This window comes from Haliotis rubra, unplaced genomic scaffold (genome assembly GCF_003918875.1).
Source record: "Haliotis rubra isolate DU_JTF1 unplaced genomic scaffold, ASM391887v1 Scf114, whole genome shotgun sequence".
Lineage (NCBI taxonomy): Eukaryota > Metazoa > Mollusca > Gastropoda > Lepetellida > Haliotidae > Haliotis > Haliotis rubra.
The window spans coordinates 1,522,835-1,667,013 of NW_025765048.1; the positions used below are offsets into that span (position 1 = coordinate 1,522,835).

Here is a 144,179-nt window from a genome sequence, read left to right on the forward strand (position 1 = left end):
AACTTTCCTAAAACTGAAAGTACGACAATTGACCTCCAGTAACTTCCTTGAAGTCAAATACATTTTGGTTATTTTGATTCACAGTCAAGAAAAAACATCAGTCACTCTTCTATAAAAGCTGACATATATCACAGGCGAAGCACGCACGCACGCACACGCACGCACGCAGGCACATCTTGGAAGTTTTATTATAAATTGTATATTCATATACTTATCCTATCTCACGGTATGCACCTCTCTTCTTCTACGACCATGTGTGGAAACGTGCTGTTGGCTAAGTTGAATCAAAACTTCCTGACCTCTGACCACCTGACCTCTGCCCCCACTCCAATAGCAGACCTGTCAATCATCTCAATAAGCGTGCCAATGGCTCAGATGATCACGTGACGTTCTGTGCCTGTCATTCTCGTCTTGGAGCGTCCAGTAATCTGTGATGTTGGGCAGGTCGGGTGGGTATCCATCGCGTGAGATAGGATAAGTATATAAATATACAATTTATAACAAAATTTCCAAATTTTTAAACGTATCCTATCTCACGGTATACATTATCCCACGGTTGGCTGGTGGGCCGCAGATTACCCTGTGTCAACTCTACAACCGTGAGGTCGCATAACACAAGGAGGCCAGGAGAAGGCTCCCGATATGCTAACTCCGAACTTGTGATGGATTGCTTCTGATAACCCCTTAGCTTACACAGCACAAAAACTCTAGGGAGTGGGCGAATTAATGTGGTTTTCAGCCGCAACTTTTGACAAGCAAAAGGACGCAGTTTGGCAAGTGGACCCCACCTCCCCGCGATTTATCAAGTGACCCCAGTGAATTAAAGTTGAAGACCTTAATCTGGACAGTCTCTGCTTCGAAACTCCACCCCAAAGACCAAAGACACGCTTGAAGGCGGTGAAAGAGGGAATAGCCCGGTTGCTCAACTTGTTTAAGATTGAGTACCAATCCCCCTTACTTACCAAAGGTGAGAAAGGACTAAGGTGCGGAACGCTTCGAAAACCACATAGGTAATCGAGAATCAACGCTTCACTGACGTAATTGCTCAGAGAGTAGAGGTCAGTAAGCGGAGGTGTCGACCACCTGTGCATGTAGCACAAGACTGGCCTCTCAGTCTATCGAGTCATATCTATGACGGTGCAGACACGCCCCAGTTCCCTAGGTGAGGTGGTCTATGCCCAAATATAATCCATACCAATAAGAAATATAGGATCGATATCTTTCATGATATAGAGAATGCAACACGAAGGTAGGAACTGCATCTTATCTGCGAGCCGACAACTGCTGCGCCAGAACCAAAGGACCCAGTTGGTGAAGACATTCCTCGTCAGTGACAGACAGATCCCGAAGGTAGGGTGAGACGAAGACCGTGTCCAAACTCCAAAAACAACCCTCCATGATGCCGTGAAGGGAACAGTTCTATGTAGCGCCATCGTAGAGGTCAAGGCTCTTGTCTCATGAGGGTTGGCTGTAGGAGTAGGAGGAAGGTCGGCGTAGGCATGAAGGATGGTAGATCGCATCCAGAAGGTCAGTGTAGTACGAGAGACTTCTGTAGATGAGGCAGATGACAGAGAAATAAACAGTCTCTTGCGTAACCTACGATGGTTCTTGGAGGCAGCTAAAAAACCCGTAAATTCCGGACAGGACATAGGGAGAGATCCTCAGTGTCGTCAAGGCCCAGAATAGTAGACAGTGGCGGGAAGGCAAATAGTCTGTCCGGCTGTCCAGGCAACTGGTTTCAGTGACGAGATCCCACCTCAAACCAGGGAGGGCTTTGGCATGTCTGGTCCTCTCGAAGGGCAACCAGGTGACATCCAGTGCGTGAAGCTCGGAGATGCAGGCAGCAGTCGCAAGAGCCAGGAGGAAGAAATTCTTAAACGTGACATGCTTGAAATCCTTCTCAGCCAGAGGTTCATACTCCTCTGACGTAAGATGATTAAGAATCACGGAAAGGTCCCAGGCTGGTGGCCGGAACTTCCGGGATTGATCAGCAACTTTGTTAGATCTAAGGAGATACTGGAGCTCAGGGACAGTTGACACCTTCGCACCCGTAGCCGGCGCAATAACTGTGTTACTCTGTAGAATCCTTCAATTCCTTGGAAGTTCTAGGATGCTGAAGATACTCCGCGACTATCTGAGGCGATGCTGTAGTGGGAGATATAATACCCATCGTCTTGCAGTTCGCTTCAAAATTCTTCCATAGTCATCAGGGTGGCCAGATAGAAGTTCGGTGCGCCGTGGTAATCGCCGTAGCGACTCGATTGGAATATCCCTTGCGATTCATGTAAATGCACCAGGCGTGAAGATTAAGTGCGAGCGGAGACCAATGCAGCTGATCAGAGTGAAGATGAACCAGAAGATCGGTGTGATCAGGAAGTGGTACTGGAATGGGTCGACCAAGTCTTGCAGGTCTAGAAACAAACTTCTGACGGGCCAAAAAGGTGCGACCCAAAATCAGTGTCATCAGCTGCGTCGTGCGTAACTCGAGCAATAAGCGTGGAAGTAGTGCCACTGGTGGAAATGCATACGCGTTTAAGTCATCCCGGGATGTGATTGGCCTGGACCGTGATGTTGAGAGAGTCCACTAAGTGTAAAAACTGTTGTGTCCACTGAAGAAGCTGAGGAGACCCTGGGGATCCCATTCGATTGATGTGCCACACGACTTCAGCATAGTCCGATCGAATCAAAAGCTTGGTTGATTGTAACAGGTGTGCCAATGAGTGATCGCAAGAATCACTGCCCTGAGCTCCAAAACGTTGATGTGACATGCAAGGTCTGCGGGAGACCACCACCCGGCCACCTGCTGATCGAGAAAGTGAGCTCCCCACCCGTGTAGAGAAGCGTCTACATACAGGTGATGTACTTGGAGCAAACAGTCTTAAAGAGACTGGAGATGGGGATGGAACACTGGAGAAAGAAAGAACAATGTGTGAGGGTCGCCGATCCTGATGTGCGGACACAGAAAATATTGGAGAGGCCGTATTTGAAGCTATCCCCTCAGAGTCACAACTTGAGATGATGTCAACAGAAAAGGTCTGTACCTGACGAAGAACCTTGGGGTGCGGAAGCGCTAGGGGTACCATAGAAACTCCAGCGCAGACATTCAGTTCATCGAACCACCACTGAAGGACTGGACGAAGCGGTTCTGGAAGCGACTCAATTCCTTCGGGTTCAACTGACGGTCTCGAGATACGGGCGTAGAAATCACTGTATCGGCCGAAGTAGGAGATGGCCTCTGTACTTTGAGGCTTGAGCTGATGTCAAAAGGCCTAGCAACTACTGCCACTGAAGAAGAAATCTCTCCTGAGATAGGATACATTCGATTAGTCAAGCCAGTATCACAGTACTGAAGAAGTGCTGAATGTAGTAGGTTCGTGGCATGTGTCAGTCAATCTACAGGAACGTTCACATTGTACACATAGTGATGCAGGCCGTATTATCAGTGATCACATGAATGTATCGGTTCGCCAAATGAAGTGCTGGTCCGCCAGAGAGAGTGAAAAGTTAGTAGATGCAAGGCATGGGATCGTCAATCTACTGGAACATTCGTAAAGTTGATGGAATGGCGGAGGTTAAAAGACCAGTGACCCCAGGAACGTTCGTAAGGGAAACGCAGGTAGTAAAATCGATGCTTGCGGACAGTCCGGACATACCTGCAGGGACCTCTGAACTGAGGGCTTAAGCTTAAAACCGAGTAACCCAAGCCAAGTGAAAGCGTTCTCGGGCGATTCAGTCCGACACCCTCGGTAAACTGCTTCTCTCGGGTGACTGACGAATCTCGACATAATCACTCTTACCGGGAATGCCCCGTTCATCATCACTGGCAATTAAAGGCTGGGATAGGTATCCGCTTCGTGGGACCAAGACAAGTCTGTCAGGACACTTCATAGTCACTGTATCATCAAAAGTCTCCGGTAAACAAACAGTAGTCCGCCATTGCAAATGCTACCCACAATGCAATAGTGACAAAAAACGGACAACACGGACGTCAATTAACCAGGCGAGTCCCAACCCATAGAATCTGGGTAAAGTGACGCTAGCTACTTGACCAAACATCACTGCTGGTACCACACGCAGAAACTGTGCATAAATAGACCAGCTTGATATTCAGGAATATTGTACAACGCTTCACTGAGTCTTGTTACTGTATACACACTACTCGCAGCAGCTTTGTTGTGTATCACTGGGTGTATTCGTGGTCTGTTTTGTCAACCTCAGCAACCTTCCTTTCACATCATCGTCAAGTTTCTGGACAAATATGTAAAACCGGGTGGTTGTAGAGCTGATATCTACGTAGAACTGACTGACTGACTGACTGAGTTTGGCTTTATGCCGCGTTTAGCAATATTCCAGCAACATCACGGCAGGGGACACCAGAAGTGGGCTTCACACGTTGTACCCATGTGGGGATTCTAACCCGGGTCTTCGGCGTGACAACCAACGCTTTAACCACTAGATTACCCCACCTCCCCTCTACGTAGAAGGGTAGATTCGGTGAATCGAATCATTCATCAAAGGTGAAGATCAGATGGTAGATGACGGAGGAATTTTAAAAATCTGAGATGATCAATCACCGCCGTAATGTAGAGGCCTGCGCTACTGACATAACTACCACCTCTGTACAACCAGCCGAAACGATGCACTAACTGGAAGCGCCGCACTGGATGAAAGCATTGATACAGAAGAGAGCGGTGCACTGAATGGAAATGATGATACAGAAGAGAGCGGCCCACTGGAGTAAAGCGGCACTCTGAATACGATCGGCGCACTAGTAGATAACCAGGAAGTGAATGAAAGCGGCGCATTGGGACAAAGCGTTACACTGGACTGAAAGCATTGGTGTGTAGAGATGAGCTAATCAAAAACCCAAGGTGCGCTTTGCAGCACCGAACTGAATGAAAGCGGCACATTGGAGTGAACACTCTGTCTGCTCATAGACACCGTAGAAGCAGGAACCGTAACCCCAAAGCCAAGCTGAAAAACAGTTCACTAAGTTGAATCGTTGTTCCAATCGAAAACGGAACACTGGTCTGAAGCGTTGATCCAATCAAATGCGCCGCAGAGGGCTAATGAGTTGGACCGAACGAGCGGTGAACTGAAGTGAAACGATGCACTGGTCTCTTCTTCCCTTGTGAGAGCGACGCATTGGTACAAAGTGATGACTGGACAGCAAGCGCCGCTCTGGTAGTAAGCGGCGCACTGGAACTAGGCAGTGGTTCAGAGACAGGTGGTGAAAGGTACGGGAAATGTGTTGAAAGCGTCACACTGGATACTGCCGTCATGCCTGATGTCACCACATTAAGATATGAGAGCGCCGAACTGGAACAAAGCTCCGCATTGGAAGCAAGCGGCGCATAGGTTGAAGCACCGAACTGATGCCCGTGGTTGAAAGCGCCGAACTGACTGCACTCAACACATGAGAGTGAACGCTTTCACCAAGCGCACCCACCATAGCAGAAGGGGTGGAGCACTCAACCAAAGTGGCGCACTGGAAACAACCACCAGCCAAGGTAGAAGGCCGAGACTGTGCTACAGGGGTTGTTAGCACTACCGCTCTCTGAGGAGATAAAACTTGTCTGGAGACGGGACTAGACGTTGTAGATGAAAGAGACGACGGAGATACTCGCTCAAGTAGGAGTCTGAGGCCACCTCTAAAAAATCTTCGTCCGGGGACGGAGATTATAGATTGACGAACTGCTCTCATCGAACGTCGTTCCGATTTAGCACACTTAGAAGTTGAAGGACCTTCAGCAGTTGTACGCCAAACTCTGTCCGATCTACGTCTAGATGCAACCAGTCGATATTCAGAAAAAACATCATCATTGAAGTGTGAACAAACAGAACACCGATGTGACCAACTACAACAGCCTATACAATCCACACACAAAGCGTGGATCAGCAGCGGAAGAGTTGCTGTTGCACTGACCACAAAGTTTGCGTTTCTTAAAAGAACTTCGATTCGATTTATTTCCCATATTGACAATCAAATAATGTCTAACTGAGAGAACAACACACGTCCACGCGGTGTAGCGACAAGAAAGAGAACGACAGGCACAGAACGTCATGTGATCATCTGAGCCATTGGCACGCTTATTGAGATGATTGACAGGTCTGCTATTGGAGTGGGGGCAGAGGTCAGGAAGTTTTGAGTCAACTAAGCCTACAGCACGTTTCCACACATGGTCGTAGTAGAAGAGAGGTGTCATACCGTGAGATAGGATAAGTTTAAACATTATATATATATATATATATATTATTGACTGTGATCGGAAGTAGGGGCTAGAAACATTTTTATCGTTGTTGGGGTGATCAATATTTGTCATCAATATGACTGACTGAGTTTGGTTTTACGCCGCTTTTAGCAATATTCCAGCAACATCACGGCGGGGACACCAGATGGGCTTCACAATATGCCCATGTTGGCGTGAACCAACACTTCAACCATGTCACGCCCGTCATCAATAGCGCTGGATATAGATCAATATGTACACATGAACCTCATGTCAGGTCTTGGCACGCATTGAGAACAAACGTCGCTAATTGGCACTCCAAGCATGTTTGATTCACATAATTTTGTTTGCGGATCAAATTTATATGTTAATCTAATTGTTAACTATTGCAGTAACTACACAAACATATTGTCCTAGTCGCATACACGCCAATAATCATATGGTGAAGATCAACTAGGGCAGGTCGCGGAGCAGTTTCCTTTCACTCGTTTGTCTGCAGTCAGGGGGGGTCAGGGTTTCACAATGGATTTAGACAATTCCCAGAATTGATCAATTTGAATATCAGCGGAAATCCGCGGATCAGAGGAACATTGCCAACCCCGGGTGATGCGACGTTTCGATACAGATTTTCGTATCGTTGTAGATACCTGCTCGACACCGATGCAAGAATCTGTATCTAAACGTTGTTCACCCGTAACGCTTGTCCTTATCTCTCCAACTTTTACAAATGCCACTGAAAGAAGTACAGCAAAAGGTTTTTAAAACAACACATGTTCTGGTTGACTGCAGCCGTATACCCAAAGGAAATATACTTGATGTTGAGCACAGCTGCCCTTTCACTTCCGGCGCGCGCGCACGCACGCACACTGTATATTGTATGTATACAGACAATAACAGAATACATTCACGATGTCAAATAGGAGCTTCCTCGAAGGCCACACTATTTCTAGTGAATAAAAATCAACTGGGACAGCTCAATCTCTCTTTGTGTCAGCGTGTGTGCTTTTTCAGATTATGGACACTGACAGCAGTCACTGTGAGTCAGTAGATTCGTCTGTTGGAAATATGTCGCCCTGCTATCAAACCAATAGTATGAAACGGAACTGTCGTCTATCTTAACCCTCCTCCCCCAGACGTAATGTTCCTTGTGTACGATGTCTCAAACCTACACCCCCACCCTGGTAGCTCAAGGGGGATGAGCCTGTAGAGGCCCCAGTGACTGTTCGCCGACCTTGTTGTTGATTCGCCGTGATTTCGTTGATTTATACATTATTTATTATATATAACATTTATGAAGTTTAATATTTAGGAAAAATGGTCGTCTTGTGGTGGCAATGACGCTGTTGAAATATTGATGTCCGACAGGTCGGGAACCCTTCCTTCATCCTCAGCATCCATGTCTTCTTCTAGGGTAGGGGGTTGTTCGACAGCTGGTAAGGTGGTGTCCGATTCCAAACTTACATGAAAGTTCACTGTGTCCATCATGTTGTCAAATGTATTTCCGCGACAGCGAACATATACGAAAGGAAAATCCTCTTCATTTCGACAAATCTCACGGTACCGTGATACAGACAGGCCGGTACCACAAACACGATGAGTCCATAAATCACACTCGTCACAAGATACGGCATGTTGATTTTTTCCTGACAGTCTTATCGCATACAACACAGTGGTGAGGCATTGTGATGAATTTTGTAGCCGTTTCGCCATGTCGAGGTTCCGTTATATCCAAATGGTGCCGTTTTCGCCTGGTGCCGTTTTGCTGTGGTTCCGTTTTAGCCTGCACCCCCTCTGCTCCTGCGTTTCACAAAATGGCAATCTGACACCTGCACTACACCCGGGCTTCCAAGCGGAGACATCTTTCATAGAAGGGATAAACCAATCTCACTCATACTAGCAGCTCTTGAAATATCAGACTCCTATGAAGAGTAAAATATGCTTTATACTTAAATATGACTTGTTTCCAATTACAAGGCTTCATCAAAACAATCATAAACAGCATGAATGAGGGTCAGGAGAAACACATGACAACTTTCCACAGCTGCCGTTATTGGCCGAGCTTTTACTTGCTTTGTGGTTATGGGTTGTTTCCACAGGGTAATTATCGGTCATTACTTTAAAGACAGAGTTATGGGTTCTAACTTGTGTATTATTACAGACTCTACAAGCTGTATCAAGTGTTAAGCCCTTTTCTGGTGTCACCGACCTTAATATTGCTTGAATACTGCTAAAGAGAGAAATAAAATCCATACTGACATCCAGGTGATGGTAATCAACTTGGGATCTGACATGCCCCTGACCAAATGACAATGTACACCCTTGTAATAGTGACATATGGAGTGAGTGAGTAACTTTAGGTTTACGCATCACCCAGCAATATTCCAGCTATATGGCGGTGGTCTGTAAATCATCGAGTCTGGACCAGACAATCCAGTGATCAATAGCATGAGCATGGATCTGCGCAATTGGGAACCGATGACATGTGTCAACCAAGTTAGCGAGCCTGACCACCCGATCCCGTTAGTCGCCTTTTGTGGCAAGCAGGACAAATTGGAACATCTTTTTCCAAAATACATCTTTGCAAAACGGTAATACTATATATCTTTTTTCATCCCTAGAATCATGTAACCATCCTTTAATTAAAACTCCAATTTAGATATATTGACTAACATTCATTCCCGACGTTGCCCTGTATAGGGCTCCAAGTCCCGGCAGCATTGTGGGCTCCACACTGTCCTGCTTGTTGTTTACAACAGCTAGCAGCAACATTTCAGCAATATTAGGGCAGATTGTACATAATCCTGTCTGGACCAAGCAATCCGATGATCATGAACAGTTGTACATGTTGTCAGTATATTACTGACAAGCCATAGAGCCCCCTCTTCTCTCACCAGGGCAGGTGACACAGGACCCGACTAGGAGTCCCCATGGCGCCAGTTACCATGACACTCCTACCCACATGATGCCAGTGGATTGATCAAAAAACAGTTGTGAAACACTTTTATTATACAAAATAATCTCTGACTCTGTCAAACACATATACTCTGATACAAACATAACAATATATATAGCATTTGTTGCATTAGCTTTGGAAAAAGTTTCCCAACACATTTTATTTGCATACAAATCAAAGACTAGGCCAAGATATCATTGTTTAACACAGCATTTCCAGCTGTGTGACAGTGTCTCTAAAAACTCAGGTCAGGAACAGAAAAAACAGGGATGAACATCAATCAGCAGGGATACAAGCATCAACCAAGTTGCAAAGCCTGACCATCCAATCTCATTAGGCAAAGAAGCAACATTAGTTCTCAAAGAATCCGACCTGACACCTTTTGGAAAATCCAGTGCATTGGACATAAGTTTCCTTTGGGTAATGAAAAACTAAATTTATGGCAGCTATAAATGAAAGCTGGAGATTCCATTTCAGCATCTTTAGCTGATGATAGAGAACTTATGTTCAAGTGTGGGAGTAATGATCAACTAAGCTCTCATTTAGAGGAACAGGCCCTGGTGATTTAATTGCCTACCTCATAACTCTCTTATAGTGGAAACACTGTTTATCAGGGCATTATCAGGTCATTGTCCTGTTCAACCTGCCTTTTGTCCTGATTGCTATCACATTAAAAAACATCGCAAAGGAAATTTTGTGTGTATCATTGCTGCAAGGAAAGGTGTAAAACTGTAAATGCTAATCACACCAACCCTTGGCTGTAGGTAATGTCCCTCAAAGTCCACCAAACAACCAGGTAAGGGAAATACCCAAAGCAACACAGGTGGAGGAGCTCAATTATCTACTGCCCATTTACACTATTAAACAGGCTTTTATCTACCTAAGTTCTAAAATATCAACACTTATATCATCTTGTCAGATTAAAGCTCTATATTCAGTCAAAAGTATAGTCTTTTTTGTTTAAATGTATTTTCTGAGACAACTTCATAGCTTAGCCTAACATCTATTCAAATCCTTCAGGCAAGAGTTGGGATAATAGAAAACTGATGTTGAATGTTAATTTTCTAATTCACTTGTAATACCTGCCTTTTGTCCTGATTGCTATCACATTAAAAAACATCGCAAGCGAAATTTTGTGTGTATCATTGCTGCATGGAAAGGTGTAAAACTGTAAATGCTAATCACACCAACCCTTTGCTGTAGGTAATGTCCCTCAAAGTCCACCAAACAAACAGGTAAGGGAAATACCCAAAGCAACACCGGTGGAGGAGCTCAATTATCTACTGCCCAGTTACACTATTAAACAGGCTTTTATCTACCTAAGTTCTAAAATATCAACACTTATATCATCTTGTCAGATTAAAGCTCTATATTCAGTCAAAAGTATAGTCTTTTTTGTTTAAATGTATTTTCTGAGACAACTTCATAGCTTAGCCTAACATCTATTCAAATCCAACGTCCGTTTCAAAACATTGTTCCATGTGGGAGTACAAAAGTGAACAGACATTTAGCATGGTAATAATAAACGACAAACTCAGACAGCACCTGACAGGATCTCATGAATAATGGCAACCTCTCACACCACAAGCTTCTCAGGCTGGTATCTTCTTCTCACATCGCATGAGCAGTTTCACCATGCTCGACAGACCCCTTGTGACTTGTGTTATCCCATGGTGAGGTGTTGATCATTTCAAGCATGGTTCATGGTGTGTAGGTAGTCACACATTCAACATACTGACTTGGGTTCAAAACATTTATTCATTCTCACTTCAAAATATTCATTCATCCTTTCATCTGAAGCAATCATAATTTTTCCACATAAACCAAAATGCTTGACTTGAGACAATATGCAAGAAGCCATTTTCAGGGAATACATTCCTGTTAAATCGGATTTCTTTCAAGTGACACTCAATTAACTAAATTCCAAGGAAATGTTTGGTAAGGAGTAATGTCTGTTTGTAAACATCAAGCCAGTCCCGGAAGGAATGTTGGGTTTCCTGTATGTGATTATTCTTCTGTTCAATGCTGAGAAACTATGGTAACAATACGAAGGCACTCAGAAATGACAAGCAGATGAGTCAAGAAGCAGAAAGTCCCCCATATCTGTCTGTCAACACGTTTTAAACCTGACACCTATAATTCCAGGTTACTTTACACTTTAACCATACATAGAAACTCAGCACGAATCTTTCATAACCATTCTATAAATACATTCTCAAGCACATTTAAACATGTGCTGACATTTCATCAAAGTTGAAACCAAGCAGAACAACAAACCCACATCCAGCCACATACTGAGACTCAGTCCATTCATTGCTGACATTATATCAGGCCTCTGACTTCCAATGGCAACAGACATCCAGTCACACAACACACTTGTATACTCTCTCAGTAATGGCTGCCATCAAACAATGTCAAGCTCTGGAAGGCTCTCATCCCCTGAAGAAATCTCAATGTCCTCACATTCCTTCTGCCCAATGTCTGTGAGTACGACCCTCACCTCACTCTCCACCTTGATGTGTTGGTGTCCTACAGGATCGCTGACAACAAGGGCGTGGTTGTTCCGATTCATCTCCGACCCTGGCAGCGTAGCCTCAAGACTGGATTTATCCCCATCCACAAGATGGGAACCATCACCATCCCCAATGTTTAATGTTGAATCTTTATGTTTTGATCCTGACTCTTCACTCTTCAGCTTCATGTCTCCAGACTCCATTGTATCCCCACAACCTATTGAGTTCACTGTGTTTGGTTTGCCAGAACTTTCCATAGAAGAAACAATACCATCACTAGGCACAACTGTACATTGATACTTCCTGAAACTTTGAGTCACTGTCGACGCAGGGGTCTGTTTCCATGGGAACAGATATGTCATCTGGTTTGTCAGAAGGTTCTGCTTCAGGGACCTCTTCGTCCTCCTCATCCTCCTCCGAGTCCTGATCCGATGACCCCGTCTCCAGTCTCTGGACTTGCATCTTCTCCGGAGACTTCTGTTTGGTCCATGCAAACAGGCTCCTCTGGAATCAGAAATAAATTAATTATCTTCCAATCCCAGCTTCCACAAGAGATATCACTCTAGGGGAGATGAAGCAGCACATCCATGCGTCTACATATAGTGACACTGATGTACCCTGCTGTAGTTTCAAATGAATACCTCACTTTTACACAGTAATTATTTAGGTTAGAACATATTTCAATGAGTTGGTATGACCTGAATGATTATCAAACCATTGACTCTCCCCTCTTGTGGTCAGACGCTCTAGCCACCACACCAATGCAATTGGGGCATGATTACATGATCAACCAAGTACCACTTTTCGAGCATGCAATCCTTATAAGTCATATTTTGTATGTGTATGATATTTCACAGACGATCCTGATTATGGCTATGCTAAGAGAATGAAAATTAATACCATATTGTTTACAAATCTGTAGTCAATGTTCCAATGACACAACAATGACAGCCATCCTGTACCATGTGGTACTAATGTACGCTTGTTTGTTATTTAAGGCTGCATAAAGACTATTCTTCCCTAAGTCTGTGGACTGTCCAGTGATTGAGCAACAGGCCCCAACAACAAAATACGACACCCAATCAACCCAGTCACTCAGCTGGACCACCTGATCACATTTCCCAAGGCGAAGCCCTGTGACTGGACACCTCACAAGACTGACCTGTTTGCTGGAGGTTGCCTGTAGAGTGACCGTCCACTTGCTGGAGATCCTCACCATCAAGTCTTTCACCTGACATAAAAACAGCTGGGGTTAGTGAGTGAGTTGGGTCAAACATTGACTTGAAATGTGCACGTTGTACTGGATCATGTCAGGGTGTGTGGGAGAATCTTATACAATCTAATGTTAGGCAAAATACGCTCTCAGGTTGTCATGTATACAAAAAAACCATGCACAGCAGAAACTGTAGAAGTACAAAAGCTACAATACCAAGACAAACCACTCCAATGACCTTGAGGAACCCCTGATTCTTTCCTGTTACTATAGTAACCTGCCATGCAAGTGTTGGTTAGGGTAGTACATGTCCATCCTGCTGCTCAGTTTGACAGGGGGTCAAGTGTGTTACGCTTTACGCTATTTTAGGCGATATGTCAGCAACCTCACAAAAGCAGGGACACCGGTAATGGATTAATCTTGCATCGCACCCAGGACATCCGTGGCGAGGGAATGCTTTAGGCTACCCCTCTGTTCTCAACTGACAGGTGAAGAAATATTAACGTACAATCCTGGTGTGTCTGCTGAGGAAATAAGCTTTGTGTTATTTGTGTGTTGCGATCCCAGTAGCCTGTAAAGTGTCGTGTGACTCACCCGGGTGTGGTCAAGTCTGCGAACATTGTCCCGAACATCACTGGTGAGTGTACGGAGCTGTTCCATCAGGAGCTGAAGGTAATCCTGCAAAGGACAGGGTGAATGTGAAGTACTTCAGGTATTAAACTAGACAGACAGCGAGCTACAACAAACACCACTTTGAAGCACACTTTAAGAAATATGTGAAGTACTTCAGGTATTAAATAGACAGACAGCGAGCTACAACAAACACCACTTTGAAGCATACTTTAAGAAATATGTGAAGTACTTCAGGTATTAAATAGACAGACAGCGAGCTACAACAAACACCCACTTTGAAACACCAAATATGTGAAGCTTCACTTTAAATAGACAGACAGCGAGCTGTTTGAAGCACACTTTAAGAAATATGTGAAGTACTTCAGACAAATAGACAGACAGCTGAGCTACAACAAACACCACTTTGAAGCACACTTTAAAGAAATATGTGAAGTACTTCAGGGTATTAAATAGAAGACATGAGCTACAACAAACACCACTTTGGTAGCAAATTTAGACAAATATGTGAAGTACTTCAGGGTATTAAATAGACACCAGCTACAACAAACACCACTTTGAAGCACACTTTGAAAATATGGGATACTTCAAGTACTTCAGGTATTAAATAGACAGACAATGAGCTACAACAAACACCACTTTGAAGCATACTTTAAGAAATATGTGAAGTACTTCAGGTATTAAATAGACAGACAGCGAGCTACAACAAACACCACTTTGAAGCATACTTTAAGAAATATGTGAAGTACTTCAGGTATTAAATAGACAGACAGCGAGCTACAACAAACACCACTTTGAAGCACACTTTAAGAAATATGTGAAGTACTTCAGGTATTAAATAGACAGACAGCGAGCTACAACAAACACCACTTTGAAGCATACTTTAAGAAATATGTCAGGATCACAACCTATGCTACCCACAAGCAGCAGATGCTGACTTGTAAGGGACACGAGTCTGTACAGTCAGTTGCATCACCTCAGCCCTCTGGTCAACTATGTGCCTACTGCTAAATATCGTGGCTTGCTGGATACACGAATACCTGGCATACCTGGTACTCGTACATCAGGTACACGTGGCAGCATGTAAAGAAGACATCAAGACCTGGTCACTGACCTTCTCCTCTGAGTTGAGGGGTTCACTGCCCACCGCGATGTCCAGCAGGGCAACACCACTGGCCAGGGCATACAGGTCATCTGTCGCCAGCTCCCTCAAGGCAGGGAACAACACTGTCAGCTGGTTCAACTGTAACCAGAAACACACTAACATGACAAGAAACACTCTCATATCAGAAGAAACACATATAAGGATAAACTTGATAACTTCATGGAAGGTAGGATGGTTTGTTGGTTAACATCGCACTCAGCAATATTCCAGCTATATGGCGGCGGCCTGTAAATAATCGAGTAAACCAAGTCAGCGAGCCTGACCACCCGATATCATTAGTGGCCTCTTACGAAAAGCATGGGTTGCTGAAGAGAAATTCTAACCTAGATTTTCACATGTCTTACTTCACAGAGAAACACACTTCCATAAGGAACATGAGAAACACATACATGCGAAGAAACAAGCACATGAGAAATATGATGACTTTGCTACATGAAGGGAAACATTCTCTCATATGAGGAGACTTAGGCTGACATGAAGAGAAACTAGGCTAACATGTTTATAACCTCTGGACCAAAATCATAGTCATACCCAATGGCACTGTCAAACGCTTTCATCACGAGGGTCAACTAGTTGACTAAGGTTTCAAAAAATCAAAATAATGCACACACAATAGAAGTATTGTTAAATCAGCATAAAGTATTCACAAATCCCAGTGATTTGTCCTACAGCTTGCGTGCGGGTTGTTAGTCTCATGACAGGTGTTTGATTTTGTGGCCTGACATTTATAACCTGATTCAAGAACCCTGTCAGCAAATGTGCAGCCTGTGCTGCAACTAAAGAATGACAGTGGGTTATTAGGACATGGAGACTCTACCACACAAACACTCTTTACATAGTCCTTGCTTCCCTATACTTAACATCATACCAGCAATATCATGAATTGGTATATCTTGCCTTGAATGTAGCAAGCTGTTGGTGGGAGACAGCGGCCCCTGGCTGCAGCATCTTCACTAGGAGGAGGTAAGCCAGTCGCCGCTGTATGCTGCTGCCCCGCTTGCCGTGGGGGAAGAGTTGAGTCAGGTAGACGTGGTTGTGGTGGTGGGAGGTGATGCAGGACAGTTGCGTGCACAGCATCGGCATCTGCAGCACAACACAGACACAACTTTACAGGTGAGCCTGACAGGTGATGGTGGGGTACCTGTTTATACCTCATTTATCAGTATCAGTATTAACCCAGGTCTTGGTGTGAAAAGTGAACAATTTAAATACTTGGCTAACCACCATTCACAACACAAAGCATCGTGGTTGAGCGGATGAGTTTAAACATTATTATTACAACCATTGATGTTGAAGCTGCTCTTTTTCCAAGGTTCCATGTCCTTGGCAACTAGGAACTGACCAGCACCACTGAGTAGTGTCCAGCAAGTAGATGTATTTATGAACCCAAGGGTAAGCTATAGATCCCAACTGAGAGTCAAAACTGTCAGACACCAGTGTAGTGATTTGGTGGTTGGTTTAACACTGCACTCTGCAATATTCCAGCTATATGGGGGAGGTCTGTAAATAATCAAGTCTGGACCAGACAATCCAGTGATCAACAGCAGGAGCATCAATCTACACAATTGGGATACGATGACATGTGTCAACCAAGTCAGCTAGCCTGACCACCCGATCCCGTTAGTCGCCTCTTATGACAAGCATGGGTTACTGAAGATCGTTTCTAACCCGGGAAGAGTGAGAGATTACACCATGAGGGAAGGGTAGTGTTGGGGTGCATGCAGACCTACCGTGGCGTCCCAGTCTTGCTGTGTGTAGCAGGGCAGGATGGAGCTGACCAACACGCTGAACTCGTATAACAGTTTGTTGCTGAAACAGTCCATGAGCGTCATTTAACGCAGCAGCTGACAATATCCCAGCTTAGACAGTTTATCAATAACAACATTTTAATATACTACTACAGCATGTTATTGCATAAATCTTTATACCATTGTCAGTCGTCCATATTGTCCACAAACTGTGTCTACTATGGCACCTTCAACTGTGGCCTGTACTAACTGACTATGGCACCTTCACAAGCAGCATATCAAGCAACATCACAACTCTACTACTGTGGCCTGTACAAACTGTGTCTACTATGGCACCTTCAACTTCTGAACAGCGTAGCAAGCAATATCACAACTCTACTACTGTGGCCTGTAAAAACTGTGCCAGCCAAGCAAATGGTTGACAGTATAAGCACCACATCACATGACACTACAAGCCACGATCAGTGATGCCCCATTCCACAGTGTAAGCATGAGGACGGTCGTGAGGATATGTCAGGGATATGTCAGGGTATGTGCATTTAATATGACCATCTGTGCACTATTATCACTCTGTGAAACAGGGTCCAGGTCTCATAGTGTTACTAGTTACAGCAATACCATGACAAGAATGGGGTGAAGGGAGTTACTGTTGAAGCTGAAACACTAGTCAGGGGAGGTAACCCTGAGAAACTTCAATTGAATGTTTCATTCTTTATCACTAATAGCAATAAAACAAATTTAAACAACACACAAAATGTTTTGGGTCACATTATTCTGGAACAAAAACATTTTTAACAATGGCAGTATGGAAGGTTTCAATACTTATCTTTACTAAACACATATATCAGACTCTGTCCAACATATCTCTACACAACACAAGACTCCCCGCACATGTAGCTGCAGTTACATACGAGCTCTCTACTAAGGGAGATAACTCCCTTGGGCCTCCCATAAACTGCCATTGTACCTCATTGGTTTCTTCTGTATTCTGAACAGTGTTATTGTCCTTCATGTTACTGTCCTTCATGTTATTGTCCTTCCACACATACCTTGAACAAATGGTTTGAATTTGTGTATAAGAATCATTAAGATTTTGAAAAATTGGGTATGAAGATCAAATAATGAAAGGTTTGTGTATCTCTGTGTCTAGTGTTCTCCATGATAGCTGACAGCCACATTCTCACATGCTGCAGCTGAGGCTAAGTGCTGGAGTACTCACTTGTTGAACTCCTTGTCCAGAGCTGCCTTGGCTGTCATCAGCAGGATGGTGCTCAGCTGGGAGGCCGAGTACTGGGGCCTGCAACACAGTGAATCAGACAGAGAGTGAGACATATAGTGAGACAGATAGTGAGTGAGACAGACAGTGAGTGAGCGAGTGATTCAGTGTGTGAGACAGTGAGTGAATGACATAGTAAGTATAAGAGGGAAAGTGAATATGAGAGTGAGTGTGTAAGTGAGACAGTGAGTGACATTTAGTATAAGAGGGACAATGAGTGAGTGAGTAAGAGTGAGTGAGTGAGTGAGTCAGTCAGTCAGTGAGAGCGAGCAAGCGAGCTAGCGCTTCTATTATGTCAAAGTATATAAGCTGTAAATCGAAGGAAGCAGTACAGCTCACTGCCAGATCAGGAAGTTTACAGCTGATGCTTATGCCACACCAGCAACTATACAGCTTTTCATGAGGGAAAGGAGTATTTTTATTTGGTGTGTTCACTATATACGTAACTGACAACAGCAGGTCATCTTCGGGTGAAAGATACACGTCATGCTTCCCATGAAAACTGTAGCTTAATATCTGACCATCAGTATACCATGTGGACAATATGATGATTCTGTAAAACTATCTGTTTGCAGTTACCTCCCCTGAAGCGCAAAAGCCATTGTCTGAAGCACCTCCCGCAGGTTCTCCGAGTACGACCACACTGGAACATTGTTGTTGTCTGGGGCCAGGTTACTGTCATCTTCTGGGGTGACACAGGTCCTGGTGGGGGGAATCAGATTACATGGTGTCAGCAGTGAGTTCACAAGTTCTCATGCCACTTTATACACGATGTCACAGCTCGACACATAATCAGTCCTAGGTATCCTGTATGCCCAAGGGGGGCAACTTCATGCAGTGAACTGTAGTGCCGTAGATGTGAGGGCTATGTTATTATACTGAAGTCAATGTTAAGTATTTGAGAACAGATTTCAAGGTCAATTTTGCAGGTTTATATTATATTGAGTTTGACAAATGTGATTGCCAATCTAACTGGACTCCAAATGATAGTTGTCAAACTGTTTCACACAAATTAAATACCTTGAGACAAACATGCCAAGATTAACAGTAACAAACATCTTAACACAATTAATACAAGCAAGTGATTTACCTGATTTCTTCCTGTGAGAAAAAGTCGTGGTCCGGCAACAGGTCGGCTGAACAAGCACCTGCCAAACAAGTCCGTCACAGAGGTATTACGGTACTAAACACTGGAAATTACCCAGTACCATAGGCAACCCTTACACATATTTATGTCTATAAGTAAGTTGGAGCTACCACAAGTCCAACTCCCATGTTGCCATGTGTGAAAGATTTCTGGCCCTCCTAAACTTTATTTGTGCATTTGTTGTTTAACACCGCACTCAGCAATATCCCAGCTATATGGCCGCGGTCTGTAAATAATTGAGTCTGGACCAGACAATCCAGTGATCAACAGCATGAGCATTGATCTTGGCAATAGGGAAATGATGCAATGTGTCAACCAAGTCAGTGTGCCTGACGACCCGATCCTGTTAATCGCCTCTTATGACAGGCATGGGTTGCTGAAGACCTGGATCTTCACGGGTGGCCCTCCTGTAAAACATCTGCCCACAGTGTAGCATGCAAGCACCTGTTTCAAATGTTGATGCAGCATTGTTAGCATCATGATCCAAACTGTATAAAGGAGCAATCAAATTGTGAAAAGAAGAATTCTCACCAAAATTGACAAAGACTTTGAGGACATCGAGGGCAGCTGGCGCCCAGCTGTAACTGGTGTCCTCCTGACTGAGCTGGGTGTGGATGATGTCAAACAGGAGCTTCTTGCATCCCTGGATCACTTGGCTGCTCCTGTGTACTGACACTGCAAAATACAGGAAAGGGATTGCAAGGGCTACAGATTAACAAGGTTCCACTGACCTATATAACAGATGGCAAAGGGAGGTAATTCAGTTCACACTGACGTGCCTCCGACACCGCCCTGAGAAACAACAGATATCACTCAGGCTGTTGAATAAGGTGAGGAGTTGATAGTTGGTTTACACTGTTAGTTGTACCATAGTTGTATCATTACAACAATAATTACATAATCCAGTTCAACCAGTGATGGATCTGATCCCTATTGTTGTACTAAAAACAATATGGTATACTGGCACATGAACAAAAATATTTTTCAACTGAGGACCAACTACCTGTTTTGTGATATATTTCATTTCATGATTCATTGTTATAATTAGTTTATGGAAGACCATTTTTCATATTTTGTCTTTGGTTGAACAAGAAATAGCCAAACTTCTAAGATGCTTTGCTAAAAGATGAAAGGCGCTGACAGCCTATGTCCACAGGTCCCTTAAACAAGAGTCATCAGAAGATGGCACATCACCACCCCACCCCCACCCCTGACCCCACATATTTGAAAGAACAAATCATCCGACAGTTACTTAAAGTCCAACTTGATTTTTTTAGGCTAAGTCGGAGTCCAAATCATTTCCATTGAAACCAAGAAAAACAAAAATGACAAAAAATCTGTAAATAACAAAAGGCACCACTTCAAGATCTGTCTCATATATCTGCCAAGTTCTATTGGAAGATATTGAACGGTTTTCGAGTTGTGCTCCGGAAACGAGGCCCACCCCTCCTTTTTGAGACTAAGTCCGAATCGTTTCCATGGAAACCGAGAAAATGATAAATCACAAATATCTGTAAATAGCAAAAGACAACACCTTGGGTTTTGTTTGATATATCTACCAATATTTGTTGAAATATATATTAACGGTTTTTTAGTTGCTCCATAAACGAAATGATTACATGCCGGGGGGATAAAATACTAATGAAATAACAAGCACCGGATAAGTCCACAATACAGAGATGTGTCAACACTTACTTATGTAGAAGATCCACTGTAGTATCTCCTCCTGTCTTGTGATCTTGTGGAAGCAGATGGACAACATGTCTGTGGTCAGCAGGTCACAGAGGGCATCTGAGAACAGCAAAGACACATGTACAACACAGGGCATCTGAGAACAGCAGAGACAGGTACAACACAGGGCATCTGACAACAGCAGAGACACACGTACAACACAGGGCATCTGAGAACAGCAGAGACAAATTGACAACACAGGGCATCTGAGAACAGCAGAGACAAATTGACAACACAGGGCATCTGAGAACAGCAGAGACACATGGACAACACAGGGCATCTGAGAACAGCAGAGACAGGGGCATCTGACAACACAGGGCACAGGTACTGAGAACAGCAGAGACAAGTACAACACAGGGCATCTGAGAACAGCAGAGACACATGTACAACACAGGGCATCTGAGAACAGCAGAGACACATTTACAACACAGGGCATCTGAGAACAGCAGAGACACATGTACAACACAGGGCATCTGACAACAGCAGAGACAGGTACAACACAGGGCATCTGACAACAGCAGAGACACATGGACAACACAGGGCATCTGAGAACAGCAGAGACAGGTACAACACAGGGCATCTGACAACAGCAGAGACACACGTACAACACAGGGCATCTGACAACAGCAGAGACACATGGACAACACAGGGCATCTGAGAACAGCAGAGACACATGGACAACACAGGGCATCTGAGAACAGCAGAGACACATGGACAACACACATGATTGCTAAAATGATCAAAACATCATGCCATCAATGTCCAGTGACTGGCAACCTCAGCCGAACCAACAAATCAACTGAGTCTCATGAGGTTTCGTCATGGACTTTTTAACTTTATTCTTAATTTCAAACATGCCTTGGTGACAAAAGGACAGACCTCATGACCATTGAATCTTATGAGTTATACAACAATGCTTGGTGTAGTATCATCACTTACCTGGAGCGATGTTGGCCAGGTGTTTCTCCAGGAAGTTGTTGGAAGGAAGGAAGCCACATCGGCCCGGACTGAGAGCCTCACTGAACACACAAGGGAACGTACCAGGATGGAACACCAGGTCTCCGGGATGATGATCTTGGATGGTGCTCTCAGACACTTGGAACTGCACACACAAAGCAGAGAGGAATACTGTCTGGATCTATCAGGGCCAGATTAACTCCATACAAAGCAGAGAGGAATACTGCCTGGATCTATCAGGGCCAGATTAAGGCCAGACAAAGCAGAGAGGAATACTGCCTGGATCTATCAGGGCCAGATTAAGGCCAGACAAAGCAGTGGTTGTTATGATGAACAAATTTCCCAGTCTATTAATGCCAGATATAGCAGTGGTTGTCATGACGAGCAATGTCCAACCCTGCATCAATGTAGATGTCTATTCGAACCATTGGTCTCAGACAGTGTAAAAATAATCAACAAATCAACTCACATATTCCAACTTCTGCTGATGTTCAGGCAGCAAATCATCTATTGAAAGAAACCCAAAATTATTGAAGTTCAACAACATATAAACAAGTATCAGTCAAGTCTCAGCTTACAGCAAGTGGGGCCTGTCCGTTTGGACAAGCTGTATGTTTGAGTAAAATATGCAAACTGAATCACCATATTCCAATCTACTGTAAATCAATTTTTGCGTCACAACATTTTTGCGAGTGGCGACCAACAAGCGTTTTTGCGTCATGATATTGCGACTTGCCTCTCAAAGCTGTGATGAAAGATCAGTTAAGTCACTGGTATGCTGAAATGTGTCAGCGAACTTGAAAGACAATGACATCACCAAAGCTATTGATCTCCAGATAAATGTGATGAAACCTATCCACGCTGGTTGGATGGTGTCGGCCTATCAAATGGTCTCTAAAGACAAAGAATGTGTGTTGCGTTGTCAGATGACTATCAGATGTACTGATTGAGTAACTTTTGTTTGAGTATCCCTTGTTTGACATGTGACATGTGAGTACTAGTAATACTAGCAATCAGTCTTCCCCCAAGTTGTTTCATTGCTTAATTAATGTATTGTCTAGATCTGTGGTTTATTATATGAACACGTGAATAATGAGACACTTTGTTTGTTGATTGTTTATTGCGTTTGACCAGCAAATGTGTCATGATATTTTTGCGAGCTCAAGTCATTTGCAATTTTCGCAAAAATATCATGTTGGCAAAAATGTCATTATTTACAGGATTTGTGGCAACTTAAATGTCAACTCAACTCGTGTGAAACCTGCACAAAATGAGTGCAACACACGGACATGTACAGCTGTTGTGAGCTAATGCTACATCTGACACACCTCCAGCAGAATATGAAAATACTTGTAGAAACAATTTCCCATTGGTCTTACAGACAGCAGTATTCAACTGTTCTTGCCTATGTCTACACTGGGTTCTTACAACAGGCTTGGGTTACTGTTGGCTACTTCTGAATCATAGATCTACAAGGCACTGACAGATAGAACACACGATTGTAGGACAAAAACCCGGTGGACAAAAGCCCCCAAGGACAAAAGCCCCTTAGGACAAAAACCCATAAGGACAAAAAAAACAAATGAGGACCTTTGGACAAAAGCCCCAAACATGTTTTAACTACTGAGTGATTGACTTAAGTGACATGCTTTGATTGAATCAGTAATAGAGATTATCAGTGATAGGGATTAACAGGCTTCATTAATTAACTTAGTATTTCGATTGCAAACATTATTAAGGGTGAACCTTCAATATTGATGAGGATTAACTGACTTAATATTAGAGAATATTTAAAGTTTAATTAATCAACTTAGTATTTAGATATGAACACATTATTCAGTATTTCAACTCACTGTCATATTACAACTGGTATAAATATATGCTCCATAAACTAAGCAGGCAGTAGCATTCCAGCATGGAGATATTGAAGAATAATATGGGGGTAAGAGCACTGGAAAGTCACACATTCACTGTACTGGGAATGTACCCAGTTTATGCCTGTGCTCATTGGTGCTCATAATGTATGTGTGTGTGTTTGGCGTTCATGGTGGTGGTGGTGTTTGTCCTTCATGGTGGGGCTTTGTCCTAGGGGCTTTTGTCAACAGGGTTTTTTGTCCGCACACCAAACAGACATACCTTCAGAGTCCTCTGCTTCTGCCTCTGCTACCTTGATGAAACCACCCTGCCTAATGCCCTCCTGTAAACAAAGTGGGAAAAGTATTACTCCATTCTTTAGAAATGTCCCAGACATATAAATGGATGGGTGGATTGTTGTCTAATGCTGCATTCAGCAATTTATTCGAGCTGTAAATAATTGTGTCTGGACCAGACAATATCGAGCATCGATTGAGGTGAATGGGACACTAGGAAGGTTTTTCACACATTGTGAGGAATCAAAGCTAGGTCTTCAATAGTATGGACTACTGTTTTAACCACTGAGCTATCAGTGCCACCCCTTGTATGAGGGATTGTAAACATGCCCATAGCTGTATGTTAACGTCACATACAAGTTTCAAAGCTCACATCTACAACCAACACTACCACCAATTTAGATACATATTAAAAATGAAGTGGGCAGAATTAAGTACCTACTTATAGCTTATTCCCACAACTCCTGAGAATTCTAATGGACTTACAACATGGCTTCAACCACGGGTCTGACATTCCAAGCCAAACAGTCCATATACAGGTAGACAAATAGTCCTGTTCAAGCAATGAAATCTTAAACAATTTACATCTGTAACTGTAACCTAAATGTATCTGTGTTGAACCGGAAATAAGGAAGAATTCATATGATTTCTTCAATAACAGCGTCCCCCTATACACCGTCTGTATTATTGGCTTCAGATGAAGTGCTTCAGCTGCTTTAAGAGATCTTTATGTCAACCTAAATGATGAAATGTTAGCACAGTGTTCCAAAATAGGGAGGTTCTAGTGAGTGAGTGAGTTTAGTTTTACGCTGCACTCAGCAATATTCCAGCAATATGGCAGCGGTCTGTAAATGATCGAGTTTGGACCAGACAATCCAGTGATCAACAGCATGAGCATCGATCTGCGAATTGGGAACTGATGACATGTGTCAACCATGCCAGCGAGCCTGACCACCCGATCCCGTTAGTTGCCTCTTACGACAAGCATGAGTTACTGAAGACCAATATTCTAACCCGGACCTTCACGATTCAAATATTCTAACCCGGACCTTCACAAGTTAGAGGTTCTAGTAGTCCTTGATCATGAGGGGTATCTGAATCCAGGGACTATTACAGGTTCCGCTTATAGCATCAGGGCAATGACAGGTGCCCTTTGACATTCATGCTTCCAAATAAAGAACACTGTAGGTGGGAACCTGGATTCCAATACTACACCAGCTAACATTCAATATTCCAATCTGGCATGATGGAAAGTAGAAAACAAGTTAGAGAAGGGAAGTACACTCACTTCCAGAAGTGTGAGGACTAAATTGTAAATGTTGGGTTTTGAATCATTGTACAGGGACCAAATCATAATTGTTATGATTAAATAATAACTGTAGGAATTTACTCAAAATGGGTCATAAGGGTAAGTTTTAAATCATAAGGGTAGGGATTTAATTGTATTAAAGGTTGAGATTAAATAAATATAAGTAAGTATAAAATAAATAAAAGTAAGGATTAATTAAGAAGGTTAGGGATTAAATCATAAGGGTGAGGATTATTTCGAAGGGGAAGCTGACTGTAGCAGCCAACCCTGATATTCACCTTCAGTTGGTTCTGCATGAGGTGAAGTTCACGGTCTGCCTCCTCCTGTGGTGAAGATACACAAGCCATCATCATCCACATGTCCCATATACAGAAACACACAACCTTGACATGGAGCGAGACGTTTACATGGGGCTCACAAGGATAAGCAAGTGTTAATTAAGTTGACATACTGTACTCCATGTAATGATTGGACTTCCGAATTCAAGACTTCGAATTAAATATTTTCATTTATTTTTAATATATTGGTATATACTGCAAAGTGCACCAGATGTCGCCTTTTTATTATATATCAATATTTAAACATTGTTGTTAGTAATTATGTCATTTTCAAAATTGATATTTCTTTAGTCAGGCACTCATTTAGAAAATATATTATTATGTCTGATTCGTCTCAAATGAAAGAAATGTTTGGCTTTGCAATGAAAGTAATTTGCTACATACACATGAATCTAAACAACCAATTTTAAGAGGGAACTTTACAAGTGACATAAAATACCTGAAAGAAAAATACACAATTTGGGAAGCATCTTTGAAAGGATACTCAGTTTGTTTATTCTTCAGCTCAAAGGACCTGTAAGCAATATGTGGGATATGCTCTAAGGACCTTTAAGTGACACTTTGGACCTATTCTTACGACCTGCAACTGACACTTGGGACATATTCTAAGGACCTGTAAGTAGCACTTGGGACATACTCTTAGGACCTGTAAGTGACACTTGGGACATACTCTTACGACCTGTGAGGGTGGGAGTGAGTTAGTTTAGTTTTAGGCTGCACTCAGCAATATTCCAACTACATGGCGGCGGTCTGCAAATAGTCGAGTCTGGACCAGACAATCCAGTGATCAACAGCATGAGCATGGATCTGCGCAATTAGGAACCAATGACATGTGTCAACCAAGTCAGCGAGCCTGACCACCCAATCACGTTAGTCGCCTCTTACGACAAGCATGGGTTACCAAAGATCAATATTCTAACCCGGACTTTCACAGGTCGACCTGTAAGTTACACTTTGGACATACTCACAGGACCTGTTAGTGACACTTGGAACATACTCTTGGGACCTATTCTTAGGACCTGTAAGTGACACTTGGGACCTATTCTTAGGACCAGTAAGTGATACTTGGGACATATTCTTAGGACCTGTAAGTGACACTTGGGACATCTTGTAAGGACATGTAAGTAATACTTGGGACATGTTCTAAGACAAGCTAACATCACACAGAAAACATCAGCCAATGGACAGACTACCCCAGTGTGTATGACTCAAGGTTTATTATGTCCACCTACATTCTCCACCTTCTCTGCCAGTAAGGCATCGAGAGAGAAAGCAGACTTGGCCTCTGTAGTTCTGCTGACACCGGGCTTGGTACTGCAGCTAACAGCGGCCGCCTCCAGCAGGAAACTGTCATCACTGAGCACAGACTGAAACACAAACAAGGCCTTACATCTCATACAATATTTCATATTAGTATGTAAAATCCAATGAATGTTTGTAATATCCGATGTATGTTTGTAATGCCCAATGGATGTTTGTAATAGCAAATGTATGTTTGTAACGTCTAATGCATGTTTGTAATAGCAAATGTATGTTTGTATGTTTTGTAATAGCAAATGTATGTGTTTGTAACGTCTAATGAATGTTGTTTGTAACGTCTAATGAATGTTTGTAATAGCAAATGTATACTATCCACATAAATAAACTGTGCATTGTCAAAATATTATCCCAGTTGATAAGTACGATAACAATGTCAAAGGTACATATAAACTTTAATGGAGGCATCATGAGACCATAACAAGTCGGGAGAATTTCAATTGAAAAGTCAATCACAATGACATCACAAGTCCACAAGCAGGACAGGGGTCAAACGACCATGTCACAAGCTCAATAACGGGTATGTCCACCATCGGCATTGAGAACAGCAGTGCATCAACGGTGCATAGAGCCTATCAAAAGTGCAAGGAAGGCTTGTGGGATGTCACGCCAGATTCTCTCAAGTTCTGTTGCAAGGTCAAGGACGTTATCTGGCGGATGAGGAGGACGGCGTAGATGTCGATCCATCTCGTCCCAAAGATGACCTATCGGGGAGAGATCCAGTGAATTTGCAGGCCAAGGCAGTAAGTCAACATTGTGGTGTTGCAAGAAATCCATAGCAACCCTTGCCAATGAGGAATTTGCCACCAAGGGCCATGCCAGAAAAGAATCTGATCCCTGTAACCCACACCAATTAAGTTGCCCTGAACAATCACCAAAGGAGTTCTTTGGCGGAACCACCACCAAAGCGATTCCTCTCCAAGACACAGGCCTGTGCATAATAGGCACGTTGACGTCCATCACTATGGGAAATGTTAAACCTGGACTCATCTGTAAAAACAACATTTCTCCACCAAAACAAGGGTCTGCGAACATGATTTCGGCACCACATTCGGCGAGCTTGTCGATGGCGTTGTGTCAGATAGGCCGTTATGGCGGGGCGTAAAATGGTCTGATCCGTGATGACGTAAACGTTGTCGAACTGTGTTGGGGTGGATACGGTTGAGTCCTAGGACGGTTCGGGCAGTCATCACTGCAGTCTGAAACCTGTGGCGAAGATGGGTCACCCTTATCCATATGTCCTGTGCATTGTGTGTACTTGCTTCAAGGTCTGCCTGACAGACTAGGCTACAATATCAGTTAGGCCTGGCAGGTGACTTGCATGAGCAGCATTGTGAGTACTTGCTTCAAGGTCTGCCTGGCAGACTAGGCTACAATATCAGTTAGGCCTGGCAGGTGACTTGCATGGGCAGCATTGTGAGTACTTGCTTCAAGGTCTGCCTGACAGACTAGGCTACAATATCAGTTAGGCCTGGCAGGTGACTTGCATGGGCAGCATTGTGTGTACTTGCTTCAAGGTCTGCCTGACAGACTAGGCTACAATATCAGTTAGGCCTGGCAGGTGACTTGCATGGGCAGCATTGTGTACTTGCTTCAAGGTCTGCCTGACAGACTAGGCTACAGTATCAGTTAGGCCTGGCAGGTGACTTGCATGGGCAGCATTGTGTGTACTTGCTTCAAGGTCTGCCTGACAGACTAGGCTACAATATCAGTTAGGCCTGGCAGGTGACTTGCATGGGCAGCATTGTGTGTACTTGCTTCAAGGTCTGCATGGCAGACTAGGCTACAATATCAGTTAGGCCTGGCAGGTGACTTGCATGGGCAGCATTGTGTGTACTTGCTCAAGGTCTGCCTGACAGACTAGGCTACAATATCAGTTATTCCTGGCAGGTGACTACCTGCTGCTGCAACATATCGGGAACGAGGGACCTTACTCCCTTACTAAATATGACCTTACACCTGAACCTTAAAATATATAGATGTAAGCAGTGACCAGTTCCACAACAAGTTAAGGACAACTGTAATCTTTCATATTAATGTAGCTCATCTGTGATGCCAGGGCAGGTTAAAACTGTAGTAATATGAAGGAACTGGCAGTCCACTACAGGGCTAAAAAATTCCACTTTCGTCTGCTTGTATTGGCCGAGTAAAATTGTTTCAGGCAGAGTGAAAACATAATTTGCTCGTCCTAGAAGGGGGCGAGTACACTTTCTGACCCAAAAGTAACATTTTCTTTTTCCTTGAAGTTCAGCTATCTTAAAAAGGTCTGCATGACAGACTAGGCTACATTGTCAGTTAGGCCTGGCAGGTGACTCTGCATGGGCAGCATTGTGTGTACTTGCTTCAAGGTCTGCATGACAGACTAGGCTACAATATCAGTTAGGCCTGGCAGGTGACTTGCATGGGCAGCATTGTGTACTTGCTTCAAGGTCTGCATGACAGACTAGGCTACAATATCAGTTAGGCCTGGCAGGTGACTTGCATGGGCAGCATTGTGTGTACTTGCTTCAAGGTCTGCATGACAGACTAGGCTACAATATCAGTTAGGCCTGGCAGGTGACTTGCATGGGCAGCATTGTGTGTACTTGCTTCAAGGTCTGCATGACAGACTAGGCTACAATATCAGTTAGGCCTGGCAGGTGACTTGCATGGGCAGCATTGTTATTACTTGCTTCAAGGTCTGCCTGACAGACTAGGCTACAATATCAGTTAGGCCTGGCAGGTGACTTGCATGGGCAGCATTGTGTGTACTTGCTTCAAGGTCTGCCTGACAGACTAGGCTACAATATCAGTTAGGCCTGGCAGGTGACTTGCATGGGCAGCATTGTGTGTACTTGCTTCAAGGTCTGCCTGACAGACTAGGCTACAGTATCAGTTAGGCCTGGCAGGTGACTTGCATGGGCAGCATTGTGTGTACTTGCTTCACGGTCTGCCTGACAGACTAGGCTACAGTATCAGTTAGGCCTGGCAGGTGACTACCTGCTGCTGCAACATGTCGGGAACGAGGGACTTTACTCCCTTACTAAATATTAGCTTACACCTGAACCTTAAAATACATAGATGTAAGCAGTGACCAGTTCCACAACAAGTTAAGGACAACTGTAATCTTTCATATTAATGTAGCTCATCTGTGATGCCAGGGCAGGTTAAAACTGTAGTAATATGAAGGAACTGGCAGTCCACTACAGGGCTAAAAAATTCCACTCGTCTGCTTGTATTGACGAGTAAAATTGTTTCAGGCAAGTGAAAAACATAATTTGCTCGTCCTAGAGGACGAGTACACTTTCTGACCCAAAAGTAACATTTTCTTTTTCCTTGAAGTTCAGCTATCTTAAATGGTGAATGAATTCAAGTCTGTCAAAGATTTTGTACAGAAGACAAAGTAAGTAATGTTATTGTAGTCTTATTCCAAGCAAACATTTTGAAATAAAATAATATAAATTTATATTCATTGTGATGCATGATCTATAGGGAAAGTACAATTCTAGAAGGACAAGTGGAAAGTTCATATTACTCGCCCTACAGGGCGAGTGCAGATTTTTTAATTTTTCGAGCCCTGCAGTAAATGTTTCTGTGTGGTGTATGTAAGACAGGAATGTATACATCAGTGGCAGACAGTAACTTTCCACGTCTCATAAGCAAACTCACTAGTGGAAGTAAGTGAATCTCATAGATAATATACTGTCTGATAAACAAGATGAGCGAGTGAGCGAGTGAGTGAGTGAGCGAGCTTGGGTGGGTGTGTGGGTGGCTGAACCCAGTCTTGAAAAGCATATCAGTTATATCACAGCATGACTGTTTAAATATTCGTACTTTAGTAAAACAGGTGACCTGCTGCAACTGGTGAATTCATCAGAAAAATTCAAATATTTGTCACCAAGGCAACAAAGGGCTGAATGTGCTTTTTTACTGATTCATTCACGTAGTGCATGAACACTTGACACGTCTCTAGTCAACAAATATATTGGTGAACATGACTGGACTAAACGGCCCCCTTATTAACAGTGATCTTGGATAGACCATACATTTTTGCTGTTCCAATGATTTTACAACACCTGGTGGTGAAGGAGTACGAAATTGGTTCTGGAGCTCACCTCCCTTTGTAACTGCCATACTGATAACAATATATATTGTAAAAGTCACAAAAATTGTAAAAGCTGCACAAAAATGTGTGCGCACAACTGAGGTTTTGGTGTGACAAAGCAGCATACATGTGGGTCAAAAATATGACAAAATATGTATTATTTTACAAAGTATTCTTCAAACTTTATGAATGTCTAATTAAAAACCTGTACATGTACACAAATGTAAAATAATATGCGTACATGACATGGCTTAGCAAGGGCAGCCATGTCTAAAATCTGACCTGTCTCAAATAAGCTCACTTTAGGTCATTTTAGGAACACAGAGAAGAATTAGTACAAGATTAAATATGTTTAGTTTCTGACTAAAACAGTCTCCAAGTTAAATCATGGCCTGTGAACTTGATGTGGGAGAAAAGTCAGAATTGATGCCAGTCTTCTAGCCACAACCATGCCCAAGGGACATAACTCTGCACAGCGACTTACAGTGTCTTGTATTACAAAGCTACCCATGCCCCCACAGGAAATAAGAAACATTGTTGATAGATATGTCAACTGTTAGTATAGATGTCTGAGTGAAGGGTCAGCAAACAATGAGCCTGTGAAACATTCACCCCATCCAGGCATCTACTCTACAGTCTGCTGCAAGTCACATGGCAATTAAAGGTATCATGCCCAAAATATAGTATAATAATTATCCAGCAGTCGAAAAATAGAAACCATCAATGTTTTCTATTTTGCAAATTGTTATAAAGTACAAATATGGGGACGTTTCTTCTTCTGTGTTTTCTTTCATAAAATAACTGGTATTTATAAAGTGAAGTATGTCTAATTTATACCACTTATGGGACAGTGTTAAACCACAGGTGTTACACACTATATTAGTTGACCATTTATTTTCTATGAATGTTTATTAATCTCATACGAACCCACCATGACACATATCTCAATGATTTACATTAGGTGTTCATGGAAAGTGGATATGATGCATCTTCTTAATATTAAATTCATGGATTTTACAAGTGACAAAGGTCACATTTTCATCTTTGATTAAACTTTCTTCTTTGCAATCAAAACATCCATGGGAAAGTTTGAATTACAAACAGTCGATGCCCTGGAAAATGAAGCCAATGTGAACTTCAACAAATGTACGATCGCTGGACGGTGATTGAGTTTAACACACTCTTACCTCTGACTGTGTGTGCTCTGGAGTTCCTGGTCTCATGCCTGCTTCTAAGATTGCCTTGCTGAAATATAACAAAATGCAATAGTCAAAACACCTGTCAGCAATATTCCAGTTACATCACAGCAACATGTCAAAAATCAAGTATTCCAGTTATATCACAGCAACATGTCAATAATCAAGTATTCCAGTTATACCACAGGAACTTGTCATGAATCAAGTATTCCAGTTATACCACAGCAACATGTCATGAATCAAGTATTCCAGTTATACCACAGCAACAAGTCATGAATCAAGTATTCCAGTTATACCACAGGAACTTGTCATGAATCAGGTATTCCAGTTATATCTCAGCAACAAGTCAATAATCAAGTATTCCAGTTATACCACAGGAACTTGTCATGAATCAAGTATTCCAGTTATACCACAGCAACAAGTCAATAATCAAGTATTCCAGTTATACCACAGGAACTTGTCATGAATCAGGTATTCCAGTTATACCTCAGCAACATGTCAATAATCAAGTATTCCAGTTATACCACAGGAACTTGTCATGAATCAAGTATTCCAGTTATACAACAGCAACATGTCCATAATCAAGTATTCCAGTTATACCACAGCAACATGTCATGAATCAAGTATTCCAGTTATACCACAGGAACTTGTCATGAATCAAGTATTCCAGTTATACAACAGCAACATGTCAATAATCAAGTATTCCAGTTATACCACAGGAACTTGTCATGAATCAAGTATTCCAGTAATACAACAGCAACATGTCATGAATCAAGTATTCCAGTTACATCACAGCAACTTGTCATGAATCAAGTATTCCAGTTATACCACAGGAACTTGTCATGAATCAAGTATTCCAGTTATACAACAGCAACATGTCAAGAATCAAGTATTCCAGTTATACCACAGCAGCATGTCCATAATCAAAGTATTCCAGTTATATCACAGCAACTTGTCAAGAATCAAGTATTCCAGTTATATCACAGCAACATGTCAAGAATCAAGTATTCCAGTTATACCACAGCAACATGTCATGAATCAAGTATTCCAGTTATATCACAGCAACATGTCATGAATCAAGTATTCCAGTTATACCACAGCAACATGTCATGAATCAAGTATTCCAGTTATACCACAGCAACATGTCAAGAATCAAGTATTCCAGTTATACCACAGCAACATGTCATGAATCAAGTATTCCAGTTATACCACAGCAACATGTCAAGAATCAAGTATTCCAGTTATACCACAGCAATATGTCAATAATCAAAGTATTCCAGTTATATCACAGAAGTAGTGTGTTTATATACACTATTCGACATTGTTGAACAATACATAGTTGCATAAGTGACTGTAAGGCTGTCCACATGTTTCTGTGTGTTTCCGATCTGTCTGCCCTCACTTTTCCTTCATGGTGAAAAAACATAAAGCTTTCTTACTACAGTTTTCCCCCAGCTGTGGAAATTTATGACGTGATGTTATATAGAACGTCTTGCCCTTGTACACTCCTAACAATTTCAGGTCAGGTTGATCTTTCTTATCTACCTTTATTTAAAATGTGTTTGATAAACAAAGCAACTAATTCCACATTATAAATCAGTTTCACGCCTATTACCAAGTGATCCTAATTTTAAAAGTTCATAAATTAAGTTCCACAATTATAGAAAAACAGTTTTCTGTCTTTTAATTTTATACTTATTTGTTCCACATATCCACTTACTTGCTGGCTAAGTCTGGAGATTAGAAATTAGAATGTTTTGGTTGGCCTTACCTGGAAAATGGGAAGTTACATGAGTAAGGTATGAGGACAGCTGGTCAGCCGCCAGTCAGTGTATGTTGTGTCACACCACAGTAACTCTCCTGTTACTGACAACCAGTAGTTAACAGCAGGAACAATTACAGACATCCACACACAGTGGGACTGAGCAGCTTCAGCTCTGACATTGGCAGTCGAGACAAGTGTGAACCAGCAGGCACCAGGCCAACCCAGAAACACAATTGTGGGAGAGCCCTGTGAAGTTCCGATCTATACAGTATTCATATCTCTTCTGTTAACTACTTAATCACACAGTAATTTGGTAATAATGATAATTATAGCTCAGTAATTAGGGCTCCTTGCTGCAAAGCAGGAGACCTATTGTAATCGTTAATGTTTTTATTATTATTATTTATTATTCCGCCGTATTTTGTAGCACTTGTACAAAAAGCACTGCTGGACAGAATCGCATGAAAAACATCACTAAGGTGCCGACAGTACTGAAGTTGTTTCTGCAAAAATCTCAAGGCTCTAGGCCCAATAGCCAAGGGGAGATAATTCAAAATTAATCTTAAAAATTCAATTTCCAAAGCAATAATCTCCGAAACTACAAGTCCAATGACTACCAAATTTCTGGAGCAGCTCTGGAATCCGATTACCTTCAATTTCAACCGCTGGAACCATGGGGCTAGGAGGCACCGTTTGGCCGCCATATTGCATTGAAGGAAATTTCACGTTTTTGACGGGTAGGCATTTCCGTATGTCATGTGTGTGTGCATCTGATAGCTGAAGTCCTGGCAATTCCAGAACACTAATTGGTTCTGATTGTGGACCCAAGGACTACGGATCTACAGTCTGTTAAAGAGGGAACTATATCTTCTTCAGAACTTCTTAAAAGGTACATGACCCCATGGAAACAACAACAAAACAAATTCTGAAAAAAAATTATAAAATAGCAAAAGGCACATCAATGGGTAATGATTAACATGCGTGTGAAGTTTGGTGAACCTAGCATGTAAACTGAAAGAGATATGCTCCGGACAAAACCATCAAACACATTTGGCACTAAGTCGTGTTTCCATGGAAACTGCAAAAAAAACAAAATTCTGAAAAAACTTTAAAATACCAAAAGGCACATCAATTGGTAATGATTAACATGTGTGTGAAGTTTGGTGAACCTAGCATGTAAACTTTAAGAGATATGCTCCTGACAAACTTTCGGGATGGAAGGACAGGACGGACGGACGGACAGAATGAACGCTATATAGCCCCCCATTACTTTGTAGCAGGGGTATAATTATATCTAATTACATTAAATAGAAATATATCTGTCCACATTTATCCGGCACACATAATTATACCTGGCAGTTTCTGATAAGCACCCACAGAGGTTCACTCAAATACAGTACACAATCAAGGAATCACATTCTGGGGCATGGTGGTGCTATCATTGTAGCAAATCAACCAATTATTGTACACATCAGCTGATACTGGCTCGCTGGTCAAGCACTACTGGTATCTCGAAACACCTAAACGGGTCATGATTGTCATAATCTCTGGAGATATTACAGATATATTACCATAAGACGTGACATTTGAATTCACACCCCTGGCAAACAGCCAATGTGAAATCAGGAAAGTAGCACTTTTTATTTAGCTGGGAGACGAGAATGAAAGTATGCACCACTATGAGATTTCCCTTGGTGAATGAGGCCGAGGCATATAAATGCAACAGAATTTCTTGTTTTGTCCACCCAGCAACACCAAAAGCATACAAAGGAAGGGTAGTATAAGTATTTGTAGCTTTGACTTTATTGTGAGTGTTCAGCTCTGACACTAGTCATCATCATCACCATCATCATCATCATCATCAACTACAACAACAACTACAACAACAACAACAACAACAACACAATGAGCTAAGTCCTGCTGGTTCACAGCTCAGACTGAATATGTGAAGACACTTATAACTATTCATCCCTTCAAGTGAGAGAGAACTGTTTTACATTGCTTTGAGCAATATTCCAGCAATGGACACCTGAACCGCTAAGCAACCACACTTTCACCTATTTACAAGGAGGCTAGAGTTCCTGCCTAACAATACAAACGTAATACCATGATGAAACATGCACTCAAACACAAAATGACTTCAGCTAGTATGAAGCCCTTTTCACAAGAAGGTAAGAAAACAAACATCTGCTAAAGATACTGTTTCTGTTTAATATGGAACATAAAGCTGGGATCTACATAATAGTGAAAGCGGCAGTCAACAGGATAGAAATGTCACCAGTATTACAATATGGAAGTTGTATATCCATAGAACTCCCCCCATTGTTCATCACCAACTTCTAAATGCCACTAAGAGAAGTATTACAATATGTTCCCCAAACACCAGCAGATATCTGTCACTATTGAACCCTAAAGTGACAGGAGTTCAATACGCTCTGCACAGCATGTGGCAACTTGACAGATCTATTGTGCTGAAGAGTGACAATCAAGGTAGTTATTAGGCACAATTTCATAGCGATTACACATATCCTATAATTGAGCTCTTATGTAGATGCTAAGATAGACGTAAGGTGAGACAAGATGGCATGTGATCTAAGACACAATTTAGGTGAGGTGAGCTCTTAATTGGGCTTAACAGTAGATGCTTTCAGCTCATATGACTATGTGCATGCGTGAGTACGTGTCTGTCGGGCTGCTTTGTAGCCCAGCCTTAAGCTGGTTTTATAGTGCTAGCCCACTGAGATCTAAGAGGCACAATTTAGGACCACTTACTTGAGACAAGAGTCTGTATGGAGAGACTATAGTGACAAATAGCAGTTGAAACATTGAGAGAATGCTGTGATGAAAACATAAGAACAATGCATGAATTTCCCTGACATTGACACAGAAAACCTGTGTTTGTCATGAGCCCAGTCAGCAAATCACGCCTCCAGCAAGCAGGTTGTCAACTCAGGAATTAAAGTGTTCACTTCACTTCCTACTTTCATCACGGGAGACACAGAGGAACAGGTAGCTGTTAAAGGGACAATGTCAAATTAAATCATCAATGAAGACCCATGGACTGAACCAGGGGTGGTAGACACTTAGACACAGAGGAACAGGTAGCTGACACTTAGACCCAGGACTGAACCTGAACCATGTGAAACACAGGTGGTAGACACTGAACCATTACAGGTGGTACCCACTTAGGGACTGAACCATGTGAAACACAGGTGGTAGACACTTAGACCATGGACTGAACCATGTGAAACACAGGTGGTAGACACTTAGACCATGGACTGAACCATGTGAACCATGTGAAACACAGGTGGTAACTGAGTGAAACACAGGTGGTAGACACTTAGACCATGGACTGAACCAAGTGAAACACAGGTGGTAGACACTTAGACCATGGACTGAACCATGTGAAACACAGGTGGTAGACACTTAGACCATGGACTGAACCATGTGAAACACAGGTGGTAGACACTTAGACCATGGACTGACCAAGTGAAGCACAGATAGACACTTAGACCTTGGAAGATCTCAGTTAGACATGGGTCATAGATGCTGAGATCTTGGAGGGAGGAACAGAGGCATAGGTCGTAGACACACAGACCTTGGGGGAACCAAATGAAGAACAAGTCATAGATACTAAGACCATGACAGACACTGACACAGACATATAGACACAGACTAACTTCAAAGACTAATGACACACTGACACAGACTAACCACACAAGACAAACCACAGACACAGACATACTGAGCCTTATACAGAGAATGATATAGACCAATCACCAGTACCACAACACAGAAAACACACACTGACAGACACATACTGGTGAACAAGTATTAGTAGTAGATTCCTGTGATATATGTATACATATATATACGCCCATGTTTTGGTTCCTACACTGTCATTCTTAAACCCATTATCTGACATGTCAAGCTGGAATCAATCCATCAAAAAGTCACAAACCTTGTGTATGTAATGTAAGCTTCACCTCAAGTTCCACCAACTCTCAGCCCTAAGGCACTGGAGTTCGCCAGAATATTTCCAACTGATTAGACTACAAGGTCATGCGATACAAGCTCCAGGCCAAATGTTCTGTTTATTTCCGATCTGCAGTCATAAAATTTAGAGCAACCTAATTTATGTTAGTAAAGCCAATGAATTTAGTGCAAATTATTTTTAGTGCAAATTATTTCATGTTACCAAAAACAGACAACTTATTGGAAGCTGCGGTGGTTGAGCAGGTTAGGCATCTGACTTTGTGAACTGGCGAATAGGTGCCTGACTCTGAGGGTGTGGGTTCGAATCCCGGATGGGACTCAACCCAACAAAAGTACTAGAATCTGTACTTTACTAAGAAAGTAATAATCCCAAATATAACATATGTTACATTTGACCACTTTCTAAATGACATTGTGTATTCATATCAAGGTTCGCCAATGATTGAACTCAGTGGTGGAAGCTGAGCCCTCAAGATGCCACAGTCCTCATGTTAAATGTTGCAGATTTGGAAAGTTCCATGACTCAAACACAAACACATCTTATCTAATCATGTCTAATTCAATTTTTCTAAATATATCAGAGGACCTTCTGTTATTCAGTCACTTTTGTTTTCGAAGTTAAGATAAGAATCATGAGTATGACAGACTTTGCTCACACCAAGGACCTGTTCGTGAATGCTACACATGAGAGAGACAACTTTGTAATATATTTACAAGTAATTATAGCTCCAACCTCACAAACCATCTCAAAATGTATGATAATATTGTGTGAATTTAGTCTTATGTGGCTTTTAGCAATATTCCAGTAATATCACAGCAGGAGACACCAGAAATGGCCTTCACACATTGTGCCCATGTGGGGAATCTTTGACGTGACAAGCAAACTCTTTAACCACTAGGCTACCCCACCACCCTGTATAGTATTTTAAATAAGGAAAGAACTCTGAGAGATCTTGGATGAAGACTTCAATGACAGAGATAAGAAAACCAACAAGTTATACCATAAAATGTTAGACAACAATGCATTAACAGTACTTGTAACATGCAATCTAAATACACACATACCAATTTGAGTCCCACAGGAATTAAATTGTAAATTATTTGCATCCAATTCCAATGTGTTAAGGATGCACGTTTTGTCTTTCAGTAAAACACCAATCCACTTCACTCATATGTATGAGAATGCAGTCAGTAGGTGCGGTGTTAGCATACTTAGAGTGATTTCCCTTGGGGAAACTAACCTCACAGTGTTTGTTGCATGTATCAGTGTGATGCAACAAATGTCAGTCAAAGATAGGAAACTTCAAGATCTCTGGTATCTCAAAAACTAAGAATATACACTCTTAAGTATATTTTCAAAGCTTTTTATCTTCACAGCATATTTTGAATCATTGAGTCAGGTGAGCTGGTCATGGACTAACAATTCATCATGAGTTGATAAGACTTGCAAGGTGAGCTAATAATTCAGCCTGCAGCCATTGCCAATGGAGGGAAGTTTCACAAAATACAATCAGTCTGGAGTAATGAATGTCTACCTTTGAAAACATATAAATACTGCAAAGAAATATGGTCAAGTTGATACATGCAGACACTTCTGGTGTCTCTGGTAAGACTTGGCAAAACCAAAGTAGCTAAAACAAAAATCCTTGTCTAGGAGACAGACTCTGCACTTACCTTGAGTGAGTGAGTTTAGTTTAACACCGCACTCAGCAATATTCCAGCTATAAGGCAGTACCTAAAGTGACCTCACGTTAGTAAGGTGTGAGAAGCTGTTATCACGCATGAACTTAGAATGAGAAGAAAGTAACTGAAAGGGGGATAAGGACGCTGCTGTGAGAGAGAAGGGAGTGAATGGGGGTATACCAAATTGACCAATCCCCATCAAGTCCGACTTTCACAAGCTTGGTCCCCTCTCACATCTTACCACATCATGTGTCACTAAAAACTGACATCTAGGTAACATAAATATCAACAATAACATTGACAGTGAGTGAGTATGGTTTTTAGCCGCTTTTAGCAATATTCCAGCAATATCGCAGTGGGGACCACAAGAAAATGGCTTCACACGTGTGGGGAATGAAACCAGGGTCTTCTGTATGACGAGGGAACACCTTAACCACTAGACTACCCCATCAGCTACAGATATAAATTTCGTACTTTGAAGTTTATACAGATTCCCGAATGTTGGTTGGTTGAGAGAGCAGTCATGTGATCTAAATTTCAAGGTCCATTCCTCTTGAACCATTCAAATCGTTCATATGTGTGTAAACATCGTTCATACTTGTGTGAATGTTTTCGAGCCAATCAAGGTCATGTGAACTTTTGCCAGAACTACTTTCCAGGTTTTCCCAGGATACTCTCTGTCCAGCTTGACATAAACAAAATAAAAATTATTTGCATTCATAGATCCATTTCAAATGACAAAAAGCACCAACTGAGCACAGTTTTGCAAAATCTGACTGACAACGCGTCCGACAACAAGCGACAGCCAGTGCGACCTCATTTTCAAATTTCCGCTTTGGTTTTAAGGAACTCCAATGATCTTGCTGCAATTGGTGATGCCAAATTTGCGACCGAACCTGTTTCAAGTCACCCCAATTTTGGCAATGTCACTTCTTCACTACCAAACGGATTTCCAATTGCCGAACATTGTTCCTTTTCACACAAGTTTAATCTCTCGCGGTGTGCAGGTTCATCTGGCGGTTTTCTGCCCCATGGTCTATTTAACAACTGCTCAATAAATTTCACAATAAACAATCACAAATAAATAGAATACAACAACGAGATTTGCTTCCTATTCAATGGGCTCGTAAAGTTGCTCGTTCACACGAGTTTCAACAACGCTTTGACATCGTTCATTTCTCAGTGCAAACACACAAACTGACATTCAATTCTTAAATATCTGAACTAACAAAAACACAAACACCAATCAACTCTAAAATGAGGCCAAGGTAAAGATATTTCTCACTTACATCTAATTCAGCTAGGTAGGCATTACAGACATATACAAACGCTGACATCTAGTTCAGATAAAGATAACCCACACATCAGCATTTGCATCCAGTCAAGCGGAACATATACAGCAACACAACCAATTCTACTCCAGCTGGAAATATATGTGTAAACTGCAGCCCCAGTAGAGATGGCCACAACACAGCACAGGAGACATGATTTAAGGCAGGCCTCTGGTCCATGGGTCACCTGTAACCTTTGGACTTCAGGATTTATGTGCACGCCTCCTTTTCCAAACTCCTGGATCCGCCCCTGTGAAACAGTATTTGGATCATGGGATGCCCTAGTGGTTTCTGTTCAACATCTCAGTTGACTTGACAAGTGTCAGCCACAAACTATGACAGAAAACCTGACTCAGCAACAGATATTCTGTTTCAAATATGATCATTTTGAAAACGACACACCTGTTCTAAAACACAAAGGCTTCTGATGCACTGTGTCACTCTGGGCTTTTAGAGTGGTAAGCATAATTTCACTGCCAGCCATAAACACATTTCTAACATTACGGAGTCAAAAGACTGATAATTACCAGACACTGTACATATACATCCACTGACCTTGCAGGAACTGGCTAGCCAACCTACGGTGCTATACTTCATGTAATAGTAGTGAAAGCTGTACTCAGGCAATTAAAAACAGTGAAAGCAATACAGGCATCAATATTGATGAGACACCTTTCTATCACCATGGTAACAGCAACAACAGACATGAAACCATCTTCAACCAAATGGAAAGTTGATACCACAAGAAATTCCACTGACAGTCCTGATCAATATATAACCCAGTTTCCGTACCCAGGCATGTAGCGTGTGTAAGCGATGTATCCATACAACCGGTGTGTAAGTTATATCTACCCAAACCTGTTAACAATGTTTCATTTTGAAGCACCTTTATGTTTTCTAAAGACCAAGCTAATGAGGATGGACTAGTAATTCCAAAGATAGCTTGGAGTTCTGTACAGTTGACAGGGTACCTGGGTTCTTGTCACAGCTATTATGTTAAAACTAAAGTTTTATAGGCCCTGATTCAAATAATAATTTGCATAAGAATATTGTGTAGAAACCACTCACTTAAGCATGATGAAAAGTAGGACTGGCTTAAAAGATCGATAATCAGAAATATCATTAACAGGAATTAATGGTTACCAATATGAAAATAGTGTCATTGATAATGATTTAATATCGTACATAAACTTTTTGTGATAGAATGAAGATTTAATTTACTCACACAATGCACAAAATTAGATATCTATTCATGGCCTGCTTCCAAATTATGTTCAGTCCACTGTTTTCTGTGTAATCCATGCATAAACGTGTCACTCACCACTGGTGTGAAATATATTCAAACTTTTGTGTGCATTTGTGCTTAAAGTTACTTCTCCAATATCTATTGATAATCGATATGTAATTAACAATCATTGATTTCTGTGATCTATATTGACAGGCAGCCCTACTCATTTGTGCTTAAAGTTACTTCTCCAATATCTATTGATAATCAATATGTAGTTAACAATCATTGATTTCTGAGATCTATATTGACAGGCAGCCCTACTCATTTGTGCTTAAAGTTACTTCTCCAATATCTATTGATAATCGATATGTAGTTAACAATCATTGATTTCTGTGATCTATATCGACAGACAGCCCTACTCATTTGTGCTTAAAGTTACTTCTCCAATATCTATTGATAATCGATATGTAGTTAACAATCATTGATTTCTGTGATCTATATCGACAGACAGCCCTACTCATTTGTGCTTAAAGTTACTTCTCCAATATCTATTGATAATCGATCGATATGTAGTTAACAATCATTGATTTCTGTGATCTATAGCGACAGACAGCCCTACTCAAAAGTGCTACATTATCACCCTGGTCATTGGATCAGCTTCTACCTAGTTTTCATCTTCAGATGAAAGTAAAGGACTCAAGCTTCCTGTGAGGAGCAAGAAGATGAACAGTCACATGACCAGTTACGATATGGCTGAAATACTTCTGATGTGACAGCTTGAACTCACTCCAACAACCATCTCATCCTATGGTATTTGATTAGATGGTTGCCCTACGGGATACAAGTTTATTGTTCTAGGAATGCCCTACACAATACAGGTTTATGTGATTATCTAGGAAAGCCCCCACTACAGGTTTATTGTTCTAGGAAAGCCCTCTCCAATATCTATTGTTAGGTTTATATGTTCTAGTTCCAAAAGCCCTATGGGATACATTTCTTGATCCATATGACCAGGAAAGCCCTACAGGATACAGGATGTTCTTAAAGTTATTGGGATATAGGTCTATTGTTCCAGGAAAGCCCTACAGGATATGGTATTGTTCTAAAAGCCCTAATACAGGTTTATTGTTCTGTGAAAGCCCCCATGGGATACAGGTTTATTGTTCCAGGAAAGCCCTACAGGATACAGGTTTATTGTTCTAGGAAAGCCCCCATGGGATACAGGTTTATTGTTCCAGGAAAGCCCTACAGGATACAGGTTTATTGTTCCAGGAAAGCCCTACAGGATACAGGATTATTGTTCCAGGAAAGCCCTATGGGATACAGGTTTATTGTTCTAGGAAAGCCCTACAGGATACAGGTTTATTGTTCTAGGAAAGCCCTACAGGATACAGGTTTATTGTTCTAGGAAAGCCCTATGGGATACAGGTTTATTGTTCTAGGAAAGCCCCCATGGGATACAGGTCTATTGTTCCAGGAAAGCCCCCATGGGATACAGGTTTATTGTTCCAGGAAAGCCCTACAGGATACAGGTTTATTGTTCCAGGAAAGCCCCCTGGGATACAGGTTTATTGTTCCAGGAAAGCCCTACAGGATACAGGTTTATTGTTCCAGGAAAGCCCTACAGGATACAGGTTTATTGTTCCAGGAAAGCCCTACAGGGATACAGGTTTATTGTTCCAGGAAAGCCCTACAGGATACAGGTTTATTGTTCCAGGAAAGCCCTACAGGATACAGGTTCACTGTTCAACGAAAGCCCTACAGGATACAGGTTTATTGTTCTAGGGAAGCCCTATGGGATACAGGTTTATTGTTCCAGGAAAGCCCTATGGGATACCGGTTTATTGTTCTAAGAAAGCCCCCATGGGATACAGGTCTATTGTTCTAGGAAAGCCCCCTGGGATACAGGTTTATTGTTCCAGGAAAGCCCTACAGGATACAGGTTTATTGTTCCAGGAAAGCCCCCTGGGATACAGGTTTATTGTTCTAGGAAAGCCCTACAGGATACAGGTTTATTGTTCCAGGAAAGCCCCCTGGGATACAGGTTCATTGTTCCAGGAAAGCCCTACAGGATAAAGGGTTAATTGTTCTAGGGAAGCCCTATGGGATACAGGTTTATTGTTCCAGGAAAGCCCTATGGAATTCAGGTTTATTGTTCTAGGAAAGCCCCATGGGATACAGGTTTATTGTTCTAGGAAAGCCCTATGGGATACAGGTTTATTGTTCTAGGAAAGCCCCCATGGGATACAGGTCTATTGTTCTAGGAAAGCCCTACAGGATACAGGTTCACTGTTCCAGGAAAGCCCCAATAGGATACAGGTTATGGAAGTATGCCGCCAGCATGGGTACGGTGCTGAGAACCCAGGAACCATAATCAGGCAGACAAAAATACATTAATTTATGAACAAAAGATTCTATTATTCAAATTGTTACTTTGCACCATTTAGCATGCTAATACCATTTGTCTCAAAAATAGTCTGAACATAACATGGCAATATTCCTGCTGTGACAACAGCCTGTACATTATGAAGTACAAACAAGAACGAGATTGTCTGTGAGAGTGAGTAATGATCCATACCATTGATGTGTGATGACCTGTCTTCAACCAAGTCAACCAGACCTGCCTACCCTTTCCAACATGTCTCCCCTTACGACCAGCCACTCACTCCATAAAAATACCAACATTGAATGACCACAGGGAAATGTCCTTCCTTTCTCCACAGCTGTGAAACTGATGGAGAAATGTTGTTCAAATGGACAACACAAAACTGACTGAAGAAACAAATATTCAGGACTGATAAATCAGTGATGAGATTATCTTACCTTGTCTTCTCAAACTCCTTCAGAAAGGCTGGAGTCTCATTGAACAGATCGTCATCAGACTCCAGGACCGAATCACTGCCAGCTTCCGACTCGGACAGAGCATCTGTAATACAAACACAACATTGGTTTTATCTGCAGCTAAATCGCAAACCAAACAAAAAGGCTAAAGACTTTTCCCTATAAGAGTCAAAATAAATCAATGAATTCAGTACCTCAGATATGGTCTTGTGTGTAATCCTCACTTCATGTGGATCCTGTTGTGCAGTCATGAAAGTGTCACTAAAGGCCATTTTGATCATCAGAAACAAACGCACATGGTACATGCTGAATGTCGTCTTAAGCAAGTGACTCCAAGTTCAAATTATGCCTATGGTAACCAAGCAGTGAATGGGTAACTGATAGTATAGGCCTCACGGGCAGCTTGGGTTGTATTCTCCCCAGGGAGCTGAGAAATGAGAACTTGATTGCACACTTATTTGGGGTAATAATGATACAAGTTAAACTAGCAACTGACTCCATAACACATAGTGTACAATATGTAGTATTCATGTTCATACTTTATTCATCTTGCGTAATAAAAGTAATATATACTGAGTCTCTCTCTCGATGTAGTATGATACCAACATTAGTCAAAAAGAAAATGTCTTCAACTCAGGCTTGGCCAGGACTTTTAACGTTTTGACTGACAGGTGATAAGTGAGTGAGTGACTGAGATTAGTTTTATGCCGCTTTTAGCAATATTCCAGCAATATCACGGAGGGGGACACCAGAAATGGGCTTCACACATTGTACCCATGTGGGGAATTGAAACCTGGGTTTCGACGTGACGAGCGAACACTTTAACCACTACTCTAACCCACCAGTACAGGTGGTGAGAGTGTATCTATCAATCATACAACAAATGTTCAGTTTGCAGATACAGAATCTCACACAATCATCATATAATATCAAACACTACTCTACCCCACCAGTACAGGTGGTGAGAGTGTATCTATCAATCATACAACAGATGTTCAGTTTGCAGATACAGAATCTCACACAATCGTCATATAATATCACACATGACTCATGGATGGCAGTTTATAGCCTTGAGGCTTGCTGACACCAGTTAGAGATTCTGCTTTCCAACCAGAAACTTCTATAACTTTGTCAGTTAATACACATAATTTGCCACCTGTCAACTTCCATCAAATTTACAAGCATCCAGTGCATACTAATTACTATAGGAAAATTCCAACACAATCATTTGTTAATAACATGGCTTATCTCCAATATTGTCATGTTACAGATCCTGCTTGCTTTTTAAACATTTCAAAAACATAATTTTAGGGTATAAAATCCCTGAATGTGAAATTATTCCCCGATTCCCCTTGGCCATGCTGTGTCCTGCGTGGACCGCAGACAGAGTGTCGTGTCCTACAGGAAACACAGGGTCTGCCCTTCCATATGGACTATACTCACTAAATACTGGTCCACAGTCCATCTCTCCCAGGCACTTTAACCACACTAAACACAAATGTTGGTATTGGTGGACTATCACACCCACTCTTGTTCAAATGTCTGCCAGTGCTCCCACGTCACATAAGCAAAACAACATGCAAGTGGCTGGGGTTTAAATTTCACAAAATTTTTTTGTCCACTTATGAATAAATAATGCGGTAATAATTGTGACGAATAGCAAATGGTGAATGTGACATGCTGGCCTTATTATGAAAGAAGAGAATATTGGACAGTCTAACTCAGGCAATCTATAAACGCATAATGTTCTGTGATATTGTATGATGTTCTGTGATGTTCTATGTTTATCTATTAAGTTCTGTGATGTTCAGTCATGTTTGATGGTGTGCAGAGATATTGTATGATGATCTATGTTTATCAACTATGCTCTATGACGTTCAGTGATGCTTCAAATTGTTCTTTGATGTTCAGCAATGTCATTGGTTCTATCATTTTTCACTCTGTTCACTGATGTTTTAATGACATTCACTTATGTTTCACATCGTTCTATGATGCTTTATGATGTTTTATGATGTTCAGTAATGTTTCACATTACTCTTTGATGTTCAGGTGTTTTTTCATGATGTTAAGTAATGTTTTACATTGTACTATGATGTTCAGTAATGTTTTACATTGTACTATGATGTCCAGTGATGTTTTATGATGTTCAGTAATATTTCACATTGCTCTTTGATGTCCAGTGATGTTTTAATAAAACGTTTATGATGTTCAGCAACCTTTCACATTGCTCTTCGATGTTCAGTTGTTTTTTCATGATGTTCAGTAATGTTTTACATTGTACTATGATGTTCAGTAATGTTTAACATTGTACTATGATGTTCAGTAATGTTTTACATCGTTCTATGATGTTCAGTAATGTTTTACATCGTTCTATGATGTTCAGTAATGTTTTACATCGTTCTATGATGTTCAGTAATGTTTCACATCACTGCAAGATGTTTTATGATGTTCAGTAACCTTTCACATTACTCTTTAATGTTCTATGAAATTCTATGTCATACAATGTTCTATTATGTTATAAGCAGGACATTTGCAAGGACAGCAAAAACATTATTTAACTTCTGACCTAACTGTTCTTCTTTACATATTTAGCAATTGCAAACAGATCTGATAAAAATAATGTGATGTACCAAAGATGCTGTATCCGGCTGTTTTCTGGGAAAAGTTGTTGAATGTCATATACATTTAATGTCTTCATAGGTGTACTCATGAAGAATACTAACAGAATAGCTTAGAATTTGATCAGTGGGTGCTTTTCCAAGAGCAACATGAATACAAGTACCCCTCATTTATAGTTATTACTACTCTAAAACTATCAAAGCGTTCCTTCAAGGAGTATGTTTTGGGGACAAAGGACCAGTAAATGATTACCAAATGTACACGAGGACAAATCATCAACTGAAACCAAATACCGTGGTGGGGACTGGCCATATGGAGTGCCCTCATCATCTGAACCACTTATCACCTGAACCACCCATCACCTGAACCACCCATCGCCTGAACCACTCATCGCCTGAACCACCCATCGCTTGAACCATCCATCGCCTGAACCACTCATCGCTTGAACCACCCATCACCTGAACCACCCATCGCCTGAACCACCCATCACCTGAACCACTCATCACCTGAACCACCTACCACTCATCACCTGAACCACCTACCACTCATCACCTGAACCACCCATCACCTGAACCACCAATCGCCTGAACCACTCATCATCTGAACCACCCATCATAAGCTAACTCAGATTTCCTTTTAATTTTCCGGTTACATGAAGAACACTGATAAATCTTTTCTGAGCCAAAATTGATTCAAAAGACTCACTTATGCTTTTAGCTTTTTGCCTGTTTGTACTAATTATTATTAATGTTCTATATTTTCCTGTGGATTCTGTCAAAAGTTCAGCTTCTTAAATGCAGCAGCCCAAAACAACAGGTGTCTTCATAAGTAAATGTTTCGTTGACTGTCCCTTCAGCAAAAAGTGAGCGAGTTTACGTTTATGCCACTTTTAGCAATATTCCATGGCAGGGGACACCAGAAACGGACTTCACATATTGTACCCAAGTGGGGAATCAAACGCGGGTCTTTGGTGTGATGAGTGAACGCTTTAATCACTAGGCTAACCCACCGCCCTCCTTTAGTAAAAACTATTTTTAGAAACAAGTGACAATAACAGAAGAAACAGGTCAACTCACCATCATCCTTCTTCTTTGCAGCTTCTGATTTTTCCTCTTGGATCTCTTTCAGAGCTGTCTCTGACAATGCTGAGCTCAGTTTAGGAATCCTGTAAGACCCCAAAGGGTTGCACACATCCGCAGGTCGCCTCGTTGGAGTGTGGGTTGGTCTGCATAAACCTGATGACTCCGACAAGGCACTTGATGTTGAAGATGCAGATGGTTTGGCTTTAAAGGCAGGAGACTTGACCAGATTAGACTTAAATTTAGACAACCTTAAGCTGTCTAATACCATTTTAGACTTTGATGGTGTCCGCACAGTTTCAGGGGTGTCAACATCCATGGGTTCAGGAATTTCATATGAATCTTCACTAGCATAGTCCATAGTTCTTGTTCGATCCCCATCTTTGTTTCTTGGGGAGGCATCTTGTGAAAGAAACCTCCTGATATCTGCTTTGGGGTTTTTCACTGTTTTCCCAAAAGATTGTGAGCTTCTAATCTTATTCCTATCCTTGACATCGGCCTTTGTCCCTGACTCACTGCGATGTCTATCTCCATCCGAGGACCTGGGACTAGAAGTGTGGGACTTGGAGTTGGGACTACTGTGATGGCGACGTTTTTCTCCATCAATGTGCTTCTTCTTCATAGGCTTTGAGGAATTGCATTGGTCAATCTCCGGATCCAGCTGCTGTTGATTTGATGACTTCTTCACCCAGTCACTGACATCTCTATGACTCATTCCGCGCACCTTTTCAGAAAACAGGGAATCTCTGCTATCTGTTCCTGATGGAATCAATCTCCAAGCTGATCCTTGTGGAGATGCAGTAAGTGACACAGGCGATCTCTCCACTTGATTTGCTGATGATTCTTTGGGACTAGCAGTTGGGTCCTTCCTCTTGTGATCATCACTTTGATCACTTTCAGGCTTCTGCAACTCTTTTGTACCAAGAAGCACCTTGGTACTTAAATCTGTACAAACTGAACTGACTCCAGCTGAACCTTCCCTGACAAGTACTGGACGTTTTGAGGAGGGACCTTGCTTCTTTGTGTTCACAAGCAACAACTTGTCCTCTAAATCTGAGTTTCCCCTATGGACATCTGTTTCACCTTGCAGTGAAGGTTTGGGACTTGCTGCAGGAATCTGGGCCAAGGACTTGGAGTCTTTTGTTCTGAAATCTTCATCTTCTTTTCCCCTACTTCAGCTGCTAATCCTGAGGGCACAGAATACCTACCTGTCACATTTCCACCTTGACAACTTGCCACAGATTTAATAACATCCTGTAAGTGTCTGCCCGCATAGTCCCTGGAACCTACAGCAATATTTCCAGATTGTCCAACAGGGCAGCCTACAGACAAGGATCTGGAATCATCCCTGGAACCTACAGCAATATTTCCAGATTGTCCAGAGCCTAACGACCAATCATCCCTGGGCAGCCTACAGCAATATTCCCAGATTGTCCAACAGGGCAGCCTACAGACAAGGATCTGGAATCATCCCTGGAACCTACAGCAATATTCCCAGATTGTCCAACAGGGCAGCCTACAGACATGGATCTGGACAGTGTTGGTCTGTGACCTGCATCTTTTCCATCGCTTGTATATCCAGCACCCTCATCTAAATCAGGAGGGATGCCCCAATACCCACCATCTGTCAAATCTTCAAAGGTCTGAGGTCTGTTGCTGCCTGCCTCTGAATGTCTGCTGCTGAACTGTCTGTGATCCTCGCTCTCGGGAACACTCCTTCCTGGGGAGCTCACTATTCCTACAAAGGCAACAACTATGAAAAATAACACAATACAACCACATGAAATATTCTTCACTTCTGTCAAATCATGGGATTGATGGCAAAAAGGAACAAAGTTCTTGTTGATTGGCTAAGTCTATGGAGACAATGAATTGTTAATCTCGCCTTTTGTGTGAAAATGTCTTTTTTGAAGAGTCTGATTACAAACATGCGACAGGATGTCTACTGCAAGCACAAACGACATTCTTTAATACATCCTCCATATATAACAACATACATACTGCCTACATTCAACAATACAGACAATCAATATCTCTCCAGGGACATCTTGCCAGGTAAGGAATTTCCATACATTATGCAATAACAGTGTTTGGTATATAAGACAGCAGACATTAATATTCAAACACTATCAAAGCAGCCAGTCAATATGTGAACCAGACAACCAGTGGCTGAAGGTAGGAGCTTTCTGTGATCTCTGGACAAGATAGCAAGATACACCACCTCATCTGTAGCTGGACATCACAACAAGCATATGCAGCAGGGAAGCATATACGGGATACTCGGGATCTATCCTTGTATTGAATCTCCACAGGGAGACAAGCATGGGATTCTGGGGACCTATCCTTGTACTGAATCTCCACAGGGAGACAAGCATGGATTGGGATACTGGGGATCTATCCTTGTATTGAATCTCCACAGGGAGACAAGCATGGGATTCTGGGGATCTATCCTTGCAATGAATCTCCACAGGGAGACAAGCATGGGATTCTGGGGATCTATCCTTGCAATGAATCTCCACAGGGAGACAAGCATGGGATTCTGGGGATCTATCCTTGTACTGAATCTACACAGGGAGACAAGCATGGGCTTCTGGGGATCTATCCTTGTACTGAATCTCCACAGGGAGACAAGCATGGGATTCTGGGGATCTATCCTTGCAATGAATCTCCACAGGGAGACAAGCATGGGATTCTGGGGATCTATCCTTGCAATGAATCTCCACAGGGAGACAAGCATGGGCTTCTGGGGATCTATCCTTGTACTGAATCTCCACAGGGAGACAAGCATGGATTGGGATACTGGGGATCTATCCTTGTACTGAATCTCCACAGGGACACAAACACAGGATACTGGGGACCTATCCTTGCACTGAATTTCCACAGGGAAACAAGCATGGGGCACTGGGGATCTATCCTTGTACTGAATCTTGCATTAAAATCACCAACAATCAATATAACTGGATTTGAAGTAAAACATTCAAGGTGTTCAACAATGATATGCTCAAGATGAAAAAATAAAATATAAGATATCATGTTCATGATCAAATATTTCTTGATTAAGTTTAAGAACATACCTATATATATGACATATTTCACATATTTAAGGGTGTTACAAATCTCTCCATAGAATTGACCGCCTCCGTGGTGTAGTGGTTAGAACGTGCGGCCGAGAGCGGAAGGTCGCGGGTTCGATCCCCGGCCGCGCCATACCAAAAGACGTTAAAATATGGTACTTGTTGGTCCCTGCCTTGCGCTCGGCATTATAATGGGTACAACAGGGTACCTGTTCCCTTTAGTACTAATACATGGTTAGCAGTACTACTATAATACTCAACATGGTGGACCATTAACTCCCAATACAACTAAAGTACTGAACATGGCAGACCACTGACTCCCAATACAACTAGATTACTAAACATTATTTTTAAACCTGATCCTATGTAGCAAAAGCAATTTTAATTGTTAATAAATAATACTACAATATTGAAATCCTTGATATATCCATGATGATAAATAATATTAAAATACCTATAAAATAACTTTTTCGAAAGCAGTAAATTGCTATGAAATCCTAGCTATGATGATAAACCTTCTCTGTATCAGCACCCACAGATTATTTCAGCCAACATATTAAAACTTGGCATGTTTGTCTCTGGTGTCAAAACATGCAACATGAAATCCAGAATGGCGAATAATCATTATTGGAAAGCACTTACTCATCTTACACAGCAACAGCCTTGTTACAGCAGAGCTAGCACCCACCACTCTTCCACCAGAAACAACAAGTCATTAAACACTGCATATTTAGCCCAATACAGCTTTAATAATCAATATTTCCTGTCGTGTAAACATTGCTTGCCTATGTTGCATTTTATCAATACAAATCTGTAGCAGATTTCCATCTGTCCCACTGTAGCTGAGTCAGGATAGGGTTTTCATGTCCCACGGTGACACGTTGCTGTACACCTCACGCAGCGAAACAAAGCTCTCCATCACACAGTCGAAACATCTGTCGCACAAACTGGTGGCTACATCACAATTAACTTCTTATATGTCACCTATCAAATATATATTTTCCCTTAGCATTTGCCAGAAGTACAACTGAAACACAAAGTGTCTTCGCCATGCCTCTGATTCTGAAGTAATATTTTGGGGACCCCAATTCATATACAACAAGAAGACAAAGTCATCAATATCCCCCTCAACAGCAAAATACTCTTTATGAATATGTCTACTAATTATGGTTATGGCAAATGTTTTGGAGTGTATACAGCAAAGTGGAAGGAGAGCATTGAAAGGTTTTCAAGATCTGCTCCAGAAAGGAGCACTACCATCAAATTCGGTTGAAGCCCAACTTGTTGCCATGCAAATGCAACAAAATCACATCCTCATAGCCACAGCCTAAGTCATGTTTCCATGGAAACAGCAAAAAGTAAAATTCATATCTGGGTCTAACCCCCAAAAGGCATATCTAGGGATCATGCTTGATATGTGTACCACCTTTGATGAAGCTAGCACATATAGTTTGGAAGATCTGCTCCAGACAAGATGACATCCTCATAGCCACAGCCTAAGTCACGTTTCCATGGAAACAGTAAAAACCAAATTTCATATCTGGGTCTCACCCCCAATAGGCACTTGTAGGGATCATGCTTGATATGTGTACCAAGTTTGATGAAGCTAGCATGTATAGTTTTGAAGATCTGCTCCGGACAAGATGACATCCTTATTGTTACACCCTACTTCATGTTTCCATGGAAACAGCAGAAGATAAAATTCATATCTGGGTCTAACCCCCAAAAGGCACATCTAGGGATCATGCTTGATATGTGTACCAAGTCTGATGAAGCTAGCATGTATAGTTTGGTGGAAGATCTGCTCCGGACAAGATGACATCCTCATAGTCACAGCCTAAGTCAAGTTTCCATGGAAACCGCAAAAAATAAAATTTGCATCTGGGTCTAACCCCCAAAAGGCACATCTAGGGATCATGGTTGACGTGTACCAAGTTTGCTTAAGCTATCACGAATAGTTTAGGAGATAAGCTTCGGACAAAGTGTGATGGATGCACGGACACACGGACGGAACTCATTTCTATATCCTTCATTGTTGCGGGGGATAAAAACAGCTCCAAATTCCACAGGAAGAAGCTCATAAGCAAACTGTACTGCTATATGAAAAGGTCTTGTACAGAGAGATTTGGGCAGCATTGTCGACAGAAGTCAATCCTAAGATCTAATTTTGCAGTTGGTGATTTAAGAAAGTTCTACATAATGAGTGAATATGTTCCAGCAAAACGACAGCAGGGAACATCAGAAAGGGCTTCCGAGATTCTACCCATGTTGGGAACACAGGCCATGATGAGTAGGTGCTTAAACAACCGGGCTTACCAAATTGCCCTCTGAATATAATCCAATATATATAAGTGTCATTCTCAAAATTCGTGCATATTTCATGTAGGAAAAAATTGTAAATTTTGCTTTATTGTTTTACCTTGAAATGTTTATGATTACATTCATAGTATTCTGAATATACCAAACATAAATTATGCAAGCTTCTAAGATGCTTGGGTGAAACATCAAAGGCACCGACAGTACTTATCAGACGATAATGTGCACTCTTTGCATTACGTCACAATGTATTGGCGTCACTGCACCATACTTGTCTGCCTCTTCGTAATCAAACAATTTTGCGTTACGTCACAATGTAAGCGACGTCACGATGCATATCAGTTGTCATCGCTTCGTACAGCCTCCTACAGTAAACTACTCCTTTGCATCCCGGTTCTTGGTTTGCAGTTGCTTCACGCAGTTAACATCACTGGTGGAATCATTACGTTTATGTTTTCCGACGGTTAAAATGTCTCAATTCGACTCACAAGTTTTTAGCGACACGGTAACGTTCACAATGTTTACATTCCCACAATGCAATCATGGAATGTCGCTTGACTACTCAGCTTCATCTGGATGTACTGATCTAAACTTACGTTGGTTGTAGAAATGCGACGTTCATATTGCCCCATATGGTTTACATTAAAGACAGATGTAATTAAAACAAGTTAGAGAAGGTATTTAATCAGAATGTCAACCGTCATTAAACTGCTATTTGTTTTTCTGGTAACGTTCGTCTTAACGTAGTGGGGCAGACACATCAATAGAACAGCGCGCCAGTTAGCCCTGTGCATGGATTCTTAATTTAGGTCACTGACACCGTCGTTTGTTTTCTGACTTAAATTAATCGTAATTATCCTTAGAAAGTATTATATTTGGCATCTTAGAAAAGAAATACAGTTCTCACTACCACCATGTATAGTGTAATAAAGCACACTTTCGCCCTCAACTATTATAAATTAAAGCACTTGGACGCAAGCGCACTCGTACTTTAACTATAATAGTTCAGGGCGAAAGTGTGCTTTATTACACTATACATGGTGGTAAAGCAAACTGTATTTCTTAATTAACGATGTTTCATTTTTCATATTTTGACCCTTTTATTAGAAATTTTATGAAATTGTGTCGCTACCGTTACCAAATTTGTGACATCATTTTGAAAAGAAAAAATCTAAAGATGATATTTATTTAATATACATATATATCAAAATATCTAGTTTTACAATATAACATGGCTAATGAGTTTTGAAATTTTATATTTATTGCTCAAAAGGGGCCAACAAGCCACAAAAATTCTTTCATTTCTGATTTGCAAATGTAAAGTAATATGTAGTGAAAAATTCAAAATGAGAGGGGCGGTGGGGTAGCCTAGTGGTTAAAGCATTCGCTCGTCACGCTGAAGACCCCGGTTCGATTCCCCACATGGGTACAATGTGTGAAGCCCATTTCTGGTGTCCCCTGCCGTGATATTGCTGGAATATTGCTAAAAGCGGCATAAAACTAAACTCACTCACACAAAATGAGAATATGAATTATATTATGCTTACTTGAAGCTCTCCTACCAAACATAGTTGCACTACTAATTCCAGACATAAACAGATAAATCAATTTTAATTAAATAAGGAAAATGATATTGTTATGGCATGGACATTGGAATTAATTGTTACGGTAGTGACACAATAACGGTAGCGACATTTTTAATAATAGCCAGTTCTATATGTTTACTTTAAAAGATAATCTAATGAAATTTGTCAGTCAGATATTTAAGAATGTTTGAAGAATATGTAATAGGCAAAAGACTTACTTATAGATGTCCCTGTCATGTTAAAAACAGGTAATGACTGCAGTGACATTGTGATGGTATATGTCACTACCGTAACGGCCCTATGACAGCAGTTTTCTTCTTTGTCACAGACATTACACTACCCTGTCCTTACCTTAACAAAAATCATACTTATTGATTTTATTCATTTGATACAATTTGTTTATGTTAGATAAGATTCCAAAATATTAGAAATCTTTGAATTGAAAATTTAGATACAAACAACATTAAACTAGAAAAAGTCACTGCCGTCACAAAATCTGTAACAATACCTATGATAACGGAAGTGACCGTAACAGTAGTGACAGCCACTAATAATATCAGTTTTAAAACAATAACTGGCCCCCAAAGTTTACTGAGCACATGGTTTCAAATGATTTCCCCTACTGTCTAAGGTACTTGGCATTGTTTGGCTTCACAAAATTAATTGGTTTCAGCGGTAACCACCGTAACGGTTAGGACATGCAAAAATCTCAGATATCATTTTGTACACATCTTTTTTGCAATAAAATTCAGAAAAATGATTTTTTTGTGTTGGTGTTTGACTGTCATGTTTCCTCACTGCCATTGCTTGCAAATATGAAGTAGAATTAGAAGATAGTACAGGGAGTGATCATTATTGCAAGTTTTGGATGATGTTACGGTATTGACATCAAGCTTTGTGACAAAGTTTGACCTATTTTTACAAAATGTTTTTCCATACAAAAAAGGCCAACCACGCCAAGCATGTACCTGTAACATCATTAATTATGATATGTTAAAAATTTCCTTTGGAAAACATGAAAAAGACACAAAAAAGTCAAACTGCACATTGGCCACTGGAGTTGTGACACATGAAAATTGAGTAAGTTTGGGTGGTGTAAAGTGTAGAATGACTCATAAATATTTGTGTTATGCCACAGATGTTTATATCTACTCCATCACTATACGTTAGTACTACCTCCATCACTATACATGTTAGTACTACCTCCATCACTATACATGTTAGTACTACCTCCATCACTATACATGTTAGTACTACCTCCATCACTATACATGTTAGTACTACCTCCATCACTATACATGTTAGTACTACCTCCATCACTATACATGTTAGTACTACCTCCATCACTATACATGTTAGTACTACCTCCATCACTATACATGTTAGTACTACCTCCATCACTATACATGTTAGTACTACCTCCATCACTATACATGTTAGTACTACCTCCATCACTATACATGTTAGTACTACCTCCATCACTATATATGTTAGTACTACCTACATCATCACTATACATGTTAGTACTACCTCCATCACTATACATGTTAGTACTACCTCCATCACTATACATGTTAGTACTACCTCCATCACTATACATGTTAGTACTACCTCCATCACTATATATGTTAGTACTACCTCCATCACTATATACATGTTAGTACTACTCCATCACTTTACATGTTAGTACTACCTCCATCACTATACATGTTAGTACTACCTCCATCACTATACTGTTAGTACTACCTCCATCACTATACATGTTAGTACTACCTCCATCACTATACATGTTAGTACTACCTCCATCACTATACATGTTAGTACTACCTCCATCACTATATATGTTAGTACTACCTCCATCGCTATACATGTTAGTACTACCTCCATCACTATATATGTTAGTACTACCTCCATCACTATACATGTTAGTACTACCTCCATCACTATACTGTTAGTACTACCTACATCACTATACATGTTAGTACTACCTCCATCACTATACTGTTAGTACTACCTCCATCACTATACATGTTAGTACTACCTCCATCACTATACATGTTAGTACTACCTCCATCACTATATATGTTAGTACTACCTCCATCACTATACTGTTAGTACTACCTCCATCACTATACATGTTAGTACTACCTCCATCACTATACATGTTAGTACTACCTCCATCACTGTACATGTTAGTACTACCTCCATCACTGTACATGTTAGTTCTACCTCCATCACTATACATGTTAGTACTACCTCCATCACTATACATGTTAGTACTACCTCCATCACTATACATGTTAGTACTACCTCCATCACTATACTGTTAGTACTACCTCCATCACTATACTGTTAGTACTACCTCCATCACTATACATGTTAGTACTACCTCCATCACTATACATGTTAGTACTACCTCCATCACTATACATGTTAGTACTACCTCCATCACTATACATGTTAGTACTACCTCCATCACTATACATGTTAGTACTACCTCCAGTTCACTATACATGTTAGTGATGCAACACAATAATAGACATCTAACATTGATATTGTGTATGTCTATAATGCGTCAAATCTGTCCTTATATTCATACAATATTAACCCAGTCAGAGTGAACCTGAATCTCAAGGGGAGTATACAACAGCCATTGTAGGTTTGAATGTTTACATTACTGTCACATCCTACCTGCCACCGTTCACTTGTTTTATCCATTTGGAGTTCATTTAGTTGTAGCAAACACAAAAGAACACATTCTTAAAGGCACAATGTCACACCACACCTCTCTAAAAATACATAATGCATTTCTCTCAATAATGCTAACAGACCTCAGGGAAGCTACCATATAATTTATTCCCAAAAGTATGGATGTAGATTATAACATTAAATTAAAAAGTTCAAATGATTTAATGCAACGTTGCATTAAATCGACTCTCACGCCCACTACCTGCCGAACATTATTTCAAACAAATCTCAGACAGTTATGTGCCTTGGAGTGCCCTCTACAAACATCCTACGCACAACTTGTGATTGAAACCAGCTCAGCAAACACCGACAACACTGCATGTGATAGTTTTCGATGTACGGAGCATTCATTTACATTCCATATGTGGCAAGTGTTATCTATTTGGAAGCTGTTCGCCTTGAAGTTTCAATGATCAATTTCAGGCAGGTCGTAAGGGATAATAAGTTTTTTATTGCCTCAATAGGAAACTAAAATGAGTGCATATTCCCCTAATATAGAAATTATAGGCCAAAATATAGTCGAACATGTGTGATAGCAGGGCTCCAGATAATTTTTGAACACCAGGAGTACGTACTCCTTATTTTTTCAATATAGGAGTACTCGAAAACCTTAAGCCTACATTTAGAGTACTGAATGGAATTTAATACAGTATCAGTAATCTTGTGTTTCGTTTCATATATGCACTACAACATTGCTAGTCTTGTGTAGACAGGTCAATATACAATAAAACAATACTTTTTTCAGATAAATACGTCTGTAAATGATTCTAAGACCGTACACCATTGCCGTGGTGCGTATCTGCTACGTTTTATAAATTATTTCCTACTGTATCGTGCAAATTTTTTATCGGTACATACGCAGATCACGTCCCTTATCTGGAGCCCTGTGATAGTGTGCCTTTAAACACCCTCTCAGATATCCACTCACATGCGCAACAGAGGACTCTCTCATGTACATGTTACGACCTCTACTGGTAAGGGTGATGATGACTCCTGTGAGATACTAGGGCTTTAGGTTGTATGCTTCTCATGGAGCCAAGGATGACAATCAGTTGCACACTGACTCACAGAATAATTGAATAAGCTCTTGTTTGAATTCTATTCTTTACTTTAGGAAGCTTAAGTTAGTCTCCAGGACATATGCTAAATAAAACACTTCAATCTGTCTTCAAACACATCAAGCATTCACATACACATGCTGCCATCGTCAACCTAAAGAGTGAGTGAGTGAGTTTAATTTTACGTCACTTTTAGCAATATTCTAGCGATATCCCGGCGTGGGACACCAGAAATAGGCTTCACACATTGTACCCATGTGGGGATCGAACCCAGGTCTTTGGCGTGACGAGCAAAAGCTTTAACCACTAGGCTACCCCACTGCCCTTCAACCTGAATAAGAAACTAAACAATCCATTGCTGAGGCCATCCACAGTGTTCACCTTCATCCTCCATGGCAAGAGAGCTGGCAGTGAAAACCTTACATAAAAACAAATAAAAATATAGTTGGAAGCAACGATGTGGGCTCCTTGGCTTTAGTTCTATCTAGCCCATTGTGTCTGTCACATATCTGATGAAAGTAGTAATAGTTTTAGTTAATATGAATCATATCACTGCTAGTCGAATGCTCTTCGACTCTGGAAGGTCTTTAAGTTTCGATTGGCAAATCTGATACCGACGTCTGTCCGCACGTCTGTCCGCCAAACTATTCAACGTACAAAACTGAAATATTGCAGGAAGCATCCCATTGGCTGTGCCTACTGATATTGTAAATGTCCAGTCATTCGCTGTTCAACTTTTGTTGCTATGGCAATCTGAAAAAAATCAGTTTAAATCCAAAATGGTGGCCAAACGGCTGGAAATATCCCCTTGGAACAACAATCGAAAATGATCGGAATCTCATGACAGAGACACATACCAAATATGGACACTATTGGGTCGATACTGATGGAGATATATGCTGTTTTATGCCGTTCTGATAAAATATTGCATTTTTGCACTTTTCAATCCAAAATGGCCACCAAACTCGCAACTTTTGAAAAGCATCTAAGAACATGAAATGTTCAGAGTCTAACACTGATGCCCTGTCAACTTTCAGCACTTTCTGAGCAGAACCTGAGCAGCTACGCTGTTCTTAAAGAACTATACTTGGAAACTACTAGAATCCAATATGGCCACCTAACAATTCACATTTTGACATGCATTAAGGAACAAACATTGTTCAGTATACCAAGCTTCTACATACTGGTAAATTCCAGCAATGTATCTTAAATAGTAAAGAAAATACCATTTTTTGAAAACTAATTTTAGAAGACATAAACAATAGAAACAAACATCTAGATATCCGTAAATCTAGATATCAGTAACTAATCAAGATATCGAAACATTGTCCCAGATTATTCATGTTTGAGGTATGGACACTATATATGCAAATTTTAAAAGTTTTGTAGCTCATACATTCAGAGCTAAAAATTGCGGAAAATAGCTACCCCTCAAAAACGGCAAATTCCCTTTGAACATCTTACATCCAATATGGCCACCAAACCACACGACTTTTGACATATGACTAAGAACACAAAATGTACAGCAACAACAGACAACATCCACACCAGCTTGTTCAAGACTTTTCCCTGGTAAGTTTGCTTTTGATAAACCCGTGAAGAAGTCTTTGAAAGTTTTTGAAGAGAACTTTGGCCCGGAAGTAGCACTCAATATGGCAGCCATCGAAGGTACATCCTGGCACTTTTTGTGCAGAATTTGCACAACGGATACTGGACATCAGTTATGGAAAGTTTGGAATGTCTAGAGCTGATAGTTCGAGCTCAGCACATTTTGGGAGCGAACTACTCAGAAAACTGCTGAAAAACATGGCCAAAAGCTGAAAACAAAAATAACTGCCAAACGGTACCTTTTAGTGACTTGACCCGTCCAGGCAAAATTGTTGGGAATTTGATTGTTCATCTGTACAATGTTGGAAGTGTTGGAACAATTAGTTCTTGAGATATTTGCTGTCAAACTTTGAACTTTTGGAATTAATTTTGAATACTCTCCCCTTTGCTATTGGACCTAGAGCCTAGAGATTTTTAAGGGGAATATCTACACCTCGGAAGGCATATGTGTGATTTTTTGTAAGCGATTCGGAGCATTGATTTAGGAGGTATGTTTGGTACAAAAATCGGAATAATAAATAATAAATAATAATAATAATACGATGAACGATTACAATAGGTCTCCTGCCTAGAGGCAAGCAGCCCTAATTAAAATTGAACCATTTTTATGAAATTTTACAATTCAGATCACTTGTTTAAAAGTCTCAAAATTAATTTTGATGAGAATCAAAAGGCTTTGCTACGACAATTAAATCATTGAATGTAGATGAAGAAAGATCAGGATGACCTGGGGTGACCTTATGACTGTGTAAGGAATATTTTGGATTATATCATAAAGGATTACCCACATTCAAACAAGGGGAGGTAACAAAGGTCGTCTGTATATATATTCTTATAGACTAACGTTTAGTCTCTGAAAAATAAATAATCTTAAGAGAAACAAACAACTATATTTAATATGACATGAGGCCAAAGTTAGATTGAAGATCCAACACAAGAGCAAAATCTTTATTTAGGTGTGTATCAATACACGGAGGGCTGGGAGGAAGGTTAAATACAGGCATCCCTCGCAATAACGCTCTTCACGATACCGCGGATTCAGTTAAACCTCGGGATAATACGTGGTTCCTATCCTTTCACACAATTCTCAGCAATCATGGACAAAATTACCGTCTCGTCATCCATGAACCCCAAGACCCGTGTTATTTACTCATTGAAGTCATATTTGACAATTTACTGCCAACATTTTGTTTTTAAAATCAAAGTGGCACATACTGTGTGAAGTCAACGGTGACATGTCAAACTGTCTCCTACATAAAGTGTATCCAGCCACGTAACCCAAAGTCCTGAACCCATTATGTTAAATATGTTCATAGAAAACATGCATTATACTAATACGATAACAATATAGATTATCTCTGTTAAAGTAACTGCTTGAGATATGACAAAACCTTATGGATGATCAACTTCTATATTTTGACAATGGCAACGTTTCTAGACCGAAACGTCGCCATTGTCAAAATAAAGAAGTTGATCATCCATAAGTTTTGTCATCTCAGTACCACCAACTTCTACACTACTCACACTTTGCTAAGGATCACAAAAATTCACAACTTTACTTAAACGTAGAGTTATGATTTGAAATTGTATCTATTTAAAAAAGAATAAATAATAATATGGCAACCCTTCTTTAGGCAAACAGCCAATGTAATCTAACCTTATGCACTTGGTACATGAGTAACCATAAAAATGGTTTCCATGGCACCAATCAACCATTTTGCAAATCATGGAATGAGTCATTGACAAGTACACACCACCTTTCAATAGCAGGTATAGGCTCCACAAGATGAAATGACACACTGAAACCTGGGATCCATGCTTACAATAAGCTTAGATATTTAAACCAAATTTGACCCCACATGATAGTTTTCTGTTGAATCCATGATTTGATCCTTAGCAAAGTGTGAATAGTATAGAATGCCACTCAAACAAATGCTTAAGACATAAATAATTCTGAAAATGGAATAGAAATTCACTGATGTTATATTTTCGGATCGTTTTTAACTGAATCACAGGTACATTGGACCAAATCATGTGAGCACAGCTGATTGCAATTCCGGCTTTGTTGAATAGCAGGTAGAATAACTGGAACAACAATTGAATTATCATGTCTAGTGATGTTTGATTGCAAGTTTCCTGTACATATATCTATTTTCACTTACAAAGTTTGTTTTTCACCTCCAACGATACGATATGGTTTTGACTGGGCACAATACAAGAAATAGCAGTTCTGTAATGTCCATGGAAAATACGATTTTACTTGGCCGTTATTCCGTGTTGTGTATTAGTTACTATAACGCAGGTGGCTAATACCGTGGGAGGAGTCATCCCTTTGACCCGTGTTACAGCGAGGGACGACTGTAGTATGGTTTGGTGTGAGATAAACATACTAGCTTTTCAGTTTAACAACACTTTAAACAGAAATCCAATCAAAATTTTAAACATATCAGCATATCGGAAGGAAAAAGTGAAAATTTCAGAGATGTATATGAAGCAGATGAAACCATCAGATGTATCTAGTTGGCTGTCAGATCAAGGACCTAAATCAGAGAATTTGGGATTCAACTCGCGACAAGCAGATCCTGACACAACATAGGAGCAACATCTGCTAAGCGAACGGTTTGGCTTTGATAAAGCTTAGGTAGTCTTCTGGTCATCTGTGGTGGTTTGTGGTCCTGTGCGTAGAACTCAGGTCAGAAATCAGTTGAAGTTAAGCATTGTTGGGTGCTCAGAGTCCTTGGATGGATGACTGTGTTTGGTAGCTGGACTCCTGAGAGTTTCTAGGACTTCAGTCCTGCCCCACAACGAAACACATGGGTTACATGTGGTCTCACCATAGGCAAGTGAGTCTGTTTAAACTTGCCTCTGTTCACCCAGCAGAAAATGGGTACCCACAGGTATAAGTCATATGACTATAACATTCTAACACCTCACAGGCAGCTTGGGTTATCTGGGGTAATAATAATCAGATTGTAGCTCTTTGAGCATGCCCCTCCATGGTGCAAAATTCAGCGCATTACAAATGCCCTTATTATTATTATTTTGTATATAGATAATGTATACTTTTAGGGATCATTTGTCTAATATACATTGCCCTGACTTCAAGTCTAACTGACAGTCTACCAAACCACAAGGACGGGTAAACTCTAAATGAGTCATGTTTACAGCAAGCAACAACCAGAATGATTGGGAGGTCAGGTCCAGTGATGCAGTTCATTGAACCGAAACCACACAGGAAACTACTCATTACATCAGTCACTGGTTTGTCTGATCCAGTGAAACTCTCTTACACGCTTCAGGTACGGGAACATATTGTCCGAAACAGTGCCCACATTCCTATCTTACCTACCTCTTATAAGAAAACAACCCTTCTATAGGGGGATTAACTAGTGCTGGAGCGTTGGATCAAATAATCTGTCAATCAATCGATTTTGATTGCATCAGCAGTTATCGTTGGACTCAGGAGACTTATCAATATTCATAAAAAGACAATCAAATTTAACTTTAGAAAGTATGTTTCTTATTGTTATGTTTGTTAAATCAAGACATAAAAACAACTGAACCAGTTTGCTGACTCTAAGACTGGAATGTTAACAATATATTCGTGTGTGTGTCTCAAGAAGAAGTATCCTCGACTGTCTTGATCATTGTATTAATCGTTGCCTGTTCTTTTAGCACAATGTTGTGGCAGGTTTTATGATCATAATCGATTATTCATCTGCATATTGTGAGTGATAACCAGAACCAGGATTAATATTTTCAGTAACCATGGTAACTGGAAAAATGTGAAATTTATGTTTCCATGCATGTGTGACAACACGTAGTGTTCCACAACACATAACACACACATGCAGCATTCCAAACTCCATACACAAACAACATGCACACTACAAAGGCTGGACTTACGTCATGCTCAGAACTCTCATGTCAGATGAGCGGACAAACTCATATTCAAATGCTGTCTTGATCTTTAACTGCTAAACAGCATAATTATTCAAGCAAATGCTTATAAGAGCAGAGGAATTAATTTATCAGTTATTAATGTGATTCAAAACAAACAACTCAAGGTATCAACAAACTTTACCTATATTGCACTGTATATCAAGTGCCTGCACCTTTCAGTACACAACATTTAATGAAAAACAGCTTAATGTAAAAAATATTAAATCTCTGAAAATTCAACACTTGATGGTAACTATTTGTCGTTCAGAGTTACTACCAATGGGATATAGCAGATAATCTTTAAGTCATGGGGTTTTAACTTTGCAGTAAAGATCAAGACATCCTTGCTTCTGGTGAACTCTTCGTTTCAATGATTACGTACCGATGTTGGATCAATTTTGAGCACTTCCATGAAATGTTAACAACTAAAGATGAAGTGTATTGTAAAATACAAAATGATTTAATCTGCAATACTAATCTTACTGACGAAGATGTCATCCTACATGAAAGTCAGACTCTAAAGGGAATTCATAAGCTCTTGCCTGTCTTTTAATAATGAAATAAATCCAGCCTCTCCCCTAAAGAGCATTACATGAACACACTACAGGAACATGCCCCTAGCCACCTATCCACAAGTTATTAAAACCAGCTTACCACATGGGTGACTCATGCTTCCTGAACCAATGGGGGCATCTAGGGAGCTCCTGCCACGACTCTGGGGGGACCGGGCCACCATAGCAACAGTTTTCGGTTTGGGTTCCATCTTGGAGGCAGAGGTTCCTGGAGGTCTTGAGGGAGTGCTCACCACATCCTTTATCACCAGGCTGGCCTTGGCTTCTTCCTGTTTCCTAGCCCTTGCCTGGAGTCGTGGGTCCCGGGATTGTTTTACAGCAGACTGGGGAGTACTAGATCCTGGTATGTTCGGGTGTCAGCTGTCTTCGTTGTGTCTGGTGTCTTAGGCGTATCAGGAGTCCTAGAGACATCGGATTGGTGGGTGTTTGAAGGCACTATGGATGCTGTTTGGCGTGAACTTACAAATTTGGAAGTGTCCTGAATTGGAAGATCTTGCTTTGTAACTGGCTGGAAAACTTCTATCTTGGATTCTTCAGTTGCCTCGATGTCCATGGGTGACCCACTCGAGGAGCTGTATGGAGACGGGGCATCATATTCTTCACTGTCATAATCCTCATCAGGATTCACTAGAGTGGACTTGGATGCAGGTTTAGATTCATGTTTGGCCACAGACCTTGAGGATTGTTTTGGCACTGCCTCTGCTAATTTTGACATGGACTTTCTTAAAACAGTCTTCAGCTGTCTAAGATATTTTGACTGGGAAGCTTGTTGGGTTTTTGCTTTATGTCCTGAACCATTTAGTGGTCTCGAGGAACTTGTCTTGGTTGTCCTCTGACTTGACGTTTTGGATCTTGGAGAAGTGGCCAATGATGTTGGAGATACTGGCTGTTGTTCACTGATCAGTGACTGTTCAGGGGGTGGGACAGGCTGTGGAACTGGAGCAGGCAGGCAACTACTTGACAGTAACTGGGAAGATGAATTTGGAGACTGCTGAGGAGGTGGTACTGGTAAGGGAATGTTGTGCATGATGGGTAGGCCTTGTGATGATGTCTTTGGAGACAATTCAGGAGGTGGAACTGGTTGTGGAACTGGTTGTGGAACTGGTTGTGGAACTGATTCTCCAACTGAGGTTTGAGAAAATATGTCCAATAGACCTTGTGATGGTGTACCTGGTAGCTCTTGAGTTGAAGGAACTGGTAAAGGCATATAAGTTGGAAGGAAGTTGCCCGACAGACATTGTGATGAGGCAGGAGGGGACTGTAGAGGTGGTGGGACAGGTTTGGGCTGTGATATCTGTAGACTTCCACTTGTTCCTAGAGGCGAGATTGGCATATGATGAGGTGGCGTCTGAAGAAATCCACTTGCAAGGCCTGGTGGTGATGCAATGGGTGATAGATAGGGTCGTGGAACTGGTTTTGGCTGTGAAGTTTGTAAAATTCCACTTGATAACAAATTGGGAGATGTTATTGAAGATTGATGGGGTGGTGGAACTGGCTGTGGTACAGAAGACTGTAATGATGAGGAAACAGATGAATTTTGTGACAAGGAGATCTGCTGCAAGTTACTGGGCTTGAATGAGGGAATAGGTGACAGTTGCAGTAGTGGGACTGGCAAAGGCAAGATTCCCTGTTGGCAGTCACTGGTTGATCTTGGGGAGATAGTAGTAGGTGATTCCTTTGGTGATGCAACAGAATGTTCCACAGATGCTGTGCCTGAGGTGGGTTTTGATACAGGAGTTTTCACAGGCTGTGAAGTTGGCACAAAAGATGATGCTTGAACCTTAACAGTTGGAAACTTAGTAGGTGACGTAAATGGACAGATTTCAATTGGCTGAGAACTTTCTGAGCACCTTGGTGGTGACGCTGGAGGTGACAGCTGAGCTGCAGGAACCAGCAGAGGTACCCTGCTTTGCTGAAGTTTAAATGAGACTTTTTGAACTGCATTTTTTTGTAACTCTCCAGGTGATTTCACACCTTGAGGTACTCCAGTTTCTAAAACTGACTCTGACAATGAAAGATTAGCTTGACTGTTCATCCCAGTTTGACCTTGAGGAATTATTGACTGTTCCTCAGTTGCTGGAACAGGCTTTGGAGGACTCTGTTCTGTTCCAGAAAGTCTCTGTGATGATGCATGTGGTAACAAATGAGGAAATGTAACCCCCAACTGTACAGAACCCTGGTTCGTGTCTGGTGATCTCTTGGCAGCTGTTGGTATCTGAAGAACAGGTTGAGGGACGGAACTGTACATTGTGCTGGTGGAAGATCCTTCTGATACAATTCTTCGATCAGTTCCTGAACTCATCCAACTTGTATCTTCCTCCAAGCTTATCTTATGCTCCTCATCTTCATCATCCAGATCCATGTCAACCTCTTCATGGTCTGAAAGACAGTCTGAGGTGGATAACCTTATGAAAGAGCTTTCAACTTTCGTCTCGGACTTCAAATCAGTGTCTGAAACACTGGCAGAATTTAGCTCAGATTTAGATTCTGAAGAGGCACTGGGCTTGACAGTCACATCCTTCAATTCAACTTCTTTATAAATCTGCTTAGCCTTTGTAGACTTAATCCTAAGGGTGACTGGCAACTGAATGACTCGTGGTTTTAAGTCAGTACTTTTGATTGGCGACGGTGTTGAGGACTTCGGCAGTGGAATATTCCACACGTCTTGTTGTGTCGGAGCAGAGGAGCCAGATGAGTCATGAGTATTGTTTGGATAGTTTTCATTCAAAGTCTTTTTAGCCTCTGAAACAGGTATTTGTGGTTCCTTTCCACTGGCATTAGGGGGGGGACTGCTTCATCATCACCCTCAAGCTTAGTAGAACTTGCTGATTTGGAACTTTTCTGAAGGAGCTTGGAAGACAGAGGTAATGATTTAACACTTCCTGGTTGCAAACTATCATTCCCAGGTTCAGTGTACACCTCCTCAAAGGAGCTGGAAGTAGAAGGTGATGGCTTAACTACATCTGTCAAAAATGTGGATTTCTTGAGGGGTGTGTACTCTTTTGGGGGCCGTCTCCGTGACTGCTGTACATCATTCCAAAAACTTTTCTTCTGAGCGGAAACTGGAGGTCGAACCAATCTCATGATAGATGAGCCTGAAGTTACACCTTGCAGAAATAGTGACTTCTTACCAGGGGATGGGATTTGAACCAAATCTTTTCCTGGAGATATTGTCTTTTTATGAACCCCTTCAGAATGGACGGTATGTGTTTGGTATGATGAAATCGGGGACTGCTGTAAGGTTGTATTTTCTCCTCCTGGCTTCGAACTTATTGAAAGGGCAGATTTACAATCTGGTTTGAGCACAGTTTGTCCTTGACTCAAACATTGCTTTCTAGGACTGCTATCTTTCAGCTTGGAATCCTGTTCTTTAAGGCTTTCAGCACCTCCAGATAGCTCAACACTGCCAACAGATTTGGCAGATATCTGGAGACTTTGTGTTGCCTCAACTAAGCTTGTTGAGTGCACACTGTCCTTGTCCGCAGTCAATTTAGCCTCAAGAATCGATCGCCAAGCAGCTGCCTTCCTTCGTTCCTGTTCCTTCCTTAATGTTCTATCTCTTGCATACATCTTTGACCTGTAATTGAATCGGTCATAAAACTGTATCTTGCTCCTAGCCACAGACACAGATCGACTTCTGCTTCTGCGTGAATCTGACAATGAGCTAAACACATGTCGTCCATACCCAAACTGCACTTTGGGCAAGGTCTGTCTCACTGGTAATCTTCTTTCCTCTACTTCAGAATCAGAACTTTCAAATGAACGTGATCTTGACCTTTTGTCATCAGGGGTTCTATCCCTGTATCTCCTCCCTTTGGATCGTGACCGGCTTCTGTGGGTTGGTCTCCTGTAATCACTCAGAGGAGTACTTGATCTCAGTCTTTTCCTTCTCCTCTGTGTATCACCACTGTCCCGAAAGCTAGAGCTTTCACTGTCACTATACCTGGTGTCATTCTCACTTGAACTTGAAGTTCCAGTTGTATAGTCTCGTCTGTGACTGTCTTCACTAGATGTGGACCTTTCTTCTCGTTCTCTTCTGTGTCCATCTTCACTCTCACTTGAGCTAGATGTTTCAAGTCTCGTCTTTCGTTCTCCAGGATACCGTTTGTGTCTTTCACTGGAGCAAGAACTTGCAATGCTATTCTTTTGTTTTCCAGAATATCTTTCTTGCCTTTCATTTGAGCTGGATGACTCTTCTGGTTTCACTCGGTCTCCAAGACATTTGTCATCTCCTGAGCTGGAACTTTCAGCTCTTTTCTTTCGATATTGTCGAGTTCTGTTTTTTCTCTCTACTGAACTGCAACTTTCCACTGTTTTCTCTTTTCTAGAACAATATTCATCTTCATTTACACTTGAGCTGGAACTTCCAACTGTTTGTGCTCTGTCATCATGATGTTTGGCTTGTGAGTCTAAACTGTCAAACATGTTCTCTCTTATTGCAAGCTTGCATTCTCTCTCTTTGGGACAGGAACCTACTATTATTTCATGGCTTTCAAGATATTTTTCCTCCACCTCTTGAGAGTCAAAACTGTCCTTTGTCTCACGATTTCCATGATATCTCTCTTTTCTGTCTCTTGAGCTGAAATTTTCATCTGTATTCTCTCGTTCTTCATATGTATCTTCTTTCTCTCTTGGGGTAACACTGACGTCTATGTTTTCTTGCTGTACCAATTGTCTTGAGCTGGAGGTTGCTATAACCTTCTCTCGTTGTCTGCATGTGTCTGACCCCTCTCTTGAAGTTGGTCTATTTTGTGAAGCAGCTCTGTGTTGAATGTCACAATCAGACTTATCTGGGGAACTAGACGTGGCTGGAGTCCTTTGTTCAATCCATTTGCCTAATAAACTTGCTTCTCTTTCTTTACTGGAATATTCTGTCCTATAAGAAACCTTTTGTCTTTGCCTTGGTCTATCTCTTGTATGTCCAAAGCAACTTTCTTCGGACAAAGAACGCCCAAGTTGTTGAACCCATTCTCGGTCTCTTTCCAATGAACTTGGCCTTCTATGGCATGCATGAGCATCTCTCCTTGATATGTGTCCTTGTATCGATATGTCACTGTCTCTAGGCAGAAGTGCTCTCCGATCAGGGCTGTACCTCTCATAGGATCTGTTTAACATTTCAATACAGTGTCCATGGCGACTTCTTGATGGTCTTTCTATACTTTTCTCTCGGCCTTCCACCAAATGTGTTCTCCTGCCTCCAGCTTCCACACGTACATTGGATGAATTGTTCCTGTTGTCATCACTTTCTTCAGAAGAAATGTCACTCAGTTCGAGATCAATTCCTTTGTTGTTCTCAGGCTGTGTCTTGTCTGAATCGCCATTACTTTTCTCATGTGTGGCAGTTTCCTTCCTCACATCGTGGATTATTTTGGGTGAGACTTGAATCTTGTGCCGATGTCTTCCCAATTCTGTCCTTCCCGACTTGGTTTGATGATCACCTATTCTAGTGTCCAGTACATCACCTCTCCGGGTTCCCTGGAGTCTTCTTTGTATCAGAATCAACTGCAGGAATTCCTTCTTCAGGAATCCAACTTGCTCGTTGTTTTCTTCCTTTATCTACATGGCGACTCCTGTCTCTTGAATCATCTCGTATCTCAGATATTCTTGAGCTTCCATATGTTCGTTCCCTCCCTCCAAAGTCTGGACGAAATACCTTTCCCCTGGATCTGGAACCAGATGAACTTTCTCTGACAGTATTTCCATAGGTACCTCTTCCCTTGAATCCACTTCCTCTGCTGTCCTGGGTATGTCCCTGAAATGCTCTGTTAAAGACTGGCCTTCTTGCAGTCCTTCCTAAACAATCAGGATCACTTAAGGACTGCCTCTTCATTCTTTCATTCAACACATTGATTTCACTGTTCCCTGTACTGAACCGACTATCATGTGGCTTTGAATACACCGTTCTTTGAACAGAATCATGGTCATCCATACTCAACAAAACGGAAAACTGTTCTACTTGGTTATTAAACGTGGCAGTCAAATCATCCTCTTCTTCATTTCTGTCATAATTTCTTCTTCTCCAAACACTGTCCTGGTCATATCTCCTATCCAATGTTTCTCTGTGAAACCCTCTGAAAGGAGCTCTTCCTCTGTACATTCCTCTCACTCCACTCCTCAAGGAGCCTCTGCCTCGGAGAGGACGGAAGCCTCTCTTACCACCACCACCACCATCTCCTCCTCCTCTCCCTCTCTCCATGGCCCAGGATCTACTCTAGGTGCATCCACAAGCTTAGGTTTGAGCATACAGTGAAGCACATGGTACAACAGCAATTTCCCGACCCAGTTTGTTAAGCAGGTATTAGCAGATGGATATGTCAGGGGTCACAGGCAGAATTCCTTACCAAGAAACAAAACTTCTTCCTCTTCTGAGTCACTGTGAGGTGTCTGCTTGCTTGGACTGGCTACTGAATTGGTTTCTGTAAGTATAGCATGCAGAGCATTCACTGTTAAAACATGGCAGTGCTTTAGAGTATAGTGGTTAGGGCTGATTGCGATGTCTATTACCGTATATCACTGTAGATAGGCCATATTTTGAGGACCAAAAACAGCAGTCCGTAGAAGGGGGTTGTTTTACCTACAGGTTCCCTTTCATCAAACTTTTATTTCTGTTGGTAAGAAAAATGACATCATACTGCTTCGCTTGAACGAACAAGAGAAAACAACATTGTCAGTGAAGATGTCAAAATTTGCAATTAAACATCACGAGACAAGATTATTTACCTTTTCAGTTGTAATTTGTTTTTGCTCAGCATTGTATTATATGCAGGAATTAAGATTAACATGTGTATTTGTCTCACATACAGAGCCAGAAATAGCAATCAGCTGTGCACAAGTTTCCCCACAACCTACCGGTGATTATAAATTACAACATGATCAATTCTGATGTAGTGATCGGAAAGATATAGTATCTGAAACTATTATTTTACCAAGAAAAGTATATTCTCGCATTGTGTCATTTTAAATGCAGGTTTTGCTCTAAAGATGTAAAATATCTATGATCATAACTAAGGTTGTGGGACAGCACTTTGATATATTGCCAGATACTTTTTATGGATGGAACAATTTGACCTGTCACCAATGTGGTTTCGCGCGATCTCGCTATTTCCCGCTAAAACAGTTTGTTGACATGGGACCATTTAGCGAAACAAAATATGTACATATGTATCCATTTTCTGTCTACTACACTTCATTTCAAGGCATTAGTAGACGCAATATGATTGTGATTGCTGTGAATAATGCGGACTGAAGTTATAAGTTTCAGAGGGACACACGATATCACCCCAGTTATTAACACAAATATTCTTGAATGAAATTTTGAGTAAAATTAATAAACTGGATTGCAAACAAAAGTTCAGATATGCTAAGAACATGTTTTATTGCGCGATCGTGTAACAACAGGATCTCCTTATGTAATCCAATACAAATTTGTTGGTATTCTATTTCCGATGACTGCTCACGACGAAAAGATATGGTTGGTGTGCGGCTTATGTACGGACATACAATTTTGATACTGATTTTAAGGGTCAAGTCAGGACCTCAGCTTATTTATGACATCGGCTTATCTATGGTGACATACGGCAAATGTCTAGTGCTGATCGTGAATGTCTAGTTCTTAGTCTAGTGCACATCATAGGGTGAAACGGTATACCACGGTATTTTGCCTTTGGTTCGGTATATCGTAATGAAATAAAAATAATTGGTATTTTCGGTTTTCGTACCGTCATTTTATTAACCCTTTTAATCCTTTTCTCAAATGTGTAGAAATCGAATCATTTTGTTGAAATCTATGCATTTTTGCTAGATGTCATTTTCTGTCATTTATCATATACCAAACCAAAACGAACCGAAGGCCTTGTACCACAATACGTTTGGTGCCGTTGTAAGAGCATACCGTTCCACCCTAGCACATCATATATGTCTTGAGCTTTATCAGCTGCAGATGATGAATGTCTAATAAGAAAGTGAGTGAGTTGCTTTTGCTTCACGCCCCTTTGACCAGCATTTTAGATATATCAAAGTGATGTGGGACGAAAGCCTCAAGCAAGTCTTACACATTTACCAATTTGGTGAGTGAGTGAGTATGGTTTTACAATATTCCAGCAACATTCCAGCAACATCACGGGAACACCAGAAATGGGCTTTACACATTGTACCCATGGGGGAATCAATCCTGGGCCTTTGGCATGACGAGCGAACACTTTAGGCACTAGGCACCGCCCCTACCAGTTTGGTGAAACTCACCAGCACACGTATGGTGCTGATAACTCTAGAAACATAATGTGGACTGACAGGTATTTAAAACCATGATCACAGGTGGCATGCCAAAGGGATTCGACTCTGCACAGCACATAATGGCACGTTTGATGACTGGACCACCTGAATGTCCAGACTTCTCGGTCTACTGCATGTATTGCTGCAGAACTGTCCGAGTCTATTAAGTGAGTGGATGTTGTTTAATGATGAGGCTGGCAATATTCCGGCTATACCATGGCAGTCTGTACCACTGGCCACTAGTCCAAAGCCCCCAAACTAGTAAAATGATGATGCTACATAGTCTGCTAAACTATTCCCACATGTCAAAACAGGTGACTGGGTTAATCTTGTGTGTGTGATTGTACATAGGACTGACTGTCTGACTGAGTTTAGTTTTCGCCGCTTTAGCAATACTCCAGTGACAGCTGGGATTGAGAAATGGACTTCACACATTGTGCCCATGTGGGGATTCAACCGGGTCTTCGCGCGTGACGAATTAACGCTTTAACCACTAGGCTACCCCCGATTGTACATAGGAACCAGTGACAGCTGGGATTGAGACATTGTTGTGTGTGCTTGCGAAGCTTGAAGAATAAAGAAACAAAGTAATAGTATTTACGATGGTTTGTTCTTTAGATAGGCTAACAGCAGTCCATTTGTAACACTAAAATCTACATCAAATCTTACTAACATCCAACCTTAGATAAGTTGCCACAAATGTTTTTGACACAGACGATGTCACGATGATCCTGATACTATTCAACATTGGATCTGGGAAAACAGTGATCAACACAAAACATCAACTGGTGTTTTATAGCAACTGATATTGTTTGACAGTAAAACTTGGCATTTCGCTTAAAATAACTGTTTCAAAACCTATTTTTAAGTACAACACCAACTGTATTTGAATTCCTTGTACATACTATTTATATTTTCTGCAAATAAAATTTAGAGTATCATTGTCTTGATCTCAATGAAAACAAACAGAAGAACAACATACAGACGTAAGCATGACCGACATATTTTCAAATTATCTGATACACCTTTGTTATAACAGTTCTCTTTACATACATATATATGTATATATTCCACACTTTAAGTCACAGTCATGTCTTGTGGTGGAGTGATGCTCAAGACCGTGACCAATCAATAGCAGAATGGGGCTATGGAAGTTACTTTTACTTGGCAATAGTACCCCAAGCTACTACAGTGTGACTGTAATAATCATCACTACTGCAAAAATATTAAACCAACTTTAATTCTTGATAATTATATTAATCCATGCCATAGAAATAAATCAAGTATTGCTGATAATGTCAAAGTCATCCATATTCCTCATGTCACAAATGAAACCAAAGGGAAGTAACTCCACAGGAACTGTTGTAATACTTGCCAAGATTTGAAATTTGAAATTTCCGATAATGTATTTCATTTACACATGATACTGACTACTGAAATTGTTGACTGCTATGCATACTATTGACAATACAAACTGGTTGTTTACAATCCTACTGACATTGTGGAAGAGGAGGACAAACAAGTGCCCGACACAGTTTGATATCCCGCCGGAGACTGTCAACAACAAAGTAATAAATATGTGTTATGAATTGTTTATTTTGTTATCTTTGAAACTCTTCAATAAAGCATTTGGGTCCAAACTGAAATAAGATGCATCCACTCTAATCTGTCAACAGTTTAACAAGTAATAAAATTGAATATGAATTCCTTGTGGCATAACACGTGACTGTCTGATGACAAAATGTCAGTACAGTGGAATAGAAACTCCACTGAATTAATTCTGTGCATATGATGTCTAGCCGGGAATTGTTTTGGCAACTGTTGCCATACAATATATTAAGTCACACCCATCAAGTGACTGTCTCTCCTCAAAGGATAAAAGCAGAATGGGCTGGGTTGGTATAAGTTAGTTCAGCTAATTATCAAATAAGCAGTCTGTGCAAGCATTATTGTTGATATATTTATTTATAAGACTCGAGTGAGTGAGTGAGTGAGTGAGTGAATGAGTGAGTGAAGGTGTATTGTATTACTTAATTTATCATTGGTATGACAAGGCCTCATATAGAAGTTCAAATTAGGTCAGCAATAAGTACTACTCTTGCCTAAATTAGACATTTATGTAAAGTCCTCATGAACCTAAATATATTTAATGCAGAAAAACAAGGCAGAAGGTGAGATGTCTGAATGCATCCCTTTCTTCATTGGTTCATTATTACAATACACTCACCTGAAATACCCCCAGCCTTAAAGAACTTCGTTATGCACTGCAATCTGGAAGAAAAATATGTCACGTGAAAGGTGGGTAGGTGAAAATGTGAGAAAAAAAACTGAATATGCAAACAGATTAGTGAGTGTTTTGACATTGGGCCCAGTTTATTTGCAGTTTCAATATATGGACATGGAGGAGTCTGCAACTTTAGCTGCTAGTCTGAAGCCCGTGTCAAGCGAAATTGTGTATGGTCCAATTAGTTCAGATAGGCCATATATAGTGATGCTAAATTCTACTGAAATCATACTAAGGGCCAAGTTTCTATATAGAACAAACTTTATGGATAACAACTTCTTTTTATTCGTGAGTGCGACGTTTCGATACAGATTCTTGTACCATTGTCATGCCTGACAACGGTACAAGAATCTGTATCGAAACGTCGCACTCACGAATAAAAAGAAGTTGTTATCCATAAAGTTTGTTCTATATTGTACTTCCCAACTTCTAAAATGCCACTCAAAGAAGTTAGCCAAGTTTCTGCAAGTAATCTCGGATGCAGTGTGTCCATGTGTCAATGACTGGAGAAATGCCTAGTTTCCCTCTGTTGTTGTAATCAACTCAAGCAATACCTTTACCATTGTAAGAAACTGATTCCCCACTGCAGCCTTTCCATCTCTAATCCAAGGGAAATTACTGATATTCTGGCCTGATCTAGATTTTACTCGTGTTTCAATCATTAAAACCAATTCAACTATCATGAATTACTGCTCAGATTCCTGGTGAAACAATACAGCAATGTCACAATACAATACGTATCACAATACATAGTCACAACACGACATCTATCGTGACACACAATACAATACGTATCACAATACATAGTCACAACACGACATCTATCGTGACACACAATACAATACGTATCACAATACATAGTCACAACACGACATCTATCGTGACACACAATACAATACGTATCACAATACATAGTCACAACACGACATCTATCGTGACACACAATACAACACGTGATCACAATACATAGTCACAACACTTACATCTATCGTGACACACAATACAATACGTATCACAATACATAGTCACAACACGACATCTATCGTGACACACAATACAATACGTATCACAATACATAGTCACAACACGACATCTATCGTGACACACAATACAATATGTATCACAATACATAGTCACAACACGACATCTATCGTGACACACAATACAACACGTATCACAATACATAGTCACAACACGACATCTATCGTGACACACAATACAATACGTATCACAATACATAGTCACAACACGACATCTATCGTGACACACAATACAATACGTATCACAATACATAGTCACAACATCGACATCTATCGTGGACACACAATACCATACGTATCACAATACATAGTCACAACACGACATCTATTGTGACACACAATACAATACGTGTATCACAATACATAGTCACAACACGACATCTATCGTGACACACAATACAATACCTATCACAATACATAGTCACAACACGACATCTATCGTGACACACAATACAATACGTATCACAATACATAGTCACAACACGACATCTATCAAGAGACACACAATACAATACGTATCACAATACATAGTCACAACACGACATCTATCGTGACACACAATACAATACGTATCACAATACATAGTCACAACACGACATCTATCGTGACACACAATACAATACCTATCACAATACATATCACGTATCACATAACTTGCAAAGCTAATCACATTTTTCAATATTTGATTGAAAAAACACAACAGTATCAATTTTGTGGCATGGAAACTCATGATGAAGTGGTACATCAGTTCACTCATAGCATTCTGTATGTATGTGAAGTTTGTTTATTTCAAGAAGATTTTTGGGTACAACTTTCCAACTTTGATCTGAATCCTTAAGTGCCATTGAAACTGATCCCTCGTCGATGGGAAGAAACACCAATCTTCCTGATAACACTGGAGTTTGGGAAACATACAAGAGAGTAATGTTAATAACTGTCAACTATAGTGATGGTCCAATTAATTGAAATAATCGAAGATTGGTCGCAGTGACTAAACGACCAAGCAATCGATCATGTTTTCTAATAATCGAACACAAACAATTCTAGAACACTTGTTTTCATTAACAGTATTTTTCACTAGGTTGGTTTTGTCTGTTACATTTCATAAGCACTACAAGCTCGTTCCAAGTCATGATTGAATTTATCTTAAAGACTCTAAGAAATTTATGTTCCTCCATACTAGTCATCCTTTAAAGATGTGAAATTTTGCCCAAAAAAACCCCCAAAGAACTACATGTTTTTTCCTTATTTTTGTGCATTAACACACTTCATGAATGACGCTAACCAATTATTTTCGATGATTGATCGGTTGTAATGAACCAATCATCAATTATGAGATTTTAACCAACACTAGTCAACTACACACTCCTTACCATGTCCCTAAGATGTTCAAGAACATATTCAACACATGTTCATCTTTTGAACAGTCAGCAGCTAAGCCACTAGTCTGAAACCACAGTAAAGTAAACTTTGGTTTGGTCCAGTAACCTAAACTAGAGATAGTCTACAAAATAAAATGAAAATCTACAGAAAACGAGACGTTAATTTTGGGCTAACTGACTCAAGGTTTAGTCCCAGACTGCCATAAGCAGTGTGAGACCAGAGCAAAGTACATCTGCATACATGCCACCATGCAAGTAAACAGAATGAGTAATCAGTAAGAAAATGAAATTTATTCTTTATATATCAAATACTTTGTACAGTGAAACCTTGATTAACAAGACCCTGTCTTCCTGGACACAGGGTTGACTGCCAACAACTGAGGACTGTGTATTTAAAGGGACATAGCTCTTAAACCAGGATTTGTTATGCTGGAAACAGGTGATTTCAGAGGCAACACTGATTTCAGAGGGTCTCACTGTACACACGGTACGTGAATTCTCAAACCACTGACTTTAATTCACTCAGGTTTTAAGTTTAAATGAACTCATGGTCCTACTACTGGAAACATTTTGATCAGGTATATTTTAAAGGTGAAACTATGTCCAGTTCAGATGAATAAACAAGATATCCAGATACAACAGCTACACAAGACTTCAAGTGTCTGAAGTTCTGTGACATAAACAAAGACCTGGGATGTCACTTGGTGATGTTATGTGATGGTATGATCACAAACAAATGTTCATATTGAACCACTGTTTGTCACAACAGACCAGAGAAATATCAGAATATTGTCACAATAAATCTTAAGGTAAATGCCCTCAATATCTTACTACACAACGCTGTTATTGTCATGACCCTTCCCAAACATGTGTCTTATACCTCACCTGGAGACTCATGTTTTGGGGTGATTGTCCCTCGTTTGTCCCTCTGATCCACCAAACCCTTTAATAAATGGCCTGTCCCTCGCTATAAAGGACAATGGACCAGGGATCCAGATAACATTTGGGGGTGTGAGTGTACTTACACATCATATTGCAAGTGGAGGTGTACTAAGAATTTTGAAGGAGTACTGACATGTTTTTGTGTGAGCGAGTTGATGTGGTTTGTCTGGACGATTCATCGATCACTATTTCCAACCATGTATTTGTATTTGAAGACGCGTGAGAAATAACTGGGCGACTGTGTGATGCGAGAAATGTCAGGTCCGACTTGATATAAATAGGAAGTGTAGTTTTTAGCCAATCGAAAAATAGTGACGCATATCGTTGCATGGCAACGCAAGGGATTCCTACTGTCGGAGTTTCCTTATGTGTCAAATCGTGTTTCGCAAAAGAAACTTAACAAGAAGTATTTATCCGAAATAGATTTCCATTTGCACGATACGCACGGAAATTAAATGCTAGACGTACAAAGGTATTTATGTGCATACACGATACGCTTGAAATCTTATATTATGTCGTACTTAATTGATTTTGAGGTGTACATTACGCCTGTACGCCCCTTATCTGTAGCCCTGATGGACACATAATGAATAAAAACAGAAGAAAAGAAGTACAGCATTATCTGGTCCATTTAACAGCGGTCCGTTTTGATGATACCCCTTAAGCCACATCATCTGGCTATACAGTATTACCATTTAACAGTATATCAGTATATCGCAATGCACCTTTCAAACAATACACATGGCAATATATTTTCTATGTACAGGTACATTTGGGGAAAACATTTTAACATTAACAAGTTTCCTTATTTTCTCTATAGTTTAAGCTAGATCTGCACAAAAATTCACACACAAATGATGTTTCTCAAGTTGGGCTATTCATGACAACCAAATGCCTGACCATGCTGACTTTATAATTCTTCTAATGCTAATCTTTTTTAACTATTATGTGATTTGACTTTTATCCATCATTTTCTCGATCACAGGAGTCCCCATTGTAATAACACTCACATAAATACACTTATCATCTGTGTTATTAAACATTTCGATGGCTGCACGCAGCACTGCGAGAATTGCTATGCTGAATTATTCTACTGTGTGCAGTGCATTGAGTTTACAAACTTCTACCATGTATAGACTGCTCTGCTTCAATGAACATCACTGATTGTTGTGAGTGAAATGATGACAAACTAACAACATTCATGTTGGATGCTACTTTGTGCTGATGGACAAAAATGAAACAGAGAAACAGTCCCCACCAGTCAGTGTTCGAAATAGTCACTGGCCCGCTAGCCTGTGGCTCGTAAAAATCCAGTTGGGCCAGTAAATCTCCACAGTCACTGGCACGACAGGCTAGTAAATTTTCATGGGATCATTTTGTAAATATATCACTCTCTCCACCTTGTTAAGTTATTATACACTTTTAAATCATGCAAGATTATGGCCTGATACAAATGTACATCATATTAGCAGCTTAATTATGAAGCCCGTGTCTACATTCAAATTTCGGGCCAGTGAATTATTTTGGGGGCTAGTAACTTTCAGGCATAGTTAGCCCAACTGGCAAAATTTTGAAACTATTTCGCACACTGCTAGTGACATTCTTTTTGTGAAAATTAGATGCCTGACAAAATATACAAATATATAACAAAAATGGAGTTCTTCTGTGAATTCAAGCTTAAAGACGGAGTACCGTACAAATGAAGACATTCACCTGTCACTTGTTTCTTGCAAATATCTTCCCAGAACATACAGGACATGTCAAGTTAGGATGCATCACATGAACTTACAGTGACACAGGGCAGAGCAATCAGTTCTACATACTAGAAAATGTTGAAAAAGAAAGAATGAAGTCCTTCCTATCTGACCTTGTTTTGAGATTGCTGCTATCAGAAAACACATATTGCAATGAGACCACCTGTACCTGCCCAGATCAATAAAAGAGTCAATGAACTTGACAGAAAACTTAAGAACTTAATTTACTTGCATCTTAAAATACCACTGTCCCAGCATACAACTATATTCCGACATTGTTGAAAATATGTTTATCATCTTTAGATATGAATTACAGAACATTACAGGAAGCCAGTGTTCAAGACAACATTAAAACTGTTAACAGTCTACAGCCATCACTAGCATATGATTATTGAGTGGTTGGATAGTTTATTTGTTGTAAAGGTATTCATGTTTATTATTTACAAACAAAACCCGGAGCCCCTGACTACAAGTATGTTTTTCCACAGCTTTTATCAAGACCCAGAATATGTCCACATCTTACAAATATATTAAACAGCCATTATAACTGAAATGATTAACTCTAAATATTCTAAACGTTGTCAGTTAACCTGTTTAATAAAAAGCACAAAATCACTTAAATAGATCCAGTAAAAGCTGTTTACAATAAGCAATAAAGAAGATAATGTATAGATCAGCATTTTTTGAATGGCAAAATGTTATCTTGGAAAGACAGAAACAGCCAGGACAGAAACAACCAAGAAAGTCTATGAACCCAACCAGTAATGACATAAAGCAATATCCAGTAAAATGTTAAATGCTACTAGTATTAGACACCTTTAATATAACTAGTCCACATTATCAAGTTGTTTTCACTGACAGGGTCATTGGAACACTATACAGATAAGTACCACAGTCATGTTTCAGCATACACCAGTGTACCCTGGAATACAGATCAGTACCCGGTAACCAAGACAAGTCCACACTACTTGACAGGATATCAAAACCAGTTCATGTTGTAGTTTCAGCCAGCCTGATTAACAGTGCATGGTTGCAAATGATGTTCATTCTGTGATATGATTGTCTTTACATAAAGCACCCTATCATACAACAGTATAACAGTTCCTTTTCAATTTGAATTGGATTTTTTTTGTTTTTATCAAAATAATGTTTACAGAGACTAATTATTTATAGTCTATAACAAAACCCTACAACAATGGTTTCTAACTGTGAAATGAAATCAGAAAGGCAAGTCACATAAATGAAAATAATGAAAAAGTTGACTATCCATAGAACTTGGTTTTCCTTCATCTTTACAACTTCTAAAATGCCTCTCAAAGAAGTCATATAGCAGGCCACATACATTCTGAGCTAAGTATAAACATGCCCAGTCTAAAATTAATGGCAAGATGCTCCATCACGGACAATGGACAATTTATTTTATCATGACAACTTCTTTATTATTCAATATAGATCCTTATTTGTTTGGCCAGCTGACAGAACAGAATAAATGAAGTAAGTTGTCATCCATGAAGAATATTGCCTTTATAATGTATATTGTCTACTCAACAGTTTTTAAATAGTCAGACAAACAGCAGTGTAGTATATAGTTGTTTTACATTCGACCCACTCCTCCGTTATTTCATTTGATAGTTCGATGACGACTACCGTGTTCTTCTAAACATTTTTAAATTTAGTATGGATCAGCTGATTTGTTTGCAGCTGGGTGGAACATTATTATCTTCAGCAGTCAATAATACTCATAACACCTAGTCACCAGTTTCTAAGGCAGATATAAAGTCTGTACCGTGATGACGATTTCCGCTTCATATTCGTCTTTCAGAAAATATGCAGTTGAGATTAGCTGTGGCATGATACTGACGATAGTCTCAGGACGCTGCTTCCTGGACGAACCCCTGCTCTCCCGCCATTTTGTTATTCTATCAAACACCGTTTTGCATCCTTTCTTTTCTCGGCGTACAGCAGACTTTGCAAAATTCATCGGAAAATACCGAGATGTTCTGAATGTCATTTTCGAAGGACGGTAACTCTAAGCTCATTGGTGGGACATATTCAAAGAAGCGACATAAAATACATGCGAAATACATATTGGAGACGTTCGGAGATGATGGTTTTGTTTTTGGTCCAAGTTAAATTTGATACCATCCTATGCTACATTTAAGTGTAGCAGAACTGAACACAAGGTGCCCCACAAATGGCGATATCACGACCATCTGTTCCTTAGATTCATGTAGATCGATGGTCATGCTGCTCATGACTCGATTATCTACAGACCGCCGCCATACAGCTGGAATATTGCTGAGTGCGGCGTGAAACGACAACAAACAAAGCATAGAATAGTAGTAGTAGTCTTGGTAGTAGTAATAGTAGTAGTAGTAGTAGTAATAATAGTAGTAGTAGTAATATGTTTGATTGGCATTTTAGAAGTTGATGGATAATAGAAAAGTATAATACTTTATGGATAAAAACTTCTTTATTGATATGATGCGACGTTTTGGTATAGCTTCTTATACCGTTGTCAAACAAGAGTAAAGTAATACAGCACAGAACCGACTTATATACATGTAACAGGGATTAAGTAAGACAACATGAGGGACTAGTAGTAGTAGTAGTAGTAGTAGTAGTAGTAGTAGTAGTAGTAGTAGTAGTAACAGGAGGAGGAGGAGTACGTATAGTAGAAGGGATAAGTTATATAACGTACATTATCCCGTCTATATTTACTATACTACATGTACTATATGTATAGTCTCCCTGGTAGTAGTGGTAGCAGCAACAGCACCAACTATTTTAATATGGCAAAGTGTGCAAGTCAGTGTTTAAGACAGAAACGTAAACAGTATACACTTTTTAAATTACTTTTCATGCGTGTGTCAGTCACAACCCATACCGGGTGGGCATGTTCGGACACTATAGAAGTACGGGTACAGGTACGGTAGACGGGTACAGGTTGCTCGGACATGGTGGTAGTGTACAAACAATAAGTGTTGTCTCTGTCGCCTCGAACACAATCACAGTTTTGTCCTTGAGTGTCAATGTAATGTGAGATGAAACAGTGAGGTCACACTGGTAGCAATTTTTTACAAAGTAGTTTTGACAGATCGAAATTTATCACAGAGGCGAATTTAACATTTGGAACCTCGTCTCGCAGACAATGGTGACTACACAACAAACTCTCAGCGGCCAACGCTGGCAATAACTGGATCACGATCTCTCCAGGAAAAACGATACTTACACACCTAGTGTAAGATCTCTCCCCTGTCCACATATACATCCAATCTTCTTACCCTGGTTAAACAGTCTGCATACATGGGGCGTTATTAACAGAGCAGTGTGCACGTGTTGATAAACGATTTATACCACGTTTAGACGTTTTGATAAACCATATTTTGGTTTTGTTCATCACTTATTGAGTGATAATATATCCAATCAATTAAATCACTTATTTATCAGATTTACTACAGATAACAGTACTAAAGAACAGAGGAAAATTAGTCTCTTGTACCCCGTCCTTGTTTTCATTACAACAGATCATGAGGAAGGCTTGGAGTATTTCATGGTTCAGAGGCTGCTTCAGAACCAGGATGTTCGTTCAACAAATACTTGACATATATCTAAAATGCACATGTAGCAGTGTATGAAATAAGCCAAAACTCCAGCCAGCCATCATGGCGGGTAACTTCAAAATGTTACCATCCAAAAATGGATTTAACCAGACCAAATATGGTGAATTTACTCAGATGTATGGAACATCTAAAATTTTTACCAGACCATCGGGCTGGCTAGCTGTAAATTTAGACCGTCCGTCAGAAATCTAGACCGTCTTGTAGGGCCTTATTTCATACACTGCATATAGTCAGAGTTCGAAATTAAGGTCGGTCCTTAGGCCCGAAGCCAACTGAAAACCACTCGGAAGCACAGCTTTTGTTTTCAGCAGATCTTTATGGCCTTGTTTGCTGGGAATTGCATATATTGTAGCTAAAATATTGGGCCTACACATTCTGATCTGGACCCACAACTTTTTTATGGTTCTGGATCCTTAGGGCCTGCAGGTTTTCAGGGTTAAGGGCAAACACAGCATGTAGTCTTTCTGACCGGTGCCATTATTTGAGAAAGTGATAATAATTTGCGTTGTATTTTACACAAAATGTTTGCTATAGTTTACAAAACATGCGTTGTATAGAAGACATATGTCGCCCCTCTAGAAATATAATTTAGGAGGGACCAGGGACTGGCGCCACAGAAAGGGGTAATTGGACTTTGAAATGGGGTGAATTTTTTATCGCAACTCAACACGTGTTTGGTGAATGCAGTAAGTAAACGCTAAGGTAGTCATGAAACAACGGAGGGGAAGGGGCGGTGGTGGTGAAAACCTACAATGGTCTTATCAGAAATCATGAATATTCATGAGTGGGTGGAGCTCCTTACGTCACATACACGGCACAGTATCTTCCGCGGAACTAGTAGTGGGAGTTGACCAACGCTTCTTCGTCTGTTATTGCCTTTTTTGTTATGTTGTAGGGAAAAATGCACTCTCATTACACGCTATTCAACTTTACACGCCTCAGCAGAAGTATAGACACTTCCGTGTTCAAGAGAGAAGTAGTGCGTACGAAACACGTATGACGTGGTCACATAAGCTCCGCCCACTCATGTTTATTTATGATTACTGTGCACCCTAGACCATTGTAGGTTTAAGGGTGGACACAATTTCACTCTCGTGGACACAATTTCAATTATATTAATTATATTTTTCGACTTTTACGTTTTCTGAGTTGTATTTTCAAAAAAATAGAAAATAAATAGGACTGGTAGGATTTCGGATTTGATGCAATAAATTTACGCAATATCACCCAAAAGCAAGCTGTTTCAATTCCGGGTACTGAGAGCTATTTAGATGACGGATATCATTTCAGTCGAAAATGCCAAGATAACTACAAAAGATGAAATACATTCCTTTGAGTGAGTGAGTGAGTTAAGATTTACGTCGCTTTTAACAACATTCCAGCTATATCACAGCGGGGGACACCAGAAATGAGCTTCACACATTGTACTCATGTGGGGAATCGAAGCCGGGTCTTCGGCGTGACGAGCGAACGCTTTAACCACTAGGCTACCCCACCGCCCCACATTCCTTTGAAGTATAAATTATTTATTCATACATTTTAAAATGTAATAATATGATTTTGTTAAAATGAAAACATTATGAAGTTCAGAACAGCATATATGTACATTAAGGTGCTTCATACATCTGTACAATGTCTGTTTACATTTTATCATTGTCTCAATTTCGAATGTTTACATTTAACATGTATAATATTTGTAACTTATATGTTGTTATATAAAGATAATTTATATATTTGTTCGTTATTATTGTCCTTATTACAACAGCACCAGTGAATCTAAATCCACAACATGCTAATCACCAAACTTGCAGCCGGTTGCAGTGCTTCGTGTTGATTGGTTGAAAATCAAGTGGGCGGAGCAAAATCTGTGCACCATGTCGAACTCAACAAGAGTTACTATTGCGTCATCATATTGCCTTCGCTAGTTCTTATTTCCTGACAGAGTGACGCTTGTTTATGTGAAGTATTTAAAATATCACTCCGTTTTAGGACAGAGGGACATTTCAACTGGAGTTCTGATAACAAGATCGAGGAAAAAAACGGCTCGACTCAGATTGAACCAGCTGTCTCCTCTCATTCACAGCTTGACACAATAACATTGCACACGTGGCTTTCAGCGGGAATATCAACCACCCATACGTGTCATTGTGGCGGATTTTGACGGACATGGCTCATCGGCTATTTTCTCAAGGCGTTTTGTGGTGATTCTGAGTGACCGCTTAGAGTTCAGCGCACGGTCAGATGGATATTTGAGTAGTGATCGGGGCATATCCTGGCTTTGTGCGCACTTGGCCTACATACCACGTTTCTCTCGCGACAAGCCAGTTCCGTTTCCTTAGTAACGAAGTAAAACTATTCTGGGTCAGTGTTATTCATTGAGCACAACAGATCAATATGGCCAAAGGAAACGTTGACTTCACACCGGAAGGAGATATTGACAAATCTAAAGGTAAGGACATATTTAGACCTAGACAGTGTTGAAATTTCCTTCAGAAACTCCTAATCTTGACCCGAATATTTATCAGATGCCCCCCGACGATCCATTCTTTTTAAATTTCTATATGAATTATTTAAATCTTTCTTGCATTTTTGTTCTGGCTTCAAACTGGGTAATTCGGATTTGTTTTGTGTTGTGTAAATTAATTTAATCATTGTCGATCACTATGGGAAAAATTACCATTTCCAACAGATGTAAATACTCTTCTATATGTCTATTTGATAGCGGTAAATTCATCGTCGTCTTCAGAAACACTAATCGCTAGCTCGTAGTAGAACCTGCTATTGATGCGGATGTCCATGTTTATCACGTGGTTACTGCTAGGCCTACGAGCATCGACCCCCCTTATTCAGCCAAGGGTCATTTGATTCTATGATGTCGTGTCTTGGAGCAGTATCTAACTTGGATCTAACTTGGATCTAAATACAGGAACTCGTATTTATATTGACCCACTTCTTTCATTCTTTTATTTGCGGGTAAGGGACAGCTAGGCGACGTCTAAAGCTTTGAATGTCTGTGTAGATATCAGCACAGGGCCATGTATAATCTAACATTCTGTAACGGGAAACTTGGAGACATATTCGTAATCCAAATAAACATACGGCTAAATACACATACCGAAAATAGATAAAGTCGTGAATGATAAAAAACAATTTATCGTCCCGGGATTGGTCAACCTGTGCTCCGTGCGTACAGCTACGAATTAATCCAGTAGTTATATTAGATCATCCACTACTGTATTGTAACAGCCACTTATATCTGAGTTTGATGTAGAAGATGAAATTATGGATAATCATGAAAAACACCCTTTCTTTGTCAACAACACGTTGTCCTCGTTTTTGGTGAGTGACGCTCGTCAGTTGTCGGATGTGTTGATAACAGTGGAGGCTTATAGCTATCGCAGGAATGATTTAGGTCCACATGGCCCTCAGTCCGCCATATACATGTGCTCGAACCAGTCTACCCATAGACACGATCGCATGGTTATTATGATTATTAAACAAGGAACTGTTAAGGGCCATTTACCGACACGACAGGTACAACTGTACACTGCCCACAAATGGGCCAGGTGTATTCCTTCAGGTGCGAAAGAACTTAATTTTCTTACCAGGTTATCGTATCGTAAAATACCAGTCTAAGTAAAACTTTAGTCTCAGTACTGACACGACAGTTGCATTCCTCTACTCAGTATAGTAGGGTAACGAATAATGCTGAAAGAACTAAGTTTACTTACCAGGTTAAAATATCGTAACGGAATGTTTTAATGTAGTATGACGCCATTACTGTTGTCTTCTCTGACGTCCGCCAGGGAGCGTTAAGATTGTTTACAAATCTGCAGCCACAATCTTAGCGGGGAACGCACATAGCTGAAAATAACTGAACTTACTGGAAATGAATATTGCAGTTGTGTGTCTTCACTTATCTTACAGTCACTCCTCATTAACGGCTAGACTGACTGTACGCCCGTTCTCACTAATGAGGTGCAAATGGGTAAGCGTCGTAAGTCAAAAATCAAATACACAAAATCTATGCAAAAACATTTTATTTAGAAAGTTTGGTATATGGTCTATTACATATAACTTTTTCAGCCACACAATTTTACAAATATCCATACAGCTGTTATCTAAATGTGGCACCTTGAGCTATAAAATATTATTACCTGATACGTACGTGACTAGTTTTTCTGACTAGAGAATTAAGTGACAATGTGATAAACTATTTGAGTAACCTATCAAATATTCCGCATGAGTTTGGCGATTTAGTAACACACATGTCTGCTCAAAAACTTTAGAAGTACTTTGACATACACATTGTAAATCATTATTACTCAGATTGTTTTTTCAAAAATACCAACAAATTGCAAAAACATTCTAAAATCAAAATCTGATACTTAGATTAGCGGACAATCTGAGGGAGTAGTAGACCAAAAAATGAGTAGCAAAATATTTGATCGATAGCCAGTTGCAACAACATAAAACTCATGAAAATTACAAGTCACTTTTGGCAGTACAAACAGTAACGTATGTAGCCCAACATTCAATTGTTTCAAATAAGATTTTTATTATGAAGAATAATACTTTTTCTTACCTAAAACAACGATTAAAACACATCAGCATCGTTTTATTCAGGATTACAAGATTCTATCGTTTCTTCCTTTACAGTTTTTAGTACTACTTAAAGACAATATCAGGGTGATCAATATTAATCATTATAAATTTGGCAAAAGGAACATAACAAGACTGTATCCTCGATCGTTCTTTCTCAAGCAAGGCGGGTCCTTTTGCTTTGTGAATTTAGCGATATTCTGTCTGAATTTCTGCTCTACGTTTTCCCACTTGAAATAAGAAAAAAATGAGTAACGTATGTATAATACATTTCGATACATACGTTACCCTATAATTATGCTCTTTCACATAACAAAGACCCAGGACTAATCCAAATGTTATTACAAATATATAAACTCTGTCTGATAAGCTACTAAAGTACCTTTCATTTGTACATCAATCCTTCCATCCCTTTAAACAATCAAATATTCATATCAATTTTCATATCATTCAGAGAGGTGACCATCTCTTTCCCAACACATAGCTCATTATGTGAAAATAAAGGGACATTAAATAACACCGATTGCCAGTTTAAGTCTGAATGTTTTAAAAAAAACCAAAGTTTCTGGCTTCAAATGATATGACATTTACGTTTGAAACCTTCAACAAATGTTGTTACCTACGTTACCGTTGATAACGTATGTATCAGTTACTTTAGCCTGCCTTGGTCGGAAACTGGACCACCAAATGATGCCCTTAGCATTGCTTTCCTGTTTGTTATGATGGTAGTTGAAACACACAATGACAATTTGAAAGAATTACACTTTGTAACATGTTTAACGTGACGTCTTTAATTATGTATGGTATCACCTGAATTTTAAACAACATTACCTCAAAAAAACTGATGTGGTTTCTCTCTCAAAATGTGTCTTTTGTTCGATGACTGTCGCCACATGAAGTAGGTATAGCCAAAATCTAATCATATTGTTTCGAACACTTACTTCCGTACTTTCTAGTAACGTATGTAACGGTTACGTATGTATATTTTCAATGGTTTTCATGTTCATTTTTGCAAATCTATACACACTACTGATCGTCATATGAGCTGTTTTACAATGCTAGAAATGTGTGTTGTTGGTATAATGTTTTGCGTGAAGTGTTATAGAAATTGAAGTAATTATTGGCATGATAACGTATGCATTGCTTGATTTCTACGCATCTTGTTTGTGTGCAAAATCAAAATGCGTGATATAAAATCCAATCGGTAGCTTTCACGGATTTCCATTTATGGACTTTACTTAGAAAATGAACATTATTACTATGTAAACGAGAATAATAATGGTGATAGACCGTGCAGCTTTAAACCTACCTTGGTGTAACATATGTGTTATGTTTGGTATTACACTTCACTGAAGCACAGATTCAAGTACTTTCTCTGGTTACCCGTGATTATCCGGGTTAGAATGGGTCTTCAGCAACCCATGCTTGGCGACTAACGGTATTGGGTGGTCAGGCTCGCTGAGATGGTTGAAACATGTCATTGTATCCCAATTGCGTAGATCGATGCTCATGCTGTTGATCACTGGATTGTCTGGTTCAGACTTGATTACTGAGTAACCTTCCGCCATGTCGCTGGAATATTGCTGAGTGCCTCGTTAAACAACAAGCCAACACACGGCAAGCGACGCGACCTTCTTCTAGGTTTTGTTAGACTCAGTATAGCAGTGTTACGAATAATACTGAGCCTAAGTTTACTTAGACCGATGGCAACGGATGAAACAAAGTTTTACTTTGGACTTCCATGAAAGGAGAAACAGAATATGGCGCAGACGGAGTGAGAGTTTTCATGCCGATAACTTTAGACAGAACGATCGTTTTTTGGGGGGTGGCTCGTTAATGATGTGCGGTAAGAACACTGAGAAAGTCACAACATCTTTACATGCCATGTTAAGACGCTTCACTGATAGATGAAAGGCGCCGACAGTACGTTGTCAGACTGTAAAATACACGGTTGTAAAACCTACGTTATTAAGCACAGACAGTGACACTTAAGTTGAAAACTTTTAATAAAATTTGAAACAAAGATATACATGCAATACATCCAGCCATAATCTCGCGCTACAGATCAACACAAGGTATCGTTATATGAACCTGTATAGCTGTAAACCTTATAATGAAATGTATGAAACCCAAGTGACAGAAGAAACAGACAAAGCAGGAATGGTTATTTTTAGTTTCGTATTTTTAGTATCGTATCGTATCGTATTTTTAGTTTCGTATTTTTAGTATCGTATCGTATCGTATTTTTTAGTTTCGTATCACTGGGCTGTGCTTATAATAAGCTGGGCCCCGTCTCGCATTTGAATTAGGCGGGTGTTTTGAAATCGTCATCGGAACTTTAACTGTTCCCATCACTGCCGGTTTATGCCTCATGGGTTTCTCATTATCAAAGCGGAACGATGTATTAAAAGATCATTTCATGTGTTCGTCTTTATATCGTAATCATGGACCTGCCGTCCGGTGGCTTTCACACTGTTGTAGCCCTGATCAAACACCTTTTGGTCAAGACTCATATGGGTAAATCTGTAAGAGAGATTTGACCTTTTGACTATGTGTACATATAATGCACCGCGCAAACACCACAGAGAATGATCAAAGCGCTGCATTATTACCCCGGTCAATTTGTCACTGTGGACTAGAATAGCATTATCAGCTCCCTGGAAGTTTCTTGTTCATATTGTTTTGTTTCCGAATATCCAAAAATTTCTGATATCCGCGTGACAATTTAGCATGGTTATAGCTTTGTGTTGACAGACTGTAGCATGTATAAACCTGTCGTCTGTAAAGGTTTGAGTATCACAATGATGCTGTTGGATAAACGAAGCATATTTATCAACTCTATATGCAAACAGACGAAATAACTGTGGATCATAACGTTTAATATTCTGAAATTGGATATGCATTTTTCAGTACCTATTCATATCGACGTTAAGGCCATAATTCACAGTTGTCACCTGTATGTTTCTGCAAGGTGCGCAGTTTGTTTGCGCGATTGCTCGGAGGTCGTACAGACACTTTTGTCTAACCCTATTTGTCTAACCCTATACACTGCTGACGCAATGACAGGGTGTGCTGAGTAGGTGAGCCGTAAACAAAACCAGTGCAACACGAAGCTGCCGTCTCATGCATAGGGGCATCCCATCTCACAAAAAAGCACAAAATTTATCGTTGTTTACGACTATTTGAATTGCGTGCACTACCGTGACGGCACCAGTCGACATCATGTGTTACCCTTTGCAACAATGCCGCAAAGTCAATAGTGGTGTGATGATTCATCGATACGCATCGATGCATCGATTCATGGGCCGCCGATTAAGTGAATAGATACAAAGTTTTACATTGTCGTATATCCCGATACGATACTTCAAAGGGGCAACGATACATCGATGTTTAACTTTGAATATTGTCGAATCGCGATATCTGTCAAGAAATAAGACTTACTTTTGTTTGATGATTAAAATATTTGCTTACTTATTTTCCCTTCATAAGTACACGTTTTCTAGGAAATTCTTGCCTCAATAATTGTGTCAGACATAGCGCTCGCAAGTTATTAACATTCACAAAGTCCGTATATAAATTTAATTATCTCGTTTCCGAATGAACATTGAAAAACGCTGGCGGAATTTGACGAAATACTTTAAAATGGTTTTGTTTTGATCTTAAGGTGTTTTGCAGTTTGTGTTAGAATTAAAGATTTTAGTATCGTGATACGTATCGTATCGCCACCCTTATATCGGGATTCGTATCGTATCGCAGTTTCAGTGCACAATACCTTGGCAATATATCGTCGTGACTATAACTTTAGTATCGTGATGTATCGTATCGCAGGTTGTATGCCAATACCAGCACTAAAAGTCAAGTCAGGTTGCAGATGTTGCTCGCTGAACGTGACGTGTGTTGTAACGACGTTCCCAGCATAACGTTGCTGCATTACAATGGCCGACTGTTTCTCCAATCCAGACATTTAGGGGATGAGATGGGTGACGCCTAGGACAGGACCAGAACCAGCCGATAAAACTGTAGCTCACTCAATCGGACAATGTTTAAGGTTCCCCAGGTAAATTGTTTGATGTCTATTCGCCTTCACCTGTGTCAGTGCGAATGATTGTCATGCCTGATGTTTACATTGTTAACTGAGATGAATTTGTAATGGTAATTCAGTGACAAGACGAATGACCAAATGCTATGGTTGTTATTTTTGGTAACATCACATTTCAACCACTCTATATGACACAGTTTCATTGTCCTGATTATATAATACTTTCACGACCAATGCACGGAATAATGCAATATTTATCGTATTATCCATTTAACGTGGATAAAGAGGAGTCGATAAATTAAACATTCACAGACAGGTGCGTTGACAAGCGTGCTGAAAATTAACTGATTTTGTCGAACATGTACATGTATTTAGTGTCAAAACGCCACCCAAACTCTAAGGGTGAGTCATCTAATCGCCAGCACATAAAATAATAGAATCTGCATGTACTTTACCGAGAAAGAGCAATCACTAATATAACGTATGTAACATTTGACCACTTTCCAAGAGGTAAACATTACCTTGAAACTAAAAAATGCTTTAAGCAATTATGCAAGGACAAAAAACGTCTTTTGAAAAGAGTATAGCAAACGAAATTGCTAATGCAGCAAAAACTAAAATGTGGATTCGAACCCGAAATCAGTCGAATACAACCTGCTCATCCCTTGTCCCTTGTACAGGTAGGACAGGGTATGAACATTTGAAGAATCATATGTTTGTAAACAGGGCAAGGTAAGTTTGTTTTTAGGAACATATATTTGATTTGTAATTTGGGGTTGAGGTTGCTGTGATTTGTAATTTGGGGTTGAAGTTGCTGTGATTTGTAATTTGGGGTTGAGGTTGCTGTGATTTGTAATTTGGGGTTGAAGTTGCTGTGATTTGTAATTTGGGGTTGAGGTTGCTGTGATTTGTAATTTGGGGTTGAGGTTGCTGTGTTGCCCTGGGAATTACCGGCTCAGCATGTGACGCATTAACAAAGGGCCACGCACAGGCCTGACACAAGCGTATTTAACACAAGCGTATTCTACAAATAGAGCAGACAGTACCCCGAAGGGCCATGTAGCATACTTGTATCCAGTCAGTGTTTGAACACTGTTTTGTGGTGAGTCACTCTTTGAGATCCAGGTCAGTGTATTAAAGCATTACATCATAGCCACACAAATGTAATAGAACATAGCCGAGATCTAGGTGTAGATTAGAAGGAGGTATTACCTCATCGGTACGCATGGGAGGCTTAACTATAAAATAGTACTGTCGGAAATAGAAAAAAACTGTATTTTCTCATTTATCTCTACAGTGTATGTAGTTGATATGTGAAAGTGTGAAATATCTGTTAAACTAAGTTCGGCCTAACTACAGTCTCAGTGGTAGATAGATAGGAAACGGAGAAAAAGGACTTTACTGAGGGGAAATTAGTGCAGAAATGAGCAATGCGGTTTTTATCTAAGTCCAAAAAGACTTATTTGGAACAGACCATGGCTTTATGCAAATTAGTGTGCGACGATATTGTATTACAAAGGACACTTTTTAAATGCCCAATTTGAAATTAGACGTAGATTCATTATAAACGATAACTGACGTAAAATATAATAACTTTTATGCCGAAACTATTAAAGATGTAGCTACCATGCAGTCTCACTGTCACTAAAAGAAACAGATAGGAGGGGTCGCCTCAAAAGCAAAACCTGGGGTCGGGCTTGGGGATAGAGATATCAGCTAAGATAAGATAATCCTTTAGGGCAATTATACTGAGGAGGTACACGGCACGTCATAACAATTTACAAATAATATCCAGTCCTGTCGATCTTCGGGTGGTCATGCCACCTATATACTACGATGCGTTTCTATGGTTTCTTATCATATCTCATACATATCTCAACATAAACTTTATAAAGAAAGACAAATAACAATATAACCGGTTTTCAGACAAATATGGTGTTGTTATTTCACATATCCAATGGCTACCCGGCTATGCTGATGTACAGGTATCATCTGGCGACCTTGACATTCAGGTCAGATTACATCAAGAATAAGTTGGAAAATATTCCACGTCTTAACTCAGTATAAAAAAAGTAACCTAAATGTTTGGCCTTGAAGTGTGCAGACCGCCGTCTCCATGTGGCCTGTACATGCTATTTATGCAGTTTCATTCACGTGGGTATTCACGCCGGTGTGCACAAGAAGTGTTTAAATTTGAATGTAAAACTAAAATATTAAGAAATAATGTGGGATCTATATTCATTCTATTTTTAATAGGCCTATCAAAACAATAAATCAAAGGATGACTTGTTTCAGGACTGTCTGATCACAGCGTTGTGGGGTTGCAGTGTATATGTCACAGTGTATATGTCACAGTGTATATGTCACAGTGTATATGTCACAGTGTATACAGTGTATATGTCAGTGTATATGTCACAGTGTATATGTCACAGTGTATATGTCACAGTGTATATGTCACAGTGTATACAGTGTATATGTCACAGTGTATATGTCACAGTGTATATGTCACAGTGTAGTGTAATATGTCACAGTGCATATGTCACAGTGTATGTCACAGTGTATATGTCACAGTGTATATGTCACAGTGTATATGTCACAGTGTATATGTCACAGTGAATATGTCACAGTGTATATGTCACAGTGTATGTGTCACAGTGTATATGTCGTATATGTCACAGTGTATATGTCACAGTGTATATGTCACAGTGTATATGTCACAGTGTATATGTCACAGTGTATATGTCACAGTGTATATGTCACAGTGAATATGTCACAGTGTATATGTCACAGTGAATATGTCACAGTGTATATGTCACAGTGTATATGTCACAGTGTATATGTCACAGTGTATATGTCACAGTGAATATGTCACAGTGTATATGTCACAGTGTATATGTCACAGTGAATATGTCACAGTGTATATGTCACAGTGTATATGTCACAGTGAATATGTCACAGTGTATATGTCACAGTGAATATGTCACAGTGTATATGTCACAGTGTATATGTCACAGTGTATATGTCACAGTGAATATGTTAAATCAGTGATTTTGTAGAATCACTGAAAATTTCAGGGATTTTATATAATTCCTGATTCACTCGGGGTTTTCACAAAATCCCTGAAACTCACAATTTTTTTTACATATTTCCTGAAATGAATATATCGCATTCTCAGTGTTTGTTTTGACAATACTGCTTGTAAATATTGCATGTGTATACAGTAACCAAAGATACACAATATAAGGAAGTTAACAATACTCTGTAACTCTGCTCGTTGTGACAACAGTGTATGTGGGCTACTTCGTCATCTACCAACAACAATGATATATACTACCAGCTCAGAAAGTATGAAATCCTGGAATGTGGAGATGTCAAGAAGTTGATCCGTAGAAGAGAAGCAGGCGAAAATCCCATCTTCTTCGCTTCTATTGAAAATACTTTTGACATCATTCAGAGAGCCCATATTGCAACAGGTCATGGAGGCAGAGACAAGATGTAAACAAGAAGTACGCCAACAATACCCTGGAAGCTCTGTCCTGTCTCCACTAACAGCAAAAGAGAAAGAGGTCCATGACGAAAGGGGTTGTTGTAAAGCCAATTTTGTCTAAGACCTTTGCTTCTCGTGTACAGGTTGGCACAGGTAATGGACATTACTGACAGCGGCATGTACATACTTGCTGTTAAAGCCGGTGTCTTGTGTGGAAAGTATTCACGCAACCAGTTTGATGTGTGTGCCACATCTCTCTACACAATTGCAGATATGTCGACTGAGAAACTTGTATCGCTGAGATCTACAGTCCAGTCAGAGTCTGTATGTGGTTGACAGGGTTTTGTGAAATGTAACTGTAGTGGCACAAGAGGATGTCAGACACAAAGGTGCAAATGTTACAAGGCTCGGGTTATGTGTAACTCTCGATGTCCCTCTTCCCTCTCTTGCAAAGACAAATGTTGATACATATGAGTGATGTTTGACTGACGTGACTTTGTTTTAAAAAGATATCACAGAAGGTTCTCTGATCCATTGCATGATTATGGCAATTAAACACTGATGCAACATCTGATAGGGATGAATATTGTTTTAGTCGCTTACATGTTGAATTATTTGATATTTTTTATAACATATTTATGCAACTATTTTCATGTCAATGTAGAAAAATATTTTTTTTTTATTTTGACACGTTTTTGTCTTTATTTATTACAAGCAGTATTGTCCAAACAAACAATGAGAATGCGATATATTCATTTCAGGGAATATGTACAAAACTGTCATGATTTTCATGTTTTGTTAAATCTCTAGGAATTCCAGGGATTTTCTGAAACCACCGAGTGAATCAGGGATTTTATAAAATCCCTGAAATTTTCGGTGATTTTACAAAATCACTGATTTGACATATTCACTGTAACATATACACGTTGATGTGTATGTATGAACATCTGTGGCTGTCTCTGTACCACGGCGAGAATACTCAATTAGCCAGCGTCACGTGTATATTATAACACATTGGAAACCTAGTCCTCTGGATAATCGAGTGCATCCAGTGTTACGTGAACGTGTTGATAAATGTACATACTATGTATTTTATTTTTGAGCATTTGACATATATGTATACCATGACCAGATTCCATGGCCTCTATTAGCCCACATTCCCCGGTCCTGTCAGCCTGTGACGTGTGTGTTAGTGCATTGTTACAGCGTGTTACAGGCTAACTTAGATGCCGTGTTAAAATGCAATGTAGCCTGTAACTGCTTCAGTAAACCTCAATCTACATTCAGCCGTGGGCTGTAACTAGGAATGTTCATGATGATATTTGTAAGGTGTGACACCTGTAGACAGATCCAGTAATTAATTGTGTATGAGAACCTCCAGCTGGTGACAAATGAGAGAACACAACAGAGCTTGATGTCGTTTAATGGAACCTATGTCTATATGATATACAGAATATACATTGCCTAGTAAAGACATGTATAGTATATCTATAGATTGCTAAACGAGTCCCGTTAGGGTCGGTGTCCATAACGAATGTATTTCTAAGATAGCTAACGAGGGAAAACGAATCGGAATCATGCCGGGACTAGGATAGTGATACAACACTAGGTCCTACATCAATTTGATCATGACTTGTGTAGATTGTTGGACGAATGCCAGCCTGATGTTCAGGTTCCAGTATAAACTGTTGGGAACAGGTATATTCTGCGTTATGACCATGACAAATGAGTGATAAAAGTTTAACATACTGTGTAAAGTGAGTGAGTTTTATGCCGCTTTTAGCAATATTCCAGCAATATCACGGCGAGGGATACAAGGAAATGGACTCTACGAAATGTCCCGTGTGGGGATTTGAACCCGGGCTGCGTGACGAGCGAACGCTTTGACCACCCTATACCGCCGTTTAACAAAGACGTAGGATATTAACGGGGACAAATCATCCAGTGCATCCTGGCGAACAAGGAGACACGGGTTCTAATACCACTGAACTACATGTGTCACAGTAGCTAGATAGAAACATAAACTGTAGTTTTTAATCAAATGATTTTAATTATTCATTCTGTTCTTTTTTACAGTCCCGTTCCTAACGTCGTCGCGAGTGGGACTAGCTGTATTAGGATTCTTCGGCTTTATCAATGTCTATGCCCTGCGCGTCAACCTCGTCGCGCTTAGTGTCAGCATCGTCTGCATGGTCAACCAGACATGGATGAAGGAAAGCTTAAAGAACGACGCCAACGACAGCGCGTCGGTGTCGGAGTGCGCGTCTTACTCAGCTGTAGATCCTCAACGTCACGGGGTCGACGGCCCAGCGGGTTGGTAGTCCAGAGGTTACATAACGTACAGGGTTGTTTTGAAAGTCAGATGGGTACGGTGACCACAACTCGGGTTAAGTAGCTGAGGTCATTAGGTGGGTGACAGACCGAGATCCCAAAGCCCGATTCTTCATTGGGATAGGGGAAGTGACGTCGTTGGCAGCTTGCCCCGATTCACAGAGCTGGAGGATGAGATAGAACTGCCATATACAAAACCGTGTAGCAGGTAGCTTCGGTTGAAAATAAAATATTACCACTAATAGCACGAAGGTTTTATGTAGACTATTTTAGCTCAGTTTACTAGATAGAACGAAGTATGGCTGAGCTCGGGCTTGGTAATAGTGGCTCAGTGGCGGGAACAGGGACTACGACACACGGTCGTCAGGGTAATGCTGTAATGCGCTGGGTGATGTGTTATAAGGAGGCGTTATTCACTGTATGGAACTGTATGGTTCACCTGGATCATATGATCGTGGACAGATTGTTCCTGATCTTTGGTTCGTCACTACGAACATCCCCACGCACATGTCCTGCATACCTCTCCTGTCACAATAAAAACATACGTCCTGATACAGCCAAAGGTAACATGACTTTACAACCACTCTCTCACTATTCCAAGTCGGGTGCGCCCTGTGTACTTGTGGCCTAACGTATGTTCTCCTGTTTCAGGATGGCAAGTTGCTGTGGGACAAGCCCACCCAGGGCCTGGTGTTGGGCGCCTATTTCTGGGGATACCTTGTCTCCCAGATACCTGCAGGATGGCTGGCCACCAGGTTCGGGGGGAAGCATGTGTACGGCTGGTCAGTGTTTGTGTGCAGCATCCTCACCTTCCTAACCCCCATCGTAGCCACCACCAACTACATCGCTGTTATGGCACTCCGGATCCTGCTAGGTCTTGCCTCGGTAAGTCGGGACTAAGATTTGACTTCGGTATCTGTGACCTCATCACTCCATCACTGACAACGATGGGATGTAACCAAGTGTCACTTTCTATAAGGTCACCACTGCTGGTATCTAGTCAACAGCTCTGATAGATAAAGTAGGGACCAGAGCCCCGTTTCACAAAGCGATCATAGCACTAATAAGGTGATCGTAACTTCCATACTTTAACATAGACTTACCGCAGACAGTCGTAGCGCTACGATCGCTTTGTGAAACGGGCACCTATATATCAGAATGGCCCCTTTTGCTCTCTCTCGGTCAAAATTACAAACTTGCGAAACATGTTTAAATCGCTAGGAAAGATGTTTGTTGTATCTTCCACATAGCATATCTGTATGTATATCAGTGTAAGTAATGGTGCCATGCATTGTACTTTGGTTAGCGCTTTTGAATTTAAATTAGGAATATTTGACTGAAGTAGTTTCCTCATCAGTGTTGTTTTCCCTTTCAGGGTGCAGCGTTCCCTGCCATGCACACATTCTGGGGGCACTGGGCCCCTCCCCTAGAGAGGAGCAAGCTAACAGCATTCACATATGCAGGTGAGGGTCCTTGTCAAGTGAGCACACGTTCGCCAGGTTCCCGGGGTCGGTTATGATCCTTGGTCAGCAGTAGGATATGCGGAGTTGTGTGTGGAGGGATTTACGGAGAGGGATTTCTACAGAACTATTATAGACCAGGGCAGCGTGGCTTTTTAACATGCTTGAGTCTAGTAGCTTCTTGATGGCTTAATACGGCCTAAGGGAAACATACGACTGAATGACCAGCTTCGAGATAACTAACGTGTGTTATTTATTAATACTCTTATATGCTCTCCAGAATTATATTTTGAGATTCATTTGGATCACATATTTTGAAAACGGCTTCCATAAAAACCTATCAAAATGCATTAAACAACACCTGTTATAGCCCACCTTTGAATGAACCCCCAGTAAGTGATCTTTGCTAATACTTGACAACTTCTGTATAAACACTGACCACGTCGTGACCTCTCATCTTCCAGGTGCACAAGTTGGCAACGTGGTGACATTCCCCCTAGCTGGCTTCCTGTGTAAATATGGCTTTGCAGGGGATGGCCTTCCATATATTACGTTCTGGGTAAGTTGTGATGCCAGTGTGTAATAAATCTATAACATCCGTCATTGACAGTTGGTAATTCTGTATAGTCACTCTTGAAGTGTTCTCCTGTTGTTTGAAGGTTACCATATGTCTACTCGTGCAATATCCAATATCCACTCGAGGCAGTTGGTTTGACAGTCAAGGGTAGATATTATTGTCCTTTTGTATACATGTACATGGTTATTGATATAACAATCATGGTGAGTCGGATTTGTAGCTGTGCTGTGTTTGAACTTCATAAATGTTACTGGTTTTTCATACTTGATTTTATTCTGGTTAGTTTTATTTATTTGAATCAGGTTAGTGTCTTTGGCATAAAATCCGATGTCAAGTAGTATATAAGAGGAACGGTATATGGAATCACGTTGTGCTGTGTAAAAACCGGTATCAGTACTGGAGCGATGCAGTGACGAGCTTGACGGGCATGGCGGGCATGGATGACGAGACTGATTGATGATAGTACTTCGAACTGCCCATCTATAGAAGGAGGAGTCATCCAGTAACCACTAGGGGGTCTAGACAACAAGCAAATCTATAGTGAGATCCACAGTCGGGTACAATTGGGTACGATAAACCGATTGTGGCGATGATGTAGTGAGTGATATTATCGGCAGCAGCATTCTAATCAGAAGCACCGGTGTTGAGAAAACAGTGATCTTGATCTTGTTTTTGACCCATTGGTGACTGGTTTCTTTCACCATTTAGGCATTTACCATAACCACCTCGAAGATTTCATCAAACGGACATTTACCATAACAAACCTCGAAGGTTGGTTTCAGCATACAGACATTTACCATAACAAACATCGAAGCTTTCAACAACAGACATTTACCATAACAAACCTCGAAAGTTTCATCAACAGCAGACATTTACCATAACAAACTCGAAGGTTTCATCAAACAGACATTTACCATAACAAACATCGAAGCTTTCATCAAACATACATTTACCATAACCAACTCGAAGGTTTCATCAAACAGACATTTACCATAACAAACTCGAAGGTTTCATCAAACAGACATTTACCATAACAAACATCGAAGCTTTCATCAAACATACATTTACCATAACCAACTCGAAGGTTTCATCAAACAGACATTTACCATAACCAACCTCGAAGGTTTCATCAAACAGACATTTACCATAACGTCCTCAAAGGTTTCATCATACAGACATTTACCATAACCACCTCGAAGGTTTCATCAAACAGACATTTACCATAACCAACTCGAAGGTTTCATCAAACAGACATTTACCATAACCACCTCGACGATTTCATCAAACAGACATTTACCATAACCACCTCGACGATTTCATCAAACAGACATTTACCATAACCACCTCGACGATTTCATCAAACAGACATTTACCATAACCACCTCGACGATTTCATCAAACAGACATTTACCATAACAAACTCGAAGATTTCATCAAACAGACATTTACCATAACCAACCGGCGACAATTTCATCAAACAGACATTTACCATAACCACCTCGACGATTTCATCAAACAGACATTTACCATAACCAACCTCGAAAGATTTCATCAAACAGACATTTACCATAACCACCTCGACGATTTCATCAAACAGACATTTACCATAACCACCTCGACGATTTCATCAAACAGACATTTACCATAACAAACCTCGACGATTTCATCAAACAGACATTTACCATAACAACCTCGACGATTTCATCAAACAGACATTTACCATAACCACCTCGACGATTTCATCAAACAGACATTTACCATAACCACCTCGACGATTTCATCAAACAGACATTTACCATAACCACCTCGACGATTTCATCAAACAGACATTTACCATAACAAACCTCGACAATTTCATCAAACAGACATTTACCATAACAAACCTCGACAATTTCATCAAACAGACATTTACCATAACCACCTCGACGATTTCATCAAACAGACATTTACCATAACAAACCTCGACGATTTCATCAAACAGACATTTACCATAACAAACCTCGACGATTTCATCAAACAGACATTTACCATAACCACCTCGACGATTTCATCAAACAGACATTTACCATAACCACCTCGACGATTTCATCAAACAGACATTTACCATAACCACCTCGACGATTTCATCAAACAGACATTTACCATAACAAACCTCGACGATTTCATCAAACAGACATTTACCATAACAAACCTCGACCATAATTTCATCAAAACAGACATTTACCATAACCACCTCGACGATTTCATCAAACAGACATTTACCATAACAAACCTCGACGATTTCATTAAACAGACATTTACCATAACCACCTCGACGATTTCATCAAACAGACATTTACCATAACAAACTTCGAAGCTTTCACCAAACATACATTTACCATAACCAACTCGAAGGTTTCATCAAACAGACATTTACCATACATTTTCACCATAACCACCTCGAAGTTTCATCAAACAGACATTTACCATAACCACCTCGAAGATTTCATCAAACAGACATTTACCATAACAAACCTCGAGTTTCCATAACCACCTCGACGATTTCATCAAACAGACATTTCCATAACCACCTCGACGATTTCATCAAACAGACATTTACCATAACAAACCTCGAAGGTTTCACCAAACATACATTTACCATAACAAACTCGAAGGTTTCATCAAACAGACATTTACCATAACAAACCTCGAAGCTTTCACAAACATACATTTACCATAACCAACTCGAAGGTTTCATCAAACAGACATTTACCATAACAAACATCGAAGCTTTCACCAAACATCGAAGGATTCACCAAACAGACATTTACCATAACAAACATCGAAGGTTTCATCAAACAGACATTTACCATAACCAACTCGAAGGTTTCATCAAACAGACATTTACCATAACAAACCTCGAAGCTTTCACCAAACATACATTTACCATAACTAACTCGAAGGTTTCATCAAACAGACATTTACCATAACCAACTCGAAGGTTTCATCATCCCAACATTTACCAAAACAAACTCGAAGTTATTATCTTGTCATAGAGGTTTGTAGCGCCTTTTAGCAATGTTACTCACAATCAGTATTGACACTGCAGGTGCCCTGTCCTTGGTGTGGTTCATCTTGTGGACGCTCCTTGTGAGCGACACCCCGGCCCAGCATAAACGGATATCGGAGAACGAGAGACGCTACATTCAGTACACCCTTCGTCATAGCGCCAGATCACACAAGGTGAGGAGGTCCTCATGATATTTACGGGACTATTGAGTATTAAGATCCGTGATTGGTGTACCGGCCATTGATGAACAGAACCCCGCTTGTCATGAAATTTGGGTCTCTTATCTTTCCACCTATAGCGGTATTTGATGTGTCATACTGTGCACATATACAAACAAGGCAAATGTGTACCCACCTCCGATGGCTTTGTCAAACACATCTCTTTATCTCACGCCCCTGAGGCAAGACCTGTCCACAGTATAGTTAAAACAGCGTCTCACGTTGCCAAGACAACACCTGTCCACAGTATGGTTAAAGCAGCGTCTCACGCTGCCAAGACAACACCTGTCCACTGTATAGTTAAAGCAGCGTCTCACGTTGCCAAGACAACACCTGTCCACACTCAGGTTTAAGCAGCGTCTCACGTTGCCAAAGACAACACCTGTCCACAGTATGGTTAAAGCAGCGTCTCAAGTTAAAACAGCCAACGAAGACAACACCTGTCCACAGTATAGTTAAAACAGCGTCTCACGCTGCCAAGACAACGCCTGTCCACAGTATAGTTAAAACAGTGTCTCACGTTGCCAAGACAACACCTGTCCACAGTATGGTTAAAGCAGCGTCTCACGTTGCCAAGAAAACACCTGTCCACAGTATAGTTAAAACAGCGTCTCACGCTGCCAAGACAACACCTGTCCACAGTATAGTTAAAACAGTGTCTCACGTTGCCAAGACAACACCTGTCCACAGTATAGTTAAAGCAGCGTCTCACGCTGCCAAGACAACACTTGTCCACAGTATAGTTAAAGCAGCGTCTCACGCTGCCAAGACAACACCTGTCCACAGTATAGTTAAAGCAGCGTCTCACGTTGCCAAGACAACACCTGTCCACACTTTAGTTAAAACAGCGTCTCACGTTGCCAAGACAACACCTGTCCATGCTTACGTTAAACCAGAATGTAATAAATCAGTCATTGTTTTTTCAGAAGATAAATGTTCCCTGGAAGAGCATAGCGCTGTCACTACCATCCTACGCCATCATCGTCAGCAACATCACCTCTGACTGGGGAGCCTACACCTCTCCTCACCAACATCCCCACATACATGAGCGAGGTCCTCAAGTTCGACATTGCTTCTGTGAGTGGAAATAATTACATGCCTCTCGTGTGTGTGTGTGTGTGTGTGCGTGCGTGCGAGCGTGCATGTGAATTAGATTTTATTCGTCGCTGCAGTATTTCACCTTTCCATAACCAGCATCCTGACCAACTCGTGTTATTCCGGGTAAAGTCGAATGGCAACTCGGTCCCCTATTGCCGCCGTTTGTGCGACTGGGTTCCGTCTAAGCGCAAACGGGCTAATAGAAACTCGTGCCTAATGATTAACATATATTTACATATATATTATACATTGCAGATGATATTTGAAACTCGCCGGGATCGATTTATGATCGAACACAGATAACTTATTGTTGGGAATATTTGAATGCATCCTGATGAAGTTGGTTTAGTCCCTGAAATGTAGATTTTCGGTGCCAGATGTATTCCGGTTGATGGCATCCTGCGGCCGCTCGCATCAATGATCACAGAATATTTTACGCAACTATAAACCTCAAAATTATCAAAATGCACGTCAACATATTTTAATGTTTAGCTGTTAATATGAAATGTTGTTTGGGAATAACTACCAGTTGCACAGGTGACCTGTTATTGTTGTTGTTGTTGTCATTACTGTTTATATTCATCTGTTACAGTCTATTTTGTCTCTTCTCCAATAATACTGACGTATTTATACAGACAGTTGCATCTCTATTGACCTGAACAGATGTGACGAGTCTTTTTATCAGTGCTTTACAATTCCGGAAAATTAACACCAATGTGAGCACCTGGCCTCAGCTGCTTGTATTTGAATATCATTGTTGTACACAATGTTCCACATTACAGCAGACCGGCTGTCATCAGTACATATCCCGCTTGTTATAACAATGACTATATATATGTTGATCAATAACGTCATCAACGCCGAAACTAAGTTAGCGTTGATTGACGTTTTGCGATTTCAGAATCCTTATTAGAAAGATTTTCTGGTCCGAAAGTTTGTGCAGATGTGTTTCTTATGTGCTAACAAGGGGGTGGTGGGTTAGCCAAGTGGTTAGTTACATCGTTCGCAGGGCACGCCGAAGGCCCGGGTTTGATGACACACATGGCCACAACGTACGAAGCTCACTTCTGGTGTCCCCGCTGTAATAATGCTGATATTGCTAAAACCCGACTCACTCAATTCAGGAGATGCAATACTTTAGCAACAGCTGTATAAGTTATCGGTCTCCCCCCTTTCAAGATGACTCCGGATCACATGTTTGCTTCCTTGGTTAAATTACAATTGTGACGTCATTTCATTGTCTGCTCGCTCCATTACTTTTCAGGAATGGAGCGATGGGTCTGAAGTTTTAGACTTCATTTTGTCGTTTTGACATTTAATTTTGATAACAGAAATTTTACCAATACTTTGAATGTAATTTAGGTACGGTAATATCCTCGTAACTCTCCATTCCTTAAAAATAAAGGGCCTGGGCGCCATTTTGTTAAGGAACGGAGAGTTACCTCGGATATTACCCTCTACTGAAGATTGTACAATGCAAGTTATGATATATACCATGCCAAATTATTCCAGTTATAGTAGTAAGCATACACAGTGGACGGGGATAACAGTGAGACAAGTCTGTCTTGACTTTAACTCCCTGGTGTGGTGACGGCCCGGAAGACTTCATGTGCTTCAATCCGGAAAAGGCCAGCTGTGACGGCAGACGTCTCAAGGAACACAATGTCTTCCTGTTAATAGAAAATTAAATCCTCTTTCACCCTGGCTCAATCTAAACTTTTCAGTGACTTAGAAAAACGAAGAAACCCATTTGTGACAGCGCCCATATGTTCGACGGGTGTGTTCCGATTGTCTCACCTCGCATCTTTCCGTCAGTTACAGGTTCATAAATATAGAAGTGAGACTGTTTGATCTTCGTTCCTGGGTGCAGATCAAAAGACAACAGTCACACACTTGCAAGGGGCATGTGCAGTTTAATTGCCCTATATCAGAGCGTGTGGAGAGTTGTATATAGTTCCCTTCAAGGTACAATAAATAAAATACATAATGAAAATACATTCGCTGGACATAGATGCCCTTTAGAGAAGTCATGTTAAGTAGTGGCCCAGATCCTGAAAAAGATGGCTCGAAACACTTTATCTACAGATAATCGGGGGACTGTTTTGTTATACAGATATTCGACCCGTTCCACCCGTTTCTAGGAGACAAATACCATCATCCTGCGTCTCTTCTGGACTGTCTCCTCCGCCGACACATTGTGATTTATCTGAAACACAAAAGGCGTTAAATCAAAACTAAATTAAAAATGTAAGTTTAATCATAATGCAAGTCAACGATTTATCGTTTTTACCTCTTTGTTGTCAGCGAGCAGGTATTTGACACTCTGAACGCGACTGTTGATGCACCCGCTGCCCAGCAAGGACGTTCCTCCTCTTGTAACGTCTATGTCGGATGCTGCATCAATGTGATGATGATTTGATCGTCACACAGACATGTTGTTCAACTCCAACAGACGGAGAAAACATTAAGTGCACCACATGGTGCGTCACGTAATATGACCTGCCTTTGAAGTGTAGTTCTTCCCCACGTAGCTGCCAATGTCGACAGGCTGAGTGATTGTGTCGCACCCATAACACGTCATAAACCTTTCAATTAAATACAACTATCAGTCAAACTGGGTGAATGTCATCTATCTGAAAACATGGAGTATAACTTGGGGCCCCTGTCAAAGTTGTTGCTGTCTGTTGCGTCAGCCTTGATAGCGACCAGCTAATGCCCAGTTGTGTACACCTGAGTTGAATAACGCTGTCGCCACACTTCAGCAGTCGTGCATTCAGTGGGCGTCATTCAGTGTACAAGGACGCGGCAGTGAATAGAGACAGCTGTCGGCGTCACCTGACTGAATATGTTGTTATCTTCTTCAGCAATATTCCAGTCGTAACTCAGCACGGGGTGGCTATGATGTTGAACACACTTTATGTATTTAACTGACATTTACTTCCAGAATGATTTTTTATGTATTTGAATATATATCTACAAACTAGAAGTTCAATCCAAATAGAGAATGAAACAATCCTTAATTGCCGAATATTGGATCTGCCACCATGTATATATACATGATATAACTACCAATAACGTTTACAGTTAGATGCTGTTTCTTCACATCATAACCTGGACCCTTTCCCCGAGGCAGCTGCCACCATGTATATACATGATATAACTACCAATAACGTTTACAGTTAGATGCTGTTTCTTCACATCATAACCTGAACCCTTTCCTCGAGGCAGCTGCCACCATGTATATACATGATATAACTACCAATAACGTTTACAGTTAGATGCTGTTTCTTCACATCATAACCTGGACCCTTTCCCCGAGGCAGCTGCCACCATGTATATACATGATATAACTACCAATAACGTTTACAGTTAGATGCTGTTTCTTCACATCATAACCTGGACCCTTTCCTCGAGGCAGCTGCCACCATGTATATACATGATATAACTACCAATAACATGTTTACAGTTAGATGCTGTTTCTTCACATCATAACCTGGACCCTTTCCCCGAGGCAGCTGCCAGTATATACATGATATAACTACCAATAACATGTTTACAGTTAGATGCTGTTTCTTCACATCATAACCTGGACCCTTTCCCCGATATAACTACCAATAACAGGTTTACAGTTAGATGATGTTTCTTCACATCATAACCTGGACCCTTTCCTCGAGGCAGCTGCCACCATGTATATACATGATATAACTACCAATAACAGGTTTACAGTTAGATGATGTTTCTTCACATCATAACCTGGACCCTTTCCTCGAGGCAGCTGCCACCATGTATATACATGATATAACTACCAATAACAGGTTTTCAGTTAGACGATGTTTCTTCACATCATAACCTGGACCCTTTCCTCGAGGCAGCTGCCACCATGTATATACATGATATAACTACCACTAACAGGTTTACAGTTAGATGATGTTTCTTCACATCATAACCTGGACCCTTTCCTCGAGGCAGCTGCCACCATGTATATACATGATATAACTACCAATAACAGGTTTACAGTTAGATGATGTTTCTTCACATCATAACCTGGACCCTTCTCCTCGAGGCAGCTGCCACCATGTATATACATGATATAACTACCACTAGTATGTTTACAGTTAGATGATGTTTCTTCACATCATAACCTGGACCCTTTCCTCGAGGCAGCTGCCACCATGTATATACATGATATAACTACCAACAGGTTTACAGTTAGATGATGTTTCTTCACATCATAACCTGGACCCTTTCCCCGAGGCTGCTGCCACCATGTATATACATGATATAACTACCAATAACAGGTTTACAGTTAGATGATGTTTCTTCACATCATAACCTGGACCCTTTCTCCGAGGCAGCTGCCACCACCCCTCATTGTATTCTTTGCTAATCGCTAACTGTGCCCAGGTCGTTCAAACAGTACTTGTTGGTTACATAGTCAAGTGGTTCAAGCGATCGCATGTCCCACGAAGGATTGGGTTTGACTCCATACATAGATACAGTACGTGAAGTCCATTTCTGGTGTCCAAAGCCGTAATGGTGATGTTGGGGGTGGGCGCACTACAAATTGGCTTCCGGTCGTAGGTACAGATTGTTCTCATGCAGGGGCTAAAACATGGGTCTTGAATCGCTAGACTATTTCCTCGCGAATATTGACAGCTGTTGATTGTTTCAGAACGGTCTGTACTCCGCTCTCCCCTACATTGTGTTCTGGGCGATGATCAACTTGTCTGGTTGGATGGCTGACTTCGTCAGGAGACGGAGCATCTTCACAACCACCAACACCAGGAAAATATTTGACTCTTTCGGTGAGTGGTTCCAGCGTCTCTTTCACAATCCCAAAGCTTGGGCCGTCGTTTGTCAATGAGAGAACATTCATCCCATGCATCATATACTCGAATAACATACCCGTCGTAGATGTTTCACAAGTTAAGGTTTATGTGGGTTTCACCTCCCACGCTTGTCGTAATGGGTGATTAACGGGATCGGGTGGTCAGGGTCGCTGACATGGTTGACACATGTCATCGTATCCCAATACCTAGCTCGATGTTCATGATGATGATTGTCTGGTCAAGACTGGATTATTTACAGACCGCCGCCATAGAGCTGGGATATTGCTGACTGCGGCGTAAAATAACAAACAAAACATCATACACGGAAGTTACTTGTAGCGTACCTCCTCACGTATGTTACATAGTATTAAATAGTAGTACATGGTAGTACATGGTATTACACGTATTTCTCCCCTGCTAAACAGGTAAGTTGGTCCCGGCAGCGATGTTGGTCGGCTTGGGGTATGTCGACTGTTCCCAGCGGCCGTTGGCCATCACCCTGCTGGTTCTGGGTGTCTCCCTCACCGGCTTCCAGTTCTCCGGCTTCATCGTCAACCACGTCGACATCGCCCCCGCATACGCCGGCATCCTCTTCGGCATCTCCAACTCCATAGCTGCCGTCACGGGGTTCATCTCACCCGTCGTTGTTGGAGTCATTACATCTGAGGTACGTGACTTCTTGTTGTTGGTGTCATTACATCTGAGGTACGTGACTTCTTGTTGTTGGTGGAACTAGTATATAACCACTGCAGGTGCTCGTTGTTGTTGTTGTTGGTGGAACTAGTATATAACCATTGCAGGTGCTCGTTGTTGTTGTTGGTGGAACTAGTATATAACCACTGCAGGTGCTCGTTGTTGTTGTTGTTGGTGGAACTAGTATATAACCACTGCAGGTGCTCGTTGTTGTTGTTGTTGGTGGAACTAGTATATAACCACTGCAGGTGCTCGTGGAACTAGTATATAACCACTGCAGGTGCTCGTTGTTGTTGTTGGTGGTGGAACTAGTTGTTGTTGTTGTTGTTGTGGAACTAGTATATAACCACTGCAGGTGCTCGTTGTTGTTGTTGGTGGTGGAACTAGTATATAACCACTGCAGGTGCTCGTTGTTGTTGTTGTTGGTGGAACTAGTATATAACCACTGCAGGTGCTCGTTGTTGTTGTTGGTGGTGGAACTAGTATATAACCATTGCAGGTGCTCGTTGTTGTTGTTGTTGGTGGTGGAACTAGTATATAACCACTGCAGGTGCTCGTTGTTGTTGTTGTTGGTGGAACTAGTATATAACCACTGCAGGTGCTCGTTGTTGTTGTTTTGGTTGGAACTAGTATATAACCATTGCAGGTGCTCGTTGTTGTTGTTGGTGGAACTAGTATATAACCACTGCAGGTGCTTGTTGTTGTTGTTGTTGGTGGAACTAGTATATAACCACTGCAGGTGCTCGTTGTTGTTGTTGGTGGTGGAACTAGTATATAACCACTGCAGGTGCTCGTTGTTGTTGTTATTGTTGGTAATGATGGAGATAATCCAGCCATGTACCAAAGAATGACTTCTATGTATGTGACAGTTTGTTAAATGATGGGTTTATTTATCGTTGAACTTGGTATCGGGGTATTCAGTATGTCATCGTGACCAGACAGGGCTGATCGTGGCTCATATTGTCGGTCACTGATTTTCCGGATCCAGACTATACCGGTCACCGTGACATAGCTTGTGTATGCCAACCATAGTGTTTAACAATGTTCACTATTTCATCGTGACTTAAATATTTCTCGTTGCAGAGTCAGACGCGGGCAGAGTGGCAAGTTGTTTTCTACATTGCGGCAGCCATGTACGCCTTCGGCGCCATCTTCTATGTCCTGTTTGCATCCGGGGAACTACAACCATGGGCCTGCGAGGAAAGAGAAGAGGGGGAGGAGATGGGGGAGAAGATGGGTGTGGAGATGGAGACGAGGGGGGCTGGTAGAGAAGGGGAGACTGATGGCATGTTAGCCGACAACAAATATTGATAATGGAAAAGTGTAGGTAAAATCACATTTTATAAGAACAGTGTTCTCCTCTCGATGGGATACGTAAGGTATTTGTCAGTACATGTACAGATTGTACTTAATCTGATTGTGCACTTTGTTTGAACTAAGAGATATAGCACTATAATGTGAAAACTACAGTCTGGCGTTATGCACGTGGGTGTGAGGGGTGTCATGATGCCCATAACTGTTTAGAGGGGGCGCTGCTTAGTAAGCTAAATGCCTTCTCTTCTGTCTCCACAAAGGTTTTATCACAAAATGGTGAATAGTATGATAGGAAAGAGCCTAAATTACATCAAATTTTTCATATTCTATAGATACAAGAGCGGGGATTTGTCTGGAGACCGTATGTTCTGTTTTATCCCTATCCGTGTCAAAATAACATGATTGGTTTTGTAAGACAAGATGTACTCGTTTTACTAACCATGCGTAATCTCGCTCTTTGGTGGTTGATAGCCGTGTGAATGAATATTTATTCCTTTGTCAATGTATCGTCTGTTGTCACCTGACAAGACAGACTTTCCACAGATTGCCAGAAACTTCAATCACAAGTGAAACCTTCCCCTCAGTGTGTTTGTTACATCTCAGATATATGCAATCTAGGTTACCGAATGACTGGGAGTAATGATTTGCCTTTATTGATTTAGTGTTCAATTAAACACCAGTCCTGTTTGTAAACAAGGACCTGGGTTCAGATGTATACTTACAGTGACCGTACAAGCATGGAGACGTCTAAATGTATTATTACCATGGTAACATAAACAGTATATTGTTACCATGGTGAATTTCCTTATTATTATAAGTTGTTTCAAGACTGCCTCTGTTATTGTTGATAAAACTGTATTCCTTTCGTGACATAGTATTTGAGTAATTATCGTAACTAAGATGTAGTAATCACTTATTATATGATCAATTTAGAATCATTATTTTCAACAGAGGTATTATGTTTCACTGAAAACGTTACGGCTCCAGACATCTGCAGTGTTGTGCAGTGTAAATAATCAGGTCTGGACCAGACAACCCAGTGATCAACAGCATGAGCATCAGTCTACGCGATCCCGTTAGTGGCCTCTTACGACAAGCATGGCTTGCTGAAGACCAATTCTCACCCGGATCTTCACGGGTAGTCGCTATATGAACGCATGTACGTAGTTTTGTCAGACTAAGTGAAGCCTGAGATACAGTTATTTGTGATTGACCAGAGAGTGACTCTGGATCAGTCAAATGCAAGAGATCACTGTTTCACACCTCTACTCTGACTTCTCCATTATCATCAGATGAAAACGCTTTTAGTTCAGTTTTAGTCTAGTCCTGGACAGCCTCATGCGATGTAAACTAATTTAATCACGGTGAGATGTGACGTGACTTTAGGATTAGTGTGTAGTGGCCATCGTTATATTGCTTCGCGATCCGCTGTGAAGAGGTGATGGTAATGCTGCTTTATTCTATGTAGTCGTGGTTGTTGTTGACGCCGCACTCAGCAGTACCCCTGGCATATGGCGGCGGTCTGCAAAACATCTAGTCTGGACCAGACAGTCCGGTGCTTGGCACAAGGCGTATGGATCCTTCGCTACTTGGACACTTGCTGAGTTCGCGAGAATAACCACCCCGGTCCAGTCACCCCCATGTTGTGACAAGCACTCGTGCTGCAGGTCTAATTCCTGGATCTTCATTTAGTAGTAGCATTGTTTCTGGCCACCCGCCCATCATATTCACCCATTATCATGTGTCTTGTATTGCTGACATAGTATTTTCAATAAGCCAAAATAGATATAGATATGCCTATGACTAACTGACAATCAATATGTACTGTGTTGTCGGCAAATGCGCCTAGTCCGTTGGTACTGTCAGGAAATGCGCCTAGTTCGTTAGTACTGTCAGGAAATGCGCCTAGTCCGTTGGTACTGTCAGGAAATGGGCCTAGTCCGTTAGTACTGTCAGGAAATGAGCCTAGTCAGTTAGGTATCGCCCTTCTACTGGGATGCCCGTTATCCGGATATATGTTAAGCGTGTGCAAAACTATTTTGGCACCCCCGCGTTCAGCAGTATTCCAGGTATATCACTGCGGAGGGAATGGACTTCACACATCGTTCCAAAGAGCGTCGAACTGGGCTCTGTTTCAAACTAGAGCTTTCACCACAAGGCCAAACTGCCGCCCCAAATGAAGTGTGGATCTTGATGAGTATTCACTGTTTTGTATAGAGGATTGTCTCAGGGGTTAATACATCAATACGAGCGATACTGGTACTTCTCCCTTTCACTGCTTGGTGGGGTAGCCCAAAGGGTAGTGCGTAGATCTGTCTTACTAGACCAAAGTTCGATCCCATCATCAGTCCATCCATCTCCCAAGACTAGGGAGAGCGGCGAAGCTGCTCTTTCAGATATGTTTGTTTTTTTATCGAGAGTCTAGGCGAAGTATTGGAGTTTATAACACAGACTACAGCGTTGTGGGGAGAATCCTCCAAGATAATTATGACAAGAAGATAAAGGGCTTGATAAATCGTGATGGTTGGTGGTCTGTAGTGTGTATTGTGTTCTGAATAGAGATAAAAGTCAATAAAACCGTATTTTGTGTACACCTAGCTGTCTGTTTCCTTACATGGACATATACATACGTCACACGGCTCTGGGTTCTCTAGTCCAGTCAGAGTTCCGAAACAGTAACACAGTAGAAATATTGTCGTGGTTAATAGTGAATACACAATGCCATTTAGAAAGTGGTCAAATGTAACACGTTATATTTGGGATTACAGTTTCTCATTGAAGTACAGAATCTAGTACTTTTGTTGAGTTGAGTCCCATTCGGGATTCGAACCCACACTTTCAGAGTCAGGCACCTAATCACCAGCACACAGACTCAGCCGTCTAACCCACTCAGCCATCGCACTTCCACAAAGATGGAAGTCGGACAACTGGTGGTCTAGACCACGGTCTACATGTGTCAGTAACAACTTCACTCGGTGTTCTGGTGGTGGGTGTTCAAAGTGACCGTGTATGGTCTGTTGGCCTTGGGCGCAACGGACTGCTGCCTTGTCATCAAGAACCTTCACCCGAAGGTGCTCATTCCAGCAGCCATGCTGTCAGATATAATGGGATTGAACCTTCTTTAGCCTTTGTTAATAGGTGGGTAGCGTAGTTGGTCAGAGAGACCTTTATGACTGAGTTTTAGGTTTGTGCTTCACCATTAAAGAAGCATTCCACACCAGTGGGATCCAGGCACACGAGCATCGCAACTAGCTTCTCAACGCCATTATCATCCGCTTGATGTGGGAGTTTTTCAGTTCTACCAGGAAACCTCACACTGACACAGGTGTTAGGTATTTACCACTTATCGAGCACCAGCTCCAGCACGGGGATTTTTAAAATTAATAAAATCCCAAGGATCATTATCAAGACTAACCTGAGGTTCGAACCCACGATTACCGGTCCCCAGTATTCAGGATGGACCCACTCAGCATGGTACAGACGACTGAATAGCGATACGGGTGGGTTTTACGATACGGTTGGCCCGCTAGCCCGTAGCTAGTAAAGATCCAGTCGGACCAGTAAATCTCTTCGACTGGCTAGTGAATTTTCATGGGGTCATTTTGTAAATATATCACTCTGCTACTTGTTAAGTTACAATACACTTTTAAATAATGCAGGATTATGGCCCGATAAACATGTTCATCATATCAACAGCTTCATGCTGAAACCAAGTGTCCACATTCAAATTTCTGGCTAGTGAATTATTTTGTGGGCCAGTAACTTTCAGACATAGCTAGCCCGACAGGCTAGCAACATTTGGAAACTATTTCGCACACTATATCGTCAACATTTCACTTCTCTGCATGTGAGGGAAGACTTGATGGTTGATTGAGTGTCTCAGTACACCGGCAGCCTGATATCAATTACACGTTTCAGGTTCTCACTCGATTGTGCTCGACATTGTGCTGAGCGCTACTTCCAAGGACAAACAATGAAATAGGACAACAGTTATATGAAGTTTATGTACCATTAGTTGGTATCTATTTGTAGCAGAAGAAGCTGGCCCCAGCTCCCATGGTGCCCCCGACAATAATCATCGCAAACCCGACGCCGGCCATCGTCCCTGCAACATGCGAGTGATACATGGTGAACGTGACGGTCCATCCCTACATTGATGTTGTGTGTTAGTGATAGCGAACTCATTTAACCAGAACTGTTTTTGGTAAAGAAGATATCGTTGACACCGCTTTTTCAGCGAGTTATCGCCCAAATTGGATGTTCTCCAGCGAATAACGCTGAGATGACTTCAGCTGCCCAGGATATAGTTGCTGGTTCTATTTCACCAAAACACCTACACTTAACGAATACTTATAATATACACTTGATACTGTAAATCCGGCATAATTCCGTGTCTTGTGTATACAACACAAACGTATCCTTACATTCTGTTGACGGGCCACCAGGATTTTCAAACATTTTACAGTGGGCTGTGTCGACAGAGTTGTCTCCCTTTATTGTGAATGTCTCGTTCATGACTGCAGCTTGTTCATGCTTATGTTTTCGTCACCACTCGTATCTTTCCGTAACATACATAACATCCCCACAACGATATATATGATGACCATAGATGGATTAAATATGATCTTGTCCCTTTCTATGTCGTCTTCATCCCGAAAGTATGTACATCTATGCAAAATGTAATACTTGTCTACAGATTGTACAGGAGTAACTTTGTTTAGGTACCTACCTGGTCCAAAGCCAATGATTCCTGGTTTACCGAACTGGTGTTTCTCGTAGTCCATTTCCGTCAGGCTGCTGGACATGACGGTGATGCTTGGAGCCTGCGGGCAACAGGTCATGACTTTAACGTCGTGTTATAATTGCACTTAGAAGGAGCGAGTGAGTGAGCATGGTTTCACGTCGCTTTTAGCAATATTCCAGCAATATCACACCGGGGGACACCAGAAATGGTCTCACACATTGTACCAATGTGGGGAATCGAACCCGGGTCTTCGGCGTGACGAGCGAACGCTTTAACCACTAGGCTACCCCACCGCCCCAACAGCGCTATGGGAGTGTGGACTAGGACACAGCTGACCCACAGTAGGGTCACAACAAGTAAACTCTTCACTTTTCAGTTACAGCTGCAAACAGTTACAGCTGCAAAACCAGATTTTGTGATATCTATGATTTTGAGCCAGACTATATTTTTGCATAAAACATCATCTTGCATTAGTGTATTTTGAGGCTATATATTCCAACAGTCTAAAGCCTTTTTCGTGAAGAATCTTGCTTCGATTTTGGAAAACAATCCACAAGAATAACAAATGGTAGGTCCCTGTTTGCGAACACCGGGTGTCATCCCTCATCGTCAATGAATCACGGCTGTTTCGCCCCGGCGCCCAATGGAATCAGTTTCGTGGGATAACCGAGACTGGTTATTCTCAGACTGAAGATGTACAAACGTCGTCTCGTCGCTGTATGGCGGAAATACGCCCGATGTTCATTTTTCTATGGCGTTTACGTTCTAAGCTTTATATACTTTAGGCCTGTTTGACGTTGGCGTCTACCCACCTGACCGGAGCCGACGAGATAGTCGTTCCAAACGATGGTGAAAGTCCCCCCTTGAACAGAGTTGATGAAGGTGTTAGCAGCGTCAGTCAGAGACACCTGAGGGGCGATGTTGGGGTTGTCGCCGACAACAGGAGCTACGTCCAACATCTCAAATGTGACGTGCACATCCTCGTCAAGGTCAACCTGAAATGTCTTCACATCTTAAACATCGTGATGTATCTTGCGTACAACTTTGTTTTACACAGTATTCTACTAATGTCTTACTTATCTTAGTGTCAGTTGAACATACATTTTGTTCGACACGAAAGTGCTTCCAGAGTATGATATTTGGTCTCCCAGCACCACCTGGTGCGGAAGGGTTTCTTTAAGTGGCCGACGTTTAAGACCTGCGCACTTTGGGCGTTTTCATCCGTGATTTCGTTATTTCGTTGAGAAGCTATATAATACATGTATATATTATGGAAATATGGGACACATATCCTTACTTACATTTTATTACTTAATTATTTATGACCGTTCATCTAATACGCCTTTAAATGAAATGAGAGGTTTCCAACTACTTTCAAACAAGCTACTAGCAAAGTGTTTGCTATATCCGCCATGCTTCGGGAAGGTATTCTCCATACCATCTAAAACCGTTATAAAGTCATAATATGCCACGGCTGAGATGTATTCTTCACCTTAATGTTGGCGACCCTAAGGGAGGAGATGTCGCACATGCTGACGATGGTAGACATGACGGAGTACTTGAAGAGTTCCATGTTGTCGGAGATGAACTGCTCGAACTGACCTGTGGTTAGAGAGTGGGATACAATAAACTACATAGTTTGCTGTGCTGTAGGGAGCTGGTCGAATCCATGTCTAGGATTACAATCCTTGGTCAGTCTGCACCAGACCACTGCTCATGGGTGACCTTGACCTTCCTCCAACATTGACGTGATACGCGGTGACCTGCCTGAAATACTGCCCACTAAGTACTCTGTTTATATGTTTGTTATAGGGTGGGCGTGGTGACTGTGGAAAACACGTGGATCACAAAGTATAGAGCTCTCTTTTGTTTGATTAAACTCAGTGCCGCACTCTACATGCTGGAGCTATATCACCGAGGCAGGTAAATAGTCTACCTTGGATCAGAAAATCCAGTGATCAGTACTGTAAGCAACTAGAAGACACTATAGTTGTTAAGGAAATAATATACTTTTCTCCAACGACGGATGCCAATTCTGTTGTTGTTCCCAGACGTGGAACTGTTTAGTGTCAATGCCAAGCATACGGTTTCAGCAATGTGCAGGACTAAACAGACATTTTAACATTTTAATCATGACCCTGCATACCTATGTTGGGTATCGAACACGGGCTTCTGCCTAAAGACATCATACACTTCCCACTGTGCGACCCCGGCTACGTGTACATATCCTCGTCGTCAACGTCCCCTCGACGTTGCTGAATGTTTGCTGAAGTTGCAAGAAAACTCACCGTCAACGGAGAAGTGGAACATCCGCCTGTTGTCATTGACGTAGCATGGGCTGATGTCGTACTTGAGGACGTTGGGTACTGATCGGTCGAAGTCGAACACGTTGAAGTTGTAGATGGGAACATTCTACAAAAATAGCTTTAAATTTATCTCGGGTTTCCTCACAGTACGATACTGGTCACTTCCCCCGGTTAACTCTACTTCGTATACAATTGCCTCAAACCCTTCAGCAAACTGAAACTGGTTTTAGATTTATAATTTATCCCATCAGCAATTGCATTGCTACAAATACATTTTATAAACTTAGACATTTACAAAAAGCGTTTTCAAATAATAAGATATCCATACATATGACCCAGTCTGTTGTAGTATTGTAGCAAACGTGTCACCTTTCCTGATGGGTCGGGAGACCAGGCCCGCATTGCGACTGGAACACCCTCTCCTGGAAACACCGCACCTACGTCATTCCACGTTGTCCAGTTTTTCTGGAGAAGACGAACAGAATGACCAGTTTTAGTTGAACATAACACAAAGTAGAATCTACGAATGAATGACATATTATACTCGTGACGATTATTTTTGGCCTGGTTCATTGAATCCGGAAGTTCGAGGGAAAGACTCCCGAGCTTGGCCCTGGTGCACAAAGCGATCGCAGTGGTACGACTGTCATAAACATAGGTTAAAGTACTGGGAGCCATCACCACCGTAGTGCCAGGATTGCTTAGTGCAACTGGTGCTATGTGAACAGGTGATGACTAGGGTACAGTGTATACTGATGATAGGTCTTTGAAGACATACAGCCGTGAGTCAAAGATATAGATATATTATTTACTCCAGGAGAAGCAATATATCTGTATGGAGAGTGCAACTCTTCGACTACTGCATGTGGAGTGAGTGAGTGAGTATGGTTTTACGCGGCGTTTAGCAATATTCCAGCAATATCACGGCGGGGGACACCAGAAGTGGGCTCCACACATTGTACCCATGTGGGAAATCAAACCCGGGTCTTCAGCGTGACGAGCGGACGCTTCAATCATTAGGCTACCCCACCACCCCACTGCATATGGAGCGTGTAACTTGTATTTTAGGAGTTATATGACCGGGTGTTGTCTTACTGTGGACGGACAACACCTGAGATAGGTCGTAGACCACTTCCCTGATCCGACTTCGGTCTCATGCAACCGAGGATCACAAACCGTACGACTCTGAGTCTGTAGACCATGCCTGGTGGCACCTGTCATAGCAACAACCTTCAGCTTTAGTACATATTCCTTATCCATGGTTTACTTACAGTAAGGAAATACCATTCGACAGTAATGTTGTCACTGACGCTGCCGCCGAAGCCAGCCTGTTCGTGGTAGCCTGTCCACGTATCGCACATCACTCCCCGGATATTCCTCTGGAATAGTGAAGGGTTACTAGTATTAGGAGCTGTTGTTTCACGTTATATCGAGGAAGTCAAGGATAGGATAATCACAAATAAATCTTGATTTCAGTGGAACTCATCCCTGTCCTACAGAGTCCGAGGCAGTGCCCACAACAGTGATCCTTTCAGTGATCTGTCACAACCTGTGCTGTGCCTCATGTGCTTCATGCTTCAGGTTTGGTTTATAGTTGAAAAAAATTAAAGTCAGCTCTCAAATATCACTTCAACATGTTTGTATTGGAAAAATAATTTGATTTAAAAACTTGTAAAAGTTAAAAGCAATTTTCGTATAATACACAATGCATTGTACACAGGTTGGTATTGTCGACATGTTATCTTTCAGCACAAATATATTACATTTCAAACATAGTCGGGGCCATGCGGTGGCAGATACATGTCTGACACAAAACCTTAATCTATTAATTTATTCAAACTTCAATTAGCCGCAGACAGATTACGTTTTACAAACTGAAAAAATCATTGCAGAAAAGAGTAATGAGTAAATAGGAATAATCCAATTTAGGAACGCTTCTTTCCATTTCCGATCAAATATATACTTGGTATACTTTCTTTTTACCCTTAGTTTATGTAGCAGCCTGGAAATGAGAAGCACATACAGCAGTTGGATTGTTTGAAATGCGACGCCCACCTGCCCGATATATGTGTAGCGGTCTATCATTTTGTCCAGCAAGAAGAACTCCTGGGGGGTCAGCATTCGGACCTGACCAGAGGAGCCAGCCACGTGACGGTACAGGAAGTTGCCGTGGTCAATCTTGGTCACCGTACAGTTGCCTAGCAGCTCATCGATGATGTAGGCGACTCCTGTTTGACACATACAATGATTATACCATATCTGGATGTTGCATGAAATGGTTTCTGTGAATGAGAGAGTGTGTAGCACTGTGTACCATTAGTTCACCAACATCACACACCTTGATAATCAGTTCAAACAGTACACATGTTGAATCAAACCCGAGAAGTCGGCGAGACAAGCGATCGCTAAGAACACACGGCTAGCCCAAGCGTGAGAGTGTTGAATGATATCCATTGAATGATATTCTTATAAGAGAAGGACACAAGCCAGCAATTCCTATAAGAGATGGACACAAGCCAGCTATTCTATAAGAGATGGACACCTACTTTCCTATAAGAGAGATCCACAAGCCAGCTACTTCCTATAAGAGATGGACAACAAGCAAGCTATTCCTATAAGAGAAGGACACAAGCCAGCAATTCCTATAAGAGATGGACACCTACTATTCCTATAATCAGATCCTTGGACTACTGGCTATTCCTATGTATTCAACAGGCAAGCTATTCTTATAAGAGATGGACACAAGCAAGCTATTCTTATGGACACAAGCTTTCGCTATTCTTATAAGAGAAGGACACAAGCTTTCTTATAAAATCAGATCCTTCTTATAAGCTACTGGCTTCGCTGTATTCTTATAAGAGATGCAAGCTATTCCTATAAGAGATATAAGAGATGGACACAAGCAGCTATTCTTATAAGAGAAGGACACCTATTCTTATAAGGAAATCAGATCCTTGAAGCTATTGGCTTCGCTGTATAAGAGTATTCAACACAAGCAAGCTATTCTTATAAAGAGAAGGACACAAGCAAGCTATTCTTATAAGAGAAGGACACCTAAGATATTCTTATAAGAGAAGGATGCAGCTATTCTTATAAGAGAAGGATACTTATAAGAGAAGGACACAAGCAAGCTCTTAAGCAAGATATTCTTATAAGAGAAGGATACAAGCAAGCTATTCATATAAGAGATGGACACAAGCAAGCTATTCTTATAAGAGAAGGACACAAGCAAGCTATTCTTATAAGAGAAGGACACAAGCAAGATATTCTTATAAGAGAAGGATACAAGCAAGATATTCTTATAGAGGGAAATGAGATCCAAAGCTATTCTTATAAGAGATGGACTATTCTTATAAGAGATGGAACACAAGCAAAGCTATTCTTATAAGAGAAGGATACAAGCAAGAAGAGAAGGACACAAGCAAGATATTCCTATAAGAGATGGATACAAGCAAGATATTCTTATAAGAGATGGACACCTACTTTAGGGAAATGAGATCCTTGAAGTTATTGGCTTCGCTGTATTCAACACGCAAGCTATTCTTATAAGAGAAGGACACAAGCAAGCTATTCTTATCAGAGAAGGACACCTACTTTCGGGAAAAGAGATCCTTGAAGCTACTGGCTTCGCTGTATTCAACAGACAAGCTATTCTTATAAGAGAAGGACACAAGCCAGCTATTCTTATAAGATAAGGACACCTACTTTCGGGAAATCAGATCCTTGAAGCTATTGGCTTCCCTGTATTATACAAGCAAGCGGTCTGGTAGTCGCGTGGTGGTAGTGCTGCTTGCACCGCCCATTACCAGGGAACAATTTGAGAAGCCATACACACGTTTCCTACCCTGGATGAGAAGCCATACACACGTTTAATACCCCGGATGAGAAGCTATGTGTGATTGAGCCAACGTATTCTTAAGAATTTTGAGTTTTCATGTGACTGTACCATTTCTTGGACTATCCTAGGCCGCACTTCCAGCTGAGCAGAATTTACTATTTGATATTCCGTTTTATCATTGCCTTAGGAGAAGTTCCTTTTTATTAGCAGCAATCTAATGTGTTCGAGGGGTGATCATCACAAGCAACAACCTGCGCCAACATCGAGTCCGAGTTCTCGCCTGAGGAACATGAGCGTTAGCCACTAGTAAATATACTTTATACAGAGATTATTAGCCGAGTGTTTCAGTATGTAAAATATTACATTATTAGGATTACACATTAAGTGAACAATACAGAACCATACAGAACCAGGAAGAAACCACTTTCCTTATCACAACTGTAGCCAAGAGTTACACTCGGTTTAATTTAATAATAAATATCGATTGTGTTTAAACTTGTACATGCGATGTAACTCTCTATATATGAATGCTGTTATATTAACTGTATACAGACACACAGATTAATTCAGTATAAGGCATTCGGCCCAAAATGCAGACAGTTTAGCGTTACAAAATATCCCTGCGCATATTTACATACATTCCATAGCATAAAATAGTACAAATGCATGATATAAATATATTATATATGACTTTGCCTTATTTGTTGTGCTTTAAATAAAACGATTGAAGTTTTCTGCAAAATATGAGAAGAGATTTTAGAAATAAAGTTATGTTGAGAATATTATATGTATATTTAACTATAAAGTGTAACTGTATTTGAAAACCTGGAGGTGATGTAGCCACGATTTACTATATTAATTAGCTGTCCGAAACCGAATGGCATGGACAGTGTAAGGGACAGTAAGTAAATCTTGGGGTTACACGTCAAGTGTGACAAGGAGCAATGGTGTGGTTGATGAAAGATTAAACAGTGGGCGGGGGAGGTTCAACTCGGACCATGTAACCATAGACAGATGTGAAGTTGAGATATATGTACTATGGGATTAGTAGCTCCTTTGAGTGGCGTATAGAAGTTGGTGTGATGAACAACGGGGAGAGTTCTACGGATATACAGTTTGATATCAAGCACTTGATTAGTAGGTCTGAGTAGAAGGACAACAAGGTACAAGCCTTGTAGACTGTCATATAGACTTGGGCATATAGATATTCATAGGCTTAATAGGTGGGGAGGGCTCATGGCATCTTAGGACGGTCCAGTGGAACAGTCACGATCTGGATATTTGATGATCAATCAACTTGACATGGGAACATTTGGGGGATACAACTACGGGGGAAATCGCGTGTAGCTGAGAACGGTTAGCGGGTCACAACTAGATTGGTCAGAGGTCACTGCTCTCCCAGACACACAGGGTTACTTACACAACGTTTGTTAAGTATACCTGAGTTGTCAGCCTAAAAAGCCACTAGACGTATTTGATGTTACCCGCGAGAGAAGCTCCACGACAAGAACCTAGTTACACGTCTAATGTTATTATTAAATAATGGATGTTTAAGGCGTAATTACGCTCCATGAAATCATTCTAACAGAAACATTGGGAAATTCAATGTATTTATATAGTTAGGTTACAGTTTAGAGAGCATGCAACCACACACTGCATCAATGTATCAATGTTTATATGAAGTGCATGCTGGGAGACCACATTTGCATATTTATCATGACACCAAGTTAATCGAACTGGCGGGATAAACTACGGTCTCACTGACGTAGCTGTTTGGCAACAGAAAGTGTGGCCGCGCGCCATGTCGAGTGACTGAGTTGGGACTAAGGTTTAAATAAAATGGAAATGGTACGCCGCAAGTCGTTACCGTTTGTTGGGGTATCGGGGTATCAGACTAAGTATCTGCGTTTCGCTGAGTTTCCAACGACAGTCAGGGCACAGGGGACCGTAGAATAAGGCTTAGTCTCTGAATGTATATAATTTTGATAGTAACAAACAAGCCCATTTATATTGAAAAGGATCCACTGGGAGACTAGAGATTCAGAACCTCTGGAAATCTAGACTTGCTTTATTTAGGGCTTTTAGCATTGCAGAGAGGGCTTGGCAGCAGGGAAAATAATGTGGTTCAGGGACTGTGAGACAGACTAAGGGGACCGTTGTACAAAGCGATCTTAGGGCTAAGCTGCTCTTAACTCCCATACCTAAACATAGATCTAATGTAAGGTTGTTTGGTGTAACAGTGCCCAGATTCTACGATCTTAACTCGGCCAATATTTGATAAGATCTACATAATACTCACGACATCAACAGAGGAATGTTCAACTAATATATAGAATATAAATATCTACACATCATCACCTGTGTTGAAGTCATTAATCTCCACCATTCTGTTAGAGCCGTACTCGGTGTTGGTTTCCGTAGAGGGTTTGAACCTGTAAGCGGCAATCTGCTGGTTGACGTCATATCTCTCCTGTAACATGTTATAACATGCTGCACACAGGGTTATAACATGCTGCATACAGGGTTATAACATGCTGCATACAGGGTTATAACATGCTGCATACAGGGTTATAACATGCTGCATGCATGGTGCATTATAACAGGCTACACATGTCGTTATACCATGCTACATGCAACGTTAGAATATTGTTCATACACCGTCATGATAGGTACAACTGCACAACTGTATCAAGCCAATAAACACGTATATCATGTTCCACTAAAAGCTAAAACATTTTGCACATACTGTTATCCTGTATTCCACTAAACGCTGAAACAGGTTGCACAAACTGTTGTTCTGTTTTCCACTAAACACGAGCTATCCACTTAACCCTAAATGTGCTCCTGCTTTCCCGTGTTCCACAAAACGCTAAAACATGCTGCCCCGAACCTTTAAACCTGCTCACACAACGTTACAGACTGCTGCATAAACGTTATAACATGTTATAACATGCACAAACGTTATAACATGCTGCACAAACGTTATAACATTCTGTATTAATGCTATAATATGCTGTGCAAACGTTATAATATTCTGCACTTTTCAGAAAGGTTGTGTTCGGCTGATGTCGACTGACCTCCAAGTACGTGACCTCAAGGCTGACGACCTCACCCATCAAGGAGAAGCTGGAGCTCAACGTGGGCATCGTCTTCACGTTGCTGCGTTTGGGGCACACGATGCCGTCCGGGATTTCCTGAAGTCAACACAACGTTGACGTGTAACAATTGGGTGAGATCAGGGGCTAGGCCAGTCATCGGAGGAGTCCAGATGGGGATCAATACGCACCTGTTTTCCGGTCTATACATGGACAACTTAACGTTTGAAAGTCTCATGATTTAAAAGTAAGTAAAGCACGTCACTTTTGACTGCAGCTGATACATGGGATTTCATATTCGTTAATACCTTCAATGTTCATAGCGCTACGGTAGCTTTGAGAAATGGGACTCTTCTATCCATACCGTTTATTTGTGTTTAAAATGTTTTTTAAAACCGATAACACCAAGTCTTACAAAATCCGTTGGGATTGCGCCGCTTTGAAAACCGTAGAAATTATACATGTGATCAAATGTATGGGAGCTGGTGCCACTGTAGACGATTCCCGTCACGTGAGCTGACACCGGAACTGACTCCAGTCCTAAAGAAGATTGCCAGTTGGATTTGTCTGAAAGAAAGGAAAAGACGTGCTATTCACACACTGGGTACTACCTGATGTGTTGAGGTTAATAATCCGTATCAGGTGTGGCCAGTCTAACGGTAATTTTTTTTAACACTGAAGAACGTATAACTGACCTGAAAAATACCACGTGACATTCATGGTTGCATCCATTTGCGGCCAGTACTGACAGCTGTACCACGTGTCTGCCTGAATGCCCCGGATGACAGCCTTCCCGACGTACACCTCTTTGGAACCATTTGATGTGAAGTGCAAAGCCCCGGATGCAGAGAAGATATGACCTTGACCTTGGGTTCCAGGCGAATAGCCGAAGAGAAACTTGGACTGGGAGTCTCCCAGGTTTTGCACCTGGCATTTCGCTACAAGAGTCAAGAAATATTGACATAAAGTCAAACACCGTTGTGTCGAAGTTTGATAAGTCGAACTTGCGCTTGTGTCGAAGTAAAGTCCCTGTATATTTATATTTCATATTCATTTAACGGTTGTGTCGAACTACGGTTAAGTATTTACGAAGGTCTATTCGACACAAAAGTGTTTGACTATGTTCTTATTATTAAATAATATATTGTTATCATGGATATAGTATCATTTTGCCAAAGTAGTAGTAGTAGTAGTAGTAGTAGTAGTAGTAGTAGTAGTAGTAGTAGTAGTAGTAGTAGTAGTTGTTGTAGTTGTTGTTGCCATGGTTGTTGTAGTGTCTTTGAGCAGTGTAGTCAGGAATGCTGTAGGAACTTACAAGTATCAGGTAAAATATTAAGGTAGTCGTTAGAATGGTAGTCAAAGTATCCTTGGAACTTGGTCCCCTTCTGAATCTGAGTTATGGCTCCTCTGTTGCTGTAGTAGTCGTACGCCTCCGTGACAATTGTCGTCTGTTTCTTGTCCAGTAAGTTACATTCCACCTTGACCTTGAACTGGTCGGGAATCTTCGGTTTTGGTTGATCTGTAAGGGAAACAGACGCTTGTGTTTAGTGGAATTGCTGATATCTATGTAGAAACATTATTTATTAAGTAAACAAAGATTGTTAACATATCCGATTGTGTGAATTCTTTTGGGTTGTTTTTTCGTCAAAACCTTGCCCAAGAAGACAAACTGGTATGATGGAAGGCAACCCAAAGGGATACAAGTGTCAGTGACATTAAAGTAACAATCGGTCAACATGTTAACTTTTTCTTGAAAAGAATCCGATGCCTGAAACATCTTTAACATCATAACGTCCCCAGGATTTGTGAAAAAGTGTTAATTGTGACAACACGCCCGAGAGACCTCATAGCCAAGTCAAAAGTCAAAAGATGTTTATTGTATGAAAAAGGCCTCCGGCCCATATACATGAGAGTTACAGTGATAAAGGAATATTCTGGATATTTACATATATATTTAAGGGTATACAATTCGCTTTATAAGAAGATCTCTTTTAGCTAATGCATATTTTATATATAAGGACAATTGAGCAAGAATATTTTCATTATTGGTTTGTAACAAAGATATATATGCATAATGGGGCTGCTTTGCAAGAATATGGTGCGGTATATATTTCTGTCTTAATTCGTGATAACAAGGACATATCAGGGTAAAATGAATTTCATTTTCTATTCCAACGTTACATAAAGGACAATATCGACGTTCTTTCTGGACAGAGGTTTTTCTACCCTCATTAATCATTAAAGATAACAAACCTAAACGATACTTTACGAACATTGTTCTTAAACTATATGTTGTAATTATTGATAAGTATTTTTCTGGCTGGAGTAACGTTTTAAAGGTCCTGTAATATTCATATCGTGAGCTTGAATCTAGGGTGGATTTCCATTCTTGATTGAACATATCTATTGATCTAACACGAAATTCATTAATAAACCAGTTCACATCGCCAATTGTTTGGCTCAACCATACGAAACCGAAACCGTGAGAAAATAATAAATTTCTGATATCAGTTACCCAAGTGTGTTTTCCCAAATTATCCAGATTTAAAAGCATATTGTAAGCTAATTTTGGCAGACGTTGTTCGTGCATATTTAGAACCTTAAACCAATATTTTAAACATCTTATGTGAGAATTGATATACAAAGGAAATCTGCCACATTCGCCATATACCATGCAGTTAGGTGTCTTTGAGCTTACATTGAGGTACTTTTACAGGCTAAAAGATGCACTCTCTCAATACAATCAAAACGCTGAAAACCCCATATTTCAGATCCATATAATAAAATGGGTTGAATCTGAGAATTAAATATCTTAAAAAACACATTGGGTGACATAGTTCCAACTTTGTATAAAACCGATAAAACTTGTATTAAAGCCTTTTTCCACGTAAAGTTAAGTTATGTGCACATTTATTCAAGTTCATTCTGTTTGAAAACAAAAACCCTAAGTAAGAATATTGATCGGATACATTAATCAACTGACCATCAAAAAACAGCGTTCGTTTCTGGCCACGGACCGCCCTCCTAAATATCACAATATCTGTTTTGCTTAAATTTACTGTTAACTTCCATTCTTTAGTATAACTTTCTAAGATATTTAATTGATTTTGTGTAAACCGACCACAGTATCCGAAACTAAAATAACGTCGTCAGCAAAGGAGCATTATTAGGACTTCTACAAGATCTGGGTACATTTGGATTCCATGTTTCCAGCTAAATTGATATCGTGATATAATTCACTAATGAAGAAGGAAAATAGGGTGGACTTAAGCAGCAACCTTGTCTTAAACCAAGTGGGCAATCGAAAAATCTGTAACCCCGTCTTTGCAACGCACACAAGATCGAACGTTAGAATACATTGATTTGGAGAATGCTAACCATTTTCCTCGTAAACCTTGCCTTTGCGTAAACACTGCCATAATTTAAAACGATTGACTGAGTCGAATGCCTTTTAAAATCTACAAATGCTATGTACAACTTATGTTTTCTTTTTGATAGTGATTTTGGACTAGTGCATACAGAGTAAATATATGATCAGTGGTAGAATATCCCTTTCTAAATCCTGCCTGGGATTCAGGAATCTTATCACGCATATTCGCCCAGTTTGATAGTCCTATTGTTCAATATCAACGTAAATACTTTCCCTCAAGATACTTTCATTATTGATATAATTCAGGATGATTATTTTCTGGATCGTTTCTGTCGCCCTTTTATGAGTGGATTTATTATAGAGCTTGACCAACTGCAGGGAAAAATTCCTATGTTCATACAGCTTATTGGCATAGGAGTGTTTATTTTAAGATGATTTATCTACATTAAAAATTGATTGATCGTGAGTTATTTTACCTCTTGAAAATACATTTGAATTGTATATGCTATTTCCGGACTGGTTGCTCTTTTTCCAAAATGTATATAGGTCTGCATTCTCAAATCAAACTTATACTTTCGTATATATTAATATATCGTAAACGAAGATGGAGACATTTTACAATCAATCTGAAAGCAGAAAGGCAATCGAACATGAATTCCTCCAATGATCGCTTATTTCCACACAAGGGACAGTCCCAAACAATGCTTTAGTGTTCAGAGTTTAGTCGTGAGTTATTTTAGCTGCTTTGAATTGTATATGTGACTTTGTTGCATGGAGCACATTTTCAATCTGAAAGCAGAAAGGCAATCGAACATGTAATGATCGCCTTATTGGGACAGTCAGAATGACACAGAATTTTGTGAATACATTACAACGTTTCTAAGAATTATATTGGTGTTTTTGTCTTTTCATTGTAAGGTGAATAATTACAATCGACAATTTATGATATCTTGCTTTATATGAATGTTTCATTCGGTATATAAGTGTATTATACCTCAGTTATTGTATAGTCGTACTTGGTGTGTGAATGAGTGGGTGGGTGATATTGGTTGAACAGTAGTTCATTCTGATCAGACTGCCACCATGGCCACTGTGGTCTACAGGATAGACTGGTTCCGTGCACTGGCCGCGTCATATCACGGGGATACAAACAGATCAGCTAAAGGTGAAGGTCGGTAATGAGAATCGCCAGCAGACATCGGGTTCAGGGAGGCAATCGTTAATTCCTGACAATTGATTTAAAGCAATTCGAAGCCACTTTTTTAGATTGTCATTTTTGTCATACTTACAATCTTACAATAAACTATTCCCCATCCACGCAAACCTAACTTGGTGTTAACACAACAGACTAGACTAACAACTAGTCTCTGAAATGAACATATTTTACAGAAAAAAGGCTCATAGTGAAAAAAAAACAGAATATAATAAAAAGGAGCCCTGAGACATTCTTGAAGCTGTGGAAATCTAGACATGCCACATTTCTAGACTTGCGTGGGATTTCTTTGATATATTTGCTTCAGGGTCTGTATGACAGACTAACAACAGACTGAATTGCATGTCTGTACCGAGTTAGGGGACCAAGAGTTGTCTCCCCTCAATGGCTATCGACTGCAGTAGTGCTCAAATGAACCCCATACAAACCCTATACCTCAGAATAAATGTGCTAACTAACGCGACCCATTAGTGTGATTCATGTTGTCAAGAGGCCAGTAATTGTTTGAGGAAGAATGGAGACAATTCTTGCAGTCATGACCTACATCCGAGTCAGGTTTGGTTGTGAACTTACGTTCTGAGTGTTGATGTATAGATCGCTGTTTTAGGTTATCAAAGGCTGAATTGTATTTACACTGGACACACTACAATATCATGATCCCGACACACAAATGGCCAGGATTGATTGCTGTGAAAGGGTAAATTATTGAGTCACACCGCTTCTAAATTCTCTCATGGCACGAAGGTATTGTTGTAACAGCGTGAGTGTATACATTCGTTCAACTATAACACTCCGACGTCATCGGGGTTTGTCGGTTTTCTAAACTATCTGACGTAATGTTTCCTGGTTTATGAAGAGCGCGAAGATTTGCTGTACTGAAAGTTGAAACTATGAGTCGTTTCCCAGAGTTTATGAGTTTGCACCTCCGCTTCATTGTCCTTTTGCCGACATGTTTGTTTGATACAGATTAATCTTACACAATTAATTTCGCATCTGCGAAGTTCGATAGGAAATGTGTTGTTCCATTGCCTTGTAACGGAAGTGAATAAACATACGTATCCAAGTCTGTGAATTCAATAAATTAATTCTGTGTAAGAAAAATACTGGACTGGGCTTCGCGCATGCTGTCGGTCGTGTTTTAAAAGGTCACGGCAGTCTCGACAAACGTGCATGGCTGTACCAATCGATAACTCTACACGGGGAGACACATGGATCTGTTTCACGAAGGAGACGATTTAACATGCTTTCTTCACACTTCATATGAGGCACTTCTCACAACGGTATGTTGTTGTCGTAGCAAGTTGTTTGTTTGTTTTATGTTGGATATGTCAACACCGATATCCACAATATTCCAGCTATATGACGGAATCTAGGGAGACAGTGTTTGGAAAGGGAGGGTTGTATTTTTAGATTTGTTTAAATAAACACAAGATACGTTTGCTTAACCAATAATAGGATGTTGATTTTTGTCGATGATGTGATATGATTTATACTAGATCATCTGCATGCACACACACGCACATACGCGCTCATGCTCGCAGTCCAGCGTGCGGAATAGTTTCCAAATGTTGCTAGCTAAATTTTAGTCGGGCTAGCTCTACCTGCAATTTGAATGTAGGCACGGGTTTCATCATTAAGCTGCTAACATGATGAACATTTTTATCAGGCCATAATCTTACATGATTTAAAAGTGTATTATAACTTAGTAAGTCGGAGAGAATGCTATGTTTACAAAATGACACCATGAAAATTCACAAACCAGTCGGGCCAGTGACTGTGGAGATTTACTGGACCCAACTGGCTTTTTACTAGCCACGGGCTAGCGGGCCATTGGCTATTTCGCACACTGGGCTCGCACACACTAATACATGCACACACGGACACACACTCACATAGAAAAACCGAAACGGACACATACAGACACACAGAGAGAATCCACCAAATACACAGCCATACATACTTACACACAGACTAACAAACACGCATAAAGACGTACAAACTAAAACACCCTCAAACACACACATATTCACACTCAAAATATCGCTCAAGTTGAACAAGTTCTAAGACTTCACTCCAAAATTAAACATGTAAACTGCAGTTGTCCTTAGGGAGTTAGGGAATGCATCGAGACACTCTGATTGACTTGAAGATCAAAAGTAACTCGTTATGTTAATAACCCTTAACTGTATTCTTTTCTTATCACTAGGGGACTATTGAGATCTATATTGAGATAGTCTATTGCAAGCTACTATTGAATAGTCTATTGCAAGCTATTGCGATGTTGATAGTCTATTGCATACTATTGCGATATCGATAGTCTATTGCATGCTCGATAGTCTATTGCAAGCTATTGCGATATCGATAGTCTATTGCAAGCTACTATTGCGATAACTATTGCGATAGTCCAGAAAAAGCTACTATTCAAATGTCAGATACTATTGCGATTGCAAGCTACTATTGTGATGACCATTTTCTACCTAACTTCTTCTACATTAAACTACTTAAACCATAAAATGTGTTCAGTTGTTTATTCCTTATAACTTTCAGGTCAGTATTGGTCAAGTTGTCATGATGACTTCTTCATGAACATGACTTAGCATTAAAACATTCCACAACAAGCCAACACATTCACACAGGATTTAATACTATTTATTACAAAACTGTGGTTTGCAGACTCTTTGATCCCCACAACTTTGTGTGTAAAATAACATACAAAATAAAGAATAAATACTGGCTCTGTGGCTCTGTCACATTTTTGACAAATGGTCACCTTTCAGTTTCAATAGAAAACACTTACTGTGTGTAAAGGTTGAAAATTAAACAGTTCGCAGGTAGATATGTTTTAGGTTTAACAACATGAAGATGAAAAAATATATCCAATGCACTGAACCGTCAACAGACTCAACAGATTTAAAGAAGGCAATAATCTTTTGTCACTATGAAAGTATCAAGAAATCACAAATAAACCTGTCGGCAGATAACTTGGTGACTCAAGTTGAAAGATAGGTTAACATAATTAGCAAATGGCAATATTTCACATTAACTCTGATTTTACTCAAATAGTGTGATGAAGGCAGATAATAGTTCATTTTTTATCTTGGTTTCCAACTTTCCAATTCTTCTTTAGAAACAAGAGTCTGTCCACATGTGCAGATTTAAGAGTCTGCTAGTCCATCCATCAGTTGTGAGTGAAACATTCTCAGCACAGGAAAGGTCATTCCTGACCTCAGTTTTAACAGACTCATACAACATGGGCAAGGCAGAATCTGAGAAATACTGTCACGAGGGGATTGTGTAACTCTACATGCCCCTTATATCACTGAGAAATACTGTCGCGAGGGTGTAACTTGTGTAACTGTCGCGAGGGGGTTGTGTAACTCTACATGCCCCTTATATCACTGAGAAATACTGTCGCGAGGGGGTTGTGTAACTCTACATGCCCCTTATATCACTGAGAAATACTGTCGCGAGGGGGTTGTGTAACTCTACATGCCGCTTATATCACTGCAAAATGCTGTCGCTCACAGCAAATGGATATTAATCCCAATCGGGGGTAGGACTGTAGGACAGAACATGTTTTCAAGTTACCGTTATTTATAAAACAAATTAAAGCGATAGTATCGATAGTTGATGCAACAATCGATGCATTGGATCGTCATTTCATACATCTATCGATAAAGTACTATCGGGGGACTCACAATCGCGATCAATCGATAGTTCGATGCATCGTTGCACCCTTAAGTAATATATTTCACAAGTAACGTGCAAACTCCTTACATTGTCCTGACTGGGTAGGCTGCGTACACACACTGCTGTCTTTGGCTGACAAACAAACATGGAGAATGGTGGTAAGCAGGATGAGGGTCTTCATGATGGCGATGCGCGGAGTTCATATGCCTGTAACGAAGGGATGAATGAGTGTTATTATACGCCGTATGCAATAGTTAAAGGTCCACCACAACGGTATGTATATTTCAGTGTGAAACAGTCTTTAATATCGACAATCCAAATTACATAGATTTAATGGCTATATAGCTCAAATATTGAAGATGCGACGTTAGCCCACTGGTGGTTTCAGTCATTGGAATATAAGGCAGGTTTTATATGTACTTCTTTCTTACTAGTTGTATAAGGTATACACGTTTAATGTAGTTGCACACAGCGATACACAGTATGAAATACATCTACTGATGGGCATTGCTCAGAGAGTCACGAACCAGCCCTGAGTAGAGCGCATTACTCGGATACAGCTGACGATGTTCAGCGTTATATCTGGGCTGTAAGTGGCCTGTATGTTGGAAGACATCTGCCTCAGCATGTTATCACTACTATCAGTGTGACGCCAAAACCTGAAGACATGTATTTTTTTCATTTGTACTGGTTTCTCAAGATCAAAAAGAAAATCCATACAATGAGAAATGTATTTCGGGGTGCACTGCCCTTTCATAGAGTCCTTTCTGTCATGGAAGGGCATTCTTTGTCTTAACACAGGTCTTAGACACAAGATAAAATACCATGTTGATTCTCAACACTCAAAGGATTTGTTTGACTTTTTGCAGTCTCAGAAAAGACCCAAGTTCGAAGTTTCAAAAGAGTGGTTAAAGGCCTTTAAAATATAGGTATGTACTAAGAAATTATGCGTCAGTTATGTTAATTATCAGACTATCATACAAATGAAGCAAACCCCAAACCACATGTCGCATATCATTCCTGTGTTTCCGTACAGCGATCACAGACCACGCTTCTCTAACAATATGTACAATGTGTACTGATTGTACCTCGGTGATAATACTTCTATCACAGGCCGGAGAAAGCCGAGGTGTAACCGTTGGTCTGAATGTAGTCACTTCGGCCAGAAGAGAACACGCATACAGATTAAACTTTCGGTGATATGAAAGCCCGACCACCACCCCCCATCCCCCATCCCCCGAGTTCCATCTGGGGCCCGCCCGTTTACCTCCGACGTCCGTGCTCCCCACTCCGCCTCCCTCCCAGGGAACTCGTTACACGTGACATCCTCATCCCTGTTGTATAGAAGAATAACGCCCCATCTACACAATGTTGTCGAAATCAGTAACACATTTTATAACAGCGGTATTTATATGTGGCAATGAATGTTAGTGTTATGGTGTACAAATGAACGCCAGCTTACCTGCCCAGTCGTCCAAGCCTGTATCCCTGGACTCTCAGGTTTGGTTGATATCACGTCGTCCCGATAACACACTGATAACAGCAAGACGGAGATACCGTATCTCTTCACCGATGTACAGTGAGTGAGTGCTTGGTCAAGTATTTCAGAGATGTCACAGAGGTACACAATGGTACATGATGGTACACGATGGTACACAATGCTACACGATCTGACAGTCGTGCCGGATGTGAGCTGATTTGAAACTGAAAATGTCTTCCCAGTACTATTATGGAAGTGAATTGTGTTGCTTGTCTGGTGCACTACGGTGAGTGAGTTAGTGAGGATGTTACGACTACGTCTTGCAGTACTTCCGTTCTTAACGACATGTCATCTTCAGGCAATTCTTTGCACCGACTGTAAAATCCCAAGATAGTACGTCTACAGACCAAGGGTGGAACCGTGGACGAAGGTAGGGCGAGTGATCAGCGGATGGGTAACTCTGATGACAGGTTTGGAACCTTAGACTACTGCTTAACCCGTATCTCGATCTAAGACAGTGGAATTCGGTAGTAAATGTAACCATCATATAAAGGCTTGTGTTTGGGAAACTATATAAACTTGGTATTTGGATTCGCGGAGCAGGATTCTTAATTTATTTACAATTAGCATGTGCATGTTCGTGCACGGCGCACACGTGTTTGCGTGTCTCTTGTGAGCATGACATGAGTATTTTTATGTGAACATGCAGTGATTGTTAAGCTGTCATTGGCTTTCTGTTTTTAAACCGTAAATAAGGTTTACGAAATTGCACGACGTGATGAAAATCAATGTCTTTGGGTATGCTGCCAACAGTAATGGTGTTTTAGTGCCAGGCGTTTTAATGTTCATCGATTCACGATAGCATCTCTTTGGAAACAACAACGTGCCATAGACCAGTCTCCCACGTGAGACGTCATGTCAACAAGACAACCATGTTCGATTGGTGCATCTAAGGAATCTAAAGCTCGAAGAATTGTTTGGTTGAGACCACATAATGGCAGGTACCTGTGGAAACAGTTTTGGGAGCCCAACATCCGACCACCAGCTGTACAGGGCACCGTCAGGCACGCCCGGTGAAGACAGCGTCTGACGTTTAGAAGACCCATAATGTTGTTCATCGATGATTCAAGGTATGATCTTGACAGGTGCGATGGTAGTTCAATGGTCTGCAGGCAAGGAGAACACACTTGCGTCATACGACGTCGTCGGCTGGGGGTGGGAGTGTCATGGTAACGGGTTACACCACGGCTGAGGGGAGAACACAACTCATCATTGTTAAGGGCGATTTGAAAGGGGTTTGTGGTGAGTGAGTATGGTTTTACGCCGCTTTTAGCAATATCCCAGCAATATCACGGCGGGGGACACCAGAAAGGACTGCGGTAAACATTGTTCAATAACGGACGGAAGAATTGATTCTCACGATTTATATATATGAGTGTATCTCACAACTCTTTGTTATGAAGCTCCCAGTAGTCTAAGAATGAAATTGTCGCGACTACTGAGTGTTTCGTGAGGTCAACCTGGTACATGCAATGTCCTCACCCTCCCTGATTTTGGGAAACAGTGAGCGGAGAGAGCACAACAGCATTGTGTGCGTGTCAGCCAATCACAGTAGATGTTGTGATAGTCACGTGTTTACGATATGTTGTGGGGAGGATATTTCACAACAGATATTTCCCAAGTATTTCCGTTAGTATAAGCCACACCCACTAACAAACTACATTATTCCGATTGGTTGATAGTAATATGATCGGGTATATGGAGTGTTACTGCCTTGAAACCGTCAATGAGTCTGTGTTGATGTCTACATTTGTGTTAATCTTTTGATAAAGACCCGAAAATTATCATTATTTAAGAACCATAAGAACTTATTTCAATATTATTTTGCGTTTATAGACGTATAAACATAAAATTCGGCGTGCACCCCAACTCGGACTGAAACAGTATGTACGCCATTTCTTACACTTATCTTATCTCCATAAACACAGACTGTATTTCGTAAGTGTTTAAATAACAGCTTTTTCTAAATAATTCCAGTAGTTTTCCTACCATATGTTGTATTAAACGAGGCACTATTGGAGGCGCTATTCCCATGACATCGCCTCTGTATGGTATGACAAGAACACATCGGGTTTCACTTTTAAAAACAAACAAACGGTTTTGGCTTCCTTTTAACGACAAAAGTAAATTTGATATTTTACTAGAAAGTATTTGCTCTAGAACATATACTATAATTATTATTATTTACTCATGTGACCCTGTCTCATCTGGAGACCACACGCTGGGTATAAACAACCCAAGGTGTTGTCCTCCACACAGGAGATCCGCCTACTACTTCTGTCTGACAGGTCATAAATGATTCTTATTGAAATTCTTAAATGGTACTGTTCCTTTTGACACTTTAACACGAGATGAAAGGAAGGCAGTTTAAAGACACAACAAGGTTCGGATTGTATTGACGTGAACATGGTGACGATAATGGTGTTTTCATGTCGACGAACTGTTGTGATGCGCCCATCTCGAGATCAGTCCGAATGAAGCATGTTGATGAAAACATTGATTGTTGCTGACAATTTCCCTGTGGATGACAAGTTCTACAGAACACTGCCAGGTTCTACAGTAAAGTGCCTTGATTACAATGTTTGCACAGGTAAGTGCTAGGTTGTGAGCCGGCACATTTTGTGCTTGTTCGCCACAGTTCCTCATCAGGGTCTTTATTAGGCGGAAATTGTGGAACTGTTCAAGTACATTCCGTGGTGAAAAACATGACCTCGTGACTTAATGTACAGTGAAGCTTTTTGAAGTTACTTTACCTGGCGGTCGGTTGAAGGCTTTTGAATCGTGGAGCTGGGATGTACATGGGTTTCGCTCCTCTAATAAGTAGAACTACAGCCTCTACAGGCTAATTGTGGTAAATGTCGGGCAGACATGCATGTTTAAGGGGGTCCTCAACTTTGTAGGCCTGGATGAGTGAGTGAGGGGTGTTTGGATGTGTGAATGTGTGTATGTGAAAGGATGTGTGTGGATGTGTGAAAGGATGTGTGTGGATGTGTGAAAGGGTGTGTGTGAATGTGTGAAAGGGTGTGTGGATGTGTGAAAGGGTGTGTGTGGATGTGTGAAAGTGTGTGTGTGGATGTGTGAAAGTGTGTGTGGATGTGTGAAAGGGTGTGTGTGTGGATGTGTGACGGGTGTGTGTGAAAGTGTGTGTGTGAAAGTGTGTGTGTGTGTGTGTGTGCGTGTGCGTGTGCGTGTCTTTGGAAGGGTGTAATGCAAGATCACCCTGAACCCGGTCTATTCCAGAAAGATACACGAACGTCGTCAGTTTTGACGTCACACAACAGGGAGACGTTCTCAGCAGAGGTGCCATGTTTATTCAAGCTTTCGTAAGTCAGCCAATGAGAATTGACTGGCAAGAGTGAGTGAGGTTTAAAGCCGCTTCAAGCAGTAGCCCAGATATATCGGGGAGTAATGATATGTCGTGGGACGAAGGCTCGAAGTAACGCAAGCCTTTACAATCCTATGAGCACTGGTGTGGAGCCGACAAACATTAGCATAATTAGAGGAACACAAGACAACCATAGAAGTTAACATCGGCGTTACATTAAGACGGGATACCGACAATATATACCTAACAAATATAACAGTTATGAAAATGTACAACATCGATTTCACTCCAGGTTACCGTCCGTGTTTCATCCCAGTCAATAGCCGGTCCAATATCACCTCATCATGGATTCGTTCATGGTCACCACGTAATGCCAATGTTATATGCTCTCTAACAGCCACCCTTCCTATTTGTGCATCGATATAACCCCCACCCACCAACACCTCTTTGAACATCTCCTTACACGTGCTGTTGCGGCAGTATTGTCAAGTCGGAGAACTCACGTGTTGCATCGCACATAGTCTGCAGACATGTTGATAACTGGTACAGTCAGTTAAAAAAATATCATCACGTATATAAAAATGGTATCCATGAAATCTGAAATCAGTTAATGGATAAACGAACATTGTCCTCCTCAGCGCGGCCTGGCCTGTTTACTCCCGCCCCCGCTGTGACGCTGTGGTAGGTCGTGTCGCCCATGTCGTCCCGGGTCATCAGCTTTCTCAGATTGGCGACTGCAACCTTGACATCGCGTAACAACGACGTAAAGTCAAGGACGACGATGCTACCGAGAGACGCCACGAGAACCAGGACCCCCACATAGCCAATGGACTGCGCGGACGGGCGATAGTCCGGGACACTGATGCGCTTCCGGACTGTGGCGGAAATGTTTTCCTTATTGAGTAAGAGTCTGCTTTGTATTCGTTTAATCTCCATCTCAAGCTGCTCTTTGGTCATGTTGGCGACAAATGTTGTGTAGATGCTGCAGTCACACACACAGTTGGCAGTGTTGGTGGTGTTTGTGGCCAACGTCGTCAGCCCATAATCGACTGTAGTGATGAACGACCCTCCGGACACCCCTGAAATCAGACAGATGGAAATATATATATTCATGATAATGTTGTATTTACCGCCGATGGCCGATTCAGGACATCACAGCGTGGAGACAGAAGCAGAGATAAGCACGAATAGTGAGTGAGTTTAGTTTTACGCCGCTTTCAGCAATATTCCAGCAATATCAGGCGAGGGACACCAGAAATGGGCTTCACACAATTGCACCCATGCGGGAAATCGAACCCGGGTCTTCGGCGTGACGAGCCGACGCTTTAACCACTAGGCTACCCCGCCGCCCTTAAGCACGAATAGGTAGAACTAATAATAACGTCAGTTGAGGTGCGACCAGTTTGGAAATACTGTTTGAAAATACTGTTTGGAAATACTGTTTGCGCCGCTTCCACCAGATATCGGTGCAAGTTCATGCGGAAGCAGGTTAGGGTCCAAGGGGTTATAGCTATAGTCATCGGACTGTTTCCAGAACGCGGGGATATGGTGGTGTAAAAGAATACATACAGGTAATAGGGTTGGCGGAATGCAAGTTCAGCTGCAAATACTGACCATGTGTGGTCACCAGTCGAGCTTCGGGACTGTTGGGTCGGATAGTGGTTAAAGCATTCACTCGTTGTGCTGGGTTCGTTAACCCACGTCTGTGTCCAGTTGCCATGCTATTGCTGGAATGTTACAGCGGCGTAAAACTATATTCATTTACTGTTTGGCGTTTTGTGCCTTAATTTAACCTGGGCTGTAAAGACGTCTGTGAGATGACGTCAGCCTGCCTCTCCCCACATCTACAGACATATCCCTGTCCGACCATTGTGAATGTAAGCGCTGAGTTCCTACAATAACGTCAAACGAGACGGACAAGAAAACTGCCTTGTACTGGAGAAATATGATCCAATTATCTACCCGTAAACCCAACATTGAGAGCACACCGAGTCTGTCCGGAATCACCTGTTCACAGGAAGTCCGATTCCGTTTCTCAAATGTAACTCGCTCCTGCAGCCGCATCACCAAATACAGACCTCAAAGCCAATAAGAGCCCTGATTTCATCTACTGCGGGTCCGGCTTCCATCCACCAACTTACTAGGAAATCAATATTTATTTATGTATGTTGATGCAATATACAGGAGAATGCACTCGTTTTACACTTATGTTGTTACCTTGTTTACAAACAACATACAGCTGGGATGCTTCTGAAACAAATATATACTCATGATATGGTCAAATATATACTCATGATATGGTCAAATATATACTCATGATATGGTCAAATATATACTCATGATATGGTCAAATATATACTCATGATATGGTCAAATATATACTCATGATATGGTCAAATATATACTCATGATATGGTCAAATATATACTCATGATATGGTCAAATATATACTCATGATATGGTCAAATATATACTCATGATATGGTCAAATTTGCTCATGATCAACTCTATGCTTTATAGCATATGGTCAAATATATACTCATGATATGGATGAGGAATCAGGGTTTTTAGCGCTTCTTACGGATGATTTTATATACTACGACAATACAATTTATCCGGGCGATTTCAAGCATACGCCAGAGAATAACTCTTAAAGAGTTAAGTTCTGTGATATAAATGTCACAGGCGACATGTTTATATTAGAAAGGAGGAAAAAAACAACCAGACTGATTTGATTATATCGGTTTGACTGGATTTTCTACACTGATTTCAGCGACAACAAAATCCAGTTTGTCAATAGCTAACGAGCATTATCGTCGACGCAACGAATGTCCATGCCCACTTTACATTTGATCCATAATCAATATGTTCATAATTAAAGGTACACTGCTGCGTCCGTGTCTTGCATTGTTGGGATAGAAACTGGACGGGTATAAATGTGATACATAGGGCCGGGCTGCTGATCTGAAAATGGTCGGAATCTCACACAGGACTTGCGTATTGGTGAAACCATTCTTTGTGGATGTAGCATGATTATGTTTTAAAGGTATATCAACAACAAAACTCTTAAATCTACTAAAAATTCTATTTTGTAAATAAAATTAACAAGGGTCTGTGATCATTTGGATCATCAAAAATGAAGAACTTGCAGCGCAGTGATCTTGATCATCTAAGTGCAGAAAAGGTCTCAACACACTCAAAACATCCATGAATACAGAAGTAGACAAGAATGTTCCTTCCTATGTCACGTAAAGAGATGTCTAGCAGAGGTTAACGTGGCTGGAAGTTTCTTGAAGATTTCTGGAAGTTTCTTGAAGATTTCTGTTCCGCACGCCCGGTTATTACAAACGAACCGTCGAATCCACGATGTGGTGTTGTCCAACGAAAGACAGCTAATGCTGCTAGTACACTCGGTTAGGACATTGATTTTGGCACTTCTGAGCGTATCAGTTCACCAGGAACAAAGTGCCTCTAATCCAGCTCTGTGTGAAGCTGGATCAGAAAGGTTCTTGCACCAATTTGTAATTATACTTGGGTCGCCACTTCCTGCCAAGGAATAGTCGAAATAGTGAACAGATTTGACATTACCGCCAGCAAAGACGGCAAAGCTGTCCCATGTAGATGAAAGTTTACGGCACCCGTTTCTGGAATGCCGACGATGTCATCAAGGTGGACTGTCTCCCAAAAGGTCAGGGGGCGGTGGGGTAGTCAAGTGGTTAAAGCGTTGGCTTGTCACGCCAAAGATCCGGGTTCGATTCCCCACATGGGAACAATGTGTGAAGCCCATTCTTGGTGTCCCCCGCCGTGATATTGCTGGAATATTGCTAAGAGCGGCGTAAAACCATATTCACTCACTCCAAAAGTTCAGACTACAAAAAGATCTTGCAAACTGGGTAAATTCAGGATGAAATTATGATTAAGAGACGTGACAAGGTAAGTCATGATCTCCCTTCATGGAAACCTGCCAGTGCACTGTTTAAGGGGGAAGGAAATACTGCATTGGCAGAGGTCACGGACATTGACGACGTTATAGCAGCGCGCAGACAGAGTAAGGACGGATCCCGGCGCTGTTAGGGGATTGAATTGAATCATCCATCTAAGACTAGGCACCTTGTTTCATGAAGTACCAGTAACTGAATATATTCAGTGTCCCCAGAAACATATTCCATTTGGTGTAAAGGACAAAGTAGCTGTGGATATTATGACACCGGGTGTTGGGTAAAAGGGTATTAAACCTTTCCTTCCTGCAAGTACACGAGTAGCTCCCGCCATGCCTACTGTTGGCGGTAGCCCAGTGTGCTCACACAGCATAGTGCCAATACACCTGGTTACACACACCGGTGAGCAGTGATCATTGCATTAACTCTTCGTCGCTACGCTTTTTGGTAGAGCTCAACTAAATCAAATGATTATTACTTCATGTAATTATTTCATTCGGGCACAAACGCACGTAACACAACCGGAAATTGCTTGCAACGTTGCAATTTTTATGGCAGTGCACAATTACATGATTGGAACATTGAAAGAGAAGGGACCAGTTGGGTCGATAGGAGATAGACAAAACCCGCTTGTAAATAATGGACCCGTGTTTCACTTGCCGCTAAACCATGCACATATAACTCTGTGACGAAAACATATAATTATTTATTAATAAATGGGTAG

The 144,179-nt window shown here is 40.9% G+C and overlaps 4 protein-coding genes and 1 long non-coding RNA gene across 8 annotated transcripts in view; 1 reads left to right on the plus strand and 4 right to left on the minus strand.

Annotated features, from left to right (window-relative positions):
* Positions 1-10,922: 10,922 nt before the first annotated feature.
* LOC124252963 (SMC5-SMC6 complex localization factor protein 2-like) lies at positions 10,923-82,985 on the minus strand. 4 transcript variants are annotated; one of them, XM_046686669.1, is made up of 23 exons: positions 82,863-82,985; positions 75,902-75,945; positions 71,745-71,819; positions 49,980-50,237; positions 48,497-49,854; positions 44,784-44,886; positions 31,949-32,006; positions 26,593-26,727; positions 25,301-25,345; positions 23,700-23,760; positions 22,033-22,070; positions 21,546-21,708; positions 20,571-20,666; positions 19,407-19,550; positions 18,819-18,876; positions 18,308-18,430; positions 17,672-17,749; positions 16,435-16,513; positions 15,602-15,787; positions 14,654-14,782; positions 13,504-13,587; positions 12,859-12,927; positions 10,923-12,200 (listed from the first exon to the last, which is right to left on the minus strand). In XM_046686669.1, the coding sequence occupies exons 5-23, from the start codon at positions 49,212-49,214 to the stop codon at positions 11,973-11,975; spliced, it is 2,595 nt and encodes an 864-aa protein (XP_046542625.1). In that variant the 5' UTR covers positions 49,215-49,854; positions 49,980-50,237; positions 71,745-71,819; positions 75,902-75,945; positions 82,863-82,985; the 3' UTR covers positions 10,923-11,972. The 4 variants fall into 4 exon arrangements, with proteins under 4 accessions (XP_046542625.1, XP_046542642.1, XP_046542633.1 ...); XM_046686686.1 differs by lacking the exon at positions 71,745-71,819; XM_046686677.1 differs by lacking the exons at positions 71,745-71,819; positions 75,902-75,945; positions 82,863-82,985 and adding an exon at positions 65,486-65,701.
* A 3,587-nt stretch (positions 82,986-86,572) lies between these two features.
* Positions 86,573-114,987, plus strand: LOC124252987 (sialin-like). The gene is given in 12 exon segments (XM_046686705.1): positions 86,573-87,148; positions 98,904-99,116; positions 99,760-100,043; positions 100,534-100,621; positions 101,083-101,145; positions 101,148-101,177; positions 104,284-104,417; positions 105,389-105,481; positions 105,483-105,539; positions 110,233-110,365; positions 110,815-111,056; positions 112,166-114,987. Coding segments are annotated over 12 exon segments (1,620 nt in total). The 5' UTR covers positions 86,573-87,093; the 3' UTR covers positions 112,394-114,987.
* On the minus strand, positions 107,641-108,590 carry LOC124252998. Its single transcript, XR_006892074.1, has 2 exons — positions 107,851-108,590; positions 107,641-107,766 (listed from the first exon to the last, which is right to left on the minus strand). It is a non-coding gene; the product is annotated as an uncharacterized LOC124252998 (long non-coding RNA).
* A 1,394-nt stretch (positions 114,988-116,381) lies between the features above and the next one.
* On the minus strand, positions 116,382-136,206 carry LOC124253006. The gene is made up of 15 exons (XM_046686722.1): positions 136,115-136,206; positions 134,740-134,859; positions 127,695-127,898; positions 127,075-127,317; positions 126,795-126,946; positions 126,362-126,478; positions 125,643-125,754; positions 121,502-121,674; positions 120,718-120,825; positions 119,816-119,911; positions 119,429-119,552; positions 118,633-118,742; positions 117,953-118,135; positions 117,126-117,219; positions 116,382-116,501 (listed from the first exon to the last, which is right to left on the minus strand). The coding sequence occupies exons 2-15, from the start codon at positions 134,831-134,833 to the stop codon at positions 116,419-116,421; spliced, it is 1,893 nt and encodes a 630-aa protein (XP_046542678.1). The 5' UTR covers positions 134,834-134,859; positions 136,115-136,206; the 3' UTR covers positions 116,382-116,418.
* Positions 136,207-139,769: 3,563 nt separating this feature from the next.
* The window catches only part of LOC124253270, a 17,718-nt gene continuing 13,308 nt past the window's right edge, over positions 139,770-144,179 (minus strand). Inside the window, exon 2 of the mRNA XM_046687013.1 lies at positions 139,770-140,596. Coding sequence (XP_046542969.1) covers positions 140,121-140,596 — 476 coding nt within the window. The 3' untranslated portion in view covers positions 139,770-140,120. The remainder of the gene's footprint in view (positions 140,597-144,179) is intronic.

Coding starts and splice junctions, on each gene's coding strand:
- LOC124252963 (XM_046686686.1), bottom strand. CDS start 49,214: ATGAGTCATAGAGATGTCAGTGACTGGGTGAAGAAGTCATCAAATCAA. Junction 19,551..20,570: donor ACAGTGGATCTTCTACATAA/GTAAGTGTTGAC, acceptor TGTATTTTGCAG/TGTCAGTACACAGGAGCAGC. Junction 13,588..14,653: donor CCCTCAACTCAGAGGAGAAG/GTCAGTGACCAG, acceptor TGTCCTTTGCAG/GATTACCTTCAGCTCCTGAT.
- LOC124253006 (XM_046686722.1), bottom strand. CDS start 134,833: ATGAAGACCCTCATCCTGCTTACCACCATTCTCCATGTTTGTTTGTCA. Junction 127,899..134,739: donor GCCTACCCAGTCAGGACAAT/GTAAGGAGTTTG, acceptor TTTCCCTTACAG/ATCAACCAAAACCGAAGATT. Junction 126,947..127,074: donor TGTCACGTGGTATTTTTCAG/GTCAGTTATACG, acceptor CCTTTCTTTCAG/ACAAATCCAACTGGCAATCT.